This window comes from Trachypithecus francoisi, unplaced genomic scaffold (assembly GCF_009764315.1).
Source record: "Trachypithecus francoisi isolate TF-2019V2 unplaced genomic scaffold, Tfra_2.0 Lachesis_group12, whole genome shotgun sequence".
In the NCBI taxonomy this organism is placed as follows: domain Eukaryota; kingdom Metazoa; phylum Chordata; class Mammalia; order Primates; family Cercopithecidae; genus Trachypithecus; species Trachypithecus francoisi.
In genome coordinates this window covers 13043830-13186316 of record NW_022681457.1, presented here as the reverse complement: position 1 = coordinate 13186316, position 142487 = coordinate 13043830, and the positions used below count along the sequence as shown (strand labels likewise).

The window sequence follows — 142487 nt, the reverse complement described above, 5'->3', positions numbered from 1 at the left end:
TTTAGTAGAGACGGGGTTTCACCATGTTAGCCAGGATGGTCTCGATCTGCTGACCTCGTGATCCACCCGTCTCGGCCTCCCAAAGTGCTGGGATTACAGGCTTGAGCCACCGCGCCCGGCCGACAAAAGCTTTATAAGTGCAGTGAATGTGGAAAATTCTTTGCTGAATATTCCAGTCTCATTAAACACAGCAGAATTCACACTGGAGAAAGGCCTTATGAATGCACCAAATGTGGAAAAAGATTTCAGCGAAGCCCTACCCTCCTTCATCATCAGAGTTCACACAGGAGAAAGGCCTTATGAGTGCAGTGAATGTGGGAAATCCTTCACTGAAACATCCAGTCTCATTAAACACAGGAGAGTGCATACTGGAGAAAGGACTTGAGTGCTGTCAATGTGGAAAACTTCAGAATATCTGCTCTCCTTGGTCTTAAGAGACTTCGCATTGAGACCGAGTCTCATTCTGTCACCCAGGCTGGAGTGCAGTGGTGCCATCTTGGCTCACTGCAACTTGGGCCTCCCAGGTTCAAGTGATTCTCTTACCTCAGCCTCCCGAGGAGCTGAGATTGTGGGTACACACCACCATGCCAGGCTAATTTTTGTATTTTTAGTGGAGACGGGGTTTTACCATGTTGGCCAGGCTGGTCTTGAACTCTTGACCTCAAGTGATCCACCCACCTTGCCCTCCCAAAGTGCTGAGATTACAGGCATGAGCCTCAGCACCTGGCCTTCATTCTTTTTATATTAGAATATGATACACTCACCCAGGCATGTTGGCTCATGCTTGTACACTTGATGCTTTGGGAGGACAAGGTGGATCACTCTAGGCCAGGAGTTTGAGATCAGCCTGAGCAACATAGCCAGACGTCCTCTCCGAAAAAACAAAAAAGAGTGATATGCTATGAAAACTTACTGTATATCATTCATCTGTTGAAGTGTATTTCAGTTGTTTCTTGTTTTTGTTATAAATAAAACCGCTACATTTGAATGCAGTTCATATAGATATGTTTCAGTATGTTAATATGGTGGTGTGCAGTGCCTGAGTCACATGATAGGTTAATGTATAACTTCTTTTTTAGATGGAGTCTTGCTCTGTCACCCAGGTCACCCAGGCTGGAGCCCAGTGACACGATTTCAGCTCACTGCAACCTCCGCCTCCCGAGTTCAAGTGACTCTCCTGCCTCAGCCTCCCGAATAGCTGAGATTACAGGTGTGCACCACCATTCCTGGATAATTGTTTGTATTTTTAGTAGAGGTGGGGTTTCACCACTCTGGCCAGGCTGATTACGAACACCTGACCTCAAGTGATCTGCCTGCCTCGGCTTCCCAGAGCAATGCCAAACTATGACCTAAGATTAAAATTATTGCTCTTGTTTATGTATCTACCATCAGTGTCCAAGAACTTCTGTTCTTCTCTCTTACCAAGAGGGAGTATGGTTAGCCTTTGAAATTGTTCGTTATTTTAATAAGTAGTTATAGCTTTTTGAGTCAACAGTTTATTTATATGTTTTGCATATCTTTTTGATTTTTTTGAGACAAGGTCTCAAGACGGAGTGCAGTGGCACAATCTCAGCTCATTGCAACCTCTGCTTCCTGGGCTCAAGCACTCTGCCCACCTCAGCCTCCAGAGTAGCTGGAAATACAGGCGTGTACCACCCCACCTGGATAATTTTTGTCTTTTCTATAGAGAGGGTTTTACCTTGTTGCCCAGTCTGATCTCAAACTCCTGGGCTCAGGTGATCCACTTGCCTCAGCCTCCAAAAGTGCTTGGTCTACAGGTGTGAGGCACCCTGTCTGGCCTCACCCCTGTAGGCTTGTTTTTTAAAATGAATTTTATCTGTTCTTTTTTCAAATGAATTTTATCTGTTTCCCATTTCATTAAGATATTTAAAAATAATGAAATAAAAACATGTTGAACTTCATTCATTCTTCAGTGATGTCACTTTGCTGCAAGGAATATTTGGTTTTCTTTTTTTTTGAGATGGAGTCTAGCTCTGTCTCCTAAGCTACAGTGAAGTGGCATGATCTCAGCTCACTGCAACCTCCACCTCCTGGGTTCAAGCGATTCTGCCTCAGCCTCCTCCTGAGTAGCTGGGACTACAGGCGTGTGCCCCTACGCCTTGCTAATTTTATGTATGTATGTATGTATGTATGTATTTATTTATTTTAGTCGGAGTCTCACTCTGTTGCCCAGGCTGAAGTCCAGTGGCACGATCTCATCTCACTGCAAGCTCCACTTCCCGGGTTCACTCCATTCTCCTACCTCAGCTTCCTGAGTAGCTGGGACTACAGGCACCTGCCACCACACCCAGCTAAATTTTTTTGCATTTTTAGTAGGCACGGGGTTTCACCATGTTTGCCAGGATAGTCTTGATCTCCTGACCTCCTGATCTGCCTGCCTCAGCCTCCCAAAATGCTGGGATTACAGGCGTGAGCCACTGCACCCTGGCTATTTATTTTTTTTAGTAGAGATGGCATTTCATGTTACCCAGGCTGGTCTCTAACTTCTGAGCTCAAGTGATTCACCCTCCTTGGCCTCCCAAAGTGCTGGAATTACAGGTGTGAATGTCTGCCTGGCTGAATACTTGTTTTTTCAGTACCGCAAGAGTGATGAGCTGCTTATCCACTTCATGTGGAATCATAAGTATCCCAAAGTGACAATACATATAGATTGCCAGGCAGTGAAACAGTTAAGATGCCACTGTAGCTTTCTTTCTATTCAACATCTTTCTAAGATTACTTTACTCTTTCTTTTGTTCCAAGTTTGTATTTCCTCAGAGTTCTCACATATGGAAAGGATACACACTTTGTAGAAACAGGAACTTTATGTTATCCAAGTTCTAGGATAGCCATGGGCTCCAATTATCTCAGAGCTCCGAGTCCTCTACTCAATACCCATTGAGGTTTATGTGTTCTGAGGCTTTTGTCTTCTAACTACTTATGTCATTCTCCATGGGTAGTTCATCCACATTATTAACTAATTTCCTCACTCCAAGCTCTTTTCCAGAGATAATCTCCCGTTCCTATGCAGACACTATAATTGTACTTTCTGCTGAAACAGTGGTTTCTTCCCAGCAAGGTGAGATTATGGAATCCAGAATCTTTTCTCAGGGGTCACATGCCCATTTCCCCACTTGCATGAATATTGACACCACAGCCACAGTTTTCACAGTGAATGTGAATTTGGCAAGTAACTACTGTTCCCAGGGAAATGTCCCAATCAGAAGATTATCTGGGACACTGACACTGACAGGGAGATGGGACATTCTGAGGGACCCAGAGGCAGGGTCCAACCTCCTTAACTTCCCTGAGGGCTGCCTAGAATCTGTTCCCTCTCACTCTGAATTATTCTTCCTTTCATGGCTGACCAAACACATGGAACCTCACAAAGTCCAGTGTAAGAGCTTTATCTTTGTGAAGTGAAGAACATGAAGACAGTTTGAATCAAAGTTATTGAGTGGACACTTCGTGTCTTTATAACATTTTTTAGATATTTGTTTTTTGGGGGGAGCATAATTTGCAAATGGAATCTCTGTTATCTTACTAAGGTGCTTCGTGGATACAAGAGTTAAAACTTCCTGTCCCATTTAGTGAAACAAAAGGTTAAGAAATGTGGATAAAGTTTGTAAGTTAGAAATGGCAAGATAATCAGGTATGAAGAATCTCAGCCGGGTGGGGTGCCTCAGGCCTGTATTCCTAGCACTTTGGGAAGCTGAGGTGGGCGGATTACAAGGTCAGGAATTCAAGACCACGCTGGCCAATATGGTGAAACCTTGTCTCTACTAAAAATACAAAAATTAAGCATAGTGATGGGTGCCTGTAGTCCCAGCTACTTGGGAGGCTGAGGCAGGAGAATTCGTTATACACAGGAGGCAGGTTGCAGTGAGCTGAGATTGCACCACTGTACTCCAGCCTGGCGACAGAGTGAGAGTCCATCTCAAAAAAAAAAAAAAAAAAATCTCAATCCCTAAATGTTACCTTTTATAACAGCAGGTTATATGGGCTCAGATATTATCCCTAAAAGTTTTTTTTTTTTTTGAGACAGAGTCTCACTCTGTCACCCAGGCTGAAGTGCAATGTTGTGGTCTCGGCTCACTGCAACCTCCACCTCCCAGGTTGAAGTAATTCTCCTGCCTCAGCCTCCTGAGTAGCTGGGCCTACAGGTGCCCGCCACCACGTCCAACTAATTTTTGTATTCTTGGTAGAGATGAGGTTTCACTATGTTGGACAGGCTGATGTCAAACTCCTGACCTCATGATCTGTCCCCTGGCCTCCCAAAGTGCTGGGATTACAGACATCAGCCACCACACTGGCTTATCCCTAAAAGTTATATGATAGCATGATGTTTAGGCACCTAAAGGCATGGCACTTGAGAAACATGAATAAAAGATTGTAAGTTACAAATAGCAAGTTACAATCAGATGTTAACAGTCTCAACCCCTAAATGTCACCTTGTATTACAGCATGTTATATAAGTGCATATAGGCACATATATGAAATAGTGATCATTCTTGGTAATATTTTTCATCCTCCTTACTGGAAAGATCTTTGATGATTCCTAATCAACATAGGAGTTTCAATGATACCTAGAAGTTTATAAGGGCTTGTTCAAACAAATTATGACCATACACACTGAAGAGTATGTGTCTGTCTCTTGTGGTGTAAATTTTTATTTTATTACACCCAATTATGTTTCCACAAAACCCTTATAATCAGGGGGAATGAAAGAGTGTTCCTTGGAAATGGAGGTTGCAATCAGCCAAGATGGTACCACTGCACTCCAGCCTGGGCAACAGAGCGAGACCCTGCCTTAAAATAAAATAAATAAAATAAACTTCATTTTCTTCACAAACTACAGTTTATATTGGCAAAATTTTCAGTACTAAGCAATTTTAGTCTCTGCAAGCTCTTGTCGTGAATTAATACAACTTTTGTTAATTCTCTTATGAAGTTAAATCTTACTGCTTGTATGCAACTTAAATATATGTTGAAATTTTTTTGTATGAAAGATTCATACATCTTTCCTGTTTGAAATTCTTTTATGGCCGGGCGCGGTGGCTCAAGCCTGTAATCCCAGCACTTTGGAGGCCGAGACGGGCGGATCACAAGGTCAGGAGATCGAGATCATCCTGGCTAACATGGTGAAACCCCGTCTCTACTAAAAAAATAAAAATAAAAATAAAAATACAAAAAAAAAAAAAAGAAATTCTTTTATTATGCTTCATCAATCTAATGTTTGTTATTTTTATTACACCAGCAATTTCCTCATTGTGTTGAATCTTACAGTGGCTTATAAATCAACATGTACCGCCGGGCGCGGTGGCTCATGCCTGTAATCCCAGCTCTCAGGGAGGCAGAGGCGGGAGGATAGCTTGAGCCCAGGAGTTCGAGACCTGCCTGGGTAATACAGCGAGACCCCGTTCTCCACAAAAAGGAAAAAAAAAAAAAAGACAAAAAAAAAAATCAACATGTACCTAGAAATGTTTAGCCAGTCTGTGTATATTTGATGTAGGACATTTTTTCCTTTGAATCACATACTCTAAGAGAAGTAACTTCCTCTTGCTAACCTCTACTTTCCCTAAGTGATGAATTAATCCTCTTTAGATGATTATAGTTATCTTTTCAACACTTAGCAAGAAAGAATATATAAAGAAGAACTATAAATCTATAAAGAACTTTCCCAGCCGGGCACGGTGGCTTTGGTTCAATGCTTCTCGGCCTTTTGGCTAAGATCAAGTGTGAGATGCAGTTTCATTCTTATTGCCCAGGCTGGAGTGCAATGGTGAGATCTCGGCTCACTGCAGCCTCCACCTCCCAGGTTCCAGCGATTCTCCTGCCTCAGCCTCGGGAATAGCTGGGATTACATGCATGCGCCACCACACCAGCTAATTTTTTCAATTTTTAGTAGAGGTGGGGTTTTACCATGTTGACCAGGCTGGTCTTGAACTTCTGGCCTCAAGTGATCTGCCGACCTTGGCCTCCCAAAGTGCTGGGATTACAGGTGTGAGTCCCCATGCCTGGCAATGACTAATTTTTTGTATTTTTAGTAGAAATGTTGTTTCACCATGTTGGCCAGGCTGTTGTTGAACTCCTGACCTAATGTGATCCACCTGTCTCTGCCTCCCAAAGTGCTGGGATTACAGGTGTGAGCCACCACACCTAGCCAACTGACTGGTAAGAAATTCTTGCTGGGCCTGGTGGCTCACACCTGTAATCCCAGTACTTTGGGAGGCCCAGGAGGGCAGATCACCTGAAGTCAAGAGTTGGAGACCAGCCTGGCCAATATGGTAAAACCTTGTCTGTACTAAAAATACAAAAACTAGCTAGGCATGGTGGTGCAAGCATGTAATCCTAGCTACTCAGGAGGCTGAGGTAGGAGAATCATTGGAGGTTGTGGTGAGCTGAGATCATGCCACTGCACTCCGGCCTGGGCAACAGTGTGAGACTCTGTCTCAAAAAAAAAAAAAAAAAAAGACAAGCCGGGCGCGGTGGCTCAAGCCTGTAATCCCAACACTTTGGGAGGCCGAGACGGGCGGATCACGAGATCAGGAGATCGAGACCATCCTGGCTAACACGGTGAAACCCCGTCTCTACTAAAAATACAAAAAAAAAAAAACGAGCCGGGCGAGGTGGCGGGCGCCTGTAGTCCCAGCTACTCGGGAGGCTGAGGCAGGAGAATGGCGTAAACCCGGGAGGCGGAGCTTGCAGTGAGCTGAGATCTGGCCACTGCACTCCATTCCGGGCAACAGAGCGAGACTCCGCCTCAAAAAACAACAACAACAAACAAACAAACAAATTCTTACCCTTCTGCTGGCATTCCAGCATTCCAGGCTTCTGGTTTCCCTTTCCCTGAGAGGCTCTAGTGACCAAGCTGGCTGCATGAGCTGGGGGCCAATCCGCAACACAAAGCTAAATTATCTTTTTCCATTCTGGCCAGAGCAAAATACGTGTGACAAAACATACACATTAGCCACTCTGCTTTGACTGGCATATCCAACAGGCAAGGCTCAAACTTGCCCTGGTTGGGCACCATCATCTTTAACCTCTCACCAGGAGTTTCAATTTGGTCTTTGGGCAAGATGGTCACCCTGAATAACAGAAAATATAAGAAAGGGAAAGGAGACAGAGAAAAACATTGCCTGCCAGGCGCAGTGGCTCACACCTGTAATTCCAGCACTTTGGAAGGCTGAGGTGGGCAGATCACGAGGTCAGGAGATCGAGACCATCCTGACTAACACAGTGAAACCCTGCCTCTACTAAAAATACAAAAAATTAGTGGGGCGTGGTGGTGGGCGCCTGTAGCCCCAGCTACTGGGGAGGCTGAGGCAGGAGAATGGTGTGAACCCAGGAGGTGGAGTTTGCAGTGCCCAGATCGTGCCACTGCACTCTGGGCGACAGAGCGAGACTCTGTCTCAAAAACAAAACAAAACAAAAACATTGCCTGTGGCAGGGTGGGTAAGACCAGGAGCTTAGAGAAGCTAGAGAAGACCCCCCCATGCCATTGCAGTGACACTGAAAAGTTCAAGTGGCCACTTGTCAGTAGCAAAGGGATCTTTTCCAGCAGTCCCATCAGCTCTCAAGTTTTCCCTTTTGGGGAGGAAAAAGCTCCCCATGTCCCATCATCCTGTACATTCCTAATCCTGTCACCCATAGCCTTCAGCAAGGCAGATTATGCCAAAGAGAATACCAGTTAACATCCCATTGTGCCAAACCCATTCCTAGCCAAGAGGGACTTTACTGAGAGGGGCCTCTAACCCCCTAACTCTTAGGAAGTAATCTAACCTTCTAACCTTCCTAAGTTGGGCATTGAACCAAAGTTTGGTCAAGTGTCCTTGCCTTTTATTGAGAGGAGCCTTTAACCAGGAAAGACTCTACCTCCCCTAAGTTGGGCCTCTGAACCAATCCCATTCTTTATCTGGGTATATGCACACCACCCACTCAAAGTCAGCCAGGTGGTGCATGCAGATGATTTTCCTCTGGGTTGGGGGTTTCTTCAGTGTCAATGAAAAGAGTCAAACTCTGTAGACTATGTGAAGAGATTTATTCTGAGCCAAATATGAGTGACCATGGCCTGTGACACAGCCCTCAAGAGGTCCTGAGAACATATGCCCAAGGTGGTCGGGGCGCAGCTTGGTTTTATACATTTTAAGGAGGCATGAGACATCAAATACATTAAAGAAATGCATTGGTTTGGGCTGGGTGCAGTGGCTCACACCTGTAATCCCAACACTTTGGGAGGCTGAGATGGGCGGATCACAAGGTCAGGAGTTTGAGACTGGCCTGGCCAACATGGTGAAATCCTGTTTATACTAAAAATAGAAAAATTAGCCTGTCATGGTGGTGCACACCTGTAGTCCCAGGTACTCAGGATGCTGAGGGCAGGAGAATTGCTTGAACCTGGGAGGTGGAGGTTGCAGTGAGCTGAGATCATGCCACTGCACTCCAGCCTGGGTGACAGAGTGAAACTCCTGCTCAAAAAAAAAAAAAGAAAAGAAAGCAAAGGAATAAAAGAATGGTTATTCCATAGACAGAACAGCCCAGAGGGCTGCTGATTGCCTTTTTTTTTTTTTTTTTTTTTGAGACGTAGTTTTGTTCTGTGACACCAAGCCTGGATAATTTTTTTTGTATTTTTAGTAGAGATTGGGTTTCACCCTGTTAGCCAGGATGGTCTCTATCTCCTGACCTCATGATCCTCTCGCCTCGGTCTCCCAACGTGCTGAGATTACAGGGGTGAGCCACCACGCCTGGTCTGGTTGCCCATTTTTATGGTTATTTCTTGATTATATACTAAACAAAGGGTGGATTATTCATGCCTCCTTTTTTTAGACCATAGAGGGTAACTTCCTGATATTGCCATGGCATTTGTAAACTGTCATGGCGCTGGTGGGAGTGTTTCAGTGAGGACGACCAGAGATCACTCTCATCGCCATCTTGGTTTTGGTGGGTTTTAGCCGGCTTCTTTACTGCAACCTGTTTTATCAGCAACGTCTTTATGGCCTGTATTGTAGCAGGACGAGCGGCAGACAAAACTCCTCAGACACCGAGTTACAGAACGAAGGGGTTTATTCGGCCAGGGGCATCGGCGAGACTTCAGTCTCAAGAGACGAGCTCCCCGAGTGAGCAATTTCTGTCTCTTTTAAGGGCTCACAACTTGAAGGGGTTGCACATGAGAGGGTCGTGATTGATTGAGCAAGCAGGGGGTACGTGACTGGGGGCTGCATGCACCGGTAATTAGATCGGAAGAAAACAAGATAGGGATTTTCACAGTGCATTCCTATACAATGTCTGCAATCTATAGATAACATAACCAGTTAGGTCAGGGGTCGATCTTTAACTACCAGGCCCAGGGTGCGGCGCCAGGCTGTCTGCCTGTGGATTTCATTTCTGCCTTTTAGTTTTTACTTCTTCTTTCTTTGGAGGCAGAAATTGGGCATAAGACAATATGAGGGGTGGTCTCCTCCCTTAGTATCTTGTGCTGACATCCTATGTCATCCTGTGACTTAGAATGCCTACACCATCTGGGAATGCAGCCCAGTAGGTCTCAGCCTCATTTTACCCAACCCCTATTCAAGATGGAGTTGCTCTGTTAAACACTTCTGACAGCTGTGGTTTCTTCACACAAAGAGATTGCAGCTGGGGTTGGGTTCCTGTTCTGCCAGCCTGGCTCCTTCCCAATTCCTGTTAATTTACTGACTTATTAGGGTCCCACAGATTAGAAATTATCATTTAGGAGTCATGCAGCTAGAGACCACAAGACTCTAAATGACCCCAGTTGTTCCTAGGGATAATATCACAATTGTAAAAGCTAAGATTGGTGCTGGAAATATTTTTCAGACCCTGAACTTGATGGATCTGATGGCACCACTCAGATGGATAAACTGGATCATCTCGTCTTGTGCCTCCCCCTCCCCCAGAACCCACTCAGCACAAGATAACAACTTTGACTCCCTATGATTTCATCTCTGACCCAACCAATCAGCACTGCCGACTTCATGGCCCCCTATCTACCAAATTATCCTTAAAAAACCCCAGTCTCAGGAGGCGGAGGTTGCAGTGAGCCGAGATCGTGACATTGCACCCCAGCCTGGGCAACAGGAGCAAAATTCCGTCTCAAAAAACAAACAAACAACAGCAAAAAACCCGGTCTCCCAATTTTCAGGGAGACTGATTTGAGTAATATTAATAAGTCTCCAGTCTGCTGTTCATCCAACTCTATGTGAATCAAACTCTTTTTCTTTTGCAATTCCCCTGTCTTGATAAATCGGCTCTATTTGGGCAGTGGACTAAATGAACCCGCTGGGTGTTTATACATTCATTTTAACAATACAATAATGGTTATTAACGTTTGCATTGATCTCTGCTTCCAGTGGAATAATTTTGCATCTGAAGGACCATTTGAAATGATAGGTGAATTTGGATCTACTGTAGCCTTTGGGAGCATCTACACTAACTCTGAAATAATATTTTTCCATACACTAGGGTAATCAGTTACAGCCAATAATCCCAAGAAATCTCAATATGAGTTCTAAGGAAAGGCAGGATGATCCTCTGCCCAGTAGAAAGATCTGCCATCTTTATTTATTTATATATATTTTTTCAAGATGGAGTCTTGCTCTGTGGCTCAGCTGGAGTGCAGGGGCACCATCTCGGCATATCCCAACCTCCGCCTCCCATGTTCAAGAGATTCTCCTGCCTCAGCCTCCTGAGTAGCTGTGATTACAGGTGCATGCCACCACGCCCGGTTAATTTTTGTATTTTTAGTAGAGACGGGGTTTCACTATGTTGGCCAGGCTGGTCTTGAACTCCTGACCTCAGGTGATCCACCCGCCTCGGCCTCCCAAAGTGCTGGGATTACTGGTGTAAGCCTCCCGTACTCGGCTTTTGTTTTTATTTTTTAGAGGAGAGGTCTCTTTCTGTTGCCCAGGCTGGAGTGCAGTGGCACGATCTCAGCTTACCGAAGCTTCGAACTCCTGAGCTCAAGCGATCCTCCCTCCTTAGGTTCCCTAAACCTAACCCTAACCTTGGGTCAGTTGGGATCACAGGCCCGCCCGACAACACCCCGCTAATTTTTTTTATTTTTTGTAGAGACAGGATTTTGCTTTGTTGCTCAGGCTAATCTCTAACTCCTGGCCTCAAATGATCCTTGTGACTTGGCCTCCCAAACTGGTGGAATTACAGGCGGGAGCCACCATACCACTTAGGAGGCACCTCTTAAGAGTACTCCTGAGGTGGAGTTGGGCTTTTCCTGCAGAAGCGCTTCTGGGAAGCGCGCCCTTTACCCGCCTTCTTACCTAGGGAACTACATTACCCAGGAAACTCCGCGTCAAATGACAGCGTGGAAAGGCCATGAGGGCTAAGGATAAAGGCGTTTCCTGTGTGCACGTGACAATGGGTCCGGACTTCCGGCGCCCTCTAGTGGCGGCCATTTTGGTTGGTATTGGGTTTATTTGTGGGAGAGGCTAGTCAGCGCTAGGTCCGGACTAAGATGACTGAACCCAGAAGGCGGAGAGCAGTTGTCCTCCGCTGCACCAGACGACTCTGGAGCTCTGTGACGGTGCCCAGCGTGTCCCACTCCTGGGCCAGGATAGGGACCGCCGTGCCCATATCTCCTGGCTGGTCGCCTCTCCTCTCGACCTTGCTTAAAACCGCGTGGTTCCATGGCGGCGGCGGCCACTCTGAGGCTCTCAGCTCAGGTAATTGTGGTGCCCTCAGGTCACCTCATCGTCGTCCAAAAGCAGCGAGGTTGTAGCGCCTGCTCAGGCTCTGCAGCCCGGACGCCGGCGTCGAGACACTGAGGCGCTCGCGGGAGGGGCCCCATTTCTGACACCCGTGGGATGCGGTGGGGAGACCTACAGGCATAGGGACTGGCGCAGGCAAAGGCCTGGAGGTGAGCTGAGCCGGAATAATGGAATCTGGGGTCGAGGTGCATGTTGGGAGCAAATTATGAGGCGGAGCTCCTCCTGGAAGAGCAAGCAGGCTGGGGCCATGCACTCGTCTTGAGGACGCTAGAAGCCATGGAGAGTTTCGAAGAAAGGAGGGATGTCTAGAGCATTGCAAGGGTAGAGATAATCAGGTCCACCATGTTTGTGTCTTCCCACAGTGTCAGGTGTTAACAGTTGTTATTTGAGTTAACAAAAGCCATGAGCTAAATGGAGTTCGAAGGAGGCAATTCTCTTTAGTGATTCCGGTTCAGTTGGTAGTCGGCCATGGGCACAGAGGCTCAAGACACACAAGTCAGTCAATGTAGCAAACCATACACAATAGTATACTTAACATATAAGTGTTATAGGTTAAACATTCCACAACGAACAAAGTAATGTTTAGCATCAAGAGGAAAAAGATACAGGAGCAAACGTTATGGAACCAGTTTAGAGGGAGCAAAGAAGACAAAAGGCATCCTGGTCTGGGCCAGTTGGTGGGCGATTGGCCTGCAGTCTTACAAGGAAGCATCTTTAAGGTGGCAGAGTCTTAGGCAGCAGATGCTGAGTTTTTATTATGAGTGACTGTCAGGACGGCCCTTTTGAGCTGCTGAAGCCCTAATCTTTTATAGTTACAGAATCCTCTGGGGAGAACTGATAGTGGAAGAGTTTGCTTGCTTGTGACCTTGGCTGGTTAGATGCAGTCTTTATATTTTATTTTATTTTATTTTCTTGAGACGGAGTTTCACTCTTGTTGCCCAGGCAGGAGTGCAATGGCGCGATCTCGCCTCACCGCAATCTCCGCCTCCCAGGTTCAAGCGATTCTCCTGCCACAGCCTTGCGAGTAGCTGGAATTACAGGCATGAGTCACCACACCCGGCTAATTTTCTGTGTGTTTAGTAGAGACGGGGTTTCTCCATGTTGGTCAGGCTGGTCTCAAACTCCCGACCTCAGGTGATCCGCCGGCCTCGGCCTCCCATCGTGCTGGGATTACAGGCATGAGCCACCGCGCCCAGCTTATTTTATTTATTTATTTTTTTATTTTTTGAGACAGAGTCTCAGTCTGTCGCCCAGGCTGGAGTCCAGTGGCATGATCTCGGCTCACTGCAACCTCCGCCTCCCGGGTTCAAAGTGTAAAGGTAAACTGAGGCTGGAGCCGAACCGGGAACGAAGACACAAGGCAAATGGCAGTGAGAATAGCCTTTTATTAGGGCTTGTGGGTGAGGTTCCTCGGTCCAAAGGCGTGGGCTGAGGAAGTCGCACTGAGGGAGGAAGGTAGGGGCTTCTTATAGCCTGAGAGGGAGGGAAGCTGGTTGTGCAAACAGGGCCTGGGGGGTCTTGAAACTACTAGGGCAGGAGTTGAGTAAGGGTCATGAGGAAGGGGTCTTTGGAAACTGTTAACCGAAACTGCTGTTTACGAACTTGTGGAATGCAGGTGAGCTGCAGGTCATGGGGGAGTGTGGTTGCTCGGCCGGAACTCTGAGGCATGTAAGTCTGTGGGTGTGTACAAGGGTGAAGGGAGTCTTTAACAAAAGGCCTGCTACACCGGATAACGCCGCCATGTTGGGTCTAGATTCCTGCCTAACACAAGGGATTCTCCTGCTTCAGCCTCGTGCGTCCGTGTGAAGAGACCACCAAACAGGCTTTGTGTGAGCAATAAAGCTTTTTAATTACTTGGGTGCAGGTGGGCTGATTCTGAAAAGAGAGTGAGCGAAGGGAGATAAGGGTGGGGCCGTTTTATAGGATTTGGGTAGGTAAAGGAAAATTCTAGTCAAAGATGGGTTCTCTGGCGGGCAGGTGTGGGAGTCACAAGGTGCTCAATGGGGGAGCTTTTTGAGCCAGGATGAGCCAGGAAAAGGAATTTCACAAGATAATGTCGTCGCTTAAGGCAAGGACTGGCCATTTTCACTTCTTTTGTGTTGGAATGTCATCAGTTAAGGCGGGGCAGGGCATTTTCACTTCTTTTGTGGTGGAATGTCATCAGTTAAGGCCGGGCAGGGCATTTGCACTTCTTTTGTGATTCTTCAGTTACTTCAGGCCATCTGGGAGTATATGTGCAAGTCACAGGGGATGCGATGGCTTGGCTTGGGCTCAGGGGCCTCCCACCAGTAGCTGGGATTACAGGAATCCACCATCACGCCCGGCTAATGTTTTGTATTTCTAGTGAAGACGGGGTTTCAGCATGTTGCCTAGGCTGGTTTCGAACCACTAGCCTTGACCTCCGAAAGTGCGGGGATGGGGGTTAGGACTTGAGCATATCTTTCGAGAAGGGACAGAACTCTATCCACTGCAAGGGCCATCAGTGTGTAGGTGATATTTACAGCCAAGAGACTGGCCCCAACCAGGAGAGCATGGAGTAAGAACAGAGAGGACCAAGGGCTGAGGCTGGGCGCAGTGGCTCACCCCTGTAATCCCAGCACTTTGGGAGGCTGAGGCGGGCGGATCACGAGGTCAGGAGATTGAGACCATCCTGGCCAACATGGTGAAACCCTGTTTCTACTGAAAATTAAAAAAAAAAAAAAAAGCCAGGCATGGTGGCAGGCGCCTATAATTCCAGCTACCCGGGAGACTGAGGCAGGAGAATTGATTGAACCTGGGAGGTGGAGGTTGCAGTGAGCCGAGATCGCACCATTGCACTCCAGCCTGGGGGATAGAGCAAGATTACAGGAGCCACTGCGCCTGACCATCTTTATTTTTTTGTTTATTAAACAAAGCATCTTACCCTTGATGGCAGAGTGCCCTGTGAAATACAAATTGTCTTTTTCTGAGATGGAGTTAGTTATGTCAAGTGTGCTCTATACAAAGAACAGGATCAAAATCCGGATTTTAAAGGTTTTCCAAAGGCCAATCAAAGGAAGAACAGAGTGGAGAGAGGTGATGAGCACCTTGGGTCCCTGGGAGGTTGAATCTTTGTTGTAGATCACATAGGTGGTAGAGATGACATTTTATATTGAGGCACGCAGGTCAGACAAGCAGTGTGAGGTCACCTGACTCCAGCGCCAAGAAGGGGTACCTGGAGGTCTGAGCTTATCACATCTTATCAGGGACACATTCCTGTAATGTCTGCCTCTCCTCCAGGCACTCGTGGATATAGGAGCATTTAAGGAACTCAGAAAAGGAAGTGGAGAGTGTTCCATTCCTTCCCTGGTCCTGACCCTGACCCATATACTCTAGCTTATGGTGTCGTGGGACTCTTTTTTATAATTTTTAAAATATTTTCTTTTATTTATTTATTTTTATTTTTATTTTTTTTTGAGACGGAGTCTCGCTCTGTCGCCCAGGCTGGAGTGCAGTGGCCGGATCTCAGCTCACTGCAAGCTCCGCCTCCCGGGTTTATGCCATTCTCCTGCCTCAGCCTCCGGAGTAGCTGGGACTACAGGCGCCCGCCACCTCGCCCGGCTAGTTTTTTGTATTTTTTTTTTAGTAGAGATGGCGTTTCACTGGGTTAGCCAGGATGGTCTCTATCTCCTGACCTCGTGATCCGCCCGTCTAGGCCTCCCAAAGTGCTGGGGTTACAGGCTTGAGCCACCGCGCCCAGCCCTCTTTTCTTAAAATTTAAATTTTTCTGGGTATATAGTAGGTGTATGTATTTACAACTTACATGAGGTATTTTGATAACAGGCATGCAGCGTGTAATAATATTACTAGGGTTAATGGTGTATCCATCATCTCAAGCATTTATCCTTTGTGTTTCAAACAATTCAATTAAACTTTCTGTTATTTAAAAAGGTACAGTTAGGTTATTTTTACCGTAGTCACCCTGTTGTGCTACCAAATACTAGATCTTATTCTCTTTATTTTTAATTTTTTTTTTTTGAGACAGAGTCTTACTCTGTTGCCCAGGCTGTAGTGCAGTGGCATGATCTTGGCTCACTGCAACCTCTGCTGCCCAGATTCAAGCAATTCTCCTGCCTCGGCCTCCCGAGTAGCTGGGATTACAAGCGCCTGCCATCAGGCCTGGCTAATTTTTGTAGTTTATAGTAGAGACGGGGTTTCACCATGCTGGTCAGGCTGGTTTTGAACTCCTGACCTCGTGATCCACCTGCCTCAGCCTCCCAAAGGGCTGAGATTACAGATGTGAGCCACCGCCATGCCCTCACATGTTCTTTCTTTCTTTTCTTTTTTTTTTTGAGACAGAGTCCCTCTCTGTCACCCAGGCTGGAATGCAGTGCTGCAGTCTTGGCTCACTGCAACCTCCGCCTCCCAGGTTCAAGCGATTCTCATGTCTCAGCCTCCTGAGTAGCTGGGACTAAACATGTGTGCCACCAAGCCCAGGTAATTTTTTGTATTTTTAGGAGAGATGAGATTTCACTGTGTTAGCCAGGATTGTCTCCATCTCCTGACCTCGTAATCCACCGGACTCGTCCTCCCAAAGTGCTGGGATTACAGATGTGAGCCACCACATCCGGCCCACGTTTCCTTTCATTTGTTGATGAACACTTAGGGTGCTTCCAGGTCGTAGCTGCTATGAACAGTGCTGCAGCAAGCCCGGGAGTGCAGATATCTCTGTGATATACTGGATTCCTTTTGGGTTTATACCCAGCAGTGGGATTGCTGGATTCTATGGTAGCTTAATGTTTAGTGTTTTGAGGAACCCCCAAACTGTTCTCCATAGCGGTGGCACTCATTTCCATTCCCACCAACAGTGTATGAGAAGTCCTTTTTCTTCACATCCTCACCAGCATTTGTTATTGCCTGTCTTTTGGATATAAATAAGCCATTTTAACGGGCTGAGGTGATGTGCATTTTCTTATGACTAGTGATGTTGAGCACCTCTTCCTATACTTGTTTGCCATTTGTATGTCGCTGTCTTTCGTTTGTGTTTTCAAGACAGGATCTTGCTCTATCACCCAGGCTGGAGTGCTATAGTGTGATGATGGCTCACTGCAGCTTTGACCGCCAGGGCTCAGGCAATCCTCCTATCTCAGCCTCCCAAGTGGTAGGGACCACAGCCATGTGCCACCTTGCCTTGGCTAGTTTTTAAACTTTTTTGTAGAGATGGGGGTCTCACTGGTTAAACAGGGTGGTTACGAACTGCTAGGCTCGAGCGATCTTCCTGCCTCAGTCTCCCAAACTGCTGTGATTATAGCTGGGAGCCACTGCTCCTGGCTGTATATCTTTTGAGAAATGTCTATTCAGATTTTTAAATGGAATTATTAAGAGTTTTTCCTATAGAGTTGTTTGAAGTCTTTACATATTCTGGTAATTAATCCCTTTGCAGATGGGTAGTTTGCAGATATTTTCTCCCATTCTATGGGTTATCTCTTCACTTTGTTGATTGTTGTCTTTGCTATGCAGAAGCTTTTTAGCTTGATCTGATGCCATTAGTCCATTTTTGCTTTGGTTGCCTGTGCTTGAAAGGTATTACTCAAAAAGTCTTTGTCAGCCAGGCTCGGTGACTCATACCAGCACTTTGGGAGGCCAAGGTGGGCGGATCACCTGAGGTCAGGAGTTTGAGACCAGCCTGAGCAACATGGGGAAACCCCATCTCTACTAAAAATACAAAAATTAGCTGGGTGTGGTGGTACGTGCCTGTACTCGCAGCTACTCAGAGGCTGAGGCGGGAGAATCGCTTGAATCTGGGAGATGGAGGTTGCAGTGAGCCAAGATTGTGCCATAGCACTCCAGCCTGGGTGACAGAGGGAGAATTCATCTCAAAAAAAAAAAAAAAAAGTCTTTGCCTACTTCAGTGTTTTGTTTTTTTTTTTTGTAGTAGTTTCAGAGTTTGAGGTCTTAGATTTAAGTCTTAAAAATCCATTTTGATTTGATTATTATTATTATTTTTTTTTGAGACAGGGTCTCCCTTTGTCACCCAGGCTGGAGTGCAGTGGTGAGATCTCGGCTCACTGCAACCTCTGCCTCTTGGGTTCAAGCGATTCTCCTGCCTCAGCCTCCCTAGTAGCTGGGACTACAGGTGCGCACTACCATGTCTGGCTAATTTTTGTATTTTTAGTAGAGATGGGGTTCCACCATGTTGGCCACGATGGTATGGATCTCCTGACCTTGTGATCCGCCCACCTTGGCCTCCCAAAGTGCTGGGATTACAGGTGTGAGCCACTGCGCCTGGCCAGTTCTATTTAATTATTTTAATTTCTTTGCCAAATTTATCTGATAGAATTCTGAATTATTTCTCTGTTTTACTTGAGAAATTCCTCAAAATAGCCATCTTGAATTATCTCTCTGAAAGGTCACATATCTCTGTTTCTCCAGGATTAGTGCTTGGTGCTTTAGTTTGTTTGGTGAGGTCATGTTTTCCTGAATGGTGTTGATGCTTGTAGATGTTCGTCATGTCTGGGCATTAAAGAGTTAGGTGTTTATTGTAGTCTTCACAGTCTGGGCTCATTTGTTCCTGTCCTTCTTAGGAAGACTTTCCAGGTATTTGAACAGGCTTGGGTGTTGTGATCTAAGCGGGATCTACTTTAGGGGGAAGCCCACGCTCTGTAATGCTGTGACTCTTGCAGACCCAGAGAGCTCTACCACCTTTGTGGTCTTGAATAAGATCTGAAAGAATTCCCTGGATTAACAGGTAGAGGCTCTTGTTGGGTCTTCCCTCACTTTCTCCCAGAGTCTCTCTGTCAGTGCTGAAGTGACTGAAACTGGGGTTGGGACAGAAGCACCCCCTTAGCTACCACCACTGGGACTGTGCTAGGTGAGAACTGAAGCCAGCACAGCACTGGGTTTCACCCAAGGCTCCTGTAACGACTACACGGCTATCGTCTGTGTTTCCTCAAGGCCCTAGCCCTGTACAGTCAGCAGGTGGCAAAGCCAGACAGGCTTATGTCCTTCTTCTCAGGACGGTGAGTTCCCCAGGCCTCAGGTTGATATAGAGATACCATCCATCTCTATATCAGGGATTGGAGTGAAAAACTTAGAAATCTACCTGGTGTTCCTTTGCACTGCAGCTGAGCTGGCACTCAAACTACAAGATACAGTCCTTCCCACTCTTCCCTCCCCTTTCCATAGGCAGAACAGCCTCACTGTGTGGCCACCACCAGCACAGGCCCACAGGGAGTGCTGTCACACTACCACTGAGGTTCCGTTAAGGGCTAAGAGCTCTTCAGTCAGCTTGTGGTGAATGTTTCCTGGTCTGAGGCTCACTCTTCAAGACTCACCCAGGGCAGGTCCAGAAATGTTATCCACGAGCCAAGGCCTGGAATCAGGCACCCCAGGAGGCTTCTTGGTGCTCTATCCCTCTGTGGTTGAGCTGGTAATTGAGGTGCCAGAAAGTCCCCTTTACTTTCTGCTCTGTTATTCTCAAGCAGGTGGGGTCTCTGACCATAACCATCACAGCTAGCAGTGTGTTGTGTTACATCTGAAGCTAGCATGTCTCAGAGTCTCACCAAGTGCCATCGCGTACTACCTGGGCACTGCTGCTCGTTATTCAGGGGCCAAGGGTTGTTTAGTCAGAAGGTGATGGGTCCTCCCATGACTGAGTTCTTCCCTTCAAGGCAGCGGGTTCTGTTTTGGTCCAGAGTGTGTCTAGAAATATTGTCTGGGTGGGCCTGGAATGGGGCCTCACAACCTGCCCAGTGCCCTATCCTGTGGCTGAGGTGATAGCCAAAATGCAAGACAAAGTTCTTTTTGCTCTTCCCTCTCCTTTCCTTGAATGGAAGGAAGGAGCCATGTAGCCTGGGGTTGCGGGAGGGGTGGCACACGCACGCCCTTAGCTACTCCAGCTGGTGTCTCAGGTTGTGCTCCCCCAACCCAACCAGGTCCACTGACTGGGAGCACAGCTCAGCACAGGACATTCTAGGGGTTGCAGTCCTTGTGGCCTAGACTACCTTTCAAGTTTATTTAGGACTTCAGAGCCCTCCAGCCCACAGTGGCAAGACTTGCCAGATCTCAAGTCCTGACCATTGGGGGGCGCCATTCCCCTCTGGCTGGGCTGGTCAATAGGCTCATTCCCTGGGAAGGCGTCCATTGAGTTCAGCCCAGTTTTGCTTTCTGCTATGACAGGGTAGCACTAATTTCCATGCAGTGTCTGACAGTGACTGCACTTTCCCTTCCCAGAAGCACAGATTCTCCACAACAGGCACCAACTGCTGGGGGATGGGGAGGGGTGGCATTGGCAACGCAAGACTCTACAGCCCCTTTTAGTGATATTTCCCATAATACAAACTTAATTCCAGGTGCTGTGAGTGCTCACTTGATTTTTGGTTCTTACGAAGGTGATTTTTTTCTGTGTAGATAGTTTTTAAATTTGGTGTTCTGGGCCGGGCATGGTGGCTCATGCCTGTAATCCCAGCACTTTGGGAAGCTGAGGTGGGCAGATCACCTGAGGTCAGGAATTTGAGACCAGCCTGGCCAACTTGGCAAAACCACGTTTCTACTAAAAATACAAAAATTAGTCGGGTGTGGTGGCAGGCGCCTGTAATCCCAGCTACTTGGGAGACTGAAGCAGGGAGAATTAGGGAGAATTGCTTGAACCCGGGAGGCAGAGGTTGCAGTGAGCCAAGATCGTGCCACTGTACTCCAGCCACAGTGACAGAGCAAGACTCTATTAAAAAAAAAAAATTGGTGTTCTGTTAAGGTTATGATGGATGCTGCTTTCTATTCTGCCATCCTGCTCTGTTGTACCTCTGGAACTCAGTGCTTTCAACTGGGAACACTAGAGAAACCCTAAACCCTAAGCCCTAAGTCCATAACGGAGGTATTCCCATTTCAGTGAAATGGTGTAAACACTTAGGTCAGGTCTGGATTTGGTAGCGGTATGTGAAGTGCTTAGAGATAAAACTGATCGGCCGGGCGCGGTGGCTCAAGCCTGTAATCCCAGCACTTTGGGAGGCCGAGACGGGCGGATCACGAGGTCAGGAGATCGAGACCATCCTGGCTAACATGGTGAAACCCCGTCTCTACTAAAAATACAAAAAACTAGCCGGGCGACGTGGCGGGCACCTGTAGTCCCAGCTACTCGGGAGGCTGAGGCAGGAGAATGGCGTGAACCCGGGAGGCGGAGCTTGCAGTGAGCTGAGATCCAGCCACTGGCCACTGCACTCCAGCCTGGGTGGCAGAGCGAAACTCCATCTCAAAAAAAAAAAAAAAAAAAAAAAAAAACTGATCAGAGTGGGGAGGTGATGTTACTTCAGTTCCGTCTGGGTCCACGTTGGAGAACAGAGCTTGGCGTTAAGGGAGGAGGAAGGAAGACAGTGTTGAGGCTCATTCTGTCATCCAGGTGAGGTTTAATGGACAATCCTTGGCCAAGGAGATGTCGCTGGAATTGTGATTTACATTTGGTAAATGAGCAGCCTGATTTTCTAATGTGGTCGTTAAGGACATGCAAGAGGGTTTCAGGCATGACCCTGGGTTTTTTTTGTTTTTGTTTTTAGATGGAGTCTTGCTCTGTCACCCAGGCTGGAGTACAGAGGCACGATCTCAGCTCACTGCCACCTGTGCCTCCCGGGTTCGAGCACTTCTCCCTCAGCCTCCTGAGTAGTGGGGACTACAGGCACATGCCATCACGTCCAGCTGATTTTTGTAATTTTAGTAGAGACGGGGTTTCACCATATTGGCCAGGCTGGTCTCGAACTCCTGACCTCAGGTGATCCACCTGCCTCAGCCTTCCAAAGTGCTGGGATTACAGGCTAGAGCCACTGTGCCTGGTAACCCTAGGTAGGGTTTTTGGTCTTAGAAGCAGCAGTGATAAAAGCTGTATCCGCTGAATTGAGCAAGTTGGGATTTGGCATAATTTTCATTGGGGATATAAGGAGGGTTGTTTTCACCATGCTAAGAGCCTGAGATGCTTCAAAGACCAGGAAGTAGTGGCGGCAAGTGAGTAATGTCTACATAGGTTGCGATATCTGGGAAGGAATTGATATCGGAGACATCCAATATATGACAGCTAATGTGTGGACTAAGGTGAGTTACCCATGGGTCCCGTTTTGGGGGGCACACTTCAGAATAAGGTAGTAAATGTTTCAGGGGCCAGAAAGGAATGGTTGGAGGCTGAGCACTGGATATTTTGCCTGGGTTCCTGGGTGACATGATTGGCATTCGTAAACACAGGAGAGGGAGCTAAATGACAATGTCGGGTGTATCAGATGGCATAGCTTGTCATGGCGCGGACTTCCATGGAGATAATAGACATGAGATGCAGGCAGAAGTACAGGAGTAATTGAGCGAAACGTCATCATTGCCGAGGGGTTGGCAAGAGAAGCACAGAAGTGGAATAGGGTCATGAATAGCTGATGCCACACATGGTTCTCTGTTGCTGTGGAACCGTGCAAGGAGGCCTTCATAGAATTACTTGAGACCACCACTCCTTTTAGGATCCAATAGAATTGCAATTCTTCTTTTTTTTTTTTTGAGACGGAGTCTCTCCCTGTCGCCCAGGCTGGAATGCAGTGGCCGGATCTCAGCTCACTGCAAGCTCCGCCTCCCGGGTTTACGCCATTCTCCTGCCTCAGCCTCCCGAGTAGCTGGGACTACAGGCGCCCGCCACCTCGCCCGGCTAGTTTTTTGTATTTTTTGGTAGAGACGGGGTTTCACCATGTTAGCCAGGATGGTCTCGATCTGCTGACCTCGTGATCTGCCCGTCTCGGCCTCCCAAAGTGCTGGGATTACAGGCTTGAGCCACCGCGCCCGGCCTGGCTGTTAATATATTTGTTTTTTTTTGTTTTTTTTTTGTTTTTTTTGAGACAGAGTTTTGCTCTTGTTGCCCAGACTGGAGTGCAATGGCGCAACCTCGGCTCACTACAACCTCTGCCTCCCAGGTTCAAGAGATTCTCCTGCCTCAGCATCCCGAGTAGCTGGGATCACAGGTGCCCGACACCAGGATCTGCTAATTTTTTGTATTTTTAGTAGACCGAGGTTTCACATTGTTGGCCAGGCTGGTCTGAAACTCCTGACCTCAGGCGATCCACCCGGCTCAGCCTCCCAAAATGCTGGGATTACAAATGTGAGCCACTGCGCCTGGCTCAATACATTTGATTTGTAAATTGCTCTTGATGACATCTGTAGAATATCAGATGTCATTTGTTTCACCAACATTATAATTCTAGGGGGAGATTTTAACCCACCCTAGTTGAAGAAAAAGGAGGGAATTAAGATACTTTAAGCTGGCTGGGCACTGTGCTAATGGCTGTACTCTTAGTACTTTGGGAGGCCGAGATGGGCAGATCACGAGGTCAGGAGTCCGAGACCAGCCTGGCCAACATGGTGAAATCCTATCACTACTAAAAATACAAAAAATAGCCAGGTGTGGTGGTACACACCTGTAATCCCAGCTGTTCGGGAGACTGAGGCAGGATAATTGCTTGAACCCAGGAGGTGGAGGTTGCAGTGAGCCAAGATCGTGCCACTACACTTAAGCCTGGCAACAGAGTGAGACTCTGTCTCAAACAAACAAACAGAAACATATACTTTAAGTTGTTTAAAGGCCAGAGAGAGGCCAGTGGTGTGTGACAGTGAGCTGGGGATGGACATGGATATGTACCTGGAAGTCTAAAGAATGATGTGCATTCAGAGAGGGTATGTCTGATGTGCTGAAGGTGCCACATTGGGCTCTCCATGACCTCAGCCATACTGGGGGAAGTGCCTGTCAGGAGGGGATGGACTCTTACGTCACAGCCACCACACAGATACCTATTTGTTCAACTAATTATTGTTGGTGGCTGTGCCCCATGACCAGTGGGCCTAGTTTCTCCAGTGGCACCTGGAGGAGGTCATGGAGTCAGGGCTTTATTGAAAGCATACCAGGAACCTCCTCCTTGAGAGGAGGTTGTGTGAGAGTAGATGTGTGGGAGAGAGGGATTGTGGTACCTCAGCATAGGGGCCGTTTGTAGTTTCATCTGTCAACATCATAACAGGGCACAGTGACTTTTGAAGACGTGGCTGTGAAATTTACCCGGGAGGAATGGAATCTCCTTAGTGAGGCTCAGAGATGCCTGTACCGTGATGTGATGCTGGAGAACCTGGCACTTATATCCTCCCTGGGTAAGTTGCTCACACTCACCCTGTGACCCCAGCTAGTCTCTGTTTTCACCCCTCTTTCCCCATTGGCAAGACTTTCTCATGTCAGGAGCGTGGACACAGCTTCCTGCTTCAGTTCTATGGGTAGGTTCTTGGTTGGTAGGACTGAGGTGTCCATACTGCCCTGCTCCTTTCTTGGAGCAGCCCCAACACCTGCTTTACTGCAGGCTCCCAGGGAGGGATTCATAGTCAGAAGCCCACTTTGTTAGTCCTGTGGATGTTTGGGTGTCCTTGTCCAGATTTCAGGTTCCTGTGTACCCAGAGTCTACTTCCTTTCTCTAGCTGCTGTTTTCTTATGCCTTCCTGTGGTGGGAATTGCCTTCACAGACTACATCACTGCCTACATAGACCAGAGGCTGTTCTTGTAAGACCTTCTTTAGAAATTCTCCTTGAAATACTCAGTTTTTTTCTCTCGTGGGCTTTCATGGGCTGAGTTGTTCTGAGACAATGTTGGCTGTTCCCTTGTTCTGTCTTTCCCTTAGTCTGTACGTTATTCATTTCCCATGTACTTGATCATCATTGTGATGGGATGCACAGTCCTCCCTGCTCCAGAAGATGCAAATGAATTCAGCCTCAGCATAATGGGCTCAGAAGGAATGAGTACCTCAAGACTGGCACCCTGGGCTGGGTGAGGTGGCTCATGCCTATAATCCCAGCACTTCGGGAGGCCCAGGCAGGTGGATCATGAGGTCAAGAGTTCAAGACCAGCCTGGCCAAGATGGTGAAACCCTGTCTCTACTAAAAATACAAAAATTAGTCGAGTATAGTGGCACATGCCTGTAATCCCAGCTACTTGGGAGGCTGAGGCAGAGAATTGCTTGAACCCGGGAGGGGAGGTTGCAGTAAGCCCAGATTGTGCCACTGCACTCCAGCCTGCACGACAGAGTGAGACTCCGTCTCAAAAAAAAGAAAAAAAAAAAAATGTGGCACCCTGGAGGAGGTCATGGAGTCAGGGCTTTATCAAAAGCATACCAGGAACCTAATCTATTTTAGTAGTAGTTTTGTGGCAAGAGAAGTAGGCACATATAATTTGTCTTTTCTTCCTCATTCTTGAGAGCATCACACTTGTCACTTGTCTGCCTTATCATTTCTACTCTTTTTTTTTTTCACCTTTGACCTACTTGTACCCTAATATCCATCCTTCTATTTAGTCTTCACATCTCTGGACCCCAAATCTCATCCGTCTTACATACATTGCCATCTACAATGTTCTCCAGTGTTGGCATAGAGATTTGTGTTAGCAAATATATATACTTTGTTAAACTGTCATCGAGCAGTAGCTGCTGTGTTGTACTCCTGTTTTCCTTGGCCTGGACAAATCCCTCTCTACAGCACTCACATGTCATGAGGATGTAAAGTTCTGCAGATGAGTGGTTTGCAGATGAGGAATTGTAGACCCTGCCTATACTCCCTGTGTTACATACCTGGTTGTGTCCTTTACGTTATGAGGCCTCCTACATTCTGTGACTTTTAGAGTCCAGCAATAATAAATAGCACCATCTTCCACCTGAAGCCAACGTTCTGTTCCTCCAAGTGTTTCCTTGGAGTAATTCCTCAGTTTGTCAGATACACTTGTGGGTGGTCTGTGCCTTCCCAGTAGAGTTAACATGCACTTCACCAGCATTTTCTTGCTTTCAGGTTGTTGGTGTGGAGTGGAAGATGAGGCACCTTCTAAGCAGAGTATTTCTATACAAAGAGAGACTCAGGTCAGGATTCCTATGGCAGGTGTGTCTCCCAAGAAGGCCCACCCCTGTGAGATGTGCGGCCCTATCTTAGGAGACATTCTGCACATGGGAGATCATCAGGGAACACATCACAAGCAGAAACTGCACAGGTGTGAGGCCTGGGGGAACAAATTGTATGACAGTGGAAACTTTCATCAACACCAGAATGAGTACATTGGAGAGAATCCCTACAGAGGCAGTGTTGAGGAAGCGTTGTTTGTGAAGAGGTGTAAGTTTCGTGTGTCAGGGGAGTCACCTGTCTTCAGTCAGAGTGGGAAGGACTTTTTTCCCATTTCAGCATTACTCCAGCAGGAGGCCACTCACACTGGGGAGAAGTCAAACAGCAAAACTGAGTGTGTGTCTCCCTTTCAGCGGGTGGGAGCTCACTATAGCCATGGACAATCCATGAAACATTTTAGCACCAAATATGTACTCAGTCAGCATGAGAGACTTCTCCCTAGAGAAGAATGTTATGTGTGCTGTGAATGTGGGAAATCCTTTAGCAAATATGATAGCTCCAGTAATCATCAGAGACTTCACACTGAAAAAAAACATGAATGTGGAGAATGTGGGAAATCCTTTAGTCAAAAAAGAAGCCTCATTCAACATCAGCGATTTCACACTGGAGAAAAACCTTATGAGTGTGAAGAGTGTGGGAAATCTTTTAGTTCAGAAGGACATCTTAGGAGCCATCAACGAGTTCACGCCGGAGAAAGACCTTACGAGTGTGGAGAATGTGTGAAATCTTTCAGTCATAAGCGCAGTCTTGTTCACCATCAGCGAGTTCATACTGGAGAAAGATCTTATCAGTGTGGAGAATGTGGAAATCTTTCAGTCATAAGCGCAGTATTGTTCACCATCAGCGAGTTCACAGTGGAGAAGGACCTTATCAGTGTGGAGAATGTGGGAAATCTTTCAGTCAAAAGGGCAACCTCGCTCTACACCAGCGAGTTCACAGTGGAGAAAGACCTTATCAGTGTGGAGAATGTGGGAAATCTTTCAGTCATAAGCGCAGTCTTGTTCACCATCAGCGAGTTCACAGTGGAGAAAGACCTTATCAGTGTGGAGAATGTGGGAATCTTTCAGTCAAAAGGGCAACCTCGTTCTACACCAGCGAGTTCACACTGGAGCAAGACCTTATGAGTGTGGAGAATGTGGAAAATCTTTTAGTTCAAAAGGACACCTTAGGAACCATCACCACATTCACACTGGAGACAGACTTTATGAGTGTGGAGAATGTGGGAATCTTTTAGTTCAGAAGGACATCTTAGGAGCCATCAACGAGTTCACGCCGGAGAAAGACCTTACGAGTGTGGAGAATGTGTGAAATCTTTCAGTCATAAGCGCAGTCTTGTTCACCATCAGCGAGTTCATACTGGAGAAAGATCTTATCAGTGTGGAGAATGTGGGAAATCTTTCAGTCATAAGCGCAGTATTGTTCACCATCAGCGAGTTCACAGTGGAGAAGGACCTTATCAGTGTGGAGAATGTGGGAAATCTTTCAGTCAAAAGGGCAACCTCGCTCTACACCAGCGAGTTCACAGTGGAGAAAGACCTTATCAGTGTGGAGAATGTGGGAAATCTTTCAGTCATAAGCGCAGTCTTGTTCACCATCAGCGAGTTCACAGTGGAGAAAGACCTTATCAGTGTGGAGAATGTGGGAAATCTTTCAGTCAAAAGGGCAACCTCGTTCTACACCAGCGAGTTCACACTGGAGCAAGACCTTATGAGTGTGGAGAATGTGGGAAATCTTTTAGTTCAAAAGGACACCTTAGGAACCATCACCACATTCACACTGGAGACAGACTTTATGAGTGTGGAGAGTGTGGGAAATCTTTTAGTCATAAAGGCACCCTCATTCTACATCAGCGAGTTCACCCTAGAGAACGACCTTATGGGTGTGGAGAATGTGGGAAATCTTTTAGTTCAAACGGGCACCTGAGGAGCCATCAGCGTGTTCATACTGGAGAAAGACCTTACGAGTGTGGAGAATGTGGGAAATCTTTTAGTCATAAGCGCAGCCTTGTTCACCATCAGCGCATTCACACTGGAGAAAGACCTTACAAGTGTGGAGAATGTGGGAAATCTTTTATTGAAAAAGGACACCTTAGGAGTCATCAGCGAGTTCACACTACAGAAAGACCTTTTAAGTGTGGGGAATGTGGGAAATGTTTTAGTCACAAGGGTAACCTCGTTCTACACCAGCATGGCCATACAGGAGGAAGGCCTTATGTGTGTAGGGAATGTGGAAAATTATTTAAGAAGAAGTCTCACCTCCTTGCACACCAGAGAATTCACAGTGGAGAAAAGCTATATGCTTGTGAAGCTTGTCAGAAATTTTTTAGGCAGAAGTACCAACTCATTGCACATCAGAGAGTTCACACTGGAGAAAGGCCTTATGAATGCAATGATTGTGGAAAATCATTTACCCACAGCTCTACATTCCATGTTCATAAGCGAATTCACACTGGAGAAAAGCCTTATGAGTGCAGTGAATGTGGAAAATCTTTTGCTGAAAGCTCCAGTCTCACTAAACACAAGAGAGTTCACACTGGAGAAAAGCCTTATAAATGTGAGAAATGTGGGAAATTATTTAACAAGAAGTCTCACTTCCTTGTACACCAGAAAGTTCACACTGGAGAAAAGTCATATGAGTGTGAGGATTGTCGGAAAGTTTTTAGCAAGAAGGACCACCTCCTTGCACATCAGAGAGTTCACACTGGAGAAAAGCCATATGAATGCAATGATTGTGGGAAATCATTTACCCACAACTCTGCATTCCGTGTTCATAAGAGAGTTCACACTGCTCACACCACCTTATGAGTGCAGTGAATGTGGGAAATATTTTGCTGGAAGCTCCTGTCTCACTAAACAAAGAAGAGTTCACACTGGAGAAAAGCCTTATGGGTGCAGTGAATGTGGGGAGAAATTTAGCCAAAGCTTTTCACTTTTTCATCATCAGAGAGTTCACAAGAGAAAGGCCTTAGTTGTGTAGTGAATGTGGGAAATCCTTTGCCAAAACTTTCAGTCTCGTTAAACACAGGAGAGTTCTTGTGATTGCAGCAAATGTGGAAAAAAAGTTGCCTGAAGGTCTTCTCTCTTTGAACATCACAGTTCACACTAGACAAATGAAATACATTTGGGCGATTTTGTAGCCACACCTCTGTGCTCCTTTAACATCAGAGAGTTAACACTGGATCAGGGCCTTACCAGTGTGACAAATGTGAGATATTTATGTAGAAATCTAGCTTCATAATACACAGGAGACTTCCCACCGCAGAAACGCTTTCTGAATGTAATGAATGCAAGAAAGGCTTCAGCCTTTTTTTTTTCTTTTTTTTTTTTTTGAGATGGAGTCTCACTCTGTCACCCAGGCTGGAGTGCAGTGGTGTAGTCTAGGCTCACTGCAAGCTCTGCCCCCTGGGTTCACACCCTTCTCCTGCCTCAGCCTCCCCAGTAACTGGGACTACAGATGCCCGCCACCACGCCCAGCTAATATTTTGTATTTTTAGTAGAGACAGGGTTTCACTATGTTAGCCAGGATGGTCTTGATCTCTTGACCTCATGATCCGCCCACCGCGACCTCCCAAAGTGCTGGGATTACAGGAATAAGCCACCATGCCCAGCCCAGCCTTCAGCCTTATTAGAGCCTCAAACATTGACATGAGAAAAACAAAATAGATGTATATGGAATGTTATGTCTTTTTCAATGTAACTTTCGAGGAGCTCCTTTGAGGGTGCCACCTGCCTAGATTGAATGTCATTTATTGAGAATCTGCAAAAGTTCCAAGCATGGGGCAGCTACAGCGCATTTTTCACTCTACCCAGGTTCCTTGCTAGATTTTTGTTTGAGATAGGGTGTCACTCTGTCGCTCAGAATGGAGTGCAGTAATGTGTTCACATTTCACTGCACCCTTGATCTCCTGGACTTAAGTGATTCTCTTCCCTCAGCCTCCTGAGTAGCTGAAACCACAGGCATTTACCACCATGCTCCACTAATTCTTTTGGAGTTTTGGAGAGACAGGGTCTCACCATGTTGCCCAGGCTCGTCTTAAACGTCCGGACTCAAGCGATCCTTCCACCTTGGCCTCCAAACATGCTGGGATTACAGATGTGAGTTAATGTGCCTCACTTTTTTTTTTTTTTTTTTTTTTTTTGGAGATGGAGTCCTGCTCTGTCGCCCAGGCTGGAGTGCAGTGGCTGGATCTCAGCTCACTGCAAGCTCCGCCTCCCAGGTTCACGCCATTCTCCTGCCTCAGCCTCCCGAGTAGCTGGGACTACAGGCGCTCACCACCGCGCCCGGCTAGTTTTTTGTGTTTTTTAGTAGAGACGGGGTTTCACCGTGTTAGCCAGGATGGTCTCGATCTCCTGACCTCGTGATCCGCCCGTCTTGGCCTCCCAAAGTGCTGGGATTACAGGCTTGAGCCACCACGCCCGGCCCTTTTTTTTAAACTTTTAATTCCTGATCTAGTCACAGAAGGATTTGTTGAGTAGCTTCAGCACTTCTTCCTTTGTCATTTTTTTCTGTCTGATAAGTCGTGCCATGGACCTTACCCATTTTTGTCCAAGAGGCCTCTTATGTTGACTTGAAAAGATGAACTATGTCTTTCAGAGATCTTGTGGGTATCACATAAATCTTGACAAATTTTCTACCCTCCAAGTCATGATCCTAAGGACAGCTTGCCTCCCATTTCTGTGGTTTGTGCTATTATGAAGGCCTTATTGTTTCAGCCTTCTTCAATCTTGAGGGTTGTTGTCACTGTATGCATGGTTCAGAAACAAGTAGGTCCTGTTACCATGAAGGGGGTCACAGCTTTTGTTGGCATAGCTAAACTCTTTGTGGCTCATGGGACAGTATGAATGCAGAACATAGCTTTCTCCACTTGTGGACTACTCTGCATAGCTGCCAGAGGCCTCCGAAGAAGGCCTTCAGTGCTTTGGGGTCTTTATCTGTAGCATGGATACTAAAATTTGTGGACTCATAGGTCAGCTGGGTACAGGGCATTTTTTGTGACAATTTCTGGTGTTTTTTGAACAAGACAAAATTCTCACTTTTACAAGATATATTGTATTGTACTTGGTACTGCTGAGGGAAGTTTGTTCCCCAGCTCTTGCAATGCAGAGACATGCCTTGATATCCAGAATTCTGTAGGATAACATCACAGATTGTAATGCTATTGGGTGAAATTATAATTTTATAGAATTACTGCATTTATAGACAGTGGAGGAGACAGAATAATGTAATTGCAACACGTCTTTTTTTTTTTTTTTTTTTTTTTTGAGACGGAGTCTCGCGCTGTTGCCCAGGCTGGAGTGCAGTGATGCAATTTTGGCTCACGGCAACCTCCGCCTCCCAGGTTCAAACGATTCTCCAGCCTCAGCCTCCCGAGTAGCTGGGACTACAGGCACGTGCCACCACACCCATCTAATTTTTGTATTTTTAGTAGACATGCGGTTTCACCGTGTTGTCCAGGCTGGTCTCAAACTCCTGACCTCGTAGTCCACTGGCCTCAGCCTCCCAAAGTGTTGGGATTACAGGTGTGAGCCACTGTGCCTGGCATAATGCATGTCTTTTAAAAGGGCATCCACGATGATCCAGTCACTATGTATGTGATGAATATGCAGATGCAGCAATTTCGGGACTTCCATAATGATGAATATTGTATTGTTGAGGCCATTGTCAGAGGAAATACTCTAGAGGTTTTGTGAATTCCTGTACTCATTCTGGGCTGTGCACCTCAAGGTCATTCCTACATTAGCAGGAGGAAGATGATAGGGAGAAGGGAGATCTCAGTTCAGTGATGTGGCCTTTGTGACCAGCCAGCCAGTTAATCAGATGGAAATGGCCTTACTGCCACATCAATATTTGCTACCATGGAGGCTAGTTTTCTCACTTAGGGCATGAGAAGAATTGGTGTAGTCAGCATAGAGTTGCCAAACCTGTTCTCCAAAAATAATGATATTTTTCTTTTGAACTGCATTTTTTTATTATTTTTAATTTTTATTTTTTTTTGAGATGGAGTCTCGCTGAGTTGCCCAGGCTGAATGGAGTGCAGTGGCACAATCTCGTCTCACTGCAAGCCCTGCCTCCTGGGTTCACACCATTCTCCTGCCTCAGCCTTCCAAGTAGCTGGGACTACAGGCACCCACCACCACACCTGGCTAATTTTTTGTATTTTTACTAGAGATGGGGTTTCACCGTGTTAACCAAGATGGTCTCGATCTCCTGACGTCATGATCTGCCCACCTGGGCCTCCCAAAATGCTGGGATTACAGGCATAAGCCACCGTGCCCAGCAATTTTTTTTTTTCTTTTTTGAGACAGAGTCTGACTGTCACTCAGGCTGGAGTACAGTGGCATGACCTAGGCTCACTGCAACCTCTACCTCCTAGGTTCAAGCAATTCTCCTGGTTCAGCCTCCCATGTAGCTGGGACTGGAAGCATGTGCCACTATGCCCAGCCAATTTTTGTATTTTTAGTAGAAACGGAGTTTTGCCATGTTCGCCAGGCCGATCTCAGACTCCTAACCTCAGGTGATCTGCCTGCCTCAGCCTCCAAAAGTGGTGGGATTACAGGTGTGAGCCACTGCTCCCAGTCTGAAGTATATTTTAAAGCAGTGATGTTATAAGTTATAAATGACATTCAGTAAAGTATGCATATTTAAGCTGTAGTATGTGATAAATTTGGAGTTTCATATAATCCCATGAAACCACTAACACAGTAGTCACAATAATGAATTTAACACTTTTATATTTACCTGGAACCCTTTTTTAAAGTCTTTCTGTTCTCCAGACAATCAATGATTTACTTTGCTGTATAGTAAAGTACTTTCCATTTTCTGGAATTTTAGATGACTGATGTAATAAAGTGTTTCCTCGTATAATCACTGGGTGCTCTCTTGTATCTTTTTTTTGTTTGTTTTTTAATGACCTATATATATATATTTATTTTGTTGGAGACGGAGTCTTGCTCTGTGCCCAGCCTGGAGTGCAGTGGTGTGATCTTGGCTCACTGCAAGCTCCACCTCCCGGGTTCATGCCATTCTCCTGCCTCAGCCTCGGGAGCAGCTGGGACTACAGGCACCCGCCACCACGCCTGGCTAATTTTTTTGTATTTTTAGTAGAGACGGGGTTTCATTGTGTTAGCCAGGGTGGTCTCGATCTCTTGACCTCGTGATCCACCTGCCTCGGTCTCCCAAAGTGCTGGGATTACAGGCTTGAGCCACCCCACCGCACCAGACCCAAAATGTATTTGTTTAATATTAATCACAAGGCCTCCACCAAGGCTTAAATTAAAAGACAAAAGAAAAATAGTACCAAAGCTCAAGATACAGAGTTCTATACAGAAATAAGACCATCTAAGGAAAAATTAAAAAAACACAAGGATAGGCTGGGCAGCCTGGGTCAGAGCTCCTGGCTGGTGACCTACTTTGAGTAGCTTTCTTGCAGGTACTTCCTTATTTTTATTTTTTTTGAGATGGAGTTTCACTCTTGTTGTCCAGGCTGGAGTGCAATAGTGAGATCTCAGCTCACCGCAACCTCCACCTCGTGGGTTGAAGCGATTCTCCCGCCAAAGCCTCCCGAGCAGCTGGAATTACAGGCACATGCCACCACACTTGGCCAATTTTTAATTTTTTAAAATAGAGATGAGGTTTCTCCATGTTTGTCAGGCCTTGGACTCTCTATCTCAGGTGATCCACCCACCTCAGCCTCCCAAAGTGCTGGGATTAGTCGTGAGCCACCGCGCCTGGCTCTTGCAGGTACTTCTTAAAGCTGTGGGGTTTTCCCAGAGCTTGGTAGCATGTGTGTTCAAAGGGCTGTTAATGTTGGGTTCTTGCAGGCACTGGATAGAGAGCAGGATGGTCCTGATATCATACAGGGCAGACCACTTCTCCTTCAGGATTTCCAGGAACTTCACCATGGGTGCATCGGAAGGGTGGGTAGTCACTGAGGAACTCTAGCAAGAGTTTATGCCTCAGGTCTTCATATACTGTGCCAGCTGCTCCATGGATGGTCTCCATTTGATAAGGCTTTCAGGGCAGGCAGAAATTCTTTTGTCACCAGGCAATGTGAGGGTCACCAGCTCCTGCTGTAGCCTTTTGCCTACAGGGTCCCAGGCAGTGCTTCTGCTGGGCTCAGCTCCATTATGGGTGGTGGCAACACTGACAGCGACTGGGTCAAAGTTTTGGGAGGCTACCTGGGTGGCAAGAACTCAGAAAATGTGACTGCATCTGTGATCATCATGTTTGTTTTTTAATCTTTATTTATTTTGAGACGGAATCTTGCTCTTGTCACCTAGGCTGGAGTGCAGTGGCGTGATCTTGGCTCACCACAACCTCCACTTCCCGGGTTCAAGCCATTTTCTTGCTTCAGCCTCTGGAGTAGCTCGGATTACCGGTACCCGCCACCACACCTGGCTAAGTTTTTATATTTTTAGTAGAGACAGGGTTTTTCCATGTTGGTCAGGCTGGTCTTGAACTCCCAACCTCAAGTGATCCACCCACCTTGGCTTCCCAAAGTGCTGGGTTACAGGCATGAGCCACCACACCTGGCTTAAAAATATTACAGGCTGGGTGTGGTGGCTCTGGCCAACACGGTGAAACCCCATCTCTACTAAAAATATAAAAATGAGCTGGGCTTTTAGTGGCACATACCTGTAATCCCAGCTACTTGGGAGGCTGAGGCAAGAGAATCGAACCCGGGAGATGGAGGTTGTGGTGAGCCAAGATCACGCCACTGCACTCCAGCCTGGGTGACAAAGTGAGACTACATCTAAAAAAAAAAAAAAGGAAAGAAAATATTTTGAAGTTCTCAGTCAACTTTAACTGAATAGTTAGTGGTCAGTTTTGTAATCACAGTGACATTCTTGGAAACAAATATAATGTGTGGCATCTTTGATATACTGGATAGTTAAAAATTGTTTTAAAGTTTTGCCTAATATTTTGTGATTTATCTCAGTGTAATCTGTGTAGTGAAATTTATAGATGACGCCTTTCCTTTTTTTTTTTTTTTTTTAAAGACAAGTCTAGCTCTGTTGGCCAGGCTGGAGGGCATGACGTCAGCTTACTGCAATGTTCGCCTCCTGCATTCAAGTGATTCTCATGCCTCAGCCTCCCGAACAGCTGGGATTACAAGTGCACGACACCACATCTGGCTAATTTTTGGATTTTTAGTAGAGATGGTGTTTCACGGTGTTGGCCTGACTGGTCTTGAACTCCTGTCCTCAAGTGATCCACCTGTCTCGGCCTCCCAAAGTGCTGGGATTACAGGCATGAACCACTGCACCCAGCCTAAATGACTACTTTTTATGTTACACATTTTAAGTAATTTTTGTCACTTCCATCTTGGGTTGTTGCTTTTTTGTTTGTTTTTTGAGACGAAGTCTCGCTCTGTCACCCAGGCTGGAGTGCAGTGGCATGATCTTGGCTCACTGCAAGCTCTGCCTCCTGGGTTCACGCCATTCTCCTGCCTCAGCCTCCCGAGTAGCTGGGACTACAGGCTAATTGTTTTGTATTTTTAGTAGAGTCGGGGTTTCACAGTGTTAGCTGGGATGGTCTCGATCTCCTGACCTCGTGATCTGCCCACCTCAGCCTCCGAAAGTGCTGGGATTACGGGTGTGAGCCACCGTGCCCAGCCGGGTTGTCACTTTTAATGTGCTTTGGTTTTAATTTTATGTAGAAAAGTAAAATGGTTTTTTCTCTTTAAATTTAATCCTTGCTTTTAATGACTTGTGCACCCTTTATTAAGAAAATAAACCATTTAAAAAATAATCTTGAGTTGGACATAGTAGTTTATTTCTGTAATCACAGCACATTTGGGAGGCAGAGGCAGGCTGTTGACTTGAGCCCAGGAGATAGAGACCACCATGGGCAACATGGGAAAACCCTGTGTCCACAAAAAATGCAACAATTAGCCGGGCAGGGTGCCTGCCTGTAGTCCCAGCTGCCCAGGAGGCTGAGGTGGCAGGATTACTTGAACCCTGGGGGTGGCTGAGGTTGCAGTGAGCCATGATCATGCCACTGCATTCCAGCCTGGGCAGAAGAGCAAGATTCTGTCTCCAAAAATAAACAGTATGTGTGTGTGTATAGACATATATATACACACACACATATATATAATGCCTTTGTATGTGGAGACTTGATTTAATTTTCAATTTTCATGTGAAGCATAAATTGAGCAGTTTTTCTATCTCAGTTTTTAATCTATTTAAACATTGTATTACATTATCTATTTTCTCTCCAAATTGATAAGCAACATACACCCCTCAGACATGGAATTTCAAACAGGAAAGATGTATGAATCTTTTGTACAAAAATATTCTGACATATATTTAAGTCACATACAAGCAGGAAGATTAACTTCATAAGAGAATTAGCAAAAGTTGTATTAATTCAAGACAAGAGCCTGCAGAGCCCAAAATTGCTTAGTACTGTTTTTGCCTATATAAACTGTAGTTTTGCCTATATAAACTGTAGTTTATAGATAAAATAAAGGATTTTTTTTTTTTTTTTTTTTGAGGCAGGTCTCGCTCTGTTGCCCAGGCTACAGTGTGATGGCACCATCTCGGCTGACTGCAACCTCCATATTCCAGGAAGGCTCTTTAATTCCCCTTATTATAAAGGTTTTGTGCGAACATAATTTGGTGTAATAAAAAAAAATTTACACAAGAGACAGACACATACTCGTCAGTGTGTACGGTCATAATTTGAACAAGCCCTTTTAAACTTCTAGATGTCATTGAAACTCCTATTTTGATTAAAAATGATCAAAGATTTTTCCAGTGAGAATGATGAAAAATACTAGTGAGAATGAAGTATCACTATTTCATATACGTGCCTATATGTGCTTACATATGCTTACGTACAGCACATGCTGTAATACAAGGTGACATTTAGGGGTTGAGACTGTTAACATCTGATTGTACCTTGCTGTTTGTAACTTACAATCTTTTATTCACATTTCTCAAGTGCCATGCCTTTAGGTGCCTATACATCATGCTATCATAGAATTTCTAGGGATAAGCCGGGTATGGTGGCAGACGCCTGTAATCCCACCACTTTAGAAGGCCAAGGAGGGTGGATCATGAGGTCAGGAGTTTGATACCAGCCTGGCTAACATAGTAAAAGCTCATCTCTACTAAAAATACAAAAATTAGCTGGGCGTGGTGGCGGGAACCAATAAGCACAGCTACTCAGGAGGCTGAGGCAAGAGAATCACTTGAACCTGGGAGGCAGAGGTTGCAGTTAGCCGAGACCACGCCATTGCACTTCAGCCTGGGTGACAGACTGTAGCTCAGAAAAAAGAAAGTGTAAAGGTAAACTGAGGCTGGAGCCAAACCGGGAACGAAGACAAGGCAAATGGCAGTGAGAATAGCCTTTTATTAGGGCTTGCGGGCGAGGTTCCTCGGTCCAAAGGCGTGGGCCGAGGAAGTCGCACTGAGGGAGGAGGGTAGGGGCTTCTTATAGCCTGAGAGGTAGAGAAGCTGGTTGTGCAAACGGGGCCTGGGAGGTCTTAAAACTACTAGGGCAGGAGTTGAGTAAGGGTCATGAGGAAGGGGTCTTTGGAAATTGTTAACCGAAACTGCTGTTTACGAACTTGTGGAATGCAGGTGAGCTGCAGGTCATGGGGGAGTGTGGTTGCCCAGCCGGAACTCTGACGCATGTAAGTCTGCGGGTGTGCACAAGGGTGAAGGGAGTCTTTAACAAAAGGCCTGCTACGCCGCGTAATGCCGCCATGTTGGGTCTAGATTCCTGCCTAACATTCTGACCTCTTTCTAATAAGAAAATGGGGCGACTTGTTCATCTGGCTGCTTCCTGCTGGTATGGGTCATCATAGGGTTCTTCGGAGGTTGGAACTCGGGTGTAGGGGTGGAGCAGCATGTGATTGAAAGTGACCTGGGAGACTTCTTTCATGCGATCCTGGATGAAGTGGAGGACACAGGGAGCTATGAGTAGCAAGAAGCCAATGATTAGTAAGGGGCTTAGAAAGGGTAGGACTTAACCGGCCACAGACGACTGCCACCACCTAAGTGAGGGCCTTGATCTGAGGTTTTTCTGGTGGAGTCTTTCCTGAATCTTTTCTAGAGTGAGGAGATTGGTTTCTACTAGTCCTGACTCACTGATGTAGTGTTCGGCTGGGAAGGGGAAAGGAGGGGGTTAGGTTAGAGGAGTTAAAAGGGCTGGGTAAGGGTACCGCAACGAGTGGGGGCTTATTCTATCTGCTGTGAGGCTTTTTGTAGTGGGTGTGAGGAGTATGCCTAGGTAGGTGACAGAAGGACTGCAAAGTTGAGCCTTAGCCGGGGTAACCTGATAACCTTGGTCGCCTAGAAAATTTAAAAGTGTAGGAATGGCTGGGCGCGGTGGCTCAAGCCTGTAATTCCAGCACTTTGGGAGGCCGAGGCGGGTGGATCATGAGGTCAGGAGATCGAGACCATCCTGGTTAACAAGGTGAAACCCTGTCTCCACTAAAAATATAAAAAACTAGCCGGGCGAGGTGGCGGGCGCCTGTAGTCCCAGCTACTCGGAGGCTGAGGCGGGAGAATGGTGTGAACCCGGGAGGTGGAGCTTGCAGTGAGCCGAGATCGCGCCACTGCACTCCAGCCTGGGCGACAGAGCGAGACTCCGTCTCAAAAAAAAAAAAAGTGTAGGAATATCTGCAAGGGAGCACTCCTAGGAAGGACTACATAGTAATAAGTCATCGACATACTGCAGTAGTGTGCTGTGGGTCAGGGGACAGGGGACAACATCCTGTGCCAGTGCCTGTCTGAAAAAATGGGGGCTATCACGGAACCTTTGAGGCAAAACAGTCTAAGTCAGCTGGGAAGAAATATGAGTGTCTGGATCTTCCTATGTAAAAGCAAACAGAAAGTGACAGTCGGATGTAAGGGAATGGTGAAGGCATCTTTTAGGTCAAGGACAATAAAGTGAGTGGTATGGGGGGAATGCGCAAGAGAAGTGTATATGGGTTAGGAACAACTGGAAAGGTGGGGATTACTGCCTCATTGGTGACACGTAGATCCTGCATGAGGCAATAGGCCCCAGAGCTTTTTCGTACAGGCAGGATAGGAGTATTACATGGTGAGTTGGTGGGAACTAGAATGTGTTGCCGGAGCAGGCGTGTAATGATAGGTTTTAATCCCTGTCGATGTTCAAGGGAGATAGGGAACTGGGGTCTAGAGGGAAACTTGGAAGGGTCTTTTAGCCGGATGCGGACCAGAGTATGGTGCTGGGCAATGATTGGGGTGGAGGTGTCCCACACCTTAGGGTTAATGGGGACTGGAAACGGGAGTGGGGGGTCAGCCTGGTGGGGCTTGTCAGGTGAGAGGAGGGGGAAGAGGAACGTGAGGTGTGGGGAGGGGTTGAGTTGGAAGTGAACTGAGGCCCCTAGCTTGGAGAGGAGGTCTCGTCCTAACTAGGGGACTGGACACGAAGGAATGATAAGAAATGAGTGCTAGAAGAGGGAGCCATCCAGGCAGCAAGACAGAGGAGGAGTCTGGCGGTAGGTGGAGGGAGTGCCATCAATTCCCATGACCGTGACAGTGGAGGGGTGGCTGGGGCCACTAAAGGAAGGCAAAACAGAGTAGGTAGCCTCCATGTCCAGGAGGAAAGATATAGACTTACCCGCTACCTGGAGCATAACCGTGGGCTAGGCGAGAGAGGGGTCCCCGAGTCTGGGCCTCTTCAATCTTCATCGGTGTCGAGGAGCTGGAAGGCGCCTCCAACACCTGGAGGAGAGTTGTCACTTGGAGACGTAGTGACCGTCCTCAGGTTGGGGCAGTCCGACTTCCAGTGGCCCATCTACCAACAGTTCGGACAGGGGCGATTTGGCTCCTTTGGGTTAGGGCACTGCGTGGCCCAGTGGCTGTCGTTGTCGCACTTGAAGCAGGTACCACGTGGCGCTCGGGTAGTACCTCCTTTCTGGGAGCTCCTGGAGCTGGCCGGCCTCAGGGCTGCTACCAAGGCCTGGGTTTGGAGTTGTACCTTCTGTTTTAGTCTGGCCTGTCATTGGGCCTCAGCTGCTTCCTCCTTGGAGTTGTAGACCTTGAAGACCAGTTTGACTAAGTCCTGGATGGGAGTTTGAGGGCCTTCCTCCGCCTTTTTAAATTTTTTTTGGATATCATGGGCCGACTGAGAAATGAAATATGAGGCCAAGACAGTTCCTCCTGTGGGGGAGGCAGGGTCAAAGTGGGTGTACTGAATAAGGGCCTCAGTCAGCCGGTTAAGAAAAACGGCCGGATTTTCATCTGCGCCTTGGACTACCTCCTTTAGTTTGTTAAAGTTGACTGATTTGTTAGAGGCTGCCTGCATGCCGGCAAGAAGGCACTGAACTATCATGTCTCGGCGGCGGTGGCCTGCCTGCCCCACCTGGTAGTCCCAGTTGGGCTCAGCTGAGGGCACTGCCTTGGTGCCTACTGGCATGGCAGGGTGTTAAATGAACCTGGTTAATATGCTGCCTGACTGCCGCTAGGATGCGCTCCTGCTCCTCAGGAGAGAGGGTTGAGGTCATAACAACATGGAGGTCATGCCAGGTGAGATCATATGCCCGGCATAGATACCTGAACTCTTTGATATAACAAGTAGGATTGGCCAAAAAGGAGCCTGCATGCTCCTCAACCTGAGACAAGTCTGCCAATGGAAATGGCACATGGACCCGGACTACTCTTTCAGCTCCTGCCACCTCTCATAAGGGACACAGGAGGTTGGTCCTGGACCGAGTATGGGCTGAGACAGGCGAGGAAGGAGAGGAGGTGGAGGTAGGAGAGGCAGGATCTGTCAGGTTTGGTTGGGACACAAAAGGTGTAGAGGGAAGGGGTGGCGCCGACGAGGATGGGGAAAACGAGGGGTTAGGGTAACGAGGGGGTTGAGTGGGGGATGGAAGAGGAGGCAGGGAAAGAGTGTCAGGAGGCTCAGAGAAGGAGGAAGAGTTGTCCTTCTCCTTGGCTGAGGGAGTAGATTTTGTGAGCAGGACCTGGGCCAACAAACATCGGGCACAGAGGTCTGGGCGAGAACGCAAGTCCTAGAAGGCCTGAACATAGGGTATCTTGGACCATTTGCCTAGTCTCTTACAGAAGTTGGTCAGGTCTGTGAGAATGTTAAAGTCCAGAGTGCCTTCTGCAGGCCACTGAGACTGATTATCTAATTTATACTGTGGTCACGCCACTGTGCAGAAGAAAATGAGCCGCTTTTGTTTTAGGTCTTAGCTGAGACCTAAAGTCTGGAAATCAGCCAAGAAGCACTTCAGAGGGGATTTTCGGTCTGGTTTGGACAGTCCAGAGGCAATGGGAGCGTCCTCACTGCCACGCAGAGTGCGGGGTACAGTGGCTTCCGGGGAGGTTGGACATCTCCTAGTCCCCGGTGCCGAGGTCACAGTTGACTGGAGAGAGTCCCTGACTCGGCCGCGCCTTTCGGACAGGGACTCCCGCAGGGAGCCTTCAGGACGGGGGAAAACTTACCCAGCAGTGATTGAGTTGAGTCTTGGATTTGGTGAAACGGCTCCCGGCTCGGAAAGGAGGTCCTGGCTGGGGGAGAGGAGAGCCTGCCTGACCCGGCAGGGGTCTGGGGAGGGGGGTCTCCTCCTGGGTTTCGGCACCGAATGTAAAGGTAAACTGAGGCTGGAGCCGAACCGGGAACGAACACACAAGGCAAATGGCAGTGAGAATAGCCTTTTATTAGGGCTTGCGGGCGAGGTTCCTGGGTCCAAAGGCGTGGGCTGAGGAAGTCTCGCTGAGGGAGGAGGGTAGGGGATTTTTATAGCCTGAGAGGTAGGGAAGCTGGTTGTGCAAACAGGGCCTGGGGGGGTCTTGAAGCTACTAGGGCAGGAGTTGAGTAAGGGTCATGAGGGAGGGGTCTTTGGAAACTGTTAACCGAAACTGCTGTTTGCGAACTTGTGGAATGCAGGTGAGCTGCAGGTCATGGGGGAGTGTGGTTGCCCAGCCGGAACTCTGACGCATGTAAGTCTGCGGGTGTGTACAAGGGTGAAGGGAGTCTTTAACAAAAGGCCTGCTACGCCGGGTAATGCCGCCATGTTGGGTCTAGATTCCTGCCTAACAAAAAGAACTTTCAGGGATAATATATGTGCCCATATAACATGCTGTTATAAAATTATGAACTGTAACACTTACAGATTGAGATTCTTTTTTTTGCTTTTGTTTTTTTTTTGAGATGGTGTCTTGCTCTGTCACCAGGTTGGAGTGCACTGGTGCGATATTGGCTCAATGTAACCTCTGCCTCCCAGGTTCAACTGATTTTCCAGCCTCAGCCTTCTAAATAGCTGGGAGTACAGGCACCCGCCACCAAGCCTAATTTTTGTATTTTTAGTAGAGACGGGGATTCACTGTAACGGCAGAGTGGTCTTGAACTCCTGCCCTTGTGATCTGCCCACCTCAGCCTCCCAAAGTGCTGGGATTACAGGCCTGAGCCACGACACCTGACCAAGATTCTTCATATAGCTAATTATCTTGCCATTTCTAACTTACAGTCTTTTATCCACATTTCTTAGTTTTCTTGTTACACTAAACGGGACAGGAAGTCTTAAAACCCCATCTCTACTAAAGAAAAAAATACAGGCCAGGCACAGTGGCTCCCGCCTGTTATTCCAGCACTTTGGGAGGCTGAGGTGGGTGGATCACGAGGTCAGGAATTTGAGACCAGCCTGACCAACATGGTGAAACCCCGTCTCTACTAAAAATACAAAAGTTACCCGGGTGTGGTAGCACGCGCCTATAATCCCAGCTAATCAGGTGGCTGAGGCAGAGAATGGCGTGAACTCAGGAGGTGGATTTGCAGTGAGCCGAGATTGTGCTACTGCACTCCAGCCTGGGCAGAAGAGACTACGTCTCAAAAAAAAAAAAAAAAAAAAAAGAGATGCAAAGTGTCTACTCAGTAACTTAATTCCAACTGTCTTCATGTTCTTCACTTCACAAAGATAAAGCTCTTACAATGGACTTTGTGACATTCCATGTGTTCGGTCAGCCATGAGAGGAAGAATAATTCAGAGTGAGAGGAAACAGATTCTAGGTAGCTGTCAGGGAAGTTGAGGAGGTGGAACCTTGCCTCTGGGGCCCTCAGAATGTCCCATTTCCATCAGTATCTGTCCCAGATAATCTTCTTCTGATTGGGACATTTCCCTGGGAACAGTGGTTACTTGCCAAATTCACATTTACTGTCAAAACTGTGGCTGCAGTGTCAGCATTCCTGCAAGTGGGGAAATGGGCCTATGACCCCTGAGGAAAAGATTCTGGATTCCATAATCTCACCTTGCTGGGAAGAAACTGCCGTTTCAGCAGAAAAGTGCAATGACAGTGTCTGCACAGAGATTATCCCTGGAAAAGAGCTTGGAGTGAGGAAATTAGTTAATAACATGGATGAATGACGTTACCCATGGAGAATGACGTAACTAGCTAGAAGACAAAAGCTTCAGAACACATAAATCTCAATGGGTATTGAGAACAGGACTCAGAGCTCTGAGATAATTGGAGCCCATGGCTATCCTAGAACTTGGATAACATAAAGTTCTTGTTTCTACATAGTATGTATCCTTTCCATATGTGAGAAAACTGATGAAATACAAACTTGAAGCAAAAGAAATACTAAGGTAATCTTAGATGTTGAATAGAAAGCAAGCTATGGTGGCATCTTAACTGTTTCACTGCCTGGCAATCTATATGTATTGTCACTTTGGGACAGTTATGATTCCACTGAAAAACAAGTATTCAGGCAGGCCCAGTGGCTCACACCTGTAATCCCAGCACTTTGGGAGGCCAAGGCGGGTGGTTCAGTTGAGCGCAGAAGTTAAGAGAGCAGCCAGGGTAACAAGATGAAACCCCATCTCTACTAAAATAAATACATACAATTAGCCAGGAGTAGCGGCAAACACCTGTAGTCCCAGGTACTTGGGAGGCTGAGGCAGAATCACTTGAAGCTGGGAGGTGGAGGTTGCAGTGAGCCGAGATCAATGCCACTTCACTGTAGTTTAGGAGACAGAGCTAGACTCCATCTCAAAAAAAAAAAAAAGGAAACCAAATATTTCTTGCAGCAAAGTGATATCACTGAAGAATGAATGAAGTCCAACATGTCTTTATTTCATTATTTTTAAAAATCTTAATGAAATGGGAAATAGATAAAATTCATTTAAAAAAACAAGCCTAGAGGTGTGAGGCTAGGCAGGGTGCCTCACACCTGTAGACCAAGCACTTTTGGAAGCCGAGGCAAGTGGATTGCCTGAGCCGAGGAGTTCGAGATCAGACTGGGCAACAAGGTAAAAAAAAAAAGTTTCTACAGAAAATACAAAAATTAGCCTGGTGTGGTGCACGCCTGTATTTCCAGCTACTCTGGAGGCTGAAGAAGAGTGCTTGAGCCCAGAAAGCAGAGGCTGCAATGAGCTGAGATTGTGCCACTGCACTCCAGCCTGGGAGACAGAGTGAGACCTTGTCTCAAAACAAAAAAGTATGTAAAACATAAATAGTTGACTCAAAATGCTATAACCACTTATTAAAATGAACAATTTCAAATACTAACCATACTCTCCATCTTGGTAAGATAGAAGAACAGAAATTCTTGGACACTGATGGTAGATATACAAACAAGAGCAATAATTTTATTCTTAGATAATAGTTTGGGGTTGCTTAAAAAGTTGTACATTAGGCCAAGTGTGGTAGCTCACGCCCGAGAAGCCGAGGCAGGCAGATCACTTGAGGTCAGGAGTTCGTAATCAGCCTGGCCAGCATGGTGAAACCAATCTCTAATAAAAATACAAAAAATTATCCAGGCATGGTGGTGCATACCTGTAATCCCAGCTACTCGGGAGGCTGAGGCAGGAGAATCACTTGAACTTGGAAGGCAGAGGTTGCAGTGAGCCAAAATCATTCCACTAAACTCCAGCCTGGGTGATGCAGCGAGTCTGTCTCACAAAAGAGTTGTACTTTAATCTATCATTTGACTCAGGCACTGCACACCACCATATTAACATAGTGAAGGATACTTATATAAACAACTGCATTCAAATGTAGCAGTTGCATTTATAACAGACAAAAACAAGAAGCAACTGAAATATACTTCAACAGATAAATAATATACAGTTAAGTTTTCATAGCATGTGATTTTTTTTTCTTTCTGTAGAGAAGGTCTGGCTATGTTGCCCAGTCTGATCTCTTAACTCCTGGCCTTGAGTGAACCACCTCATTCTCCCAAAGCATCAGGTTTACAAGCATGAGCCACCATGCCTGGTTCAACATGTCATATTCCAAGCAATACAAAAAGAATGAAGGTCGGGTGCAGAGGCTCATGCCTGTAATCTCAGCACTTTGGGAGGCTAAGGTGGGTGGATCACTTGAGGTCAGGAGTTTGAGACCAGCCTGGCTAACATGGTAAAACCCTGTCTCCACTAAAAATACAAAAATTAGCCTCATGTGGTGGTGTGTACCCGTAATCCCAGCTCCTCAGGAGGCTGAAGTAGGAGAATCTCACGAACCCAGGAGGCCCAAGTTGCAGCGAGCCAAGATGGCACCACCACACTCCAGCCTGGGTGACAGAACGAGACGGTCTCAACGCAAAGTCTCTTAAGACCAAGGAGAGCAGATATTCTGAAGTTTTCCACATTGACAGCACTCATAAGGCCTTTCTCCAGTATGAACTCTCCTGTGTTTAATGAGACTGGACGTTTCAGTGAAGGATTTCCCACATTCACTGCACTCACAAGGCCTTTCTCCTGTGTGAACTCTGATGGTGAAGGAGGGTAGAGCTTCGCTGAAATCTTTTTCCACATTTGGTGCATTCATAAGGCCTTTCTCCAGTGTGAATTCTCCTGTGTTTAATGAGACTGGAACATTCAGCAAAGGATTTTCCACATTCACTGCACTTATAAGGCTTTTGTCCAGAATGAACTCTTTTATGAACATGAAGCGCAGAGCTGGAAAGAAATGATTTCCCACATTCACTGCATTCATATGGCCTTTCTCCAGTGTGAGTCCTCTGATGTATAGTCACGCTGTTCTTATTGCCAAATAATTTCCCACATACCTCACACTCATATGGTCTTTCTCCAGTGTGAATTCTCTCATGAACAAGAAGATGATACTTCCTGTTAAATAACTTCCCACATTCCCTACAATTGTAAGGTCTTTCCCCAGTGTGAAGTCTCTGGTGTTCAGTGAGGTGGGATCTGTACCTAAATAATTTTCCACACTCCTTGCACTCATAAGGCCTTTCTCCAGTGTGACCTCGCTGATGTTGAATGAGGTTGCCCTTTTGACCAAAAGATTTCCCACATTCTCCACACTTGTAAGGCCTTTCTCCAGTGTGAACACGCTGATGGTTAATAAAGCAGAACTTCTGACGAAAAGATTTCCCACATTCCCCACAGTGATAAGCTGTCTCTCCAGTGTGACCTCGCTGATGTTGAATGAATTTACCCTTTTGACCAAAAGACTTCCCACATTCTCCACACTCATAAGGCCCTTCTCCAGTGTGAACATGCTGATGGTTAAGGCTGTCCTGACTAAAAGATTTTTCACATTCCCCACAGGGATAAGCTGTCTTTCCAGTGTGAACTCGCTGATGTTGAATGAGGCTGCTCTTTTGACTGTAAGATTTCCCACACTCTCCACACTCATAAGGTCCTTTTCCAGTGTGATCTCGCTGATGTTTACTGAAGCTGACATATCTGCTAAAGGATTTTCCACAATCACTGCACACATAACATCCATCTCTAGTGAAAAGTTTCTGGTGTGGAATAGCTGAGTGTTTGGTGCTGAAGGCTTTTGTGCGTTTTCCACACCCGGAATTAGTTTTTCCCTCCTGAAAGGGTGGGTCATGCTTAGTTTCACTGTCTGTCTTCTCTACAGGGTAAGCGGCTTCTTGTTGGCATAATCCTGAACTGGGCAGAACGTTCTCCCCAAACTCATGGAAGACAAATGGCTCCTGTGACACCCTGAGCTTACGTTTCTTTACAAACGATGCTTCTCTGACACTCTTTCTGCAGAATTTCTCTCCAATATGCTGCTTCTGGTGCTGATTAAGGTTTGCAGTGTCATCCAAGGTTTTTCCACATGCCCCACTCCCGTTCAGCTTCTGCTTCTGATGTGTTTCCTGGTGGTCAGCAAAGTGCAAATCATCTCCCAAGATGAGGCCACGCATTTCACAGGGGTGAGCCTTCTTAGGAGAAACAGTTGCCCTAGGAGTCGTGTTCTGAGACTCTCTTTGTACAGAAATGCTCTGCTTAGACGGTACCTCCTTATCTTTTGATCCACACCAACAATCTGAAAGCAAGAAAATGCTGGTCAAGTGCAAAGTACCTGTGACGGGAAGACACAGCCCACCCACAAGTACGTCTCACAAATTGAGGAATTATTCTATAGAAATATTTGCAGGAACACAATATTGGCTTCAAGTTGAAGATGGGGCTGCTGGCCAGGTGTGGTGGCTCACGCTTGTAATCCCAGCACTTCGGGAGGCCGAGGCGGGTGGATCACCTGAGGTCAGAAATTTGAGACCAGTGTGACCAACATGGCGAACCCCATCTCTACTAAATATACAAAAATTAGCTGGATGTGGTGGTGGGCGCCTGTAATACCAGCTACTCGGGAGGCTGAGGCAGGAGAAACATTTGAACCCAGGAGGTGTTCACAGTTTTGAGCCGTCATCACACCACTGCACCGTAGCCTGGATAACAGAGTGAGACTCCATCTCAAAAATAATAATAAATTAAAAAAAAAGAATGAGCTGTCTAGCATTATTGGACTGTAAAGGTCACAGAAGCCACGAGGCCTCATGATGTAAGAGCACAGGCATACATGCAACACAGGGAGTAGAGGCAGGCTCCACAGCTCCTTCCTCTAAACACAAGTTGTGCACAGGATCTTATCTCCTAATGACATGTGAGTGCTATGTAGAAGCATTATGGACTGGATGTGGTGGCTCATGCCTGTAATCCCAGCACTTTGTGAGGCCAAGGCAGGCGGGTAACCTGAGGTCAGTAGTTTGAGACCAGCCTGGCTAATACGGTGAAACCCTGTGTCTACCAAAAATACAAAAAATTAGCTGCACGTGGTGGCGCAGACCTGTATTCCCAGCTACTCGGGAGGCTGAGGCAGGAAAATCACTTCAACCTGGAAAGGAGAGGTTGCAGTGAGCCAAGATTGCACCTTTGCACTCCAGCTTGGGCAACAAGAGTGAAACTCCGTCTCAAAAAAAAAAAAATTACATATATATATGCATAGGTCAAGACCAAGAAAACATGAGTACAACACAGCAGAGGGTGGTCATGGATGGTTTAACAATGGGCATACACTTCCTAATATGTAATTGATACACCAATATCAGAGACAACTACAGATGAAAGCACAAGAAAAATGGATGCGAAGTGGAGTCCAGAGATGTGAGTATTAGTGCTGGGGTGGATATCACAGTAGAAGTGGAAAGGTACAGAACAAGAGTGAAACTCTCAACAATAGGGAGAAAAAGACAAATAGTGTGTGCCTACTCATATTGCCACAAAAATACTTGGCAAATATAAATGGTTTCTGGTACGATTTGGATAAACCCCTGAAGTCATGCCCTCCCCCAGCATGGCACTCCTGAGGGACAGGCTCCCTTTGAGCCTATCGTGATGAGCCTGAATTGAACCACATCTTATCAAACACCAAGGAATCTCCATCTCACCCCCAGTACATGGGACCGGATGATATAAGCATGAAGGGAGAGACAGCAGAGATGAATAGCCAACACCAGCTCAGCACAACTAAGCACCTGACAACCCACAGAAGAGTAAACTAAGTATTACAAGAGAATTCCTAAGCAGGGTCTTGGAAGAACAGTCTATGGTCTATGTAAGTAGTGACAATGTCAATGAAGGCAATTCTCGGCACAGGGAGGCAGGAAGAATTGTCAGAGAGAGGAAAGAAGTGTTAGTAGAATCTGGGCATACAAGAGCTACCGACTTGGACAGTCACCTGACAGCCAGAGAGCAAGCAAAGTGGATACATTAGGGTGCCTATAAGACTCCTGACTCAGACTCCTTCCCTGGGAGCCTGGAGCACAGGATGTGTTGGAGATGCTTAAGGAGAGGAAAAGGCAATACACACACCTTACTCCTACCAGCCACACAACTCACACAGAGAAGTGTAGAAGGAACCTGTGTCCAGGCTCCTTAAGTGAGAAAGACAGTCTTGTCAATGAAAAGGGGAACAGCAACACTAGCTCAGCTCACAGGGTGAGCGTGAGCAACTTACCCAGGGAGGATATAAGTGCCAGGTTCTCTAGCATCACATCACGGTACAAGCACCTCTGAACCTCACTAAGAAGACTCCATTCTTCCTGGGAAAAGTTCACAGCCACATCTTCAAAGGTCACAGTGTCCTGCTATGATAGTGACAGATGAAACCACAAACAGCCCCTGTGCTGAGGTAACCCAACCCGCCTCTCCCACACAGCCACCCTTGCTCATCCTCCTCCCAAGGTCCCCAACATAGAGCTGAAACTATGTCCACTGGTGCCTTTGTCTCCTCATGGGCCCACTGGTCAATTGTCATCAACAACAAGAAGTAGGTGGACAAATAGGTATCCATGCTGAGGTCCGGATATAAAAAGGTCCACCCCCTTCTAGGCAGGGTGCGGAGGCTCACACCTATAATCCCAGCACTTTGGGAGGCTGAGGCCGGCAGATCATGAGGTCAGATCGAGACCAGCCTGGCTAACATGGTGAAACCCTGTCTCTACTAAAAATACAAAAATAAGCCAGGCATGGTGGAGGGCACCTGTAGTCCCAGCTACTCGCGAGGCTGAAGCAGGAGAATGGCGTGAACCCGGGAGGCAGAGCTTGCAGTGAGCAGAGATCACGTCACTGTACTCCAGCCTGGCTGACAGAGCGAGACTCTTTCAAAAAAAAAAAAAGAAAAAAGCCCAGGGCAGCTGCCTGAGTCCATCAGACAAACTCGCTCTCTAAATACACATCATTCTTTTTTTTTTTTTTTTTTTTGAGACGGAGTCTCGCTCTGTCGCCCGGGCTGGAGTGCAGTGGCCAGATCTCAGCTCACTGCAAGCTCCGCCTCCTGGGTTCACGCCATTCTTCTGCCTCAGCCTCCCGAGTAGCTGGGACTACAGGTGCCCGCCACCTCGCCCGGCTAATTTTTTGTATTTTTAGTAGAGACGGGGTTTCACCATGTTAGCCAGGATGATCTCGATCTCCTGACCTCGTGATCCGCCCGTCTCAGCCTCCCAAAGTGCTGGGATTACAGGCTTGAGCCACTGTGCCCGGCCACATCATTCTTTATACTGCACAGACACATGCCCATGGCCACACCCACCTGAATTTCCCACACCTTCAGCCCCTCTCTGGCATCCCCACAAGTAAAAGTTAGTTTTGGGGGGTTGTTTTTGAGACAGTCTACTCTGTCACCTAGGCTGGAGTGCAGCCTCTGCCCCCCAGGTTCAAGTGATTCTTGTGCCTCACCCTCCCAGGTAGCTGGGATTACAGCCGTGCACCACTATACCCGACTTTATTTTTATTTTTTTTTTGAGACGGAGTCTTACTCTGTCACCCACCTGGAGTGCAGTGGTGTGATCTCAGCTCACTGCAAGCTCCACCTCATGGGTTACGCCATTCTCCTGCCTCAGCCTGCCAAGTAGCTGGGACTACAGGTGCCTGCCACCATGCCCAGCTAATTTTTTTTTTTTTTAAGTAGATACAGGGTTTCACCATGTTAGCCAGGATGGTCTTAATCTCCTGACCTCGTGATCCACCTGCCTTGGACTCCCAAGGTGCTGGGATTACAGGTGTAAGCTACCGCACTTGGCTTGTTTTTTTTTTTTTTAGTAGAGATAGGGTTTCACCATGTTGGTCAGGCTGGTCTTGAACTCCTGTTCTCAAGTGATCCACCCACCGTGGCCTCTGAAAGTGAGGAGATTACAGGGGTAAGCCACTGCACCCAGCCCCCATAAATAAAATTATTTCACAAAATGAAAGAGGGTATAATGGCCCATGATTCCCTTGGGAATATGCAATGGTTTGTTTCTATAACTCTGCTAGTCAGGATTGAGTTGAAACCCACTACAAAGTATAACGACCTGGAACCCTGCCTCACTGCCTTGATAAAAGGGTTGTTAGGCTAGGAAACGTTATCCAAGAGAGCAAAGTGGGAGTGAGATTTGTACTCACACCTTTTAAGGTTGTCCCACTATCACAAGGTGTCAAAGTGACACATCATATTGGGCCTTCAATTGTGGCCTTATACCAAAATGCGGATAAATATCCAGAGTATGCTTTACAAATACAAATAGGATCCAATATTAACACAGAATTTCCACGGTTTCCAAGAGTAGTGGTAATCCCAAATCATCCTGTGAATGTCTCCCTGAATGACTCCATAGCCACACAGAACCACATGTGGCTTCAGATATCCACGGCCCTATCCCACTTCTGTGCTGCACCAGCTGAGACCTCAGCTGTAGCAACCCTTCTCTGTCCACCTAATGCTGTGTAAAGCCCAGCCCCTGGATTTGTGAACCAAACCAAATCTACTATCACAGATGAGCATATTTTTCACTGCCCACATGCACCAGGCTGAATGAAACTCCCTAGGCACTTCCAAAGTCCTCTCAAAAGGTTTGTGAGTCCAGACAGTGATAAATAGTTGCAGCTTTGGCACCAACTCAGTGCTAAGTGTCATGTTCCCTGAATTACTCCTATGCTTCTGCATACAACTATCTCTTGTCTGTTCTCTCCTTGGATGTCTATGTCCCCTTCCAAACTCTACCATCTGATATGTCCTGCCATGACGGTCACTCACACCCTCTCAGGTGTTTAGGAAGCCCAATAACATCCCTCGGGGACGTAAGTAAGAGATCCACTCCTCAGCCTGTAATCACACCTTCCTGGCCCCTGAAAACATTTACCACCATAATCGGAAGCATGTCCTCCTAAGTGGGACCCATAACTAACTTATTGTAGTTTATCCATTAGCTTTCATATATCGGACGTCTCCAGTATCAACACCCTCCCAGACACCCCATCCTGTATGTCTAGTTATCCATTTGATGCCACCACTTATTGGCCTCAGATTCTTCATATGGTCAAACAACCCTCTTGATATCCACAGTCAATATTATGTCAATACCTCATCTCGGCTGAAGCAGCGTCCATGGCTACAGCTGCCAACATCAAAAACTTTGGGCTCATGCCTGATTCCTCTTTAATGCACTTATCATCCACATTAGAAAAACCTATCTGTCTGCCAGGTGTGTGGTTCACGCCTGTAATCCCAGCACTTTGGGAGGCCGAGGAGGGTGAATCACCTGAGGTCAGGAGTTTGAGACTAGCCTGGCCAACATGGTGAAACCCAACTCTACTAAAAATACGGAAATTAGCCGTGTAATTACATGCCTGTAATCCCAGCTACTCGGGAGGGTGAGGCAGGAGAACCACTTGCACCCGGGAGGTGGAAGTTGCAGTGGGCCATGATTGTGCCGCTAGACTCCAGGCTGGACAACACAGTGAAACTCCATCTCAAGAGAGAGAGAGAAAAAAAAAGAAAACCTAGCTGCCTCAGCTGGGCGCATTGGTTCGTGTCTACAATCCCAGCACTTTGGGAGGCCGAGGTGGGAGGATCACCTGAGGTCTGGAGTTTGAAACCAGCCTGGCCAACATGGTAAAACCTCGTCTCTACCAAAAATATAAAAATTAGCTTGGTGTGGTGGCGGGTGCCTGTAATGCTAGCTACCTTAAGGGCTGAGGCAGGAGAATTGCTTGAACCTGGAAGGTGGAGGCTCCATTGAGCCAAGATGGCGCCATTCCACTCTAGCCTGGGCAATAAGATCAAAATTCCGCATTAAAAAAAAGTAACAAAAGAAAAGAAAACCTAGCTGTCTCTTTACAAAAAGTGAATCCTGAATCCAGACCCATGTGATTTGCCACGTATCTGATCCATTAACCCTCACCTGGATTATGGCAGGAGCCTTATCTCTGACCTTTCTTCCTCTTCCCTCAACCCACAGTCTGTGCAACAAGGTCCAACCAGATGAAGCCTATAGCCAGATAGAACTGGGGTAATATCACCTCCTGACTTTGATCCTTTTTATCTCTAAGCATTTCACAATCTGGAAGCAACTCCTGAGTTAACCTTCCAAGAGTGCATACATTGGTTGACAGAAATGAGAATACCTCCATATAACCTGCCATGGCCTTAGTATCCTTGGTTTAGAGATTCTCTAGGGTCCTCGGATCAAAGGACTGAAAAAATGGCACTTCAGAGTCCCAGAGTCCCAAAACTTTGATCTCATGTCCAATTCCTCTTTCATGCCCTTATCATCCACATTAGAAAAACCACCACAAGCTACAGTACCTGTGGACGGGGTCAGGACCAATGAGGGAATGGAACACCCTCCACTTCCCTGTGTGGGTTCCCTAATTGCTTCTGCAGCGTGGAGTGCCCGAGGGGAGAGGCAGACATTGCAAACATGTCACGGGATTTGATAAGCTCAGGTCTCCCTGAACCCTTTCTTGTCCCTAGAGCCAGGTAACCCTAAGTCTGGTTGTCTGACCTGCTTCTCTCAGTGCAAACTGTCATCTCTACCACCTATGAGATCTACAAATGGATTCAACCTCCCAAGGCCCCAAAGTCCTCATCCTGTCGCTCTACAATGTTCTTCCTTTAATTGGCCTTTGGGAAACTTCTTAAAAGCCTGGATTTGGATCATGTCCCTCCTTTCTTCAAAACTCTGCATGGCTTCTAGCATCCTCATGATGAATGCACAGCCCTTGGCCTCCTTGCTCTACCAGGAAGAGCTCCGCCTTACACTTTGTTCCTGACAGATGCCTGTAGACCCCAGGTTCCATCCTCCCCGCTCCATCCATCTCCAGGCCATTGCCTGCACCCCTCCCTGTGCCTGTCACTCTCCGCACTGCATGGCACTGGTGTCAGAAAAGGTGAAACAGACTTTGCAAAATTGTAACTGAGGAAATTATGTCAGTGAAAGAAAACAGACCTAATCGACTCCATCTTGCTTCCAACCTTTCAGCTGTCCTTGTTCATTCCTGGGCATAGGCTGAATTAACTTAGGAAAAGAATTCAGTTCATTGTTTCACTCTGAAACGAAATTGATAAAAGCCCTTTCCTGAAAAGACCCCCTTCTTGCCTGGACACCAGCCTGCCTTACAGGACTAACAAATTAGCTACAAGATTAGAAATTACGGTGTAGGGGTCATGCAGCTTCTGGCTCCAAGAGTTTGAACCTCCCCAAGTTGCTCCTGAAGGTAACAGCACTATTGTAAAACCTAATGTGGGAAAGAGAATTTCTGGGGCACCAGTTGAGTTGGTCTCCCCTGTGTGAGACACCCATGGGAAGCCATGGGCGGCCTCTGAGGAGAAAAGTCTCCTTATTGCCTACATGCCTTTATGCCCCGAAAGCAGAACTGCTCGGCGGCATTCCACAGGTTGCTCAGGGAGATAATACTCCCTTCAAGCAGTGGAGTATAATCAAACATCTTGGCTCCTCTGAAACCCGCTGCCACCTGTTTCAGTCCCGATAAGTTAAAGATCTTAAGTAGTTTAGACACACGCCTTTGCTCAAGGAAATTCACAGAAACGGCCACTGGTATACATCTTATCGAATGACTCACGAGTTCTCCTTCACTGATTAATCCTTTACCTCATTCCTTCCTCCGCCTCCAATCTGCCATAAGAACAAAGAGCCTGTAAACCAATAAATTGGGCGGAGCCCAAGACCTCGGGGCCGCCAGGAAGCGTCCCATGCTCCGGTCCCCTGGACCCGCCTTTTAAACACTTATTTTGTCTCTTTCTAACTCCTTTGTCTCCGCCGGACTCGGGGTACCCGCTGGGTGGTGTGGGGCTGGTTTCTCCAACACCTAAGATCAGTGCTTGGGGAATTTTGCAGATCCTGTACTGGATGGATCAGCTGACAACACGCAGACCGGTAATCTGGGTCAATCAGTTCTCCCATCCCACCCAGAACAGAAAACAGCATGAAAAACTCACTTCAACCCCCTATGAATCCATCTCCAACCTGACCGATCAGCACTCCCCACTTCCCAAGCCACTACCCGCCAAATTAATTTTGAAAACTCTGACCTGGAATGCTCGGGAGACTGACTTGAATGATAAAACTCCTGTCTCTCGAACAGCCAGACGGCTCTGCGTGAATTACTATTTCTCCATTGCAATTCTCCTGTCTTCATAAACCGGCTCTGACTAGGCAGCTGGCAAGGTGAACCCACTAGACGGTTACAGAGACCCCGCCCGCGAGCGCCTCAGTGTCCCTACGTCGGGTACCGGCTACAGACCCCTGAGCACGAGCCGCTCCCTCGCTGGTTTAGGACCTGGGTCACGATTAGGTGACCGGAGGGCACAGAAGGCGCCACAATTACCTGAGCCAGACGCCTCGGCGAAGTCGCTGCCATCGGACTACTTGGGGAAGGACGGCCCGGGAGCAGTCGGTGACGTCACGGGGCTGTAGAGCCGACTCTGTTTACCGAGGACGATTCCTCTCCACCTTCGGGGTTCAGTCACCGCGGTCCCTTCCAGCATTCAGGAGCCATAAACTGGGCAATCCCCCCTCAACACCTATCAACATGGCCGCTATTAGAGGACCCCGGAAGTCTTGGCCTTTCCTTACGTGCACACGTGGAAATGCCTCCTTTCCGAGTCCTCATTGGCTCTGACACGCTGTCGTTTAACGCAGAGCTTTCTGGGTAATGTAGTTCCTCAGGTTCCAAGGCGCAAAAGAGGGTGCTACCCAGAGGGGGTCTGCAGGAAAAGCCCGCTGTCAGGTGTGGGGCTCTCCTTAAAAAGCGTGCCCTTCTGGCTGGGCGTGGTGGCTCACGCCTGTAGTCCCAGCACTTTGGGAGGCAGAGGTGGGCAGATCACGAGGTCAGGAGATCAAGACTATCCTCTCTATTACGGTGAAACCCCCTCTCTACTAAAAATAGAAAAAAAAGGTAGCCGGGCGTGCTGGCGGCCGCCTATAGTCCCAGCTACTCGGAAGGCTGAGGCAGGCAGGAGAATTGGCGTGAAGCCAGGAGGTGGAGCTTGCAGTGAGCTGAGATCGCGCCACTGCACTCCAGCCTGGGCGACAGAGGGAGACTCTGTCTCAAAAAGAAAAAAGAAAAAAAGACCGCCTTTCTAGGGCAGAGGACGGGTCTCACCTAGCCTTAGAAACTGTGTTGAGATTCGTGGAGACTAGTGTTTGTAACTAATCACTAAAGAATTTGGAAAAATACTATTTCAGATTTTGGGGACCTCAAAGCTAAATAATAGGGAGCTCAAGTTAAAACTATTATTTCTCCCAAAGGCTGAAAATCCAAATTACCACACTGTTTGATACAGTCGTTCAGTCGCAAAATACCTGCACTGGAAGCAGAGGCTGATAAACGTTAAGTTTGTGAAGGCCCTCAGAAGCATTAGAGTCCCAAAGGCAAATCAAGGAAGTTAGAGATGTGGCTCCCCTAAAACAGTGCAAAGTTGAATCTCTGTGATTCCTACAGAAAACAACTGTCCTGCTCATAGAATCTGTGAAGGGAAAATCTTATGGCCTCAAAATTACTAAAGGGAAAAGTCAAGCTGAGAACTGCTCTGGGCAAACTTGCCCCATTCTATTCAAAGTCATCCCTCTCCTCACTGAGATAGAAGCATATTCTGATTGCCTCCTTTGGAAGGACTTATCCGAAACTAAAAATAATGCAACTGTTTGTCTCTCTACCTGTCTACCTGTGACCTGGAAGCCCCCTCCCTGCTTCGAGTTCTCCCCGCCTTTCTGGTCAGAGCCAATGTACTTCTTACATATATTCACTGATGTCTCATGTCTCCCTAAAAGGCATAAAACCAATCTGTACCCCAACCACCTTGGGCACATGTCAGGACTTCCTGAGGCTGTGTCACGGACATGCTTCCTCAACCTTGGCAAAATAAACTTTTTTTTTTTTTTTTGAGATGGAGTCTTGCTCTTCCTCCAGTCTGGAGTGCAGTGGCGGCTTCTTGGCTCACTGCAAGCTCCGCCCCTCAGGTTCAAGTGATTCTCCTGCGGCAGCCCTCAAGGTAGCTAGCATTACAGGCACCCGCCACCACGCCCAGCTAAGTTTTGTATTTTTAGTATAGACGAGGTTTCACCATGTTGGATAGAATTCCTCCATTTCTCCCATCTGCACAGCACTCACCTGGTCCATCAACTCATCTGAATTATGCCGGTATACTTCCCCCCATGCTCACTGCCTTCTCATTAACCCAGGAGTCTGTTCTCCAGTGTGCAACCAGATAGATCCAATGAAGATCTGGGTTAGACCACCTCTTTCCCCGTCCAAGCATCCCAGCACCTCCAAAACAGATGCTCAGCTTTTCAGGCAACCACATTACAGGCCTGAATCTTGACCCTGGCTTTTTGTTCCTATGAGAAAGAATGGATGCCTGCTGTACATAGGTCCAAACTCTGCCACACCTCAAAGCATTTGCACAAACTGGTTCCTAAAATAGCTTTCTACACCTGTTTCCATTGGTTGCCAGAAATAAGAACACTTCCATTAGTCCTTGGCTGGCACTCAGGACTCTGAGCTTGGTGTATCCACAGGTTCCCCACTCCCAAGAACTGGAAAAACATCAAGTGAACACCCAAGACACCATAATCTCAGACAACACACAGGTAGTGTCAGGTTCAGGGAGAGACTGGGACACATTCTCTTTCCCTGTGTTGGTACCAGAAGCATTTTCAGTCTGCAGATCCCATGAAAATAAGAAGGCAACTGTGACCAGCTCCAGCTGATCCAACCTCCGCTGAACCCTACACAACCATAAAGCCAGGGTCCCTGGGGCTAACTGATTAACCGATTTCAACTCCCAGTGCTCCTTCTTACCATCTGTGACCTTGAATGAAGACTGCACTTCTCAGTGCCTCATTGTCCTCATCATCCTCATTCCAGTCTGTTCTCTGAGAGGCTTTTGGAAACTGTTAAAGTCCTACCAAGGACAGGACCCTCTTCTGTTCACAACCCTCCATACATCCCAGGACACTCAGACTGAAGGCACAACCCCTAAGACAGGTGTGACTATGGCTCATGTTCAGGTTTTACTAGGGCTTTTTTTTTTTTTTTGAGAGATGGGGTCTCACTATGTTGCCCTGGCTAGTCTTAAGCTTCTGAACTTAGGTGATCATGACACAACATAGTTAACAGGTTCTGAGATGTTCATGGCTCAGATGTACCTCTAAGCCTTTGCACCTGTTGGTTCCTCCACCAGTATTACTCTACCTGGGGTGAAGTCTGTAATACACAGCATTTACCTGAGGTAGGTCCCTCAGTGTGGCTGCTGCCATCAACTGTGGGTGGAGCAGGCATCACCCCAGGCAGTGCCTGTGAGCCTCAGACCTGCCACTTGGGAGCAGAGATGACTCCTCCTCTTATGCCTTCTCTGTCCCAACCAAGTACTCCCTGGCCTGACAAGCATGCCCAGAAATCCCTCCTCCTGGGCCTTGCAACTAGTGCCTTCTGGGAAAAGTACTTCCCAGAGCTCTCAGTCAACAATGGTGGGATCCTCCAAGAGCAAGCAGAATGCAGACCACGTGACACTCTGAGGGCTGCTGGAAAGCCCTATTCACACCTCAAGGGAGGAAGGCTATTGATTCTTTGTAAAAGCATCAAATAGGTATCACATCAGACTCTAGAAAGCTCATCCTGCCCCCAGAGAATAAAAATACTATTTGAGATGCTCCTAAACGTACTTATCTAAGTGGCCATATCATTGGCATCATTCAGACTTAACAATGTGTGCACTCAGAGTTGAGAACATTAAGTATTGATTGCTCTTTAAATTCATGTAGACTGAATCATTATAGTCAGTTTTGTCAGTTTCATTGTTTTGTTGGGAACAAAAGAAAATTCTCCGTAAGACATAATGACAGGATGGGTACAGAAAACAGTCAGAAAACATGAATAAGACCTAATATTTGCTACCATAACAGAGTGGCTATAGTCAAAATAATTTAATCATACATTTAAAAATAAAAGAGTATAATTGGATTGTTTATAATATGAAGGATAAATGTTGAGGTGATGGAGACCCCATTTACCCTATGTGATTATAACGTATGGCATGGCTACATCAAAGTATCTCATGTTATCTTCAAATACATATACTACTATATAGCCACAAAAAATAAAAATAAAGGCCAGACACCGTGGCTCATGCTTGTAATCCAAGCACTTTGGGAGCCCAAGGCGGGTGGATCACCTGAGTTCGGGAGTTCGAGACCAGTCTGGCCAACATGGAGAAACCGCATCTCTACTGAAAGTACAAAATGATCCAGGTGTGGTGGTGCATGCCTCTAATCCCAGCTACTCGGGAGGCTGAGGTAGGAGAATCACTTGAACCCTGGAGATGGAGGTCACGGTAAGCTGACATCATGCCATTGCACTCCAGCCTGGGCAACAAGAGCAAGACTCTGTCTCAAAAAATAATAAAAAATAAATAAATAAATTGCTGGGCACGGTGGCTTATGCCTGTAATCTCAGCACCTTGGGAGGCGGAGTCAGATCACGAGGTCAGGAGTTGAAGATCAGTCTGACCAATATGGTGAAACCATGTCTCTACTAAATATACAAAAGTTAGCTCGGTGTGGTGGCAGGCACCTGCAGTCCCAGCTACTCGAGAGTCTGAGGCAGGAGAATCACCTGAACTTGGGAGGCTGAGGTTGCAATGAGTTGAGATCGCGCCACTGCACTCCAGGCTGGGTGACAGAGCTAGAATGCTTCTCAATAAATAAATAAATAAACAAACAAACAAATAAAATAATAATAAAGATCTAATGACAGGGAAATAGACAGATGTTGGTACACCCTGAAGCAGGTAGTGAAGCTGGCAGTTGGCCACTGGTTCCCACAGAAAATTGCTCTACTGATGCTAGCAAACACCAGAATTGGGGCTCAATGCAGGAGGGTTCTTAGCTTCATAAAGGAAATGATTCAAGAGCAAACCAACAGTGTAAAGTGAAGGCAAAGCAAGTTTATGAGAGCAACAGAGTACAGGAAAATGGCTGCTCCACAGACAGAGCAGGGCTACTCCACAGGCAAAGTAGCACCCGGGGATTGTTGGCTACCTGTATTTACAGCTACTCCTTAATTATGTGCTAAATAAGAGGTGGGTTATTCATGAATTTTCTAGAAAATGGTGGGGAGTTCCCAGAACCAGCGGTTCCTTCTCTGTTAAATTACATGAGGTAGCTTCTGGGCATTGCCATAGCATTTGTAAACTGCCAAGGTGCTGATTGGAGTGTCTTTTAGCATGCTAATTCATTAGAATGAGCATATAATAAGCAATGAGGGTAACTAGAGTTCATGTTCATTGCCATCTTAGTTTTACTGCTTTCAGCTGGTTTCTTTAGTGCATCCTGTTTTGACCAGATCCTATTTCATCATGAGCAGGGTCATGACCAGTGCTTAGAAAACAAGTCCTGCTGATCTATGTCACTATGACGATAACTATGTCAATATGTTTCTTAATCCACATGCTAAGGTGTACTCAATTTCCTTATCACATTGACATCTGTCTCAAAGGAAGAGCAACTTAACCAATGCCACTGTGGTACACATCAGTGGCTACAACTTTCACAAAGCACAGGTAAAAAAAAGGCCATTTGAATGACAACATAAACATGGCATCTGAGCTCCAAAATTTCATCTACTTAAAAGAAAGTGGTTATCATTTTCCAGTGACTGCAGGAATAGTTTCACACTGGGAACTGGGATTATCTCAGAATAAATGCTTTTATTTTATTTTTATTTTTTGAAACAGGGTCTCACTGTGTTGCCCAGGCTGGAGTGCAGTGGTGTGATCTCAGCTCACTGTAACCTCTGCCTCCCAAGTTCAAGTGATTCTCCTTCCTCAGCCTCCTGAGTGAGTAGCTGGGATTACAAGCATGTGCCATCACCCCTGGCTAAGTTTTGTATTTTTAGTACACATGGGGATTCACCATGTTGGCCAGGCTGGTCTCAAACTCCTGACCTCAAGTGATCTGCCCATCTGGGCCTCCCAAAGTGCTGGGATTACATGTGTGAGCCACCGCGCCTGGCCTCAGAATCAATTACAGGTGCGGTGGCTCATAGCCCAGGCCTGTAATCCCAGCACTTTGGGAGGCCAAGGCAGGCAGATCACTTGAGGCCAGGAGTCTGAGATGAACCTAACACGGCGAAACCCCATCTCTACTAAAAATTCAAAAAACAGCCGGGCATGGTGGCTCACACATGTAATCCCAGCTACGTGGGAGGCTGAGGTGGGAGAATCACTTGAACCTGGGTGGTGGAGGTTGCAATCAGCCAAAATCACACCACTACACTCCAACCTGGTCAACAGAGTCTTAAAAAAAAAGAAAGTGGCCGGGCGCGGTGGCTCAAGCCTGTAATCCCAGCACTTTGGGAGGCCGAGGCGGGTGGATCACGAGGTCAGGAGATGGAGACCCTCCTGGCTAACACGGTGAAACCCCGTCTCTACTAAAAATACAAAAAACTAGCCGGGCGCGGCGGCGGGCGCCTGTAGTCCCAGCTACTCGGAGGCTGAGGCGGGAGAATGGCGGGAACCTGGGAGGCGGAGCTTGCAGTGAGCCGAGATCGCGCCACTGCACTCCAGCCTGGGCGACACAGCGAGACTCCGCTCTCAAAAAAAAAAAAAAAAAAAAAAAAGAGGAAACACTTCATTACATCAGTCAGAAAATTCCAGAAAATGGAAAGTACTCTATTATACAGCAAAGTAAATCAATGGTTGTTTGGAAAGCAGAGAGAAAAACTTTATAAAGGCTCCAGGTAAACATAAAGGTGATAGATTAGATAAATTCATTATTGTGACTCTGATGATAGTTTCATGGGATTATAAGAAAATTCAAGACTTATCCTACAACTCAAATATGCATATTTTATTGGATGTCATTTATATCTTTATTTTTGAGACAGGGTCTCACTCTCTTGCCCAGGCTGGACTGCAGCATTGGGATCTTGGCTCACTGCAACCTCTGCCTCCCAGGCTCAAGCAATCCTCCCATGTAGCTAGGACTAAGGTACATGCCACCATGCCTGGCTATTTTTCCTAGAGACAAGGTTTTGCCATGTTCCCCATGCTGGTCTCAACTTCCTGGGCTCAAGTAATCTGTCTCCCTCAGCCTCCCATAGTGCTGGGAATACAGGCATGAGCCATGACGCTCAGCCTATACCTTATTACAGCTTTTATCATATGATTTAAGAGAAAAATACAGATTTGCCACTATTTTTGGTGACAGGTTTGGCAATTCTATATTGACGCTACCAATTCTTCTCATGCCCTAAGTGGGGAAACTAGCCTCCATAGAAGCAAATATTGATGTAACAAGAAGGTTATTTCTACCTGATTAAACTGGATCGCAGGCTGGTCACAAAGCTACATCACTGAACTGAGTTCTTTTTCCCTATCCTGTTCCTCCTGTTAATACAGGAGTTACTTCAAGGTGACCAGCCCAAAAGGTCACATGAATCCACAAAACCTTTAGATTATTTCCTCTGATGGAAGCTTAGCTACACAACATTCATCATTATGGAAGTCCTGAGAATTTCTGTATCTGCTTATCCATCACAGACATAGTGACTGCATAACTGTGGACACACCTTTAAAAGACATACATTTCAGCCGAACACAGTGGCCCACACCTGTAATCCCAGCACTTTGGAAGGCAGAGGTGAGCAGATCACCTGAGCTCAAGAGTTGAATTCGAGACCAGCCTGTGCAACATGGTGAAACTCGTCTCTACTAAAAATACAAAACATTAGCTGGGTGTGGTGGCACACACCTGTAATTCTAGCTACTTGGGTGACTAAGGTGAGAGAATCGCTTGAACCCAGAAGGCACAGGTTGCAGTGAGCCAAGATGGTGCAACTGCACTCCAGCCTGGGTGACAGAGTGAGACTGTGCCTCAAAAAAAAAAAAAAAAGGTGTATTTCAAAAACTTTGTTGCTGTCCCCTCTGCTGACTATAAATGCAGGAACTAAGTAACCATAAAATTATAATTTCACCCTGTAACCTTACAACCTGTGATGTTGCCCTATAGAATTCTGGATATCAGGGCACATGTGTGCCATGTAAGATCTGCTGAACAGAGAGTTCCTTCAACATTATTGAGCACAATGCAATATACCTCATAAGATAAAATTTTGTTGTGTTCAAAAAAAACCACCAATCTTTCAGTGTGGTATTGACATTAAAATAAAGAAACCACCAGAGGTTGTTATAAAAACTGTCCTGGTGCCGGGCGCGGTGGCTCAAGCCTGTAATCCCAGCACTTTGGGAGGCCGAGACGGGCGGATCACGAGGTCAGGAGATCGAGACCATCCTGGCTAATACGGTGAAACCCTGTCTCTACTTAAAAATACAAAAAACTAGCCGGGCGACGAGGCGGGCGCCTGTAGTCCCAGCTACTCGGGAGGCTGAGGCAGGAGAATGGCGTAAACCCGGGAGGCGGAGCTTGCAGTGAGCTGAGATCCGGCCACTGCACTCCAGCCTGGGTGGCAGAGCAAGACTCCGTCTCAAAAAAAAAAAAAAAAAAAAAAAAAAAAAACTGTCCTGTACCCAGCTGACCTATGGAACCCACAATCTGTAGTATCCATGCTACAGATAAAAGACCACAAAGCCCTGAAGTCATCCATTGGAGGCCTTGGGCAGCTATGCAAAAAGGCCACAAGTGGAGAAAGCCTTATTCTGCATTCATGCAGTCCCCTGAGCCACACAGTTTAGCTATGCTGTCCTTCAGGGTAGCAGGACCCAGGCCGGAGTGTGGTGGCGTGATCTTGGTTTGCTTCAACCGCTACCTCCCAGGGTTCAAGCAATTCTCCTGCCTCAGTCTCCTGAGTAGCTGGGACTACAGGTGTGCCACAATGCCCGGCTAATTTTTGTCTTTTTCGAAGAGACGGGGTTTCCCCATATTGCCCAGGCTGGTCTTGAACTCCTGACCTTGTGATCCACCCACCTTGGCCTCCCAAAGTGCTGGGATTATAGGCATGAGCCACTGCGCTCAACCGAAGTATCTTTTCAAGTCAGCTCAAGAGTCCTATGGGACAAAAATGGGGAAGGTCCATGGTGTAACTTATCAGAAAGAAATGAAAAAGCAAGAAGTGCTGAGGCTACTCAATAAATCCTTCTATGACTAGATCAGGAATTAAAAATTAAAGAAATAAAAAAGCCCCAGCATGCTGACTCACACCATGCCTATAATACCAACACTTTGGGAAGCCAGGCAGAAGGATCACTCGAGATCAGCAGTTTGAGACCAGCCTGTGCAACACAGCAAGACCCTGTCTCTACAAAAAATATAAATTTAAAAACTTTTAAAAAAAGGCCATGAGCAGTGACTCATGCCTGTAATTCCAGCACTTTGGGAGGCTGAGGTGGGCGGATCACGAGGTTAGGAGTTCAAGATCAGCCTGACCAAAATAGTGAAACCCCGTCTCTACTAAAAATACAAAAATTAGCTGGGCGTGGTGGTGGGTACCTGTAATCCCAGTTACTCAGGATGCTGAGACAGGAGAATCACTTGAACCCAGGAGGCAGAGGTTGCAGTGAGCCAGGATCACACCACTGCACTCCAGCCTGGGCGACAGTGAGACTTTATCTCAAAAACAAACAAACAAACAAACAAAACAAGAAATGAACAAACAAACAAAAAAACTTAAAAATTCCTCATGAATGGGATACAATGTACTTCTGGAATACGAAATAGGTGAATGATGCAATGTGGGCACCTAGCAAGTAGCTGAGGTGTAATGGCTTTTGCCAGAGAAGTGGTAGTCACATAAATCTAGCAAGATAACAGGGCATACTAAAAAATATAGTACAGATGCCACATACCTGGAGTTTTTTCAATCTGGGCACATGGCACCCTCAAAGGATCTCCTCCCATGTTACACAGAAAAACATAATTGGCAGAGCACTGGCTCAAACCTAGAATCTCAGCACTTTGGGAGTCTGGGGTGTACAGACTGATTGACCTCAGGAGTTCGATACTGGCCTGGGAAACATGGTAAAACCCTATCTCTACTAATACAAGAAAATAGCTAGGCATGGTGGTGCATGCCTGTGGACCCAGCTACATGGAGACTAAGATGGGAGGATCACTTGAGCCTAGGGGGCGGAGGATGCAGTGAGCTATGATTGCAGCACTGCACTCCAGCATGGGTGATGGAGTGAGACCCTTTCCAAAAAAATGAAAAAATAACATTCCCTATACATCTACAGTCTTTTTCTCATCTCAGTGTTCTAGGATCCAACGAGAAGTCACAATGCTTTTTTGCAAACATTACACCCAGAAGGCATTTCCATAGTGACAGCTCTCCTGTGAGTTATGAAGCCAGACTTCTGGATAAATATCCTATGTTTGTCACACTAGTGAGGCCTTCATTCAGTGTTAAATATAATCCTGAAGGAATACAGAGGTGTGGCTACAAAACTGCTGAATTTATTTTACTTGTAAGGACTTTTCTCTAGTGTGAACTCTCCAATGTCCAAGGAGAGCAGACTTTCGGGTAAACATTTTCCACATTTGCTGCAATCACAAGATCTTACTCAGGTGTGTGCTCTCCTGTATTTACTGAGACTGAACTCACTGCACTCATAAGGCCTTCCTTTCATGAACTCTCTGATGGTAACGAAGTGAAGAGCTTTTTCTAAATTTTTTTTCACATTCACTACACCCATGAGGCTTTTCTCCAGTGTGAACTCGCCTGTGATTAGTGAGACTGGAGCTTTCAGCAAAAGATTTCCCACATTCACTGCACTCATAAGGCTTCTGACCAGTGTGAACTCTCTTATGAACACGGAATGTAGAGCTGTGGGTAAATGACTTCCCGCAATCATTGCATTCATAAGGCCTTTCTCCAGTGTGAACCCTCTGGTGTGCAATGAGTTAGTACTTGTGCCTAAAAAATTTCTGACAAGCCTCACATGCATAGGGCTTTTCTCCACTGTGAATTCTCTGGTGTGCAAGGAGGCGAGACTTCCTCTTAAATAATGTTCCATATTCCCTACACACAGAAGGCCTTTTTCTAATACGACCAAGCTTGTGTTGAACGAGGTTACTCTTGTGATTAAAACATTCCCGACATTCTCCACATTTACAAGGTCTTTCTGTGAACTCGCTGATGATTCCTAAGGTGCCCTTTTTCATTGTAAGATTTCCCACATTCTCCACACTCATAAGGTCTTTCTCCAGTGTGAAATCGCTGATGTTGAATGAGGCTGCTCTTTTGACTACAAGATTTGCCACATTCTCCACATTCATAAGGTCTTATTCCAGTGTGAACTCTCTGATGATTACTGAAGCTAATACATTTGCTAAAGGATTTCCCACATTCTCCACATTCATAATGTTTTTCAGCGTGAACTCTCTGATGATTACTGAAGCTATCATATTTGCTAAAGGATTTCCCACATTCTCCACCCTCATAATGTTTTTTTCAGTATGAACTCTCTGATGATTACTGAAGCTATCATATTTGCTAAAGGATTTCCCATATAAGGGAGACACAAACTCGGTTTTGCTGTTTGACTTCTCCCCAGTGTGAGTGGCCTCCTGCTGAAGCAATACTGAAATGGGCAAAAAGTCCTTCCCACTCTGACTGAAGACAGGTGACTCCCCTGACACATGGAACTTACACCTCTTCACAAACAACGCTTCCTCAACACTGCCTCTGTAGGGATTCTCTCCAATGTACTCATTCTGGTGTTGATGAAAGTTTCCACTGTCATACAATTTATTCCCCCAGGCCTCACACCTGTGCAGTTTCTGCTTGTGATGTGTTCCCTGATGATCTCCCATGTGCAGAATGTCTCCTAAGATAGGGCCGCACATCTCACAGGGGTGGGCCTTCTTGGGAGACACACCTGCCATAGGAATCCTGACCTGAGTCTCTCTTTGTATAGAAATACTCTGCTTAGAAGGTGCCTCATCTTCCACTCCACACCAACAACCTGAAAGCAAGAAAATGCTGGTGAAGTGCATGTTAACTCTACTGGAAGGCACAGACCACCCACAAGTGTATCTGACAAACTGAGGAATTACTCCAAGGAAACACTTGGAGGAACAGAACGTTGGCTTCAGGTGGAAGATGGTGCTATTTATTATTGCTGGACTCTAAAAGTCACAGAATGTAGGAGGCCTCATAACGTAAAGGACACAACCAGGTATGTAACACAGGGAGTATAGGCAGGGTCTACAATTCCTGCATCTGCAAACCACTCATCTGCAGAACTTTATGTCCTCATGACATGTGAGTGCTATAGAGAGGGCCATTTGTGATCGTACCAATATCACCAGGCATCCAGGTGGCAAATCACATTGGGCCTTCATTTTTGGCCTTACACCACATCATGGTTGACACCACCCAGAGTGTGTATGGCCCATTCAAACCAATCCACTATTACCACAGAATTCCAATTCTATTGGATCCTAAAAGGAGTGGTGGTATCAAGTAATTCTATGAAGGCCTCCTTGCACGGCTCCACAGCAACACAGAACCACATGTGGCATCAGCTATCCATGACCCTATTCCACTTCTGTGCTTCGCTTGCCAACCCCTCGGTAATGATGACGTTTCGCTCAATTCCTCCTGTACTTCTGCCTGCATCTCATGTCTATTATCTCCATGGAAGTCCGCGCCATGACAAGCCATGCCGTCTGATACACCCAACATTGTCACTTACTTCCCTCTCCTGTGTGAATGCATAACACAGGTTATGAATGACAATCATATCACCCAGGAACCCAGGCAAAACATCCAGTCCTCAGCCTCCAACCATTCCCTTCTGGCCCCTGAAACATTTCCTACCTTATTCTGAAGTGTGCCCCCCAAAACGGGACCCATGGCTAACTCACCTTAGTCCACACATTAGCTATCATATACCAGATGTCTCCAATATTAATTCTTTCCCAGATATCCCAACCTATGTGAATAAGCATCTCAGACTCTTAGCATGGTGAAAACAACCTTCCTTATATCCCCAAAGAATATTATGCCTACTCCCAACTTGCTCATCTCAGCGGATACAGCTTCTATCACTGCTGTTGCTAAGACCAAAAACCCTAGAGTCGTCGGGCACAGTGGCTCAAGCCTGTAATCCCAGCACTTTGGAAGGATGAGGCGGGTGGATCACCTGAGGTCAGGAGTTCAAGACAAGCCTGACCAATACAGTGAAACCCCGTCTCTACTAAAATTACAAAAATTAGCCAGGCGTGATGGCATGTGCCTGTAGTCCCTGCTACTCAGGAGGCTGAGGCAGGAGAAGTGCTTGAACCCAGGAGGCAGAGGCTACAGTAAGCAGAGATCATGCTACTGCACTCCAGCCTGGTGACAGAGCAAGACTCCATCTGAAAAAAACAAAACAAAACAAAACAAAAAAACCCCAGTGTCATACCTGAAACCCTCTTGCACGTCCTTACCGACCATGTTAGAAAATCTAGCTACTCCTTTACCAAACGTAAATCACAATTCAACATCAGTGAGGTCACACCGGAGAAAGGCCTTATAAGTGCAGGGAGTGTGGAAAATCATTTAGATACAGATCCCACCTCACTGCACACCAAGGACTTCACACTGGGGAAAGACCTTACAATTGTAAGGTCCTGACCTTGTGATCTGCCCGCCTCCGCCTCCCAAAGTTCTGGGATTACAGGCGTGAGCCACCACACCCAGCCAAAAAAAAAAAGTCAGGGCACAGTGGCTCACACCTGCAACCCCAACACTCTGGGTTGAGGTGAGAGGATCACGAGGTTAAGAGCTCCAGACTATCCTGGCCAACATGGTGAAACCCCGTCTCTACTAAAAATACAAAAATTAGCTGGGCATGGTGGTGCAGGCCTGTAATACCAGCTACTGGGGAGGCTGAGGCAGGAGACTCGCTTGAACCCGGAAGGCCCAAGTTGCAGTGAGCCAAGATTGCACCACTGCAATCCAGCCTGGGTGACAGAACGAGACTCCGTCTCAAAACGAAGTCTCTTAAGACCAAGGAGAGCGAGGTGAGCTGGCTCATGCCTGTAATCCCAGCACTTTGGGAGGCCGAGGCAGGCAGATCACAAGGTCAGGAGATCGAGACTATCCTGGCTAACACGGTGAAACCCCATCTCCACTAAAAATACAAAAAAACTAGCCAGGCATGGTGGCGGGCGCTTGTAGTCCCAAACCCTCGGGAGGCTGAGGCAGAAGAATGGTGTGAACCTAGGGGGCAGAGCTTGCAGTGAGCCAAGATTGCGCCACTACACTCCAGCCTGGTTGACAGAGCGAGACTCCGTCTCAAAAAGTAATAATAATAATTATTATTATTATTTCCCGCCGGGCGTGGTGGCTCAAGCCTGTAATCCCAGCACTTTGGGAGGCCAAGACGGGCGGATCACGAGGTCAGGAGATCGAGACCATCCTGGCTAACACGGTGAAACGCCGTCTCTACTAAAAATACAAAAAAACTAGCCGGGCGAGGTGGCGGGCGCCTGTAGTCCCAGGTACTCGGGAGGCTGAGGCAGGAGAATGGCGTGAACCCGGGAGGCGGAGCTTGCAGTGAGCCGAGATCCGGCCACTGCACTCCAGCCTGGGCAACAGAGCGAGACTCCGTCTCAAAATAATAATAATAATAATAATTTCCCACATTCCCTACAATTGTAAGGCCTTTCCCCAGTGTGAAGTCCCTGGTGTTCAGTGAGGTGGGATCTGTATCTAAATGATTTCCCACACTCCCTGCACTCATAAGGCCTTTCTCCGGTGTGACCTCACTGATGTTGAATGAGGTTATTCTTTTGACCAAAAGATTTCCCACATTCTCCATACTCAGAAGGCCTTTCTCCAGGCTGCCCTTCTGACTGAGGTACCACAACCCACCTCTCCCACACAGCCACCCTTGCCCATCCTCCTCCCAAGGTCCCCAACATAGAGCTGAAACTGTGTCCACTGGTGCCTTTGTCTCCTCATGGGCTCCCTGGTCAATTGCCATCAGCAATAAGCAGTAAGGGGACGAATAGGCATCCGTGCTGAGGTCCGGACATAAAAAGGTCCACCCCTTTCTGAATAGCGATACCCAAGCTCACGTAAAGCCCAGGGCAGCTGCCTGAGCCCATCGGACAAACTCGTTCTCTAAGTATACATCATTCTTTATACTGCACAGACACATGCCCATGGCCATGCCCACCTGAGTTTTCCCCACCATCAGCCCCTCTCTGGCATCCCCACAAGTAAAAGTTTGTTTTGGGGGGTTTTTGAGACGTAGTCTAGCTCTGTCACCCAGGCTGGAGTGCAGTGGCACGACGTTGACTCACTGCAGCCTCTGCCTCCCAGGTTCAAGGGATTCTCAAACCTCAGCCTCCTCAGTAGCCGGGACTACAGCCGTGCACCACTACATCTGGTTAATGCTTTAATTTTTTTACTAGAGACAGGGTTTCACCATGTTGGCCAGGCTGGTCTTTAACTCCTGGCCTCAAGTGGTCTACCCCTTGGCCTCCCAAAGTGTTGAGGTTACAGGTGTGGGCCACCATGCCCAGCCCCCACAAATAAAATTATTCTGTAAGATGAAGAGGGCATAATGGTCCATGATGCCCTTGGAAATATGCAATGGTTTGTTTCCATAACTCTGCTGGTAGGGATGGAATTGAAACTCACTACAAAGTATAACAACCTGGGACCTGAAGGGGGTCTGCCCCACCACACCTGTGGGTATTTCTCACAAGGTGGAGACAAGAGACTGATAAAAGAAATAAGACACAGAGACAAAGTACAGAGGAAGAAAAGTGGGCCCAGGGGACTGCCGCTCAGGAAGTGAGGACATGCACCGGAACTGGTCTCTGAGTTCCCTCGGTATTTATTGATCACAATCACTATCTCTACTATCTCGGCAAGAGGGATGTGGCAGGACGATAGGGTAATGGTGGGGAGAGTGTCAGCAGGGAAACGTGAGCAAAGGACTCTGTGTCATAAATAAGTTTAAGGAAAGATGCTGTGTCTGGATGTGCACATAGGCCAGATTTATGTTTGACTTTACAAAAACATCTCAGTGTAGTAAACAGCAGTACTGCCACCAGCATGTCTCACCTCCAGCCATAAGGCGTCTTTCTCCTATCTCCGTAAATAGAATGTACGATGGGGTTTTACACCAAGACATTCCATTCCCAGGGATGAGCAGGAGACACATGCCTTCCTCTTATCTCAACTGCAAAGAGGCCTTCCTCTTTCACTCATCCTCCTCAGCACAGACCCTTTATGGGTGTCGGGCTGGGGGATGGTAAGATCTTTCGCTTCCCATGAAGTCGTATCTCAGACTGTCTCAGTGTGGGGAAACCTTGGACAATACCCAGGCTTTCTTGGGCAGAGGTCCCTGCGGCCTTCCACAGTCCACAGTGCATTGTGTCCCTGGGTACTTGAGACTGGAGAATGGTGATGACTTTTACCAAGCATACTGCCTGCAAACACATTTTTACCAAGGCACATCCTGCACAGCCCTAAATTCAATACAGCACGTTTCTGCGAGCACAGGGTTGGGGTTAGGGTTACAGATTAACAGCATCTCAAGGCAGAAGAATTTTTCTTTTTCTTTTTTTTGAGACGGAGTCTTGCTCTGTCGCCCAGGCTGGAGTGCAGTGGCCGGATCTCAGCTCACTGCAAGCTCCGCCTCCCGGGTTTACGCCATTCTCCTGCCTCAGCCTCCCGAGTAGCTAGGACTACAGGTGCCCGCCACCTCGCCCGGCTAGTTTTTTGTATTTTTTTAGTAGAGACGGGGTTTCACCGTGTTAGCCAGGATGGTCTTGATCTCCTGACCTCGTGATCCGCCCGTCTCGGCCTCCCAAAGTGCTGGGATTACAGGCTTGAGTCACCGCGCCCGGCAGAATTTTTCTTAGTATAGATCTAAATGGAGTTTCTTATGTCTTCCTTTTTCTGCATAGACACAGTAACAGTCTGATCTCTCTCTCTTTCTTTCCCCCACAGGAACCCTGCCTCATCGCATTGATAAAAAGGGTTGTTAGGCTAGGATACATTATCCAAGAGAGCAGAGTGGGAATGAGATTTGTACTCACACCTTTTAAGGTTGTCCCACTGCCACAAGATGTCAAAGTGAAACATCATATTAGGCCTTCAATTCTGGCCTTATACCAAAATGTGGATAAATATCCAGAGTATGCTTGACAAATACAAATAAGATCCAATATTAACACAGAATTTCCACGGTTTCCAAGAGCAGTGGTAATCCCAAATCATCCTGTGAATGTCTCCCTGAATGACTCCATAGCCACACAGAACCACATGTGGCTTCAGATATCCACGGCCCTATCCCACTTCTGTGCTGCACCAGCTGAGACCTCAGCTGTAACAACCCTCCTCTGTCCACCCGATGCCGTGTAAAGCCCAGCCCCTGGATTTGTGAACCAAACCAAATCTACTATTACAGATGAGCATATTTTTCACTGCCCACATGCACCAGGCTGAACGAAACTCCCCAGGCACTCCCAAAGTCCTCTCAAAACGTTTGTGAGTACAGACAGTGATAAATAGTTACAACTTTGGCACTTTGACTCAGGCCGAAGTGTCATGTTCCCTGAATTACTCCTATGCTTCTGCATACATCTATCTCTTGTCTGTTCTCTCCTTGGATGTCTATGTCCCCTTCCAAACTCTACCGTCTGATACATCCTGCCATGACGGTCACTCACACCCTCTCAGGTGTTTAGGAAGCCCAATAACATCCCTCGGGGACGTAAGTAAGAGATCCACTCCTCAGCCTGTAATCACACCTTCCTGGCCCCTGAAAACATTTACCACCATAATCGGAAGCATGTCCTCCTAAGTGGGACCCATAACTAACTTATTGTAGTTTATCCATTAGCTTTCATATATCGGACGTCTCCAGTATCAACACCCTCCCAGACACCCCATCCTGTATGTCTAGTTATCCCTTTGATGCCACCACTTATTGGCCTCAGATTCTTCATATGGCAAAAACAACCCTCTTGATATCCACAGTGAATATTAAGTCAATACCAACTTCATCTCAGCTGACACAGCGTCCATGGTTACAGCTGCAAAGATCAAAAACCCTGGGCTCATGCCCGATTCCTCTTTCATGCCCTTATCATCCACATTAGAAAACCTATCTGTGGCCGGGTGCGGTGGCTCAAGCCTGTAATCCCAGCACTTTGGGAGGCCGAGACGGGCGGATCACGAGGTCAGGAGATCGAGACCATCCTGGCTAATACGGTGAAACCCTGTCTCTACTTAAAAATACAAAAAACTAGCCGGGCGACGAGGCGGGCGCCTGTAGTCCCAGCTACTCGGGAGGCTGGGGCAGGAGAATGGCATAAACCCGGGAGGCGGAGCTTGCAGTGAGCTGAGATCCGGCCACTGCACTCCAGCCTGAGTGGCAGAGCAAGACTCCGTCTCAAAAAAAAAAAAAGAAAAAAAAAAGAAAACCTATCTGTCTGCTAGGTACGGTGGCTCAGGCCTGTAATCCCAGCACTTTGGGAGGCGGACGGATCACGAGGTCAGGAGATCGAGACCATCCTGGCTAACACGGTGAAACCCTGTCTCTCCTAAAAATACAAAAAATTAGCCGGGCGTGGTGGCAGACGCCTGTAGTCCCAGCTGCTGGGGAGGCTGAGGCAGAAGAATGAAGTGAACTTGGGAGGCGGAGCTTGCAGTGAGGTGAGGGGAGATCGCGACATTGCACTCTAGCCTGGGCAACAGAGGGAGACTTCGTCTCAAAAAAAAAAAAAAAAAAAAAGCATGACTCCATTTAGGGGTCGTGTAGCTTCTGGCTCCAAGAGTCTGAACCTTCCCAAGTTGCTCCTGAAGATAACATCACTACTGTAAAAGCTAAGATCAGTGCTTGAGGTATTTTGCAGATTCTACACTGGATGGATCAGCTGACAACACACAGACCGGTAATCTGGGTCAATCAGTTCTCCCATCCCACCCAGAACAGAAAACAGCATGAAAAACTCACTTCAACCCCCTATGAATCCATCTCCAACCTGACCGATCAGCACTCCCCACTTCCCAAGCCACTACCCGCCAAATTAATTTTGAAAACTCCGATCCCGTAATGCTCGGGGAGACTGATTTGAATAATAATAAAACTCCTGTCTCCCAAACAGCCAGACAGCTCTGCGTGAATTACTATTTCTCCATTGCAATTCCCCAGTCTTCATAAACCGGCTCTGACTAGGCAGCTGACAAGGTGAACCCACTGGACGGTTACAGAGACCCCGCCCGCGAGCGCCTCAGTGTCCCTACGCTGGTTTAGGACCTGGGTGACGATGAGGTGACCTGAGGGCATAGAAGCCGCCACAATTACCTCAGTTTGGCGCCTCGGCACAGCCGCTGCCATCGGACTACTTGGGGAAGCACGGCCTGGGAGCAGTGGGCGCCGTCACAGGACTGCAGAGCGGCCTCCGGGCACCGAGGACGATTCGTCTCCACCTTCCGGGTTCAGTCACCGCGGACCCACCTAGCAGACCGGGGCCACTCACTGGACACACACACCTATCGCCGATCAACTTGGCGGCTACTAAAGGACCCCGGAAGTATCGGCCCTACGTTAGGTGCACACACGGAAATGCCTTCCTTCCGAGCCCTCATTGGCTCTGACCCGCTGTCCTTCAACGCAGAGCTTTCTGGGTAATGTAGTTCAGCAAGTTCCAAGGCAGTAAAGACGGCGCTACCCAGAGACACATCTGCAGGAAAAGCCAGCCATCAGGTCAGGGGATCTCCTTAAAAGCGCGCCCTTCCAGGGCAGAGCGCGGGCCTCACCTACCCTTAGAAACCGTATTGAGATTCCTGGGACTAGTGTCTGTAACTAATCACTTAAGAATTTGGAAAAATAGCCGGGCGCGGTGGCTCAAGCCTGTAATACCAGCACTTTGGGAGGCCAAGGCGGGCGGATCACAAGGTCAGGAGATCGAGACCATCCTGGCTAACACAGTGAAACCCCGTCTCTACTAAAAAATACAAAAAAAAACTAGCCGGGCGAGGTGGCGGGCGCCTGTAGTCCCAGCTACTCGGGAGGCTGAGGCAGGAGAATGGCGTGAACCCGGGAGGCGGAGCTTGCAGTGAGCTGAGATCTGGCCAGTGCACTCCAGCTTGGGTGACTGAGCTAGACTCCGTCTCAAAAAAAAAAAAAAAAAAAAAAGAATTTGGAAAAATACTATTTCAGATTTCGGGGAGCTCAAGCTAAAATAATAGGAAGCTCAAGCTAAAACTATTATTTAGGATTCTCCCAAAGGCTAAAAATCCAAATTACCTCACCGTTTGAAACAGTCATTCAGTCCCAAAATACCTACACTGGAAACAGAGGCTGATAAACGTTATTGTGTTATAACGTTTCTGAAGGCCCTCAGAAGCATTAGAGTCCCTAAGGCAAGTCAAGAAAGTGAGAGATGTGCTCCCCTAAAGCAGGAGATCAAAGTTGAATCTCTGTGATTCCTACAGAAAACAACTCTCCTGCTCATAGAATCTGTGAAAGGAAAATCTTGTGGCCTCAAAATTACTAAACTAAAGGGAAAAGTCAATCTGGGAACTGCTCAGGGCAAACTTGCCTCCCATTCTATTCAAAGTCATCCCTCTCCTCACTGAGATAGATGCATATTCTCATTGCCTCCTTTGGAAAGGCTTATAAGAAACTAAAAAGAATGCAACTATTGGCCAGAGGTAGTGGCTCACGCCTGTAGTCCCAGCACTTTGGGAGGCCGAGGCAAGCGGATCACGACGTCAGGAGATCGAGACCATCCTGGCTAACATGGTGAAACCCCGTCTCTACCAAAAACACAAAAAATCAGCCGGGTGTTGTGGCAGATGCCTGTAGTCCCAGCTACTCGGCAGGAGAATGGAGTGAACCCGGGAGGGGGAGGTTGCAGGGAGTCCAGATCCCACCACTGCACTCCAGCCTGGGCAACAAATCGAGACTCAGTCTCAACAACAACAACAAAAAAAAGAATGCAACTATTTGTCTCTCACCTACCCGTGACCTGGAAGTCCACTCCCTGTTTGGAGTTGTCCCCGCCTTCTGGTCAGAACCAATGTGCTTCTTACATATATTCACTGATGTCTCATGTCTCCCTAAAATGTATAAAACCGGCCGGGCCCCATGGCTCAGGTCTGTAACCTCAGCACTTTGGGAGGCGGAGGTGGGCGGATCACGAGGTCAGGAGATCCAGACCATCCTGGCTAACACGGTGAAACACAGTCTCTAGTAAAAATACAAAAAAAAAAAAAAAAAAAAAATTAGCCATCGTGGTGGCAGGTGCTTGTAGTCCCAGCTACTCGGGAGGCTGAGGCAGGAGAATGGCGTGAGCCTTGGAGTCTGAGCTTTCAGTGAGCAGAGATGGCGCCACTGCACTCCATTGCAGGCAGAGGGAGACAGAGGGAGAATGGATTCATTTACGACTGTAATTAAGTGACTATTTGAAATGTTAATTGCTCATCTGTGAATTTATTTTCTACTGGGCATACGGCTTGGGGAGGTTTGAATTCCAACTACCTAAATTTGATTGTCTATGTACTTATTACCATAAATGTTATTACTTTTTTTTTTTCGCGATGGAGTCTCACTCTGTCGCCCAGGCTAGAGTGCAATGGTGCGATCTCAGTTCACTGCAACTTTTGCCTTCCAGGTTCAAGCTACTCTCCTGCCTCAGTTTCCTGAATAGGTGAGGCTACAGGTGCCCACCACCACGTCGAGATAATTATATTGTATCTTTAGAAGAGAGATGGTTTCACCATGTTGGCCTGGCTGGTCTTGAACCCCTGACTTTGTGATCTGCCTGCCTCAGCCTTATAAGTGTTATTTCATCCTGAAAGTTTATTTCCTTGTGAATCAGGATTGCCCCAAATTACAGCATAATTTAAATAAAGTATTGTCTGCTCACAAGTAAGATGTAGAACAGATCCTAATTTGTCAGGTCCAGGATGCAGGAGGGAGCTGTGTGGTGAGAGCTGATTGTGGCTATCCTAACAGAAACACACAGCTATATAAGGCCTAAAGTTGCCACGGACCTTGCTGGACTTAACAAAGGGGGATGAATGCAGGAATAAAAAAAAGACAAAAGTGTGTATTCGGAAAAAGGGGTCGGGGGCTCCTTGCTTCTAGTGAACAAGGGCCCTGAGGTTTAACACCCTTCATATTTATTGAGTAAAAGAGATAGAGAGAAGGGGGGTGGGTGTTGGTCAGCAGCTTCTCTCGCTTTACGATGTCTTATTTTTCCTCCCTCTGGTTGATGAAATGCCAGGGTGGAAGGGATAGCCAATTGGACCAAGTACAAGTGCCACTCCAGTTATTCAGCAGAGTGTCCAGTAAAGGTCCACCACAATACCACCACACATCTGCTTTGGGATGAACAAGGGCTGACTAATTCTAATCGACGAGCTCTTGAAAATTCTTTTTTTTTTTTCTTCTTGAGACGGAGTCTCGCTCTGCCACCCAGGCTGGAGTGCAGTGGCCAGATCTCAGCTCACTGCAAGCTCCGCCTCCCGGGTTCACGCCATTCTCCTGCCTCAGCCTCCCGAGTAGCTGGGACTACAGGCGCCCGCCTTGTCGCCCGGCTAGTTTTTTTGTATTTTTAAGTAGAGACGGGGTTTCACCGTATTAACCAGGATGGTCTCGATCTCCTGACCTCGTGATCTGCCCATCTAGGCCTCCCAAAGTGCTGGGATTACAGGCTTGAGCCACCGCGCCCGGCCTTTTTTTTTTTTTTTTTTGAGATGGAGTCTTGCTCTGTCACCCAGGCTGGAGTGCAGTGGCCGGGTCTCAGCTCACTGCAAGCTCTGCCTCCCGGGTTTACGCCATTCTCCTGCCTCAGCCTCCCCAGTAGCTGGGACTACAGGTGCCTGCCACCTCGCCCGGCTAGTTTTTTTGTATTTTTTAGTAGAGACGGGGTTTCACCCTGTTAGCCAGGATGGTCTCGATCTCCTGACCTTGTGATCCGCCCATCTTGGCCTCCCAAAGTGCTGGGATTACAGGCTTGGGCCACCGCGCCTGGCCTTGAAAATTCTTAAGTTCACTGCATCCCTTCAGGTCTCCAAGGAACGCTAAGTTTCCTCCCTGTCGTGAGAGACATGAAGTGAACTTAGCCTTGGGCAATGAAAGCTGGATGGCCCTTGGGGGCTGACCCATAGGGTGCCAGACTTTGGGATATAGCAGAGAGAACTTGGCACGACTTATGGAATCCTGGAAAAAAGCTACCGTGCAGCCCACACCTGGTTGACTGGAGGACCACCTCAGTAGAAAGGGGACAATCTGGGCCTCTGGCCTACCATGTGAACAAGCATAACAATTGCTTTTGTTTAACATGTGTATGGAATATTTGATCCATTCTAATCAGGCATTTGCATGTTGGTATCCTGTCTTAATTACCAAAGTTTGTTTTAAGTCTTTAACTTTTATGATCCTGTAGTAAAATGAATGCATGATTTTAGGAAATTACAAAAACCAGTTGGGGCAGTCCATCCTTGCTCTTTAGTGGTCCACTACAGCATTAAAGCTCTACATTGGGGGGCAAGTCTCCTGGTTGGCACTGGGGTCTTTATTGAAATCTACCTGGATTAAACGGTCCTAGTTTACTAATGCCCAGTCTGAGGAGAGTCAGGAGGGAGAGAAGTACTTTTCTGAAGTAGAGAGCTGACTTGGCAAGTCCCCAAGGGTATAACAAGGCAAGCATTAAATGCAATAGTTTGAGGTGAAATTGACTTGGTTATGTTAATAACTAGATGGTCAGCAATAGAGCGAGGAAAGAAGAAAGAGTAATAGAATAGATGAAAGCATTAAATTTTTCTTAGCTTTAGTTTGGTAAGGTTTTCCCCTGGGACTGTGGCCCAAGAGTCCGGAGGGGGTGGCGCTTTGACTTGGGTATGATGAGTCCATTCCTTTTCCACTCTACAAACAGCAGTCTTGGTGGTTAACAGCACAAGGTAGGGTCCTTCCTAGTCTGGCTCCAGTTTTTCTTCTTTCCATCTTTTGATGAGAAACCTTTCCACCTTTTCCACCTTCTTCCCACCTTTGATCTTCAGGCTGGTGCTGGTTTACTGGAAATTCTAGGGGGTGGTACCTGCGCTAAAAGACTTTTAGTTTTGAGGGAAAGTAAAGTGGAAGATAAGCCAAGTATATAATTTCTAAGAAATTGACCTTTTGTTTTAAATGTGGGGATGGACATCAGCAGTGGACTTTATAGTTCTTAGTGCCTTTCTACTGAAGAATTTCCTTAAGACCTGTTTTTATTATTTTTTAGACTAAAGAAGTCAAACACTATTTTATATCTGACAATGGTTCCTGTTTTATTTATTTATTTATTTATTTATTTATTTATTTATTGAGATGGAGTTTCACTCTTGTTGCCCAGGCTGGAGTGCAATGGCACGATCTCAGCTCACTGCAACCTCAACCTCCCGGGTTCAAGCGATTCTCCTGCCTCAGCCTCCCGAGTAGCTGGGATAACAGGCACCTGCCACCACGCTTAGCCCATTTTTTGTATTTTTAGTAGAGATGGGGTTTCACCGTGTTAGCCAGGATGGTTTCGATCTCCTGATCTCGTGATCCACCCTCCTTGGCCTCCCAGAGTGCTGCGATTACAGGGGTGAGCCACCATGTCTGGCCATTTATATATATTTTAACCTTTTAATGTAGGTAAAAATTTACGGTCTTATGCGTCCTTATAATCCTTTTACCAAGGTATATTTTACTTTCCTTGTACACTTTGTACGTAAACATTTTGTTTTTTTTAAATAGTTTTACATTCAGGAGGCCTAGTTACTTTTAAATTACGCAACATTTCTTGCATAATTTTTTTATAACTTTTTTTCTTTCACAACTTTCGCTGACAATTCTTCAACATGCCTCAACTTTCTGACTGATTACAAACATTTCTTTCTGTAAACAACCAGTTAATTTATTTCAGGATAAGAATTTACCATATAACATTCTTTTTACATAAATTCTGCCCTCCCTTCCCCCTCCTTTTTTTTTTTTTTGAAGATGATAACCATTGTTTTCTAAAGTGAACTTCCTTTATGTCTGTGGACTAGACTGTCTAAGGCCAGAAAATTAGAAGTCACTATAATACATGTCACACTGTTAACTTTTAGCAAACTTTACTTTTATTGAAAACCTTGTAAGTTTGGGATTTCAATTATCCTTTGCTATTAATAAGAACTTGTTTAGTCCAAATTAACTTGGAATTGGTATAGATGACTTTTTTTTCCCTTCAATTACCCGGGAAGAACCATAGATCATTCTGTCCTCAAGGGAATTCCTCCTGGCCGGGCGCGGTGGCTCAAGCCTGTAATCCCAGCACTTTGGGAGGCCGAGACGGGCGGATCACGAGGTCAGGAGATCGAGACTATCCTGGCTAACACGGTGAAACCCCGTCTCTACTAAAAAATACAAAAAACTAGCCGGGCGAGGTGGCAGGCGCCTGTAGTCCCAGCTACTAGGAGGCTGAGGCAGGAGAATGGCATAAACCCGGGAGGCGGAGTTTGCAGTGAGCTGAGAACCGGCCACTGCACTGCAGCCCGGGCGACAGAGCGAGACTCCCTGTCAAAAAAAAAAAGGGAATTCCTCCTAAGTCTGGTTGGACCTTTGTATGGTAATTAAGATTTAGAGCCCCTGTTAGGAAACCTGCTGTGTTAAGGGAATTTTCAGGGTTAATGTTAAATCATCCTTTTTTTTTTTTTTTAGGATACTTCTGAAATAGTGAGGTGTGCTCACAATGAGGTTTCCTCTAAAAGTTAAGTTTTCACTTTCTTTTGTAAGCAAAGCAGTTGCCGCTACAGATTGAATGCATCTGGGCCATCAGCGGGCTACTGGGTGAAGGATTTTTGATAGGAAGGCCTCAGTGCTTTCGGGATATGCCCTTGTTTACACTGACAACAAAGTGGTATTAGAGCGTTATAAGGTTATGGAGAATACCTTTCATTATCAATTATAGGTTTTAAATTTACCTTGGCTTTTAAAGGCATAGGGTACACTTTTTTTTTCTTACCTACTTGTATATCTCTCTTTTCTCTCTTTCTTTCTCTCTTTGACTTTGTCTCTCTCTGACTTTCTTTTTGCCTCTGTCTCTCCCTCTCTCTTTCTGCCTCTCTCTTTTTCTCTCTCTCTCCTTGACTCCCTCTTTGTCTCTCTGTCTCTTCCTCTGTCTTTTTTCCTCTCTGTCTCTTTCCTTTCTCTCTCTCTGCTGGTCTTTCCTTGCCTCTGTCAGCTGCTTATGCTGCTGTTCTCTCAACCACTGTAGGGGGTGGGGTGGAGGGTAAAACCATCTGTAACCAAGTGTCTGTGTACATGAAGTGGTCTGGGTGCCCTGACTTACACGTTACCTTGTGCCATACTGAGAGGTGAAGCCAGCTGGGCTTCTGGGTCAGGTGAGGACTTGGAGAACTTTTCTGTCTAGCTACAGGTTTGTAAACGCACCAATCAGCACTCTGTAAAAACAGACTAATCAACACTCTGTAAAATGGACCAATCAGAGCTCTGTAAAATGGACCAATCAGCAGGATGTGGGTGGGGCCAAATAAGGGAATAAAAGCTGGCCACCCGAGCCAGCAGTGGCAACCCGTTCAGGTCCCCTTCCACTCTGTGGAAACTGTTATTTTGCTCTTCACAATAAATCTTGCTGCTGCTCACTCTTTGGGTCTGCACTGCCTTTATGATCTGTAACACTTATTGCAAATGTCTGCAGCTTCACTCCTGAAGCCAGTGAGACCATGAACCCACTGGGAGGAATGAACAACTCTGGACACACCGCCTTTATGAGCTGTAACACTCACCGTAAAGGTCTGCAGCTTCACTCCTGAAGTCAGCGAGACCACGAACCCACCAGAAAGAAGAAACTCCAGACACATCTGAACATCTGAAGGAATAAACTCTGGGCACACCATCTTTAAGAACTTTAATACTCACCATGAGGGTCCGTGGCTTCATTCTTGAAGTCGGTGAGACCAAGAACCCACCGGAAGGAACCAATTCTGGACACATTACCTTTGAAACAAGGGACCTGTCCAGGCTTCCTTCTGATGGCCAACCCACCTCTAATGCTGGCCAGTCTATTTCACACAAAGTTCTAAGTCTTCCCTCATCATAGTAACACTGTAATCTCCCTTAAATCCTTTCTTGAAATTTTCAACATAGTACCTAGTGCAGTGGGTTTACTTTGTGCCTGACCCATGCTTCTTTGAGACAAAACACCACGCTCACACCACAGGCATACCACAAAACAAATAACGAGTAAAAAGGGCATATACACTCTTTTACAGTTTACACCAAACCAGAATCAAAACCAAAATCAGACTATCCAGAAATCCAAGCCAGGTCAAAACCAAAACCCAAGTATCAAGCAATCCAAGTCAAGTCAAAAACAAAAACCAAAGTGCCAGTACAGGCACACCATGGGTGATCAGGCCATCCTTCCACTCAAATGGAGTGGGCAAGTTCCAAAGACCAGTCTTACCAAGTTTCAGATGTCCAGACTCCAAGTGCCAGTTCCTTCCCAGTGTTCAGCCACTGCGTTGATCCTCCATGGGGGCCTGCCACACGCTGCTCTGGCAAGGTGTTCCACCAGGGCAACTGCCTACCTGGGAGCGCTCTCAGGATCCGCGTCCCTCAAGCTTGGCCAGAGTCCCCTGTAGGGAGGCTCCACAGGGCAGGACTAAGCTTCCTAAGGGGCTGCTTCGACCATCCGTTAATCACCTTGCTTCCTGGTCAAGGAACCAAGAAATGTAGCAGGACAAGCCGCAGACAAAACCCGTCAGACACCGAGTTAAAGAGGGAAGGGCTTTATTCAACCGGGAGCTTTGGCAAGACTCATGTCTCCAACAACCAAGCTCCCCAAGTGAGCAATTCCTGTCCCTTTTAAGAGCTTACAACTCTAAAGGGGTCCGCGTGAGAGGGTCGTCATTGATTGAGCGAGCAAGCAAGCAGGGGTATGTGACTGGGGACTGCACACACTGGTAATCAGAACTGAACAGAACAGGACAGGGATTTTCACAACGCTTTTCCATACAGTGTCTGGAATCTATAGATAACATAACCGGTTAGTTCAGTGGTTGATCTTTAACCAGGCCCAGGGTGTGGCGCCAGGCTGTCTGCCTGTGGATTTCATTTCTGCCTTTTAGTTTTTACTTCTTTCTTTGGAGGCAGAAATTGGGCATAAAACAGTATGAGGGGTGGTCTTCTCCCTTAACAGCACAAATGCTTAATTAACTTTTGTTTTGAGACAGGGTCTGTCGCCCAGTCTGGAGTGCAGAGGTGCAGGTATAGCTCAGTGCAGCCTGGACCACCTGGGCTCAACCATTCCCCTGCCACCTCAGCCTCCCAAAATTTGGGATTATAAGCGCATGCCACTGTGCCAGGCCAGGACTCCTCCCTGAGAGCTCAGGAGGTGGAGCTGGGCTTTCCCTTAGCAAGAGCCGCAGAGGATCGCTATCTTTACCATGTTGGAACCTGGGAAACTACAGTACCCAGAAAGCTCTGTGTCAAATGACAGCACGACAAAGCCAGTGAGAGCTCAGATTGAAGGCGCTTCCCTATGCGCACGTAAGGTAGAGGCGGGACTCCCGGCGCCCTTTAATAGCGGCCATTTCCATTGGCTTAAGGTGTGTTTGTGGAATGAGAGGCCTGGGACCGCTGTGGTGAATGGATCCAGAAGGTCGAGAGTAGTTCTTCTCTCTGCACAGACGTAAATCTGCAGTTCTTTAACGGCGCCCGGGGCTCTCAACCCAGTTTACCCTACGTGGTCCCATGGCCGCCCCCGCTCTGAGTTTCCTGGTTCAGGTAATTGTGACGCCTTCCGTGCTCTCCGGTCACCTCGTAGTCACACAAGTCCTAAAGCAGCGAGGGAGTGGCACCTGCTCACGGCTCTGCAACCCGGACCTGGCGTCGGGACACTGAGACGCTCTCGGAAGGGATCCCTGTTTCAGACACCGGTGGGATGCGGTGGGGAGAAGGACAGGTACAGGGAGGGGCGGGGGCAATGGCCTGGAGATGGACGGATCCGGGACGATGGAACCTGGGGTCCACAGGCGCCTGTGGGGAACAACCTGTGAGGCGGAACTCCTCCTGGAAAAGCAAAGAGGCTGGGGGCTGTGAAATCATTGCGAGGCCACTAGAAATATGGAGAATTTCCAAGAAAGAAGGGACTGGATCAAAGTCCGGGCTTTTAAAGTTCCCCAAGGCCAAATAAAGAACAGAGTAGAGAGAGGATAACGTTGGGGCCCTTTGAGATTGAATCCTTGTAGATCACATTTTGTGCTGAGACACGCAGGTCAGACAACAGTCCGTCACCTGGCTCCAGGCACACAAAAGCGTTCAGGGAGGCCTGAGCTTACCAGATCCTATCAGGGACACAGTCCTGTAAAGTCAGCCTCTCCCCTCACGCTCTTATGGCTGTAGAAGCATTTAAGGAACGCATACAAGAAAGTGGAGGGTGTGGCCGGGTGCGGTGGCTCACTCCTGTAATCCCAGCACTTTGGGTAGCCTAGGCGGGCGGATCACCTGAGGTCGGGAGTTAGAGATTAGCCTGACCTACTATGGAGAAACTCCCTCTCTATTCGAAATACAAAATTAGCCAGGCGTGGTGGCGCATGCCTGTAATCCCAGCTACTTGGGAAGCTGAGGCAGGAGACTCGCTTGAACCTGGGAGGCGTAGGTTTCAGAGATCGCGCCATTGCACTCCAGCCTGGGCAACCAGAGCGAAACTCCGTCTCAAAAAAACAAAAGAAAGAAAGTGGAGGGTGTTCTACTCCCTCACTGGTCCTGACTTCTATCCACGTGTTCTCTAGCTTGTGGTGGCCTGGGTCTCTTTTAAATTTACTTTAATATGACCGGGCGCGGTGGCTCACGCCTGTAATCCCAGCACTTTGGGAGGCCGAGGCGGGCGGATCAGGAGGTCAGGAGATCGAGACTATCCTGGCTAACACGGTGAAACCCCGTCTCTACTAAATACAAAAAATTAGCCGGGCGTGGTGGTGGGCACCTGTAGTCCCAGCTACTGGGGAGGCTGAGGCAGGAGAATGGCGTGAACCCAGGAGGCGGAGCTTGCAGTGAGCCGAGATCAGGCCACTGCAGTCCAGCCTGGGCGACAGAGCGAGACTCTGTCTCAAAAAATAAATAAGTAAATAAATTAATTTTTAAAACTTTTTTGAGACAGGTTCTCACTCTGTCACCCAGGCTGGAGTGCAGTGGCGCGATCTCTGCCCACTGCAGATTCGACTTCCCTGGTTCAGCCTCCTGAGTAGCTGGGGCTGCAGACGTGCAGTACCATGCCAGGCTAAATTTTTATTTTTATATTTTATTTTTAAGTAGAGGCGGTGTTTCTCTGTGTTGTCCAGGCTGGCATCAAACTTATGGGATCAAGCGATCCACCCACCTTGGCCACCCAAAGTGCTGAGCTTACAGACGTAAGCCAGCACACCTGGCCCTGGGACTCTTAAGTGGTATTTTTTCAGACATTTGATCTGGGAACCTTGGAGAAACCTGAAAGCCAAGGTCCTAACTCCATGACACGTAGTATGGAGGTATTCCCATTCTAGTGAACCTGTGTAAATACACTTAGAAGGCTAACCCTGGATTTTGTGCCAGGAAGCAAAATCCTTAGAGGTAAGACTGATGAGAGCGGGGAGTTGATGTTATTGAAGTTCTGTTTGGCTCCATGCTGGAGAACAGAATGTGGAGTTGAGGGAGGAGGAAGGAAGATCAATGTTGAGGCTGATTCCATAATCCAGGTGATGGTTAATGAACAATTCATGGCTAAGAAGATGCGGCTGGAGTCACTATTCACATTTTGCAAAGGGGAAGCTAGATTTTAATATGATGGTAAATGTGTGAAAGAGAGGTTTCAGGTATGACCCCATAGTTTTTGGTCTTAGCAGCTGTACAGATAGAGGCTGTATCAGCTGAGATGAACAAGTTGACAGTAGGCATAACATTCACTGGGGTTATAAGGAGGGTTGTTAAGAATCTGAGATGATTCAGAGACCAGTAAGTAGAGGCAACAAGTCAGTAATGTCCACATAGGTTGGGATATCTGGAAACGAACTGATATTGGGGCCATGCAATATATAGAAATGAATGTGTGGACTAAGGTGAGTTAGCCAAGGGTCACGTTTAGGAGGGCACACTTCAGATTAACATGCTAAATCTTTTAGCAGGCCAGGAATCAGTGATTGGAGACTGAAGACTGGATTCCTTGCTTGGATCCCTAGCTGACATTATTGTCATTCATAAACACAGAACAGGGAGATAAGTGACAATGAAGGTAAGATGTATCTGACAGCATACTTTGTCAGGGACATGGACTTCCATGGAGATAATAGACATGACATGCATTCAGAAGTATAGGAGAAATTGAGGGAAGGAGACACTTAGACTGCAGTTGGTGCTTATTTCCCATTATATGTACTTGCCAAGATTGTGACACAACTATGTTGGTGCCTGGGGAGTTTCATTCACCATGGAGTATATGGTGAGGAGGAAATATGCTCATCTGTGACAGTTACTAGACCTGGTATGGATGACCAATGGGGCTTGGCTTTCAATGGTGTTAGGTGAAAACAGGAAGGTGATAATTGCTGAGGGGTAGCAAGTGTGGCACAGAACTGGAATAGCGCCACCGATATCTGAAGTCATGCATAGTTCTGCGTCGCTGTGGAGCCATGCAAGGAGGCCTTCATAGAATCATTTGAGACTACCACTTCTTTTAGGATCCAATAGAAATGGAATTCTGTGGTGCTACTGGATCCTGTTTGAGTTGGCCAAGCATAGTCTGGATGGTGCCAGCCATGATGTCATGTGAGCCCAAAAATGAAGGCCCGGTGTGATTTGCCACTTGGATATCTGGCGATATTGGTATGTCCTCAAATGACCTGAGTGCAAATTTCCTTCCCACTCTACTGTCTTTTTTTTTTTTTTTTTTTTTTTTGAGACGGAGTCTTGCTGTGTCGCCCAGGCTGGCGTGCAGTGGCACAATCTTGGTTCACTGCAACCTCCGCCTCCCAGGTTCAAGCAATTCTCCTGGTTCAGCTTCCCAAGTAGCTGGAATTACAGACACCCGCCACCATGCCCAGCTAATTTTTTTGTATTTTTAGTAGAGATGGGATTTTGCCATGTTGTTCAGGCTGGTCTCGAACTCCTGACCTCATGATTGGCCCGCCTCGGCCTCCCAAAGTGGTGGGGTTACAGACGTGAGCCACCACACCCAGTCCTCTATTATCTTAAGTAGTGTATCATAGCCTAAGAAATCTTTCCATCAGCGGGACCAGGTAGAGTTCCTGATTATTATACTTTGTAGTGTGTTTCAATTCCATTTCTATAACCAGAGTTATTTTAAGAAGCCAGTGGCATCCTCCTGAGGGAATTAGGCTATTATACCCTTTTCATCTTAGAAAGCTTGCATTATACAATTCCTGGTTACTCTTTTTTTTTTTTTTTTTTGAGGCGGAGTCTCGCTCTGCCACCCAGGCTGGAGTGCAGTGGCCGGATCTCAGCTCACTGCAAGCTCTGCCTCCTGGGTCTACGCCATTCTCCTGCCTCAGCCTCCTAGTAGCTGGGACTACAGGCGCCCGCCACGTCGCCCGGCTAGTTTTTTGTATTTTTTAGTAGAGATGGGGTTTCACCGTGTTAGCCAGGATGGTCTCGATCTTCTGACCTCGTGATCCGCCCGTCTCGGCCTCCCAAAGTGCTGGGATTACAGGCTTGAGCCACCGCGCCCGGCTACTCTCTCTTATCCACAGTGAAATCCCTCTGTGGTGAGTGGTGTCCCTCTTACCAGTTTGTGAATATATTTTATTTTTAAACTGCTGTTAATGGCATCTGTCGAGTATCGGTTGTCATTTATTTTGCCCCTTTACCATACAACTCTAGCGGGAGATTTCCACCCACACTAGTAGAAGAAAAAGGAGGGCATTAATACTTCAAGTTGTTTAAAGGCTAGAGAGAGGCCAGTGCTGTGTGGCAGTCAGCTGGGGATGGACATGGATATGTACCTGGGAAGTCTAAAGAATGTGCTTTCAGAGAGGGTATCTCTGCTGTGCTGAAGGTGCCACATTGGGCTCTCCACGACCTCGGCCATACTAGGGGAAGTGCCTGTCAGGAGGGGGTGAACTTTATGTCACAGCCAACACATAAATACCTATTTGTTCACCTAATTATTGTTGTTGGTGGCTCTACCCCATGACCAGTGGGCCTAGTTTCTCCTATGTTTGAGGACCTTGAGGAGGACGTGCAAGAGTGGATGTGTGGGAGAGAGGGATTGTGATACCTCAGCATAGGGGCTGTTTGTAGTTTCATCTGTCAACGTCATAACAGGGCACAGTGACTTTTGAAGACGTGGCTGTGAACTTTACCCAGGAGGAATGGAATCTCCTTAGTGAGGCTCAGAGATGCCTGTACCGTGATGTGATGCTGGAGAACCTGGCACTTATATCCTCCCTGGGTAAGTTGCCCACACTCACCCCTGTGACCTGAGCTAGTCTCCGTCTTTCCCCCCTTTTCCTATTGGCAAGACTTTCTCATGTCAGGAGCATGGACACAGCTTCCTACTTCAGTTCTGTGGGTAATTTCTTGGTTGGTAGGACTGAGGTGTCCATACTGCCCTGCTCCTTTTTTGGAGCAGCCCCAACACCTGCTAGTGAGCTCCCAGGGAAGAATTCAGAGTCAGAAGTCTTACAGGCATCTTAATGCAGGCTACCTTGTTTGTCCTGTGGATGTTTGTATGATTTCATCCAGATTTCAGGTTCGGGATCTAATTCATTCCTCTACCTGCTATTTCTTCATGCCTCCCTGTGCCAGGAATTGTCTTCGTTGACACTGTCACTGCCTACATAGACTATAGAGTGTTCTTGAAATACCGTCCTTAGAAATTCTCTTCATTGGCCGGGCGCGGTGGCTCAAGCCTGTAATCCCAGCACTTTGGGAGGCCGAGACGGGCGGATCACATGGTCAGGAGATCGAGACCATCCTGGCTAACACAGTGAAACCCCGTCTCTACTAAAAATACAAAAACTAGCTGGGCGAGGTGGCGGGCGCCTGTAGTCCCAGCTACTGGGGAGGCTGAGGCAGGAGAATGGCGTAAAACCCGGGAGGCGGAGCTTGCAGTGAGCTGAGATCTGGCCACTGCACTCCAGTCCGGGCGACAGAGCGAGACTCCGCCTCAAAAAAAAAAAAAATAAATAAATAAATAAATAAATAAAAATAAAAAATAAAAAAAAGAAATTCTCTTCATAGGTCTGGTGCGGTAGCTCATGCCTATAATTTCCGCACTTGGGAAAGCCAAGACAGGTGGATTACTTGAGGCCAGGAGTTTGAGAACAGCCTGGCTGACATGGTGAAACCCCGTCTCTACTGAAAATATAAAAATTAGCCAGGCATGGTGGCGCACGCTTGTAATCCTGGCTATTTGGAAGGCTAAGGTGGGAGCATTGCTTGAACCCGGGAGGCAGAGGTTGCAGTGAGCCGAGATTGTGCCATTGCGCTCCAGCCTGAGCAACAGAGCAAGACTCTGTCTCAAAAAACAGAAATTCTTTTTGTAATATTTAGTTTCCTGTCTGCTGTCATGTGCTGAGCTGTTCTAAGCCAGTGTTGGCTGTTTCCATGTTCTGTCTTTCCCTTTGTTTTTACATCATGTATTTCTCTTGTACTTGGTTATCTTGGTGGTGGGATCATCTTCTGTGGTCAGAAGATGCAAATGAATCTGGCCTCAGCATTATAGGTTGTGAGTCCCTGCAGAATAGCATCCTAGAACAGTGGGGCATGATTTCGGAGTTTAATCATGCCAGAAACCTATTCTATTTCAGTAGTATTTTTGGGTCCAGACAAGTAGGCACACATGATTTCTGTTATCGTCTTTTCTCCTTCATTCTTGTTTTTGGTTTTGTTTGTTTGTTTTTTGAGATAGGATCTTGTTCTGTTGCCCAGGCTGGAGTGAAGTAGCTTGATCTCGCCTCACTGCAACCTCTGCCCCCTCGGCTGAAGCAATTTTCCTGCCTCAGCCTCCTGAGAAGCTGGGAATACAGGTGCATGCCACTATGCCCAGCTAATTTTTTTTTTTTTTGAGACAGAGTCTCACTTTGTTGCCCAGGGTGGAGTGCAGTGGTGTGATCTTGGCTCACTGCAACCTCTGCCTCCTGGGTTCAAGCAATTCTTCTGCCTCAGCCTCCCAAGTAGCTGGGACTGCAGGCGCGTGCCACCATGCCTGGCTAATTTTTGTATTTTTAGTAGATACGGGGTTTCACCATATTGGCCAGGCTGGTCTCAAACTCCTGACCTCATGATCCGCCCCCCTCGGCCTCCCACAGTGCTGGGATTACAGGCATAATCCACTGCACCTGGCCTTCTCCATTTTTTTTTTTTTTTTGAGACAGAGTTTCACTCTTGTGGTCCAAACTGGAGTGCAATGGTGCCATCTCGACCCACTGCAACCTCTGTCTCCCAGGCTCAAGTGATTCTCCTGCTTCAGCCTCCTGAGTACCTGCGATTACAGTCATGTGCCACCACGCCCGGGTAACATTTTATATTTTTAGTAGAGACAGGGTTTCTCCATGTTGATCAGGCTGGTCTCGAACTCCTGACCTCAGGTGATCTGCCCACCTCGACCTCCCAAAGTGCTGGGATTACAGGTGTGACCCACGATGCATGGCCCTTTTCTTCCCTCTTCCCTCTCCTCTCCTCTCTTTTCTTTTCTTTTTTGAGACAGGTTCTCACACTCACTTACTGTTACCTGGAGTGCAGTGGTGTGAATATAGCTCACTGCAGCCTCAACCTCCTGGGCTCAAGTGATCCTCCAGCCTCAGTCTCCTGAGTAGGTGGGACTACAGGTGCACACCATCACACCTGGCTATGTTTGCAGAGAGGAGGTTTTGCTGTGTTGCCCGGGGTGTTCTCAATCTCCTGAACTTGAGCAATCCCTTTGCCTTAGCCTCCCAAAGTGCTGGGATTACAGGCATGAATCACCACGCTTGACCATTTTAAAAATAATTTCCGTAGCAATGGGGCCTCACCATATTTCCCAGGCTGGTCTTGGATTTCCAGGCTCAGGTGATCTTCCTACGTTGGCATTACAGCTGTGAGCCACTGCTCCTGGTCTCTTCCCCATTGTAAAGAGCATCAGAATTGTCAGTTGTACTCCTTGTCAGGTGTACTCTTTTTTTTTTTTTTTAATGCTTTGTACATGAGGTTGTAGTCTAGTATTTATTCCCCCAAATAATCTTCACGTCTCTGGACCCCACATCTTAATTTTACTCACACCTTCATCTGCAGTGGTTTCCAGTATTAGCATGCAGGTTTTGTGTTAGCAAATGGTACACTTTGTTAAACTGTCCTCGAGCAGTAGCTGCTGTGTTGTGCTCCTGTTTTCCTTGGTCTGGACAAATCCCTCTCTATAGCACTCACATGTCATGAGGACGTAAAGTTCTGCAGATGAGTGGTTTGCAGATGCAGGAATTGTAGACCCTGTCTATACTCCCTGTGTTACATACCTGGTTGTGTCCTTTACGTCATGAGGCCTCCTACATTCTGTGACTTTTAGAGTCCAGTAATAATAAATAGCACCATCTTCCACCTGAAGCCAACGTTCTGTTCCTCCAAGTATTTCCTTGGAGTAATTCCTCAATTTGTCAGATACACTTGTGGGTGGTCTGTGCCTTCCCACCAGAGTTAACATGCACTTCACCAGCATTTTCTTGCTTTCAGGTTGTTGGTGTGGAGTGGAAGATGAGGAGGCACCTTCTAAGCAGAGTATTTATACACAAAGAGAGACTCAGGTCAGGATTCCTATGGCAGGTGTGTCTCTCAAGAAGGTCCACCCCTGTGAGATGTGTGGCCCGATCTTGGGAGACACTTTGCACGTTGGAGATCATCAGGGAACACATCCCAAGCAGAAACTGCACAGCTGTGAGGCCTGGGGGAATAAATTGTATGACAGTGGAAACTTTCATCAACACCAGAATGAGTACATTGGAGAGAAACCCTACAGAAGCAGTGTTAAGGAAGCGTTGTTTGTGAAGAGGTGTAGGTTCCATGTGTCAGAGGAGTCATCTGTCTTCAGTCAGAGTGGGAAAGACTTTTTGCCCAGGTCAGGATTACTTCAGAAAGAGGCCACTCACACTGGGGAGAAGTCAAACAGAAAAACTGAGTGTGTGTCTCCCTTTCGTGGGGGAAAAACTCATTACAACTGTGGAGGATGCATGAAACATTTTAGCACCAAACATATACTCAGTGAGCACCAGAGACTGCTCCCTAGAGACGAATGTTATGTGTGGTGTGAATATGGGAAATCCTTTAGCAAATACAATAGCTTCAGTAATAACCAAGGAGTTCACGCTAGAGAAAAACCTTATACATGTGGGATATGTGGGAAATTATTTAATAGTAAGTCCCACCTCCTTGTTCACCAGAGAATTCACACTGGAGAGAAGCCGTATGAATGTGAGGTTTGTCGGAAATTTTTTAGGCACAAGTACCACCTCATTGCACACCAGAGAGTTCACACTGGAGAAAGGCCATATGAATGCAGTGATTGTGGGAAGTCATTTACCCACAGCTCTACATTCCGTGTTCATAAGAGAGTTCACACTGGTCAGAAGCCTTATGAGTGCAGTGAATGTGGGAAATCTTTTGCTGAAAGCTCCAGTCTCACTAAACACAGGCGAGTTCACACTGGAGAAAAGCCTTACGGGTGTAGTGAATGTGAAAAAAAATTTAGGCAAATCTCTTCACTTCGTCATCATCAGAGAGTTCACAAAAGAAAGGCTTTATGAGTGCAGTGAGTCCAGTCTCAGTAAATACAGGATAGTACACACCTGAGTAAGATCTTGTGATTGCAGCAAATGTGGAAAATGTTTACCCGAAGGTCTGCTCTCCTTGGACATTGGAGAGTTCACACTAGAGAAGAGTCCTTATAAGTAAAATAAATTCGGGCAGTTTTGTAGCCACACCTCTGTATTCCTTCAGGATTATAGTTAACACTGAATGAAGGCCTTACTAGTGTGACAAATATAGGATATTTATCCAGAAGTCTGGCTTCATAACTCACAGGAGAGCTGTCGTGGGAAGATTGCTTGAACCTGGGAGGCAGAGGTTGCAGTGAGCCGAGATTGCAACACTGCAGTCCAGCCTGGGTGACAGAGACCCTGTCTGTGTCTAAAATAAAGATATAAATGATGTCCAATAAAGTATGCATATTTGAGCTGTAGGATAAGTCTTGAATTTTCTTTCTTTCTTTTTTTTTTTTTTGGAGACAGAGTCTCACTCTGTCGGCCAGGCTGGAGTACAGTGGCGTGATTGCAGCTCACTGGAAGCTCCGCCTCCTGGGTTCACGCCATTCTGCGTCAGCCTCCCAAGTAGGTGGGACTACAGGCACCTGCCACCACGCCCGGCTAATTTTTTTTGTATTTTTAGTAGAGACGGGGTTTCACCCTGTTAGCCAGGATGTTCTCGATCTCCTGACCTTGTGATCTGCCTGCCTCGGCCTCCCAAAATTCCGCAATTACAGGCGTCAGCCACTGCTCCTGGCTTGAATTTTCTTATAATCCCATGAAATCATCATCAGAGTCACAATAATGAATTTAATCTATCACCTTCGTATTTACATGGAGGCTTTATAAAGTTTTTCTCTCTGCTGTCCAGACAACCATTGATTTATTCTGCTTTATAATAGAGTACTTTCCATTTTCTGGAATTTTCTGACTGATGTAATAAAGTGTTTCCTCTTATAATTCCTGGGTGCTGTCCTGCATCATGCTTATTTTGATATCAATGTAGACATATGATTTCATTTGTTTTTATTGCTGAGAAGTATAGTCTGCCGTGAAATGTTGTATATTCATGCATTTATTCAGCCATTTATGGATATTTGAGTTGCTGCTTGTTTTTTTTTTTTTTTTTTTTTTAAAGACTCTGTCAAACAGGTTGGAGTGCAGTGGCGTGATTTTGGCTGATTGCAACCTCCACCTCCCAGGTTCAAGCGATTCTCCCACCTCAACCTCCCATGTAGCTGGGATTACATGCGTGAGCCACCATGCCTGGCTGTTTTTTTGTATTTTTGGAAGAGATGGGGTTTCACCGTGTTAGCATGTTCGTCTCAAACTCCTGGCCTGAAGTGATCTGCCTGCCTTGGCCTCCCAAAGTGCTGGGATTACAGGCCTGAGCTGTGAGCCACCACACCTGTAAGGCTGGGCGTGGTGGCTCATACCTGTAATCCCAGCACTTTGGGAGGCCAAGGTGGGCGGATCATTTGAGGTCAGGAGTTTGAGACCAGGCGGGCCAACATGGTGAAACCCCATCTCTATAAAAATACAAAACTTAGCCAGGTGTGATGGCACATGCCTGTAATCCCAGCTACTCACTCATGAAGCTGAGGCAGGAGAATTACTTGAACCCAGGCAGCAGAGGTTGCAGTGAGCTGAGATCACACCACTGCACTCCAGTCTGGGCGATAGACTCTGTCTCAAAAAAAAAAAACAAAAAAAAACATTTATTCTGAGATAATCCCAGTTCCCAGTGTGAAACTATTTCTGCAGTCACTGGAAAATAATAACTACTTGCTTGTAAGTAGATGACATTTTGGAGCTCAGATGCCATGTTTATGCTATCATTCAGATGGCCTTTTTTACCTGTGCAGCAATTGTGAAAGTTGTAGCTGCTGATGTGTACCACAGTGGCATTGGTTAAGTTGCCCTTCCTTTGAGACAGATGTCAATGTGATAAAAGAAATTGAGGCCGGGCGCGGTGGCCCACGCCTGTAATCCCAGCACTTTTGGAGGCCCAGACAGGTGGATCACGAGGTCAGGAGATCAAGACCATCCTAGCTAACAAGGTGAAACCCCGTCTCTATGAAAAATACAGAAAATTAACCAGGGTGGTTGGGGGGAGCCTGTAATCCCAGCTACTTGGGAGGCTGAGGCAGGAGAATGGCATGAACCCGGAAGGCTGAGCTTGCAGTGAGCCCAGATCCTGCCACTGCACTCAAACCTGGAGGTCTCAGTGAAACTCAGTCAAAAAAAAAAAAAAGCTCTAAGTTGCCAGCCAATCGGGACAAAGACAGAATGTGAGGTCCGGTTGCAGCCGATGGAAACCGACACGGTGGTGAGGTGGAAGCCTCAGGTTACAAATGACCCTGTCTCCTTAGTTCCGCCTACTCTAGTGGCAAAACCGCTGGCGAGTGTACCCTTTCTGCAGGAAGTAAAAGTGGCCTTACTAAATAAATTGATGTTCGAGTGCTATTTCTTTAACGAACCGGAGAACAAGCATTTCAAGCAATTTGGTGGCAATCCGCACAGGGACACATTCTCCTCTGGGGCGGTCTCCAGTCCTCTCTCATGGGGTAGCGCGCTCCCCTACCTCATTGCAACGTCGTCAAGGGTAAGAAATTGAGACCCACCCGGTGTGACGAATATATCTGTACTCAGCAATGGGGAAAAAAAAAAAAAAAAAAACTGGCCAGCAACCCACCTTAAAGATTCTCACATAATGCAGCAACAACTCTGTGCACAGACCACGGAAGGAGAAGCTGCAGGAGCCGGTAAAGTATTTCCTTGGTGGTCAGGACTAAGGAAAAAGCCGGGATGGTAAAGCATTCCTTTGTTAGGACATACCAAGGAGAGAAAAACCGCAGTAAAGTATTCCTTAGGATGTCTTGGGAGGTCAGAAACAGGTGAGACCCCCCAGTGGGGGGCTGAACCTCACACAAACCTCCAGTAGTAGGAAAAAGATTCCCCTTTCCTTTTCAGAGGAAGAAACAATAGCTCCGCTCCTGCCGGTCCCTCTCCTAGGGGAGAGGAAAGCAGAGGAGAAAACAGCAGCATAGGTGGCTGGCAGACACAAAGGAAAGACCAGCAGAAAAAAAAAGAAACTAGGAGAGGAAGTCAGAGAGAAAGAAAACAAAAACAGCAAGCGCAGAGCCAAACAGCTAGGCAGGCATGCCAAAGATTAAGTCCCTCTGCCCAAAAAGAGGTTGGGGACCGGCTCCGGGTGGAGAGCATAGGAGGTGAAAAGACATAATTCTTGCGATTTGCGGCCGGCATATCTGTCAAGCCGCTAGGCCAGTGACTGCAGGGGGGCCCAGACTGCAGTCGCGCAAATCCCATTCAATCCAAGAAACTAAGTGTAAAAAGAAAAGGGCGGGGGGGTGGGGGGGAGTAAAAAGGGGAATCTGGGGGAAAAAAACAAAAAAATAGGGAAAACAGCAGCGCGGGGGCGGGGCCTGTGCGGTGGCCCAGCCCTGCTTGCAGCAGGAGCTGGAGAACTCAGGAGAAGAAAGGAAAACGGGATGAGAGAGAGCGGAAAATAGAGTGCAAATGAGAGAGAAATAGAAGGAAAGAGTAAGAGAGAAACTGGAAGAGACAGAAATCAAAAGAAGCCAAAGGAGGTGAAACTAGGAAAAAATAGTGTAAAAGGAAGGCAGAAAGTTAAGACATGTTGAAGATTGTGAAAGTCGTAAGAAAAGCTATAAAAGGGAATTTTGCAATAAACATTGTATAATTTAAAAGTAATTCGGCCTCCTGGATGTAAAATTATTATTAAACAGTTTATGAACAAGGTATGTAAGAAAAATAAAATAAACTTTTAATAAGATTACAAGGAGGCATAAGAATATGGATGTTTACCTACATTAAAGGTTAATTTTTTTTTTTTGTTTTAAAGGTTTAAGCAAGTTTTAAAATGTTAATTGTAGCCGGGCGCGGTGGCTCAAGCCTGTAATCCCAGCACTTTGGAAGGCTGAGACGGGCGGATCACGAGGTCAGGAGATCGAGACCATCCTGGCTAACACGGTGAAACCCCGTCTCTACTAAAAAAAAATACAAAAACTAGCCAGGCGAGGTGGCGGGCGCCTGTAGTCCCAGCTCCTCGGGAGGCTGAGGCAGGAGAATGGCGTGAACCCGGGAGGCGGAGCTTGCAGTGAGCTGAGATCCGGCCACTGCACCCCAGTCCGGGCGACAGAGCGAGACTCCGCCTCAAAAAAAAAAAAAAAAAGTTAATTGTAAAGGAAATTCTGTGTGTAAACATAGTGGCTAAAGTTAAAAGGGTATCATCCAGTTTTTCTGTGAACTGGACATTAAAATTAAAGCACGATAGATTTTTCTTTTTTTTTTTTGAGATGGAGTCTCGCTCTGTCGCCTAGGCTGGAGTGCAGTGGCCGGATCTCAGCTCACTGCAAGCTCCGCCTTCTGGGTTTACGCCATTCTCCTGCCTCAGCCTCCCAAGTAGCTGGGACTATAGGCGCCCACCACCTCGCCCGGCTAGTTTTTTTTTTTTTTGTATTTTTTAGTAGAGACGGGGTTTCACCGTGTTAGCCAGGATGGTCTCGATCTCCTGACCTCATGATCCGGCCGTCTTGGCCTCCCAAAGTGCTGGGATTACAGGCTTGAGCCACGGCGCCCGGCCGATAGATTTTTCTTAAAGCACTAACCTGCTCTTTAACAAAAATTACAAAAAGAGTCTGTAAAACTCTTACCTTATAGTCAGACATTAAAATTAGATAGTGTCTATAAGATTTTATTAAAATTAAGTTTAACATTAATAGCACATTAATATAAAGATAAAATTTAACTTATCTGATATAAAATCATACAAAACAACATTGTCAAATATACAATGGTATTTAGCTTTCTTAAGGCCCTAAGGTGGCCAGGTGAGTCACAAGGCCCCTCATCCCCAAGGCCACAGTGAGCAAGGTGATGAAGGCCACAAGAAGGCCAAGACATTAAGGGGCAGGGCCACAGCATCCCCTGGGTGGCGCTGAACAAGAATGGAGCAGGAGGAGTCACCATGTGGCCTAAAGCCCCAGAATATGCAGCAAAAATTATATACTTAATTTATCTTCCACTTTCCCTTGGAAACTAAAAGTCTTTTTTTTTTTTTTTTTTTTTTTTTTTTGAGACGGAATCTCGCTCTGTTGCCCAGGCTGGAGTGCAGTGGCCGGACCTCAGCTCACTGCAAGCTCCGCCTCCCGGGTTCACGCCATTCTCCTGCCTCAGCCTCCTGGGTAGCTGGGACTACAGGCGCCCGCCACCTCGCCCGGCTAGTTTTTTGTATTTTTTTAGTAGAGACGGGGTTTCACTGTGTTAGCCAGGATGGTCTCGATCTCCTGACCTTGTGATCCACCCGTCTCGGCCTCCCAAAGTGCTGGGATTACAGGCTTGAGCCACCGCGCCCGGCCTGAAACTAAAAGTCTTTTAGCACAGATACCACCCCTAGAATTTCCAGTACACCGGCAGCAGCCTGAAAACCACATTCTTATCAAAAGATATAAAAAGCTCAAGCCAGCCTGGGAAGAACCCTATTTTACGCCGTTAACCGCTGAGACTGCCCCGCACAGCCGAGAGAAAAAAAATGGACCCACCATACTCAAGTCAAGAAAACATCTTCCTCTCAGAATTATGGGTTACTGTACTAGGATCAAGCCCTACTAAGTTAAAGAAAGATTAATTTTCATACACCTTTTATATTGCTTCCTTTCCTTATTGTTACTAGCTCCTTTTTTATTAATGTAACTAAGTCTGACTCACCTCAGACTATTGCCTTTAACGCTTGCTCTGTCATACCTTGTGGAAATGTAAAAGATCAACAACAGCTAGCCTTTTCACACAAATATTTATGTCGCAGCCCTCTAATTGACACAGTTATCCCTAGCACTCATTGTTGTAATGACCTGCAGCCAAGACACCGATTTTCTGCTCCTACCGCCTGGCAACCTTGTAGTAAATAGGACTACATCCCTTAAACTACCCAAGAGCAAAATTAGACTTCCAGGAAAAGGTTTGTGCAGATCTAAAACCCCTCATCTATTTCACTAAAAGGACTACCCCTTCTGTCAGCCTTGTCGATATACCCCTGTCCTTCTCTTTATCACCACCTCCACCTTAACTAACTCTAGACCTGCCCTTAGTTGCTTCTATGGTATAAAAATTAACATAAATAGGCTGGGCGCGGTGGCTCATGCCTGTAATCCCAGCACTTTGGGAGGCAGAGGCAGGTGGATCACCTGAGGTCAGGAGTTTGAGACCAGCCTGGTCAAGATGGTGAAACCCCGTCTCTACTAAAAATAAAAAAATTAGCCAGGCGTGATGGTGGGCGCCTGTAATCCCAGCTACTTGAGAGGCTGAGGCAGGAGAATCGCTTGAACCTGGGAGGCAGAGGTTGCAGTGAGCTTACATCGTGCCACTGCACTCTAGCCTGGGTGACAGAGCAAGACTCCGTCTCGAAAAAGAAAAATTAAATAAAAAAGACCTCCCAGTTATTTTAAAAGTACACATTATTCCCCCATCTTTCTCCCCCTTCTTCAGTAGCCTCGGATCTAGATCCCACACCAGTTGCTCCTACATCTAGTAAAACTAAGGTGTCTATTGTAAAACTAAGAGATTTAGGACAGGCCTTCACTGTCAAGACAATGCAAATGCCTGGCTGAAATGGATTAAATAATCCATTCACACTTTAAATAAAAACGATTATTACACTTGTGTGCACAGTAGGCCAGAGGCCCAGATTATCCCCTTGCCACTCAGATGGTCTCCTTGTCGACCAGATGTGGACTGTATGGTGGCTCTTTTTCAAAATTCCACTGTTTGGGATAATCCAACATACTGAGCTCTCTCTGCTATTTCCTGAAATTTAACACCCTGAGGGTCAGTCCCCAGGGGCAATCCAGCTTCCACCTCTGAATGTCAAGTTTACTTCGTGCCTCTCACGGCAGGAGGAACATTTAGTGTTCCTTGGAAGCATGCAAAGGATGCAAAGGGCTGAAGCCTTTCCCAGAGCTTGCCCATCAGTCCATGCTTTGCTATCCCCAAACAAATGCACAGTGGTACTGTGGAAGACCTTTACTGGACACTCTGCCAAATAACTGGAGCATTACGTGTGCTCTAATCCAATTGGGTATCCCCTTTGCCCTGGCATTTCATCAATCTACAAAGGTAAAAACAAAACACCGCAGGCCAAGAAAAACTCCTTATGAGTCCTTTAATTCTCAGGTTTACATAAATGCTATTAAGGACCTGTGAGAAGTGCCAGATAAGTTTAAAGCACAAAATCAAATAGCTGCAGAATTTAAATCCACATTATTCTCGTAACTATAAAAAATGTAGACTAAATAAGCTATATCTATTACAATCAGCAACAATTCATAAATTACACTGAGGATGCCATCAAAGAGATAGCTAAGCAATTAGGATATACTAGCCAGATGGCCTAGAAAAATAAAATAGCTTTAAATATAATATTAGCAGAAAAAGATGTTTGTGTCATAATTAAAACTCAGTATTAGAACCTCTGCAGAAAGAAATGATTCCTCAGCAGTGTCATGAAAGCAAACCAATTAATGTTGATGAAGCTACAAAATTAATGGCTCAGTTGTAACAGCGGTAATGTGTCTAATTCCCCACAAAGATCAATAAATTAAATGTTTTATACAAAACTCAGTATCGTACCTTTGTTCCTAATAATACTGCCCATGATAGAACTATAACAAAAGCACTACAAAGGTTAACAGCCTTATCCAATAAACTTTCCAAACATTGTAAAACAAATAACCCCTTATCTAAAATAATAAAACATTAGTTCAGTGAATAAAAAGAAATTTTAGCCGGGCGCGGTGGCTCAAGCCTGTAATCCCAGCACTTTGGGAGGCCGAGACGGGCGGATCACAAGCTCAGGAGATCGAGACCACCCTGGCTAATACGGTGAAACCCCGTCTCTACTAAAGAATACAAAAAACTAGCCGGGCGACGAGGCGGACGCCTGTAGTCCCAGCTACTCGGGAGGCTGAGGCAGGAGAATGGCGTGAACCCGGGAGGCGGAGCTTGCAGTGAGCTGAGATCCGGCCACTGCACTCCAGCCTGGGCGACAGAGCCAGACTCCGTCTCAAAAAAAAAAAAAAGAAAGAAAGAAATTTTAACTTCAATTCTCACCTTGTTCACTCTGTTGTTAGTATACTTATTCTTGTAGGCTGCTGTATTATTCCCTACCTTCAAAGTTTTATACAAAAACTTGTCTCTGCCACTCTTACAGAGTTAACTCCGAACTCTCCTCCACCCTGTTCAAAAAAAAGATTACTTCTCTTACAAGGACAAACAGAGCAATTAAGTCAAAACATTAAACAAGTTTGAAGAATTATGAAATAAAAAGAGGGGGAATATTGTAAAAAGTAAAGCAGAGATTCCTCTTAAAAGACTTTCCTTTCCATCTAATTAAGAATAAATAGTAACTTCTCTTAAAACAAAATTTATTGAAAGACCTGTGCTAGCATTCTTAAATATCTGTAGCCGTAATAAAGATGTCAATGTACTTATTGTTCTTAGCTCCCACAATTTAGCCTAAATATTTGCCCTGACATGCTTATACTGGTCCAAGCAAGCATTAGGTCATAGCGTGTTCCTCTTCCTTATTTAAAAGTGTTTTTACTTTTCTTAGCATTCCACAAGTTACTTCCTCCTTTCTTTGTTCTCCTCTACCTTTGCCTCTTTTAAAAGGTTCTAAGTTGCTAGCCAATGGGGAAAATACAGAGTGTGAGGTCCCGTTCCAGCCAACGGAAACCGGACACAGCAGTAGGGTGGACTCGTCAGGTTACAAATGACCCTGTCTCCTTTGTTCAGTGTACTCCTGTGGCAAAACTGCTGGCGAGTGTACCCTTTCTGCAGGAAGTAAAAATGGCCTTACGAAATAAATTAAATTTATGTTCAAATGCTATTTCTTTTTTTTTTGGCCCAGAGGGACACTCCCTCTCAAAGTGCAGCGGTGCGATCTCCGTTCACTGCAAGCTCCGCCTCCCAGGATCATGCCATTCTCCTGCCTCAGCCTCCTGAGTAGCTGGGACTACAGGTGCCCGCGACCACGCCTGGCTAATTTTTTGTATTTTTAGTAGAGATGGCGTTTCACCATGTTAGCCAGGATGGAGACTCGATTTCCTGACCTCGTGATCCGCCCGTCTCGGCCTCCCGAAGTGCTGGGATTACAGGCGTGAGCCACCGTGCCCGGCCTCAAGTGCTACTTCTTTATGGCACCGGAGAACAAGCATTTCAAACAGTGACGTAGATCAGCAGGACTTGTTTCATGACCCTGCTCATGATGAAACAGGATCTGGTCAAAACAGGATACAATAAAGAAACCAGCTGAGGGCCGGGCGTGGTGGCTCAAGCCTGTAATCCCAGCACTTTGGGAGGCCGAGACGGGCGGATCACGAGGTCAGGAGATCGAGACCATCCTGGCTAACATGGTGAAACCCCGTCTCTACTAAAAATACAAAAAAAAACTAGCCGGGCGAGGTGGCGGGCGCCTGTAGTCCCAGCTACTCGGGAGGCTGAGGCAGGAGAATGGCGTGAATCCGGGAGGCGGAGCTTGCAGTGAGCCGAGATTGCGCCACTGCACTCCAGTCTGGGCGACAGACCGAGACTCTGCCTCAAAAAAAAAAAAAAAAAAAAAAAAAAGAAACCAGCTGAAAGCAGTAAAACTAAGATGGCAATGAACATGAACTCTAGTTACCCTCATTGCTTATTATGTGCTCATTCTAATGAATTAGCATGCTAAAAGACACTCCGATCAGCACCTTGGAAGTTTACAAATGCTATGACAATGCCCAGAAGCTACCTCATGTAATTTAAAAGAGAAGGAATCCCTGGTTCTGGGAACTCCCCACCCTTTTCTAGAAAATTCATGAATAACCCACCTCTTATTTAGCACATAATTAAGGAGTAGCTGGCCGGGCACAGTGGCTCAAGCCTGTAATCCCAGCACTTAGGGAGGCCGAGACGGGCGGATCACGAGGTCAGGAGATCGAGACCATCCTGGCTAACATGGTGAAACCCCGTCTCTACTAAAAAATACAAAAAGAAACTAGCCGGGCGAGGTGGCGGGCGCCTGTAGTCCTGGCTACTCGGGAGGCTGAGGCAGGAGAATGGCAGGAACCCAGGAGGCGGAGCTTGCAGTGAGCTGAGATCCGGCCACTGCACTCCAGCCTGGGCGACAGAGCAAGACTCAGTCTCAAAAAAAAAAAAAAAAAAAAAAAAATTAAGGAGTAGCTATAAATACAGGTAGCCAACAATCCCCGGGTGCTACTTTGCCTGTGGAGTAGCCCTGCTCTGACTGTGGAGCAGCCATTTTCCTGTACTCTGTTGCTCTCATAAACTTGCTTTGCCTTCACTTTACACCGTTGGTTTGCTCTTGAATCATTTCCTTTATGAAGCCAAGAACCCTCCTGCATTGAGCCCCAATTCTGGGGTTTGCTAGCATCAGTAGAGCAATTTTCTGTGGGAACCAGTGGCCAACTGCCAGCTTCACTACCTGCTTCAGGGTGTACCAACATCTATTTCCCTGTCATTACATGTTTATTGTTTATTTTTTATTTATTTTATTTTTTTGAGAATGATTCTAGCTCTGCTGCCCAGGCTGGAGTACAGTGGCGAGACCTCAGTTCATTGCAACCTCCACCTCCCGCGTTCAAGCAATTCTCTGGCCTCAGCCTCCCAAGTAGCTCGGACTACAGGAGCCTACCACCATGCCCGGCTAATTTTTGTATTTTTAGTAGAGATGTGGTTTCACCACATTGGTCAGACTGGTCTCGAACTCCTGACCTCGTGATCTGCCCACCTCGGCCTCCCGAAGTGTTGGGATTACAGGCAAGAGCCACTGTGCCCAGCATTTTTTTTTTTTATTTCATTATTGCTTTTTGAGACAGTCTCGCTCTTGTTGCCCAGGTTGGAGGACAATGGCACGATCTCAGCTCACCGCAGGCTCCACCTCCAGTGTTCAGGCAATTCTCCTGCCTCAGCCTCCCGAGTAGCTGGGATTACAGGCATGCACCACCACGCCTGGCTAATTTTGTATTTTCAGTAGAGACGCGGTTTCTCCATGTAGCCAGGCTTGTTTCAAACTCCCAACTGACCTCAGGTGATCCGCCTGCCTTGTCCTCTCGAAGTGCTGGGATTACAGGAGTGAGCCACTGCTCCCAGCCTTTTTTATTTTTATTTTTTGTGGGTATATAGTAGTGTATATATTTGTAGATTACATATTTTGATGTAACCATGTCATATGTAATAATCACACCAAGGTTAATGGTGCCTCCATCACTTCAAGCATTTATCCTTTGTATTATAAACAATCCAATTACACTTTTTTAGTTATTTTCAAATGTATGATTAAATTATTTTAACTATAGCCACCCTGTTATGGTAGCAAATACTAGGTCTTACTCATTTTTTCTGTTTTCTGTACCCATCCTGTCATTATGTCTTATGGAGAATTTTCTTTTGTTCCCAACCAAACAATGAAACTCACAAAACTGACTGTAATAATTTTGGTAACATGAATTCAAAGAGCAATCAATACCTAATGTTCTCAGCTCTGAGTGCACACATTGTAAATCTGAATGATGCCAATGATATGGCCACTTAGATAAGTAAAGTTTAGGAGCATCTCAAGTAGTATTTTTATTCTCTGGGGGCAGGATGAGCTTTCTAGAGTTTGATGTGATACCTATTTGATGCTTTTACAAAGAATCAATAGCCTTCCTCCCTTGAGGTGTGAATAGGGCTTTCCAGCAGCCCTCAGAGTGTCACGTGGTCTGCATTCTACTTGCTCTTGGAGGATCCCACCATTGTTGCCTGAGAGCTCTGGGAAGTACTTTACCCAGAAGGTGCTGGTTGCAAGGCCCAGGAGGAGGGATTTCTGGGCATGCTTGTCACGTCAGGGAGTACTGGGTTGGGCCAGAGAAGGCACAAGAGGAGGAGTCATCTCTGCTCCCAAGTGGCAGGTCTGAGGCTCACAGGCACTGCCTGGGGTGATGCCTGCTCCACCCACAGTTGATGGCAGCAGCCACACTGAGGGACCTAGCTCAGGTAAATGCTGTGTATTACAGGCTTCACCCCAGGTAGAATAATACAGATGGAGGGACCAACAGGTGCAAAGGCTTAGAGGGGCATCTGAGCCATGAACGTTTCAGAACCTGTTAACCACGTTGTGTCATGATCACCTAAGTTCAGAAGCTTAAGACTAGCCTGGGCAACATAGTGAGACCTCATCTCTTAAAAAAAAAAAAAAAAAAAGCCCTAGTAAAAACTGAACATGAGCCATAGTCACACCTGTATTGGTTGTCTTAGGGGTTGTGCCTTCAATCTGAGTGTCCTGGGATGTATGGAGGGTTGTGAACAGAAGAGGGTCCTGTCCTTGGTAGGACTTTAACAGTTTCCAAAAGCCTCTCAGAGAACAGACTGGAATGAGGATGATGAGGACAATGAGGCACTGAGAAGTGCAGTCTTCATTCAGGGTCACAGGTGGTAAGAAGGAGCACTGGGAGTTGAAATCGGTTAATCAGTTAGCCCCAGGGACCCTGGCTTTATGGTTGTGTAGGGATCAGCGGAGGTTGGATCAGCTGGAGCTGGTCACAGTTGCCTTCTTATTTTCATGGGATCTGCAGACTGAAAATGCTTCTGGTGCCAACACAGGGAAAGAGAATGTGTCCCAGTCTCTCCCTGAACCTGACACTACCTGTGTGTCGTCTGAGATTATGGTGTCTTGGGTGTTCACTTGACGTTTTCCCAGTTCTTGGGAGCGGGGAACCTGTGGATACACCAAGCTCAGAGTCCTGAGTGCCAGCCAAGGACTAATGGAAGTGTTCTTATTTCTGGCAACCAATGGAAACAGGTGTAGAAAGCTATTTTAGGAACCAGTTTGTGCAAATGCTTTGAGGTGTGGCAGAGTTTGGACCTATGTACAGCAGGCATCCATTCTTTCTCATAGCAACAAAAAGCCAGGGGTCAAGATTCAGGCCTGTAATGTGGTTGCCTGAAAAGCTGAGCATCTGTTTTGGAGGTGCTGGGATGCTTGGACAGGGAAAGAGGTGGTCTAACCCAGATCTTCATTGGATCTATCTGGTTGCACACTGGAGAACAGACTCCTGGGTTAATGAGAAGGCAGTGAGCATGGGGGGAAGTATACCGGCATAATTCAGATGAGTTGATGGACCAGGTGAGTGCTGTGCAGATGGGAGAAAAGGAGGCATTCTACATGTATTTTTAATAAAGGAACACATAGATCTTTGCATGTTGTAGGTGAGGGAGAGAGAGAGGGGTCAATGATGACCCCAGGTTTTTTTTTTTTTTCCTTGAGATGGAGTTTTGCTCTTGTTGCACAGGCTGGAGTGCAGTGGCGTCATCTCAGCTCACTGCAAATTCTGTCTCCCAGGTTCAAGCGATTCTCCTGCCTCAGCCTCCTGACTAGCTGGGATTACAGGCGCCTGCCACCATGCCTGGCTAATTTTTGTATTTTTAGTAGAGATGGGGTTTCACCATGTTGGTCAGGCTGGTCTTGAACTCGTGATCTCAGGTGATCCACCCACTTCGGCCTGCTGAAGTGCTAGGATTACAGGCATGAGTCACCGGCGCAACTGTATTTTATTTCTTAATGAAACGTGAAATAGGCAAAATACATTTGCAAAGAAGAAAATGAGTTGCCAGACATAGTGCTTTGAGAGGGTGAGGTGAGAGGATTGCTTGAGTCTAGGAATTTAAGGCCAACCTGAGCAACGTAATGAGACCCTGTCTCTACAAAAAAATTTTCAAAATTCAGTGGGTGTGCTGGCATGTGCCTGTAGTCCCAGTTATTCAGGAGGCTGGAGTGTGAGGACGCTTGAACCCAGGAGATTGAGGTTGCAGTAAGTTATGATGAAGCTACTTGCCCTCCTGGCTGGGTGACAGAGCAAGACCTTTTCTCTAACAATAAATAAGAATTTAAAAAGCAAGCAAAATATATAAATAGACATTTTACTAAAGAAGGCACATCCACTTATAAAAAGGGGTAAAAAGACTATCCATATTTTAAAAGACTATCCATATTCTGCTGGGCACGGTGGCTCACACCTGTAATCCCAGCACACTGGGAGGCTGAGGCGGGCAGATCACAATGTCAGGAGACTGAGACAATCCTTGCTAACACAGTGAGAAGGACATCATCTCTATCAAAAATACAAAAAATTGGCCAGGTGTGACGGCTCACGCCTGTAATCCCAGCACTTTGGGAGGCTGCGGTGGGCGGATCATGCGATCAAGAGAGCAAAACCATCCTGGCTAACATGGTGAAACCCTGTCTCTACTAAAAGTACAAAAAAATTAGCCAGGCATAGTGGCATGCGTCTGTACTCCCAGCTACTCAGAAGGCTGAGACAGAAGAATTGCTTGAACTCAGGAGGCGGACGTTGCAGTCAGCCAAGATCACGCCACTACACTCTAGCCTAGGCAACAGAGAGAGGCTTTCTCTCAATTAAAAAAAAAAACGGGAGGCTGAGGCAGGAGAATGGTGTGAACCCAGGAGGCGGAGCTTGCAGTGAGCTGAGATCTGGCCAGTGCACTCCAGCTTGGGTGACAGAGCGAGACTCCGTCTCAAAAAAAAAAAAAAAATTATCCATATTCTCTATTGATAAAAACATGGAAGTGGAATTCACAGACACAGGTGACAGTAACACTAAAGGAAACAATCATATTACTTTTACAGTACACTTTGGTGTTGCTTAAAAAACTATACATTTGCTGGGTGCAGTGGCTCATGCTTGTAATGCCAGCACTTTGGGAGGCCAAGGCGGGTGGATCACGAGGTCAGGAGTTCAAGACCAGCCTGGCCAAGATGGTGAAACCTGTCTCTACCACAAATACAAAAAAATTAGCTGGGGATGGTGGCAGTGAGCCAAGAACGCATCACTGCACTCCAGCCTAGGTGACAGAGCGAGACTCCATCTCGAAAAAAAAAAAAAAACAGGCCGGGCGCCGTGGCTCAAGCCTGTAATCCCAGCACTTTGGGAGACTGAGACGGGTGGATCACGAGGTCAGGAGATCGAGACCATCCTGGCTAACACGGTGAAACCCCGTCTCTACTAAAAAATACAAAAAAAACTAGGCGGGCGAGGTGGTGGTCACCTGTAGTCCCAGCTACTCCGGAGGCTGAGGCTGGAGAATGGCGTAAACCCGGGAGGCGGAGCTTGCAGTGAGCTGAGGTCCGGCCACTGCACTCCAGCCTGGGCGACAGAGCCAGACTCCCTCTCAAAAACAAAAACAAAAACAAACAAACAAAAAGCTATACATTTACCTATTCTGATTCAGTTATTGAACCCCCAGATAGTAACATATACAAAAATAAACATATTTACATAAAGAACTGTACTAAAGTGTCTGTAGTTTTATTTATGGAAGCAAAAAATGAGAAACAGATTAATGATGTATGCACTTATGAATGAACATACAGTGATATTTTATAGCATGTCCTCTCAGCAATGTAAAAAGGAGTGAACTACTCAAGTATCATCACTGACAAGTCTCAAAATAAATATGCTGTACGAAAGCATTCAGGGATAAAGATTAAGCACTTCCCAACATCAAATCACGTATAAAAATGTAGAAAATGTAAAACAATCTAGTATAAACCAAAGTTATCAACGGTCATCTGGAAGGCAGAGGTAAAGACGTTACCAGGCTCCACAAATAAAATCTTTAGGTTATTATTCCCTCTGGCACTGAACTCAGCCACCTAAGATTCAATTAAGAAGGTCCTGAGAATTTCTACATGTATTCATCCTTCACAGCCATGTCTGGATCATACTGGAAGCCCTTTTAAAATGCAATAGTTCCAAAAAAATTATGATTTCCACTATAACCTCACAACCTGTAAAGGTACCCTCAACAGCAGTGAAACACAATGCACCATCCCTTGTGAAGAAGAGAGCAATTTCATGTTGCTCTCAGAAGCACCTGAGATTGTGATGAAAACCACCCCCCTTTCAGGTTGACCTAGTAACCCAAAAATAACGGTATTTTTGAGACAGTTTCACTCTTGTTGCTCATCCTGGTGTGGAGTGGCGTGACCTGAGCTCACTGCAACCTTCACCTTCCAGGTTAAAGCGATTCTTGGCCGGGCGCGGTGGCTCAAGCCTGTAATCCCAGCACTTTGGGAGGCCGAGACGGGCGGAACACGAGGTCAGGAGATCGAGACCATCCTGGCTAATACGGTGAAACCCTGTCTCTACTTAAAAATACAAAAAACTAGCCGGGTGACGAGGCGGGCGCCTGTAGTCCCAGCTACTCGGGAGGCTGAGGCAGGAGAATGGCATAAACCCGGGAGGCGGAGCTTGCAGTGAGCTGAGATCCGGCCACTGTACTCCAGCCTGGGTGGCAGAGCAAGACTCCGTCTCCAAAAAAAAAAAAAAAAAAAAAAAAAAAAAGCGATTCTTGTGCCTCAGCCTCCCAAGTAGCTGGAATTATAGGCGAACGTCACGATGCCTGGCAAGAAGAGCAAAAAGACTGGGCAAGATAATTTCCAAAACTGCTTCACTCATAAGGCTTTATTTCAGTATGAACTCTCTGATGTCAAAGGAGTGAAGAACTGTGGTGAAATGATTTTCCACAGTCACTGCATTCATATGGCCTTTCTCCAGAGTGAACTCTTAAGTGTTTAATAAGGCTGAAGTTTTCAGCAAACGATCTCCTGCAGTCACTGCAGTCATAAGGCCTTTCTCCAGTGTGAACTTAATTAGACTAGAGGTACAAGCAAAGGATTTCCCACATTCATTGCATTCGTAAGGCTTTGCTCCAGAATGAACTTTCCTGTGATCAGTGAAACTACAGTTTCCAGCAAAGGATTTCCCACATTCAGTACACTCATAAGGCCTTTCTCCGGTATGAACTCTCCTGTGTTTAACAAGACTAGAAGTTTGAGAAAAGCATTTCCCATACATACTACACCTATAAGGCCTTTCTCTAGTGTGACCTGTCTGATGTTGCAAGAGTAAAGAGCTTTGGCAACATGTTTTTCCACACTTGCTGCACACATAAGGTGTGTCCAGTATGAAATCTGATGATCACGAAGTGCAGAGTTTTGACGAAATAATTTCCCACACTCACTGCACTCATAAGGCCTTTCTCCAGTATGAAGTCTCCTGTGTTTAATGAGACTAGAGGTATAAGCAAAGGATTTCCCACACTCAATACATTCATAAGGCCTTTGTCCAGTGTGAATTCTCAGATGAATGAGGGTAGATCTTCAGCTAAAGGATTTCCCACACTGCCCACACTCATCCCTTTCTCCAGTATGAACTCGCTGATGGTGAATGAGGTTGGACCTTAAGCTAAAGGATTTTCCACATTCACTACATTCGTAAGGCCTTTCTCTAGTGTGAACTCTCTGATGCTACAAGAGTGAAGAGCTTCAGCGAAATGATATTCTGCACTCACCACATTCATAAGGCCTTTCTCCTGTGTGAACTCTCAAGTGTTTAAGACTGGAGTTTTCAGCAAAGGATCTCCCACATTCACTGCACTCATAAGGTCTCTCTCCCGGGTGAACGCTCTTGTGTTTAATGAGACCAGGTGTATAAGCAAAGGACTTCGTGCATTCATTGCATTCATAATGCTTTGCTCCAGAGTGAACTTTCCTGTGGTTAATGAGACTGGACTTTTCAGCAAAGGCTTTCCCACATTCAATACACTCATAAGGCCTTTCTCTAGTGTGAAGTGTCTGATGCTGCAATTGTGAAGAGCTTTGGTGAAATGATTTTCCACACTCACTGCACACATAGGTTTTTTTGTCCAATATGAAATCTCTCATGAATATGGAGTGAAGGGTTTCGGTGAAATAATTTCCCATATTTGCTGCACTCATAAGGTCTTTCTTTGGTACCAATATGCTTGTGTTTGTGATCTCTTCTGGTTCAGTGAGGCAGGAATTGTTCTTAAATAATTTCCTGGCTGGGTGCAGTGGCTCACGCCCATAATCCCAACACTTTGGGATGCCAAGGTGGGTGGATCATGAGGTCAGGAGTTCAAGACCAGCCTAGTCAACATGGTGAGACATCCATCTCTACTAGAAATACAAAAATTAGCCAGGTGTGGTGGCAGGCGCCTGTAATCCCTGCTACTTGGGAGGCTGAGGCAGAGAACCGATTGAACCCAGGAGGTGGAGGTTGCAGTGAGCCGAGATTACACCACTGCACTCCAGCATAGGCGACAGAGCAAGACTCCATCTCAAAAAAAAAAAAAAAATCCTATATTCATAAGCCTTTCTCTAGTGTGAAGTGTCTGATGCTGCAATTGTGAAGAGCTTTGGTGAAATGATTTTCCACACTCACTGCACACATAGGTTTTTTTGTCCAATATGAAATCTCTCATGAATATGGAGTGAAGGGTTTCGGTGAAATAATTTCCCATATTTGCTGCACTCATAAGGTCTTTCTTTGGTACCAATATGCTTGTGTTTGTGATCTCTTCTGGGTTCAGTGAGGCAGGAATTGTTCTTAAATAATTTCCTGGCTGGGTGCAGTGGCTCACGCCCATAATCCCAACACTTTGGGATGCCAAGGTGGGTGGATCATGAGGTCAGGAGTTCAAGACCAGCCTAGTCAACATGGTGAGACATCCATCTCTACTAGAAATACAAAATTAGCCAGGTGTGGTGGCAGGCGCCTGTAATCCCTGCTACTTGGGAGGCTGAGGCAGAGAACCGATTGAACCCAGGAGGTGGAGGTTGCAGTGAGCCGAGATTACACCACTGCACTCCAGCATAGGCGACAGAGCAAGACTCCATCTCAAAAAAAAAAAAAAAAATCCTATATTCATAAGGCCTTTCTCCACTGTGAACTCTCTGGTCTTTGTATACATGTATACAAGTGCTCTGCTTAGAAGGTGCTGCCTCATCTTCCTCTTCATGCTAACAACCTAAAAGCAAAGAAATGCTGGTGAGGTACATGGTGACTTTGTTGAGTATGTAGCCTACCCACAGGGTATCTGACAAACTAAAAAACTAGTCTATGGAATTATTTGCATGCATAGGGAGTTGGGTTCAGGTTGAGGTTGCGGCTGCTTAGCATTATCATAGATGTAGGAGGCCTCATGATTATCATCGACGTAAACGAAGCAACAGAGTAAAGAGGGTCTATAAATCCTTCTTTTGCAAACATCTGTGGAACCTTATTTGCTGATGACATGGGAGTGCTATTTAGAAGAATGTGTCCAAGCCCCCACAAGATATCTACAGCACAACATCCTTTGGTCAGGGACTGTTAAAAATGGGTATATAGCCAGGCACAGTGGCTCACGCCTGTAATCCCAGCACTTTGGGAGGCCGAGGCGGGTGGATCACGAGGTCAGGAGATCGAGACCATCCTGGCTAACATGGTGAAACCCCGTCTCTACTAAAAATACAAAAAAAAAATTAGCCAGGCGTGGTGGCGGGCATCTGTAATCCCAGCTACTCTGGAGGCTGAGACACGAGAATCACTTGAACCTGGGAGGTGGAGGTTGTAGTCAGCAAAGATCACACCATTGCACTCCAGCCTGGGTAACAAGAGTGAAACTCGGTCTCAAAAAAAAAACAGAAAAAAGAAAAGAAAATTTCACTCTCCACAGAAGTTACAGGAAGATATGTATCAGCGAGTGTGAGTGGTCATAACATGGTTAATTTGAATAAGTCATTTTATGACTTCTAGATGACACCCCACACACCTGTATTGATTCAGAATCACTGGACATCTTTCCAGCAAGAAGGGAATAAAATACTAGTAACTGTGAAAATAAAATGTACCTACAAAACATGTTGTCATTAAGCAACATTTAGAGATTGTTTTACGTCCCTGATTATCTTGCTGTTGGTAATTTATGATCTTTTTATTCATGTAACTTAAGTATTTTTTCATTCACTAAATGGGACAGGAAGTTTTAACTCTTGTATTCAACATGTTAATGAAATAGTCCTGCAGCTCGCATTTGTAAATTATGTTCTCAAAAGGATAAAAATGCATATCCAAAAAATGTTATAAGGACACTAAACGTCTACTCAAAAACTGTGGGTAAATGTCTTTTTGTTCTTCACTTTCTGAGTAAAGGTCTTTTTTTTTTGAGAGTCTCACTCTGTCGCCCAGGCTAGAGTGCAGTGGTGCGATCTCAGCTCACAGCAAACTCCGCCTCCCAGGTTCAGGCCATTCTCCTGCCTCAGCCTCCCAAGTAGCTGGCACTACAGGCACCCACCACCACGCCCGGCTAATTTTTTTGTTTGTATTTTTAGTAGAGATGGGGTTTCACCATGTTAGCCAGGATGGTCTCGCTCTCCTGATCTTGTGATCCACCCGTCTCGGTCTCCCAAAGTGCTTGGATTACAGGCGTGAGCCACCGCACCTGGCCGAGTAAAGCTCTTATAATTAATGTTGTGAGAATGTTTTGGTTATCAATGAGAATACTTTAAAGAGAGTATGAGAGACAATATGGAGAAGAGATCCTAGGCAGCCCTAAGGGAATTACACAAGGTGGTACCATGCCTCTGAGTCCCTCCGACTATGTTCTATCTCTTCATCTGTATTGTGTTCCAATCCCATAAAGCAGCCTCATTTTTCTATTTAACACTTCTTTTTTTTTTTTTTTAATAATTTAATGTGGTATAAGTGTGATTTGGTTACATGCACAGATTGTGCAGAAGCTAAATCAGGGCTTTAGGGTATCCATCACTCAAATAGTATCCATTGCACTCATTAAGTAATTTCTCATCATCCACCCTCCATCACGTCTAAATTGTCTAAGATATTACAATTTCTTCTAAGATTCTGACACTTATCTGGGAATAGTAATTGCTTATTAAATCAATATTTGCCATGGTGGTTGCAATGTTGACATTCCTGCAGGTGTGGAACAAGACTATCTGATTCTTGATAAATTATCTTGTATTCCATGATCCAACTCCCTTGCTAGGAAGTGATTATCATTTCACCTGTAGGTGCAGTGATAGCATCTGCATGAAGGCTGGAGATTATTACCTCTGAAACACAGCTGAGGACTGAGATAATTACAAAGTAATTAATATGGATTCAGAGAGTTATCCATTGACAATGACATAAGTAGCTAGTAAAGTTTCTTTTTTTTTTTTTTTTTTTGAGACAGAGTCTTGCTCTGTCGCCCAGGCTGGAGTGCAGTGGCCGGATCTCAGCTCACTGCAAGCTCTGCCTCCCGGGTTTATGCCATTCTCCTGCCTCAGCCTCCTGAGTAGCTGGGACTACAGGCGCCCACCACCTCGCCCGGCTAGTAGCTAGTACAGTTTCTGTGATGGCCAAGAACACATTAAGTCTCAATGCATAGTAAGTAGAGAACAGTAAGCTTTAAGTTCTGAGATAATTAAGTGAAACTCACGGCTATCATGAAAACTTGGTTAACACAAAATTCTAATTTCAACAAAGTGCATATCCTTTCCATTTATGAGAACTCTGAGGAATAGCAAACTTGGAGAGAAAGAAATAGTATGGCAGGAGTAGAAAGATGTGGAATAATAGAAGGCAAGCCATAGCATATTTGTCAAAAAAAAAAAAAAACTTTTCCTCTGTTGTCTGTCACACAACAATGATCAATATGGAATAATTCTGTGACCAGATATGCGGGGTGTTCTCCACACACACCAAGCAATCCTCCAGTGGACACAAGCTGGGGGTCCTCCAGTTCAACTCAGTCATTATCTACCTGTAGATAGCATCACATCCCCCAGTTTGAGGACTCAGTCACCAAGACTGATGCTCCCATTTCTGATGCCAATCAAAGCCCCAGAGCCTCTGCTTTTGACTGATGAACTATAAACCAGGAATCCCATGGACCCCCCACCCCATGACCAGATTTGATTAATTTGATAGAGCGGCACATAAAACTCAGGGAAAATAATTTACTGGTTAATTATAAATAGTACAAAAGGTGCAGATAGAGATGCATAGGGTAAACTATGAGAAAAGCGCTTGGAGCTTCCATGCCCTCTTGCAAAGACTGAAGGCGTCTTAAGCAACAGGGCCTTTATTATAACACAAATCAGGGCAATAGGCGGCAGGCTGTCTGAGATTCAAGACTGGCAGGCTGGAAAATTCCATCTTAAGAATTCCATGAGATCCAAAAGATCCCTGAAAAAGGCAGTCTATCTTTTCAAGTTATCAGAAGAGTCCTCTGTGCCAAAAATGAGTCAGTTTCATGGCCTAACTCATCGGAGAGAAAGAAATGAGAATAGAATGAGTACTGAGGATACTAAAAAATCCCTCTGTTGAATGAAACAAAATCAAAGTTACTTCTGGATCATGATGAGTTAGGCGAATGATGTACTGTGGGCACCTGCCAAGTGGTAAAGGTGAAATGCTTTTTAGAAGAGAACTGTCAGTCACAGAAGTCTAGCAAGAGACCTGGGCAGGTTGAAAAATACTACGTGGTTCCGATATACCTGGAATGTATGCAGCTATTTGATCTATGGCACATTCAATTTAGACAGATGGCATCCTCATAAAGGGTCTCCTCCAGTGTTAAACTGAAGAAGAAATAATACTGCCTCCACATCTGTGGTATTTTCCTCATGTAAATATTCCGGTAACCAATGAGAGAGGGCGAAGGCTTTCTCACATTCATTGCACTCAAAAGGCACTTCTTCAGTGGTAGCACTCTCTTATGTAAAGAAGTTAGCATTACAGCTAAAGAATATTCCCCATTTGCCACACTCATAACACCTTGATTCGGTGTGAACTCTCTCGCCTTGAAGGAGCAAAAAGCCTGGGCAAGAAAATTTCCAAAATTTGCTTCACTTATAAGGCCTCATTCCAGTATGAACTCTCTGATGGCGATGGAACGAAGAACTGTGGCGAAATGATTTTCCACAATCAATGCATTCATACGGCCTTTCTCCAGTGTGAACTCTCAAGTGTTTAATAAGGCTGGAGTTTTCAGCAAAGGATTTCTTACATTCACTGCACTCATAAGGCCTTTCTCCAGTGTGAACTCTCAGATGTATAATAAGGCTAGATCTTCGGCTAAAGGATTTCCCACACTGCCCACATTCATGCCTTTCTCCAGTATGAACTCGCTGATGGTGAATGAGGTTGGACCTTAAGCTAAAGGATTTTCCACATTCACTACATTCGTAAGGCCTTTCTCTAGTGTGAACTCTCTGATGCTGCAAGAGTGAAGAGCTTCGGCGAAATGATTTTCCACACTCACCACATTCATAAGGCCTTTCTCCTGTGTGAACTCTCAAGTGTTTAATAAGACTGGAGTTTTCAGCAAAGGATCTCCCACATTCACTGCACTCATAAGGCCTCTCTCCAGTGTGAATCCTCCTGTGTTTAACGAGACTAGATGTATAAGCAAAGGACTTTCCACATTCATTGCATTCATAACGCTTTGCTCCAGAGTGAACTTTCCTGTGGTTAATGAAATTGGACTTTTCAGCAAAGGCTTTTCCACATTCAATACACTCATAAGGCCTTTCTCTAGCGTGAAGTGTCTGATGCTGCAAGAGTGAAGAGCTTTGGTGAAATGATTTTCCACACTCACTGCATTCATAGGTCTTTTGCCCAGTATGAAATCTCTCACGAATATGGACTGTAGGGTTTTGGTGAAATAAATTCGCATATTTGCTGCACTCATAAGGTCTTTCTCCAGTGCGAACATTCCTGTGTTTGTGATCTCTTCTGGGTTCAGTGAGGCAGGACTTGTTCTTAAATAATTTCCTATATTCCCCACACTCATAAGGCCTTTCTCCACTATGACCTCCCTGGTCTTTGTATATATGTAAACAAGTGCTCTGCTTAGAAGGTGCTGCCTCATCTTCCCCTCCATGCCAACAACCTAAAAGCAAAGAAACACTGGTGAGGTACATGTTGACTTTGTTGAGTATGCAGCCTACCTACAAGAGTATCTGACAAACCAAAAAACTACTCTATGGAGTTATCTGCACGCATAGGGAGTTGGGTTCAGGTTGAGGTTGGGGCTGCTTAGCATTATCATAGATATAGGAGGCCTCATGTTGTCAAGGGCATGACTAAATGAGGCAACAGACATAATAACGGCCGGGTCTATAACGCCTTCATTTGCAAAGAACTTGCCTGTGGGACCTTATTTGCTGATGACATGTGAGTACTATATAAAGAATATGTCCAGGCCCCCACAACCTGACTAGAGCACGACATCCTTTGGTCAGGGACTGTTAAGAATGGGTATATACATGGCCAAGAACCGTGGCTCATGCCTCTAATCCCAGAGCTTTGGGAGGCCGAGGCAGGTGGATCACAAGGTCAGGAGTTTGAGACCAGCCTGGTCAACATGGCAAAACCCCTTCTCTACTAAAAACAAAAAAGTTAGCCAGGCATGGTGGCGTGCACCTGTAATCCCAGCTACTCAGGAGGCTGAGGCAGGAGAATCGCTTGAACCTGGGAGTCAGAGGTTGCAGTGAGCCTAGTCCAGCATGGGCAACAGAGCAAGAATCTGTCCCAAGAAAAAAAAAAAAAGGGTATATACTTCACAAAGGCGGGGCGTGGTGGCTCACATCTGTAATCCCAGCACTTTGGGAGGCCGAGGGGGGTGGATCACCTGAGGTCAGGAGTTCAAGACCAGTCTTGCCAACATGGTAAAACCCTATCTTTACTAAAAATACCCAAAAAATTAGCTGGGTGTGGTGGGGGGCCCCTGTAGTCCTAGCTACTCGGGAGGCTGAGGTAGGAGAATCGCTTGAATCTGGGAGGCAGAGGTTGTAGTGAGCTGAGATCGCATTATTGCACTCCAGCCTGGGAAACAAGAGTGAAACTCTATCTCAAAAGAAAAAAAGAATGGGTATATACTTCATAATACAAAATACATGAGTCAATATTGAAGACCACTGCAGACAGAGCAGTGAGAAAAATAGGTGAGATGTGGAGTTCAGATATATGAAAATTAGTCCTGGGTTGAATGTAGCAGCAGAAGCGACAAGGTGTAGGACTAATAAACTGGCACTCTCAACAACGGGGAAGGAAAGACATAAAGCGGGCTACTTCTATTGGCACGAAGATACTGTCAAATAGAAGAGGTCTATGGCATAATTTGAATAGAGCCCTGATGTCATGACCTCACTCACATGCTATTCTTCAGAAGAAAGCTGCCCCAAGTCCTTGCTAAGGCTGGACTCATTTACATCTTAGGGACAACCACGGGCTCTTCATTTCACCACCAAGATGAGCAACTACATGGAAACTTGATAATGTTAAGTACTAAGAGAAACATAGGACAGATGAACAGCCAATACTGGCTCAGAACAACTCTGCATTTGATATTCCACAGGAAAGGAAACTAAATATTATAAAAAGAATTCCTTCCTATAAATTTTTAGAGATAAGGACCTGCTATGTTGGCCAGGCTGGCCTCAAACTCCTGGAATCTGAGTAGCCTCTGAAGAGCTGGGATGACAGGTATTACTGTGCCTGATGAAATACTATAAAAAGAATTTTGGGCCGGGCGCGGTGGCTCAAGCCTGTAATCCCAGCACTTTGGGAGGCCGAGACGGGCGGATCACGAGGTCAGGAGATCGAGACCATCCTGGCTAACATGGTGAAACCCCGTCTCTACTAAAAATACAAAAAAAAAAAAAAAAACTAGCCGGGCGACGTGGCGGGCGCCTGTAGTCCCAGCTACTCGGGAGGCTGAGGCAGGAGAATGGCGTGAACCTGGGAGGCGGAGCTTGCAGTGAGCTGAGATCCGGCCACTGCACTCCAGCCTGGGCGGCAGAGCGAGACTCCGTCTCAAAAAAAAAAAAAAAAAAAAGAATTTTGAAGTAGGGTATTGCAAGAACAGGCTGTGGTTCATGTACATAATGACCATGTCAGTGCCGACAATTTGTGGCATGAACAAATGTGAGCTAGAGGAAGGAAATGGAACTTGAGACAAACAGAAGCCTTGGATCTGTACAGTCACCCAGACAGGCAGAGGACAACCAAGATGGGAAACATTAGGGTGACTTTAAGACTCCTGACCCTGACTCCTTCCCTGGAAGCCTGCAACAAAGCAGGTTGGAGCTGCTCAAGGAAAGGAGAGTAAGTATACCTCAGTCCAACCAACAACAGAACATCTCCAGAGAACTGGAGAATGAAGCTGTGTCCATGGTCCTGATGTGAGAAAGTGATAAGGCATAAAGGAGAGGGGTAGAGACTAACTCAGATCACAGGTGAATATGAGTACCTTACCCAGGGAGGATATAAGTGTCAAGGTCTCCAGCATCACGTCACGGTACAGGCATCTCTGAGCCTCATTAAGAAGACTCCATTCCTCCAGGGAAAAGTTTACAGCCACGTCTTCAAAGGTCACACTGCTCTGTCATGATGGGGATAGATGAAACCACAAATGGCCCCTATGCTGAAGACCCACAATCCACTTCCCCAACATATCTACCGTTGCCCATCCTCCTTCTCCCAGGATTCCCAACTCAGAAAAGAAACTTTGCCCACTAGTGCCACTATGTCCTCATGCGACCATTAATCAAGACACATAGCCATCAGCAACAAGAGGCAGATAAGCAAACAGGTGTCTGCTGTGGTCCTGAAATAAAGGGTTTCATCCTCTCCTTTCTAGCAATTCCCCTGGTATAGCAAAGGTCACGTGAATCCCAATGCAGTGCCTGAGGCCTTTCAAACATAATCTTTATGTACATACACATCCTTCACATCTTTGGACACCACAGACACATGCCAATTGCCACCACCACCTAACTGCCCACACCATAGGCCTCTCTCTCGTCTTGACAGAAGTTAAAGTATTTTAATCGCCCTTTCTTCTACTGGTAAGAGTAGGAGTCTCACCCTAGGGTTATGGTGATGGCCAAACACACAACACCTGACACTGAACACAAGTCATCAAGAAAGTTCATTAATCAAACATGCTCACAGCTTGAAAGAAGAGGACACCACTCACCACAGACAGCCACATGGGGGTTGAACTATGCATAAGAGAGAGAGGCCAGGTGCGGTGGCACACACCTGTAATCCCAGCACTTTGGGAGGCTGAGGCAGGTGGTTCACCTGAGGTCAGGAGTTCGAGACCAGCCCAAACAAGGTGAAACCCCGTCTCTACAAAAAAATTTTTTTTAATTTTTGTAATAAATACAAAAATTAGCTGGATGTGGTGGCATGCACCTGTAGTCCCAGCTACTCAGGAGGCTGAGACAGGAGAATCTCTCGAACCCGGGAGATGGAGGGTGCAGTAAGCCCAGATGGCACCACGGCACTCCAGCCTGGGCAATGGAGCAAGATTCTGTCTCAAAAAAAAAAAAAAAAAAAAGAGAGAGAGCACAACCAGGGACTATGGTATGTAAGCTTTGCTCAATCAAGAGGGTGTGATAGTTCCTGATTCCCTTAAAAGAAGGCAACTGGTTTGTTTTTATTTTTAATTTTTGAGACAGGGTCTTGCTCTGTCACTCCTCCTGGAGCGTAGTGGCACAATCACAGCTCACTGCAGCCTGAACTCCCTGAGTTCCAGCAATCCTCCCACCTCAGCCTCCTAATTAGCTGGGACCACAGGTGTGTGACACCACACCCAGCTGCAACTGGCTTGTTTGAATCTCTGTGGGTAGAAATGAAACTGAAACCTGCTACAAATAAATAATAACCAGGAACTCTGCCTAGTCCTCTTGATTAAAAGGGTAGTCAGGCTAGGACACATTATCCAAAAGAGCAGAGTGGGGAGGGGGATTTGCACTCAGACCATTTGAGGTATCACCAGACATGAAGGTAGCACATGAAACTGGCCTTAACTTTAGGGTTTATACCATAATGTGGCTGACATCATCCACAGTAGTCTTGGCAAATTAAAAAGGAATCCAAAATTACCACAGAATTCTAATGTTTCTCAATAGCAGTGGTAGCCCCAAATCATTCTTTGAAGCCCTCCATGCATAAATCCACAGACAAAAAGAACCACTAGCATTTTCAGATATTTATGGTGCTATTCCACTTCTATGCTGCATTTGCTTTCCTCAGAAACTATGACTTTTTATTTATTATTTTTTTGAGACGGAGTTTCACTCTTTTTGCCCAGGCTGGAGAGCAATGGCGCGATCTCGGCTCACCACAACCTCCACCTCCCAGGTTTAAGTGATTCTCCTGCCTCAGCCTCCCGAGTAGCTGGGATTAGAGGCATGCGCCACCACGCCTGGCTGATTTTATACTTTTTAGTAGAGATAGGGTTTCTCCATGTTGGTCAGGCTGGTCTCGAACTCCCAGCCTCAAGTGATCCACCCGCCTCAGCCTCCCAAAGTGCTGGGATTACAGGTGTGAGCCACCATGCCCGGTTGACTTTTTTTTTGAGACAGAGTTTCACTTTTGTCGCCCAGACTGGTGTGCAATGACACAATCTTGGTTCACTGCAACCTCTGCCTCCCAGGTTCAAGTGATTCTCCTGTCTCAGCCCCCGAATAGCTGGGATTACAGGTGCCTGCCACCACGTCATCTACTTTTTTTGTTTTTTTAATAGAGATGGGGTTTCACCACGTTGGCGATGCTGATCTCGAACCCCCAACCTCACGTTATCTGCCCACCTTGGCCTCCCAAAGTGCTGGGATTACAGGTGTGAGCCACTATGCCCGGCACCTATGACTTTCTTCTGTCCACCTAACCCCATTCAAAGCCCAGAACCATTGGTCATCAATCTCGGGCATAGTGACTCTCACAAGGTGACCATATTTGCCTCCATATCTGGTACCAGGCTGAATGAAACACCCCAGGCCACACCAAAGACATCTCAAAATCTTGGTGAGGCCACAAAGTAGCCAATAAACACAAGCTCCGGCCTGGGTGTCATCTTCCCTCAGCTACTCCAATGCGTTGGCAAGCATCTCAAGTCTATTCATTCCTTGGAAGCATTATGTCACTTGCCAAACTAGGCTGTCAGATATAACCTCCCTTTCCAGTCTGGCCAAGGTGGTGAAACCCCGTCTCTACTAAAAATGCAAAAATTAGCCGGATGTGGTGGCAGGCGCCTATAATCCCAGCTACTTGGGAGGCTGAGGCAGGAGAATCATTTGAACCCGGGAGGCAGAGGTTGCAGTGAGCCGAGATCGCACCACTGCACTCTAGTCTGGGCAACAGAGCAAAACTCTGTCTCAAAAAAAAAAAAAAAAAAAAGAAGAAGAAACAGATATACCCTCCCTTCATGGCCATTTACCTCCCTCACCTGTGTTTCTGAAATCCAATACCATCACCAGGTACACAAGCAGGAAACCCAATCCCCACTTCCTGTCCAACAGTGTCACCAACATAATCTGAAGGTTGTGCCTTCCAAATGTGAGCCATGACTCAATCATCTCGGTCCACATAGTAGTCACCATATATTAGATACCTCCAGTATCAACCCTTCCCCAGATATTTGCATCTATGTGTCCAGCTGCCCATTTGATAGCTCCACTAAGTAGTATCTAATACATTTTAGAATCTTAACATGGCTGTGATATTGTGAAATATATATTTGGTCATCTCCTTTTCTGGCATGCAACTCCTAAAATTCACGAAATTCTCAGATTTAAGTGAGTTTCAATGGTAATGAGTTGAATGATGGTTGGTAACCCCTAGATAACTTCAGGATGGAGACTGGTCAGGGAAAAGACTATGTCGGGATTCCAGGTCTGGAAAGTTCAGCCCCCACCGCAATCTCCAGAAAGGGGAGAGGGGGCCAAGGGTTAAGCTGATCAGCATTGGCCAATGATTTAATTAATCATGCCTATGTAACAAAGCCTCGGCAGGGCGCGGTGGCTCAAGCCTGTAATCCCAGCACTTTGGGAGGCCGAGACGGGCGGATCACGAGGTCAGGAGATCGAGACCATCCTGGCTAACACAGCGAAACCCCGTCTCTACTAAAAAATACAAAAAAACTAGCCGGGCGTGGTGGTGGGCGCCTGTAGTCCCAGCTACTCGGGAGGCTGAGGCAGGAGAATGGCGTGAATCCGGGAGGCGGAGCTTGCAGTGAGCTGAGATCCGGCCACTGCACTCCAGCCTGGGCGACAGAGAGAGACTCCGTCTCAAGAAAAAAAAAAAAAAAAACAAAGCCTCGATAAAACCCCATAAAGACAGGGTTTAGGGAGCTTCCAAATAGCCAAACACATGGAAGTTCCTGGATGGTGGTGTGCCTGAAGATCATAAAAGCTCTGGGTCCCTTCCCCTTACGCATCTCTTCATCTGTAAACTTTGTAATAAATAGGGGCCGGGCGCGGTGGCTCAAGCCTGTAATCCCAGCACTTTGGGAGGCCGAGACGGGCGGATCACGAGGTCAGGAGATCGAGACCATCCTGGCTAACATGGTGAAACCCTGTCTCTACTAAAAATACAAAAAACTAGCCGGGCGACGTGGCGGGCACCTGTAGTCCCAGCTACTCGGGAGGCTGAGGCAGGAGAATGGTGTGAACCCGGGAGGCGGAGCCTGCAGTGAGCTGAGATCCGGCCACTGCACTCCAGCCTGGGTGGCAGAGCGAGACTCCGTCTCAAAAAAAAAAAAAAAAAAAAAAAAAAAACACTTTGTAATAAATATTCTTTAAAATAAACTGGCAAATTAAAGCGTCTTCTGAGGTTTTGTGACTGGCTCTAGCAATTTAATGGAAGTCGAGGAAGGGGTCATGGGAACCTGATTTATAGCAAGTCAGTCAAAAGATAGGTAAACAAAAAAAATCCTGGGGCTTGTGATTGGCATCGAAAGGGGTTGGCGGACAGTCCCATGGGACTGAGACTTCACCTGTGGGATCTGATGTCCACTGGAGAACTACTTGGTGTATGAGGAAAACCATCCACACATATCTAGTCACAGAAGTACTCTGTGTTGATTGTTGTGGGGGAGAGCAAAGCAAAAGCAATTTATGTTTTTTTCCACTCAGAATGGCCACAACAAACCTCCTGATAGCCTCAGTGGATATTACACCTGCTATCAACTTGCTCACATCTCAGTTGATGGAGCTCCCACTACCACAGCTGCTAAGACCAAAAACCCAGGGGTATTTCCTGAATCCTCTCAAGCTCTCACTGTTCCCATTTAAAAATTAAGTTGCCGGGCTGGGCATGATGGCTCAAGCCTGTAATCCCAGCACTTTGGGAGGCCGCGGCGGGTGGATCACCAGCTCAGGAGTTCGAGGCCAGCCTGGTTAAAATGGCGAAACCCTATCTCTACTAAAAATACAAAAAACTAGCCGGGCGACGTGGCGGGCACCTGTAGTCCCAGCTACTCGGGAGGCTGAGGCAGGAGAATGGTGTGAACCCGGGAGGCGGAGCCTGCAGTGAGCTGAGATCCGGCCACTGCACTCCAGCCTGGGTGGCAGAGCGAGACTCCGTCTCAAAAAAAAAAAAAAAAAAAAACACTTTGTAATAAATATTCTTTAAAATAAACTGGCAAATTAAAGCGTCTTCTGAGGTTTTGTGACTGGCTCTAGCAATTTAATGGAAGTCGAGGAAGGGGTCATGGGAACCTGATTTATAGCAAGTCAGTCAAAAGATAGGTAAACAAAAAAAATCCTGGGGCTTGTGATTGGCATCGAAAGGGGTTGGCGGACAGTCCCATGGGACTGAGACTTCACCTGTGGGATCTGATGTCCACTGGAGAACTACTTGGTGTATGAGGAAAACCATCCACACATATCTAGTCACAGAAGTACTCTGTGTTGATTGTTGTGGGGGAGAGCAAAGCAAAAGCAATTTATGTTTTTTTCCACTCAGAATGGCCACAACAAACCTCCTGATAGCCTCAGTGGATATTACACCTGCTATCAACTTGCTCACATCTCAGTTGATGGAGCTCCCACTACCACAGCTGCTAAGACCAAAAACCCAGGGGTATTTCCTGAATCCTCTCAAGCTCTCACTGTTCCCATTTAAAAATTAAGTTGCCGGGCTGGGCATGATGGCTCAAGCCTGTAATCCCAGCACTTTGGGAGGCCGCGGCGGGTGGATCACCAGCTCAGGAGTTCGAGGCCAGCCTGGTTAAAATGGCGAAACCCTATCTCTACTAAAAATACAAAAATTAGCCGGGTGTGGAGGCGCGCACCTGTAATCCCAGCTATGGGAGGCTGAGGCAGGAGAATTGCTTGAACCCGGGAGGCAGAGGTTGCAGTGAACCAAGATTCCACCATTGCACTCCAGCCTGGGCGACAGGTCGAGACTCTGTCTCGGAAAAAAAAAAAAATTGACTTGCCCCTCTAAAAAACACAAATCCAGATCTAGCCACATTGCCTAAGCCACAACTTTAGTCCATTAATCCTCACCTCAACTAGGGCAGTAGCTTCCAGTTTGATCTTCCTCCTCCCTCAACCCCACAGTCTGTTGTCCACTCTGTAACCAGACAGAGCCTATTAAGAAACTGGTAACATCACCTCACCCCTCCAGTTTCCCTTCTAAGTATTTGCACATCCCAGTATCAGCTCCTGGGTGAACCCTCCACATGTGTTACATTAGTTGACAGACATGGCAACAACTCCCCATAACCTATGTCACTGATGTAGATTTGGGGTTTGAGGTTTTTCCAAGATCCCAGATCGAAGGACTGGAGAAATGGCACTTAAGTGTCCTAGAACGTGCGGTGGTTCCTGCCTGTCATCCCAGCACTTTGGGAAGCCGAAGCAGGATGACTGCTTGAGCCCAAGGGTTTGAGACTAGCCTGGGTAACATGGAGAAACTCCATCTCTACTAAAACTACAAAAAGCCAGTTACTTGGGAGACTGAGACGAGAGGCTCTCCTGAGCCCGGGGAGGTCGAGGCTATGCTGCGCCCTGATCGCGTCACCGCAATCCAGCCTGGATGTCAGAGTGAGAACCTGTCGCCCCAAAAAAAAATTTTAAAAAGACGCCAAGATCTAGACATGTGGGTGAGGATGAAGACCATTGAGGGACTAGAGCATCCCCTACTTCCTTCTGTGCGTTCCCTAAGTGCTTCTGTAGCCATGAGGTGTGCCAAAAGGCAGGGCTTTCACAAATGTGTCCGTGCTCAGATTTGATAAACTGAGGCTTCTCTGTAAGGTTTTTTTGGCCCTGCCACCAGATGATCTTGTGGCCCAGTGCTCAATGTCACCTCTTAATGATTCAACCTCTCAGAGCCTCAATATCCTCATCATCGCCTTCAACTCTGTACTTCCTTTGAACATCTTTTGGGAATCCTAACTCTAACACAGATTTCCTCTTTTGTTCAAAACTGTCCATGGCTTCTAGCGACCTCAAAGTCAAAGGTCAACCCTCAGTCTGGTACTGAAGAAACAACTCCGCCTCGGCCAGGCGCAGTGGCTCACGCCTGTAATCCCAGCACTTTGGAAGGCCAAGGCGGGCGGATCACCTGAGGTCAGGAGTTCGAGACCAGCCCAGCCAACATGGTGAAACCCCGTGGTGGCACACGCCTGTAATCCCAGCTACTCGGGAGGCTGAGGCAGGAGAATCGCTTGAACCCGGGAGACGGAAGTTGCAGTGAGCCAAGATCGCGCCACTGCACTCCAGCCTGGGAGACAGGGTGAGACTCCGTCTCAACAAAGAAAAAAAAAAAAGAAATAACTGCGGCTCACTCTTCGTTCCCGGTAGACACAAGATGTCCCCGTGTTCCGCATCCTCCTACCTCTGTTGCGCCTGCAGGCCTTTGCCCAAGCCGGACCCTCGGCCAGTATCGCTCTGCCGACCGCATCGATTGGGTGTCGGAAACGGGGATCCCACCTGCCGGCGCCTCTCTGTCCCTGACAGAGGCCTGGGCTGCAGGGACTCGAGGAGGCGCCCCTAACGAGGCCCGGGTCCGGGTGGGTGAGGCCCGGAGGTCGCAGCGCTCACCTGAGCGGGGTCTCTCAGAGCGGCCGCTGCAGCCATGACTCTGTTGGCGGGCGGGAGGACGCGGGATCGGCGGTGTTCCTGTGGTTGTCCTGTCCCGGGTTGCGACCAGTAGCGTCGCCGAGCCTCAGATCCGCCTGTGTGCTATGACCACAACCACTCCTCCCGAGCTGGTCCAGACACAGAATCTCCGTATGGGCCTCACAGGCCAAAACGGCTGCCACGGCTAGGACGCCGGAAGTCTCGGCTTGACTTTACGTGCCCCCGCAATGGCGCGGCTTTTCTGAAGCTTCATTGGCTCAGTCACGCTTCTGGGTGACTGTTTCTGGGTAATGTAGTTTACCAGGGGGGATTCTGGGTAATGTAGTTCCCAGAGATGGGCAGCGCTGAAGGTGACTTTCTTCCGACTTTCGGAAGAAAGGGCCAAGCTCCACTGGGAGGGGCGCTAGACAATGGCGACTCCAGGTCCAGATGCAGAGGAGGGTCTCCCATCTTAGAAGAGGCCATACACGGCCGGGCGCGGTGGCTCAAGCCTGTAATCCCAGCACTTTGGGAGGCCGAGACGGGCGGATCACGAGGTCAGGAGATCAAGACCATCCTGACTAACACGGTGAAACCCCGTCTCTACTAAAAAATACAAAAAACTAGCCAGGCGAGGTGGCGGGCGCCTGTAGTCCCAGCTACTCGGGAGGCTGAGGCAGGAGAATGGTGTAAACCCGGGAGGCGGAGCTTGCAGTGAGCCGAGATCCGGCCACTGCACTCCAGCCTGGGCGACAGAGCGAGACTCCGTCTCAAAAAAAAAAAAAAAAAAGAAGAGGCCATACACACATTTCTGGGGGTATTGTGTGCAACTGATTGCCCGCGTGTTTGAAGACTTCTTATTTCAGAATTTGTGATGCTCGGCTTCTTTTTTTTTTTTAAAGACACAGTTATCTCTGTCACTCAGGCTGGAGTGCAGTGGTGTGATTTTGGCTCACTGCAGCCTATGCCTCCCGGGTTCAAGCGATTCTTGTGCCTCAACCACCTGAGTACCTGGGATTACAGGCGTGTGCCACCACACCCGGCTAATTTTTGTATTTTTAGTAGAGACAGGGTTTCCTCATGTTGGCCAGGCTAGTCTCGAACTTCTGGCCTCAAATGATCCGCCTGCTACGGTCTACCGAAATGCTAGGATTATAGGCGTGAACCACTGTGCTCAGCCCATTAGCAACACTTTTATTTATGCTATATCTTTAACCTATAGATTCCTCTAGAAATCTGATATCAACGTCAAAAAGAGAATAAGACAAATGGTATTATGTTACAGGACAATGGCTGCGGTGTTCAAACATGGAGTTTGTATGCACAGGGTGCTTTTACACTGAGATACTTCAAGTGCCTTAAATCCATGAGTTCACCTCTTTGCTGGCAAGTGCTTATCATTGTCAGTGGCATTGGAATCAGAGCGACTCCATCTTGAAAATGGCTGGATAAAATAAGGCTGAGAACTATTCCGCTGCATTCCCAGGTTAGGCATTCTTAGTCACAGCATGAGATAGGAGGTTGGCACAAGATGCGGGTCACAAAGACCCTGCTGATAAAACAGGATGCACTAAAGAAGCTGGCTAAAACGCACCGAAACCAAAATGGTGATGAAAGTGACCTCTGGTCATCCTCACTGCTCATTATGCACTAATTATAACGTATTAGCATGCTAACTCCCACCAGCACCATGACAGTATACCAATGCTCTGGCAATGTTTGGAAGTTACCCTATACAGTCTAAAAAGGGGGAGGGAACCTCTGTTCTGGGAAATCTCCGCCTCTTTTTTTTTTTTTTTGAGATGGAGTCTTCCTTTGTCACCCAGGCTGGAGTGCATTGGTGCGATCTCGGTTCACTGCAACCTCCGCCTCTTGGCTTCAAGCGATTTTCCTGTCTCAGCCTCCTGGGTAGCTGGGATTACAGGCACCTGCCACGGCGCCCGACCTGTAAAATTTTCTATACTTAAACAGTTGGTTGGGTGCGGTGGCTCTTGCCTGTAATCCCAGCACTTTGGGAGGCCGAGTGGGGCGGATCACGAGGTCAGGAGTTCTAGACCAGCCTCACCAACATGGTGAAACTCCGTCTCTAGTGAAAATAGAAAAATTAGCTGGGCGTGGTGGCGCGTGCTGTAATCCCAGGTACTCGAGAGGCTGAGGCAAGATTTCGGGAGGCTGAGGCAAGAGAATCACTTGAACCCATGAGGCGGAGGTTGCAGTGAGCCAAGATCGTGCCACTGCACTCCAGCTGGGGCGACAGAGGAGAGAGTGAGGCTCCATTTCAAAAAAAAACAAAAAACAAAAAAAAAAAAAAAAAAAACAAAAAACACCTTTCTTGGATTATGTTTAGTATAAGTTGGATATTTAGTGGAAACCTTATTCGGTATTGGAGGTGAGGGTTTCCAGTAATATTTCTTTCCCCAAGCAATCATTTTCTCAGATTTTCAGTGAGTTGGCTCACAAACATGTTGGACCATAAGAAATGGAAATCTCGGCCGGGCGCAGTGGCTCAAGCCTGTAATCCCAGCACTTTGGGAGGCCGAGACGGGCGGATCACGAGACCATCCTGGCTAACACGATGAAACCCCGTCTCTACTAAAAAATACAAAAAAAAAAAAAAAAAATAGCCGGGCGAGGTGGCGGGCGCCTGTAGTCCCAGCTACTCGGAGGCTGAGGCAGGAGAATGGCGTGAACCCGGGAGGCGGAGCTTGCAGTGAGCTGAGATCCGGCCACTGCACTCCAGCCCTGGCGACAGAGCGAGACTCCGTCTCAAAAAAAAAAAAAAGAAAGAAAGAAATGGAAATCTCAAAGGCAAGATGGGTCTCCTGTTGGGTCCACACCAAAATTTGTAAGTGGGGGAAAAGCATTACCCCTTTGTTAGCCATATCTACTTTTTCTTATCTGAAGCCTCCTTTTGAATCCGTTGGAGTTCCTGTTCAATGGCACTTACTTCGAACGTAGTCACCTTTATAGTTTCATGTGATATTGGTGTCAAGACAGTCTTTTGCTGCTGCATCTGCGAAATAATTTTTTTTATTCTTTGGAGAGGTGAGTTTGAATGCTCAGGAATGTTTTTTTTTTTTTTTTTTTTTTTTTTTTTTTTTTTTTGAGACGGAGTCTCGTTCTGTCGCCCAGGCTGGAATGCAGTGGCCGGATCTCAGCTCACTGCAAGCTCCGCCTCCTGGGTTCACGCCATTCTCCTGCCTCAGCCTCCCCAGTAGCTGGGACTACAGGCGCCCGCCACCTCGCCCGGCTAGTTTTTTGTATTTTTTAGTAGAGACGGGGTTTCACCGTGTTAGCCAGGATGGTCTCGATCTCCTGACCTCGTGATCCGCCCGCCTCGGCCTCCCAAAGTGCTGGGATTACAGGCTTGAGCCACCGCGCCCGGCCCGGCCAGGAATGTTAATAAAACACATTCTTTTTTGATAATCGACGGCTTCTAAAATATCAGCAACTTGAGAGCTACGTTTAATTAGATATCTGGGGGAGGTTCAGTAACCTCACTGGCCAGGCGCAGTGGCTCACGCTTGTAATCCCAGCACTTTGGGAGGCAGAGGCGGGTGGACCATGAGGTGAGGAGTTTGAGACCAGCCTGACCAACATGGTGAAACCCATCTCTACTAAAAATACAAAAATTGGCCGGGTGCGGTGGCTCACGCCTGTAATCCCAGCACTTTGGGAGGCCAAGGTGGGCGGATCACGAGGTCAGGAAATCGAGACCATCCTGGCTAACACGGTGAAACCCCATCTCTACTAAAAATACAAAAAATTAGCCGGGCGTGGTGGCTGGCACCTGTAGTCCCAGCTACTCCGGGGGCTGAGGCAGGAGAATGGCGTGAGCCTTGGAGGCGGAGCTTGCAGTGAGCCTAGAGCGCGCCACTGCACTCCAGCCTGGGCAACAGAACAAGCCTCTGTATCAAAAAAAAAAAAAAAAAAAAAAGCCTCACTGATTCCATAACATCCCAACGTCATGAGCCACACCAACAGATAATACCTGTAAGTAAAAATATTATCCATTTGATTTTTGGCCAGTTGACAAACTGGTGAGTGCTGTTAATTCAGCTAGTTGTGCTGATTTTAGCTGAGGCAAAGGATTGCTTTTTTTTTCTTTTTTCTTTCTTTCTTTCTTTTTTTTTTTTGAGACGGAGTCTTGCTCTGTCACCCAGGCTGGAGTGCAGTGGCCGGATCTCAGCTCACTGCAAGCTCCACCTCCCGGGTTTAGCCATTCTCCTGCCTCAGCCTCCCGAATAGCTGGAACTACAGGCACCCGCCACCAGGCCCGGCTAATTTGCGTATTTTTAGTAGAGAGGGGGTTTCACCATATTGGCCAGGCTGGTCTTGAACTCCTGAACTGGTGATCCACCCACCTCAGCCTCCCAAAGTGCTGCGATTACAGGCGTGAGCCACCGCACCTGGTGGGATTGTTCTTTCTGATGTCCACAAGCGACACAAGGCTGGTGTAGCCTGCTCAGTATTTTCAAAATTTATCCTTCAGATCTGATCCATCTGTGAACCACAGAATATCAACATTTTTACATGATGTCTCCTATAAATCCTGTCTGGACACCAACAGCTCTTCTGTGAGTAGAATACAGTGATGAAATATTTCATCTGTTGTTTCAGGAAGTTGCACTGCAGGATTAAGAGGATTACAGATAGAGAGGGCAGCATATGAAGCAAACAGTATAAGTATGTCATAAGAAACCAATCTATTAATGGAAAATTGCTGTGTATTATGTGAATTCAAAAGAGCTTTCACAGAATGAGGAGTCTCCATTACAATTTTCTGAGTAATGTAAGGAGCATGGCAGTGGCAAAAATGGCCCTCAGACAAAGAGGTCACCCATGTGCTACAAAGTCTAATTGCTGACTGTAATAACCAATAGCCCTACGCTGTCCTCCAGTTTTTTGGGTTAGAACACCAAGGGAACTGCCATAGCTTGCACGAGCAAAAAACTGCAAAAAAATAAACAAAGGAAAAACAGCAGCTAATAATTTGCATGGGCCAAAATGGGGGCTTGTAAGATTTTTCTTTATTTATTATTTATCCTTCTGATGTCCAATGTGTAAGGTTAGATTGATCTTTCTACAATGCATATAAAGTCTGTGGCATTACAGAAAAATTGGACATCCAGCTATGGCAGTAGCCAGCCAAGCCTAAAATCCCCTTGTCTTCTTTTTTTTTTTTTTTTTTTTTTAATTAGATGGAGTTTTGCTCTTGTTGCACAGGCTGGAGTGCAATGCTGAGACCTCAGCTCACTGCAACCTCCGCCTCCCAGGTTCAAACAATTCTCCTGCCTCGGCCTCCTGAGTAGATGGGATTACAGGCATGCACCACCATGCCTGGCTAATTTTGCAGTTTTAGTAGAGACGGAGTTTCTCCATGTTGGTCAGGCTGGTCTTGAACTCCTGAGCTCAGGTGATCCATCCGCCTCGGCCTCCCAAAGTACTAGGATTACAGGTGTGGGCCACTGTGCCCAGCCGGAGATGTCTTTTACTTTTTGGAGTAGGGTATCAAAGAAGTCCAGTTACTCAATCCAGATGTATATGTGGTCTCTCCTTAGGAATTAAATATTCCAAATATTTTAGTTCTGTAAGGCAAAACTGGAGTTTTTCTGTAGATAGTTTGTAAAGCAAAACTGGAGTTTTTCTGTAGATAGATTATGATCTCTTTTTGCTTTTTGTTCCAGGAAGTACAAGGAGTCCTTTTTACAATTATGCAGATTGGAGAAGCATAACAAGAGAAATTTAGCTAAGCTAGGCCAGTCTTTAATATGTGTGAAAAATAAGTTGGGCCTTTGGTATAACCTTGAGGCACAACAGTACAGATATATTGATAGCCAGTCTAGGTAAAGGCAAACAAATACTGTCAGGGTGTATTGGTATGCCTAAAAAGCACTGCATAAATCATTAACAGTGATACATTCACAGTTTACATGTACGCTGGATAAAAGAGTGTGGGGGTGTAGAACTACTGGTTGATGAGGAATCACAGTAGTATTAATAATAGCTCTCAAATCTTGTACAAATCTTCATCCTTCCCTGTGAGGTTTTGTGTCAGGAAGATGGAAGTATTAGGACTGGTGGAAGGGATAATCAATCCCTTTTCAAGGAAATCTTTGATTATTTGTTTTATTCCTATTATAGCTTCTTGTTTTGAGATGTCTCCCTATGTTGCCCAGGGTGGCTTCAAATTCCTGGGCTCAACGGATCCTCCTGCCTCAGCATCCTGAGTAGTATTACCTGAAAAATACCAGGTTCATTCACCTGGTGCATAACAAATGACTTTCCATGAGAACACAGGTTTTTTGTTTGTTTTTTTCAGACAGAGTTTCACTCTTGTTGCCCAGGCTGGAGTGCAATGGTGGGATCTCCATTCGCTGCAACCTCCACCTCCCCAGTTGAAGTGAATCTCCTGCCTCAGCTTTCCAAGTAGCTGGGATTACAGGCACCCACCACCATGCCCAGCTAATTTTTGTATTTTTAATAGAGGCGAGGTTTGTTGTTGGCGAGGCTGGTCTTGAACTCCTTACCTCAGGTGATCCGTCCACCTCAGCCTCCCAAAGTGCTGGGATTACAGGCATGAGCCACCTCACCGGGCCAGAGAACACAGGTTTTGATCAATACTTTTGTTACTTGGCTCAAGTAAAGAGGACACTGGGAGTATTCTCCAAAGCAGTGTCTCCCTGAGGACAAGTAACAGGAGAGTTTTATGGTATAATGGTGATGGGAGAAGGTGCATCATTGCATGTAGAATTGGGGTCCCAGTTGCACAGATGCAGTGAGTCATCATACCAGCACATAGAAAGCATGTTATGGTAATGAAGCTATAGCTCCTTCTAGAGTAAAGACATCAGCATGTTAATAAGGAAAGTTTATTTGGGTTCATCTATACATTACTTGGGGTCTGTCAGGAGCTGTTTTAACCCAACAAGGTGATTGCATTCAAACCATGGTTTGGAGAGGTACAGGCAGGAGGGGAGGAGGCTATAAAGCAGGTTAATTGCTCAAGTTGATTATATTCCTATAATCCATGGATATCGTCCCTATCTGCTTACAGAGGCTGAAACTACAGGTGTGCAAGACCATGCCCAGCTTATAGCTTCCTACTTCAATGAATACTGTTTAATATTGGGAAGTGGTTTATTTGGAGCCACCTTTATCTGTACTGGTGTGGCCATTAAATTTTTACCTAAGTCTGTAGACAATTGAGACTGTTACCAGAAAAGGGGTCTTGATCCAGACCTCATGACTGAGACTTTGTCCCCCCCCCACCAAAAAAAAGAATTAACAGAATTGACCAAGTTGAGGAAAGAATCTCAGAGCATGAAGGCTGGCTCTCTGAAATAACTCAGGGAAAATAAAAAACAGGCCAGGCGTGGTGGCTGACACCTGTAAGTCCAGCACTTTAGGAGGCCAAGGTGGACAGATCAAGAGGTCAGGAGTTTGAGACCAGCCTGGCCAACATGACGAAATCCTGTCTCTGCTAAAAATACAAAAATTAGCTGGGTGTAGTGGCAGGCGCCTGTAATCCTAGCTACTTGGGAGGCTGAGGCAGGAGAATTGCTTGAACCGGGGAGGCAGAGGTTGTAGTGAGCCGAGATCACGCCATTACACTCCAGCCTGGGCGACAAGAGCAAGACTCTGTCTCAAAAAAAAAGAAAAGAAAAAGAAAAAGAAAAAACAATACAGAAGAATGAACAAAATCTTAAAGAAATATGGGATTATATAAAGTGGCCTATGACTCTTTGGCATGCCTGAGAGACAGAGAGAGAAACCAAGCAACTTGGAAAACATATTTCAGGATATCATTCATGAAAATTTCCCCAACCTCGCTAGGGAGGCCAACATTAATATTCAGGAAATGCAGGGAACCCCTGCAAAATACTACAAAGAAGACCATCCCCAAGACACATAGTCATCAGATCCTTCTAGGTCAAAATGAAACAGAAAATGTTAAAGGCAGCTAGATATAAGGGACAGGTCACCTATAAAGGGAGCCCCGTTGGGCTAACAGCGGACTTGTCAGCAGAAATCCTACAAGACAAGAGACTGGGATCCCATATTCAGCATTCTCTTTTTTAAAAATTTTTATTTTTGAGACGGAATCTCACTCTGTCACCCAGGCTGGAGTTCAGTGGTGCAATCTCGGTTCACTGCAACCTCTGCCTCCTGGGTTCAAGCGATTCTCATGCCTCAGCCTCCCAAACAGCTGGGACTACAGGCACATACCACCACACCTGGCTGATTTTTTTGTATTATTTTCTTTTAGTAGAGACAGGGTTTTGCCATGTTAGTCAGGCTGGTCTCAACCTCCTGGCCTCAAGCGATCTATTCACCTTGGCCTCCCAAAGTGCGGTTAATTCTTGTGATTGCATTATGAAATTCTTGTAGAGCATTTTTCAGCTCTATTAAGTCAGCCTGGTTCTTTCTTACAAAGGCCATTTTGTCTATGAGCTCCTACTGTAATCAGTAGATTCCTTGGATTAGTTTTTGATTTTTTCCTGTATGTCAGTGATCTTGATTCCTATCCATATTTCGAATTTTATTTATGTTATTTCAGCCATCTCAGTCTGGTTAGGACCTACTGCTGGGGAACTAGTGTGGTTGTTTTGAAATAAGAAGACACTCTGGCTTTTTCAGTTGCCAGAGTTCTTGCCCTGGTTCTTTCTCATCTTTGTTGGCTGATGTTTCTTCAATCTTTGAAGTTGCTGATCTTTGGAAGGACATTTTTTTTCCTTTTATCGTATTTGGTGCCCTCAAGAGTTTGTGGTATAGTGTGGCTCCAGTCAACTGCCTTAATTTCTGGAGCATTTTAGGGGTCCAACGCTCAGCTCAGGACTGCTAGACTGGATGCTCTAATACACGGGGCCTGGTATCAGGCATCCAACTTTGTTCTGTGGCCCCTGGAGATCAGAAACCTGCCATGCTGGAGGGTCTAAGTTGTTCCCAGACTACTGGTAACAACACTCTGAAGGGCAGTGCCAGCCCCAGTGCTTAGGGTGGTGGCAGCAGGAGCCATCCTTGTTCCCACATGCCAGCAGCAATGGCAGTGGTGGGGTGTATGTTTATTGGCTGCGATGGAGTGCCGGTGGGTGTAGGGGTGCCAGCCTGCACGTGAGTGTTCACAGTGCTGGCGGTGGCAGCACAACATGGGGGGTAGGGAAGGGGGTTCCATTGATGTCCCAGTACACATTCACACCAGCAGTGGTGTTAATATGGAGGCAGGATGCTGGCAGGTGCAGAACTGTTTGTACCCTCTGTGCATGCATTCACATGGGTAGCAGCTGCTGCTGCTGTGTGGGGTGTCTCTGCTGGTCTCCCTGTGTAGTTTTGTGCTGCTCCAGGGGCGGGGTGCTGGCAGGTGCGGGCTGGCAGTCTCTGGGATCGCAAATGCTGACAGCAATGGTGGTGTGCGAGAAGTCGGGGGGATGAGGTGTGCTCACGCTGGCAGCTGTAGCATGACAGGGTGCACATGCACACACATGCTGATGGAAAAGAGAAGACAAAGGTCCACTCGCGTGCACGTACGCTGGCAAAGCAATGTCAGGGGTGGCCGCAGGTGAATGCGTGCAGGCAAGGTGTCTCAGGGAGGTCGCAGTTTTGGGAAGGTGCAGGTGAGCTGCTGCATGACTATGGGATTTCTCTGCTGCAGTTCACCAGCACAGGAGCTATGATGTACACCCCCACAAGGGACCCCACCTGGGCATCCGAGGTCACACTGCAAGCAGGTGTAGGTAAGCTAGAGCCCTGGGAAAGGCCAGCTGACCAAGGGGTGCTCAGGGGCAACCATCCCCAACTCATCGGCAAGAATACCCTGCACTGATCAGGTCTGTCTTCCCTAGGGCTAAAGTCTATTAGGGAAGCAAGGCGAGCCTCGAAATATGGGCGTGTCTGGCTGTGCTTCACTAGAGATACTCCCACCCCAAATCCTCTAGGCTCTGTACTGGCTGGGGTTCTGTCCCTACCACTTCTCTAAGCAGCTCTCCCCGCCAACTCAAGTGTTCATGGGGGTCATGGAGTCTCCTGCTGGCAGGTTTCCAAAGTTTTTGTGCTGAGCTGCCTTTAGCTGGGGGAAGTACCCCTGTGCCACCACCACTGGGACTATGTGGGGTCAGACATGTAGCCAGCAGAAAACTGGGTGCTGCCCAAGACTCATACTGACCACTTCCTGGCTACTCCCTGTGTTTGTTCAAGGCCCTAGGACTCTACAATCAGCAGCGGGCAAAATCAGCTAGGTTTATGTCCTTCCCTTCAGAGTGGCAAGCCCCTCCCAATCCTAGGCACATTCAGAAGCCATCTGTGAGCCAAAGCCTGTAGTGGGAAACCTTAGGAATCTATCTGGTGTTCTACTACAGGGGAACTGGCACCCAAGCCATAAGACAAAGTCCTTCTCACTCTTCCCTCCTGTTTTCACAAGCAGAGGTGTCTCTCCCCATGGTCCTCACCAGTCCAGGACTGTGGGACTCATGAGGATCATGAAGAGAGACACTGCCTGGCTACCACAGATGTTCATTCAAGGCCCAAGGGCTTGTGAGTAAGCTTATGGTGAGTGCTGCCAGGATTGGGACACTGTTCATGGCAGTGGGCTTTCCTCTGGCCATCCAAGAGCCAAGACCTGAAATTAGGGACCCTAAGAGCCTACTTGGTGCTCTACCCTACTGTGGTCAAACTGGTATCTAAGCTGTAAGACAAAGTCTTCTTTACCCTTCCCCTTTCTCAAGCAGGAGTCACTCCTGAAAGCCATCACAGCTGGGAATGTGGTGGGTCACACCCGAAGCCAGCATGTCTGAGCCTCACCAGTGGCACATGGTGAGTACTGCCTGTGTACTACTGCTGATTATTCAGGGCCCAATGACTCTTTAGTCAGCAGGTGATGGATCCTGCCAGGACTGGATCCTCCCTTTCAAAGAAGTGGGTTCTCTTCTAGCCCAGGGTATATCTAGAAATGTCATTCAGAGCTAGGGCCTAGAATAGGGGCCTCAGCCTGGTGCCCTATCCTACTGTAGCTGAGCTGGTATCCAGGTTCCAAGACAAAGTCTTTATTCTTCCCTCTCCTCTCCTCAAGTGGAGGGAAGGAGTCTCTCCTGGAGCTGTGAGCTGTGCTGCCTGGGGTTGGGAGAGGGGTATACATTCACCTACCATGTGAGTTGGGCACAGCACACCAAGGCATTCACACAAGAGAAGTGAAGTATTATCTATATGAAGAATTGCATTCAAATGTGTGTAACAAGCAGTTTTATTCCTAACAGACAAAAACAAGAAGCAATAACATATCCATAAGCAGATGAATTCTTATAGTGATTTCCATAGCATGTCAAATTCTAAGATAAAAAGAATGAACTACTCATATATCATGATTGATGAATGTCAAAATATGCATCCCTGCTATGTGAAATAAAAATAATAATAAAGAAAAAATAAGAACATCAAAATAAATAGGACTCAGGAGAGTACTCAGGTATGAAAAGAGGAAACATGTTATATCAGTCATATAACATTCCAGAAAATTGACACTAATCTAATGTTAAGCAAATATTGTAATTCAGTGATTGTCTGGAGGATGGAGAGGCCAGAGAGAAAGATAGTTATTTATTTTTTAAGAGACAGGGTCTTATTATGGGACCCAGGCTAGTCTCAAACTCCTTACCTCAAGCAATACTCCCACTTTGGACTTCCAAGGTGTTGGGATAACAGGCATGAGTCACCATGCCCAGTCTTATAACAGCTTTAAAAATATAATTTGAAATAACTGTTTTTAACATTATTTTTGACAAACAGGTTATGTGATTCTACATTGACTCTACTAACTCTCATCATGCCCTAAGGGGGGCAACTAGCCTGTGTGATACCAAATACTTATGAGCCAGGAAGATCATTTCCACCTAAGTGGAATGCTGGCTGGTTGCAAAGGTCACATCACTGGACTCCCTATCCTCTTCCTCCTACTAATTCAGGGATGGCTTTTTGATAAGCAGCCCAGATAGGCTACAGAAATCCACAAAACCTTTAGATTTACTCTGACAATGACCTAAGCTACACTAGATTCATAATTATAGAGGTCCTGAAAATTTCTATACCTGCTTGTCCATCACAGACATAGTGACTGAATCATTGTGGATGCCTTTTTTAAAAAAGTGTATCCCAACTATTCTGTTGCAGTCTGCTTCGCTATCTAGAAATGCTAATTCTATAAAAAATTATTTGTGGGCTGGGCATGGTGGCTCACACCTGTAATCCTAGTGCTTTAAAGGGCGTATGCTAGAGGATTACTTGAGGCCAGAAGTTGAACATCAGTCAGGGTAAAATAGCAAAACCCTATCTCTATAAAAAATTCTTAAATTACCTGGGCTAATCTCAGGTACTCGGGAGGCTGAGGCAGGAGGATCACTTGAGCCCAGCAGTTTGAGGCCGCAGTGAGGTATGACCATGCCAGTGTATTCCAGCCTGAGTTTCAGAGTGACATCATGTCCCTAAAAAAATAAAAATTAAAGAATTATGATTTCTTCCTCTAGGCTTATAATGTAGGACACTATCCTACAGAATTCTGGACTTCAGGACACATGAATGCACTATAGGACTTGAGAAGAGATTTCCCTCACCAGTACTGAGCACAATGCAATATCCCTTATAAACAAGAGAATAATTTTGTGCTGTTCTCAGATGCACCAAAGTGTGTCACAAAAACTGTCCCTTACTCAGGTTAATTTATGAAAACACATATTGCAATATTTGGTCTAAAAATAAAGATCACAAAGCCCTGAAGTCTTTCTTTGGAGGCCTCAGGCAGCCATCCAAACTAGGCCACAAATGTAGAGCTATATTCTGCCTTCATACTGTCCCCTAAGAGTCACACAGTTTAGTAATCCCAACAAACTTTCATGGTACCAGATCCCTTCATGGTACCAGAACCATGTTGTATCTAAGCGACACAATGCAGTAAATACACAATTCACACAATACAGTCAATACAATTCCCAAGATTGAAGGAAGCTTAAATAAGGACTTCATCATAGCAGAAACTAGAACAATGAAAGACAGCTTGTACTTGGGTTGGTGAGTTAGAGGCTAGAAAATTCCATCTTAAGAATCGTGAGAATCATGAGATTCATAGGAAAGACAGCCCATCTTGTCAGGTAATCAGAAAAATTCTCTAGGCCAAGCTTGTTCAACCCGCAGCTTGTGGGCCACATGTATCTCAGGGCAGCTTTGAATGCAGCCCAACACAAATTTGTAAACTTTCTTAAAACATTATGAGGGTTTTTGTGTGATTTTCTTTTTTTTAATTCATCAGCTATCATTAGTGTCAATGTATTTTATATGTGGCACAAGACAATTCTTCCAGTGTGGACCAGGAAAGCCAAAAGATTGGACACTTCTGCTCTAGGCCAAAACTGAGTCAGGTCCATAACCCAACTCCTCATAGAGAATGAGAGAGGAATGAGTACAGAGGCTACTCAAAAATCCCACTGCTGAATGGGAGACAACTTGAACTTTTTTTTTTTTTTTTTTTTTTGAGACGGAGTCTCGCTCTGTCACCCAGGCTAGAGTGCTGTGGCCGGATCTCAGCTCACTGCAAGCTCCGCCTCCCGGGTTCACGCCATTCTCCTGCCTCAGCCTCCCGAGTAGCTGGGACTACAGGCGCCCGCCACCTCGCCTGGCTAATTTTTTTTTTTATATTTTTTAGTAGAGACGGAGTTTCACCGTGTTAGCCAGGATGGTCTCGATCTCCTGACCTCGTGATCCGCCCGTCTCGGCCTCCCAAAGTGCTGGGATTACAGGCTTGAGCCACCGCGCCCAGCCAACTTGAACTTTTTTTCTGGAATATGATGGAGTGTATGAGTGATGCACTGTAGGTACCTACCAAGTGGTAGAGGTGAAATGGCTTTTGCCAGAGACCTAAGAATGCAATAAATCTGGCAAGGACATATGCAGGATGAGAAATGCAATACAGCTTCAGTATACCTGGAATTTATGCAGCTATTGGACATATGACATTCAATACAGGTTGATGGCGTCCTCTTAAGGGCTCTCTCCCACAGTTACACTGGACAAGAAGTAATATTCCCACACACCTATGTTATTTTTCTCCTGTCAACATTCTGGTATCCAATGAAAGAAGAGTGACGCCTTCGTCAAATTCTCTGCACTCAAAAGGCACTTCCACAGCAGGAGCTTGTCTGTGCATAATAAAGTTAGACATTTAGACAAATAATGTGCCACATGTGTCACACCATAGAGCCTTGATCCAGTGTGAACTCTGATCTTGAAGGAGCACAGAGGTTTGACTAATCAATTTTCCAAATTTACTTCACTGAGAAGGGCTTTCTCTAGTGTGAACTTGCAGGGCAGAGCTTCTGGTAAATGTCTTTCCACATTTGCTACACTGTTGAGGCCTTTCTCTAGTATGAACTCTCTCCTGTGTTTAATGAGACCAGAGTTTTCCCACAAAGGATTTTCTTTTTTTTTTTTTTTTTTTGTTGAGACGGAGTCTCGCTCTGTCGCCCAGGCTGGAGTGCAGTGGCCGGATCTCAGCTCACTGCAAGCTCCGCCTCCCGGGTTTACGCCATTCTCTCGCCTCAGCCTCCCGAGTAGCTGGGACTACAGGCGCCCGCCATCTCGCCCGGCTAATTTTTTGTATTTTTTTAGTAGAGACGGGGTTTCACCGTGTTAGCCAGGATGGTCTCGATCTCCTGACCTCGTGATCCGCCCGTCTCGGCCTCCCAAAGTGCTGGGATTACAGGCTTGAGCCACCGCGCCCGGCCTAGGATTTTCTACTCACTGCTCTCATAAGGCTTTGTCCAGTGTGAATTCTTATGAACATGAAGCACAGAGCTGTACGGAAATGATTTCTCACATTTATTATACATTTATATGGCCTTTCTCCATTGTAAATTCTCTGATGAGTAGTAATGCAGCTTTTCTGGCTAAATAATTTCACAAATTCCTTACAGTCATATGGCCTTTCTCAACTGTGAACTCAGTAGTGTTCAGTGAGGTGGGACTTCTTGTTAAGTAATTTCCCAAATTCCCCATAACTATAGGGTCTTTCTCCAGTGTGACCCCTCTGGTATTTAGTGAGGCAAAACTTCTATGTACAGGATTTCATACATTCTCTACACTCACAAAGCCTTTCCCCAATGTGATCTTGCTATTGTTGAATGAGGTCAACCTTTTGGTTAGATGATTTTGCACATTCTCCACACTCATATAAGTGCTTTCCAGTGTGATCTCACGAATGTTGAATGAGGGTGTCCTTTTAACCAACAGATTTGCCAAATTTTCAACATTCAGGATGTCTTTCTCCTGTGTGAACTCGTTGATGTTTAATGAGGTTTCCCTTCTGACGAAAACACTTTCCACATTCTCCACACTCATGTGGCCTTTCTCCAGAGTGAATTTGCTGATGTCGAATGAGACTGCCCTTTTGATGAAAACATTTCCCACATTCTCCACACTCATGTGGCCTTTCTCCAGAGTGGATCTGCTGATGTTGAATGAGACTGCCCTTTTGATGAAAACATTTCCCACATTCTCTACACTCGTATGGCCTTTCTCCGGTGTGAACTCTCTGGTGTTCGGTGAGGTGTGACTTGTACCTAAATGACTTCCTACATTCTTTACACTCATAGGGTCTTTCTCCAGTGTGAACTCTCTGGTGTTCCTTTAGGTGGGAGTTGCTCCTAAATAACTTCCCACATGCCGTACACTCAAAAGGCCTTTCTCCAGTGTGAACTCGCTGATGCTGAATGAGGTTGCACTTGTGATTAAATGATTTCCCACATTCTCCACACTGATAAGGTCTTTCTCCAGTGTGAACTCGCTGGTGGTGAACAAGGCTGCGCTTATGGCTAAAAGATTTCCCACATTCATTACATTCATAAGGTCTTTCTCCAGTGTGAACTCGCTGATGGTCAACAAGACTGTGCTTATGACTAAAAGATTTATCACATTCTCCACACTCATAAGGTCTTTCTCCAGTGTGAACTCTCTGGTGTTCAGTGAGGTGGGCCTTATACCAAAATGATTCATCACACTGTCCACACTGATAAGGTCTTTTTCCAGTGTGAACTCCCTGGTGATTATTGAAACTATTACTTTTGCTAGTGAATTTCCCAGAATCACTGCATACATAAGGTCCTTCTCTAGGGAGAAGTCTCTGGTGAAGGACAAGTGAGTGTTTGTTGCTGAAGGGTATTGTGGACTCTCCACAGATGTAATGAGTTTTTCCACCCTGAAGGGGTATCCCATGCTTAATTTCAAAGTTTGACTTCCCTGAAGCGTAAATGTCCTCTTGTTGGAGTAATCTCAAGCTGGACAAAAA

General features: G+C 46.5%; 5 protein-coding genes and 2 pseudogenes across 22 annotated transcripts in view; 3 read left to right on the top strand and 4 right to left on the bottom strand.

Annotated features, from left to right (window-relative positions):
* Positions 1 to 509, top strand: part of LOC117092091 (zinc finger protein 587-like) — a 4702-nt gene extending 4193 nt beyond the window's left edge. Inside the window, 1 exon segment of the mRNA XM_033225285.1 lies at positions 122 to 509. Within this exon segment, the coding sequence (XP_033081176.1) occupies positions 122 to 303 (182 nt within the window). The 3' untranslated portion in view covers positions 304 to 509.
* A 10769-nt stretch (positions 510 to 11278) lies between these two features.
* Positions 11279 to 29024, top strand: ZNF814 (zinc finger protein 814). Its single transcript, XM_033224681.1, is given in 6 exon segments — positions 11279 to 11693; positions 23723 to 23849; positions 25524 to 26308; positions 26473 to 26683; positions 26686 to 26850; positions 26853 to 29024. Coding segments are annotated over 6 exon segments (2904 nt in total). The 5' UTR covers positions 11279 to 11657; the 3' UTR covers positions 28433 to 29024.
* Positions 29025 to 33223: 4199 nt separating this feature from the next.
* LOC117092082 lies at positions 33224 to 36479 on the bottom strand (annotated as a pseudogene). Its single transcript, XR_004440624.1, has 2 exons — positions 36473 to 36479; positions 33224 to 33819 (listed from the first exon to the last, which is right to left on the bottom strand). The product of XR_004440624.1 is annotated as a ubiquitin-conjugating enzyme E2 C-like (transcript).
* Positions 36480 to 44175: 7696 nt separating this feature from the next.
* Positions 44176 to 126428, bottom strand: LOC117091835 (zinc finger protein 586). 13 transcript variants are annotated; one of them, XM_033224667.1, is made up of 4 exons: positions 126149 to 126394; positions 124610 to 124676; positions 48833 to 48959; positions 44176 to 46861 (listed from the first exon to the last, which is right to left on the bottom strand). In XM_033224667.1, exons 3-4 carry the CDS (start codon positions 48864 to 48866, stop codon positions 45297 to 45299), a joined length of 1599 nt encoding a protein of 532 aa, XP_033080558.1. In that variant the 5' UTR covers positions 48867 to 48959; positions 124610 to 124676; positions 126149 to 126394; the 3' UTR covers positions 44176 to 45296. The 13 variants fall into 13 exon arrangements, with proteins under 13 accessions (XP_033080558.1, XP_033080553.1, XP_033080557.1 ...); XM_033224662.1 differs by lacking the exons at positions 124610 to 124676; positions 126149 to 126394 and adding exons at positions 73928 to 74306; positions 75590 to 75785 and having other exon boundaries at positions 48833 to 48962; XM_033224666.1 differs by lacking the exons at positions 124610 to 124676; positions 126149 to 126394 and adding exons at positions 73928 to 74306; positions 75590 to 75785.
* On the top strand, positions 83184 to 93321 carry ZNF552 (zinc finger protein 552). 3 transcript variants are annotated; one of them, XM_033224677.1, is made up of 3 exons: positions 83184 to 83386; positions 87917 to 88043; positions 91298 to 93321. In XM_033224677.1, the coding sequence occupies exons 1-3, from the start codon at positions 83354 to 83356 to the stop codon at positions 92362 to 92364; spliced, it is 1227 nt and encodes a 408-aa protein (XP_033080568.1). In that variant the 5' UTR covers positions 83184 to 83353; the 3' UTR covers positions 92365 to 93321. The 3 variants fall into 3 exon arrangements, with proteins under 3 accessions (XP_033080568.1, XP_033080569.1, XP_033080567.1); XM_033224678.1 differs by having other exon boundaries at positions 83184 to 83564; XM_033224676.1 differs by lacking the exon at positions 83184 to 83386 and adding an exon at positions 86344 to 86458.
* LOC117091319 lies at positions 109020 to 110220 on the bottom strand (annotated as a pseudogene).
* Positions 126429 to 137373: 10945 nt separating the features above from the next.
* Positions 137374 to 142487, bottom strand: part of ZNF776 (zinc finger protein 776) — a 12806-nt gene continuing 7692 nt past the window's right edge. For 2 of the 3 annotated variants that reach the window (XM_033224659.1, XM_033224660.1), the window contains one exon: positions 141386 to 142487. This exon is cut by the window's right edge and continues 356 nt beyond it. In XM_033224659.1, coding sequence (XP_033080550.1) covers positions 141447 to 142487 — 1041 coding nt within the window. In that variant the 3' untranslated portion in view covers positions 141386 to 141446. Of the gene's footprint in view, positions 138637 to 141385 lie in introns of those variants that run through there. The other variant, XM_033224661.1, reaches the window with a different exon arrangement.

What these genes read in the sequence shown, in the direction of transcription:
- ZNF552 (XM_033224676.1), top strand. Translation starts at nt 86,414, where the DNA reads ATGAAGGCCCGGTGTGATTTGCCACTTGGATATCTGGCGATATTG. An exon ending in TTGGATATCTGGCGATATTG is followed by an intron (nt 86,459 to 87,916) that starts GTATGTCCTCAA and finishes ACGTCATAACAG; the next exon opens with GGCACAGTGACTTTTGAAGA. An exon ending in GGCACTTATATCCTCCCTGG is followed by an intron (nt 88,044 to 91,297) that starts GTAAGTTGCCCA and finishes TCTTGCTTTCAG; the next exon opens with GTTGTTGGTGTGGAGTGGAA.
- LOC117091835 (XM_033224663.1), bottom strand. Translation starts at nt 126,184, where the DNA reads ATGGCTGCAGCGGCCGCTCTGAGAGACCCCGCTCAG. An exon ending in CTCTGAGAGACCCCGCTCAG is followed by an intron (nt 48,960 to 126,148) that starts GTGAGCGCTGCG and finishes CTATCATAGCAG; the next exon opens with GACACTGTGACCTTTGAAGA. An exon ending in GGCACTTATATCCTCCCTGG is followed by an intron (nt 46,862 to 48,832) that starts GTAAGTTGCTCA and finishes TCTTGCTTTCAG; the next exon opens with ATTGTTGGTGTGGATCAAAA.